This window comes from Lycium barbarum, chromosome 2, assembly GCF_019175385.1.
Source record: "Lycium barbarum isolate Lr01 chromosome 2, ASM1917538v2, whole genome shotgun sequence".
Classification (NCBI taxonomy): Eukaryota; Viridiplantae; Streptophyta; class Magnoliopsida; order Solanales; family Solanaceae; genus Lycium; species Lycium barbarum.
The window spans coordinates 40,609,829-40,754,007 of NC_083338.1; the positions used below are offsets into that span (position 1 = coordinate 40,609,829).

A 144,179-nucleotide genomic window follows, 5' to 3' on the forward strand; every position below is an offset into this window, starting at 1 on the left:
AGGATAAACTAATTTTTATGTAGTAATTTGGTTGTTGTTGATATGTATTCTATGATGAAAATGAGAATTTGATGATTCAAGTTGAAGTTGTGATGATTGTGGGCTGTTTTGGAAGCCACCATGGTCATTAATGTAGTTCTTGTATTTGCGGGAATAACATTGCTAACGTATTGTTATATCCCGTGTTTTCATACGTTGGAAAAATTTGGAGATATTCTTGACTTGTAAGAAATAAGGTCATAATTGATTTTTATTTGACATAGGAGTTGTGTATGAAAGAATATTAATGTGGAAGTGTTGAATAAGGCTAAGGGAAAATTTGGAATTTTAGAAATTAGTTTCGGGAATTACAAAATTTAATTCACAAGTCATTGGGCTCAAGAAAAATTGAAGTGAAATTGAGGCCCAATTATAGTGCATGGCCGGCCATGGGGTGGCCCAAACCCATGGCCTTATAATATTTTCCCATGTGATTAATTATCATAAAGAACCTTATCTTATAATAGTCTTCATCTCTTAGAAGACTCAAGAAAGAAAAACAAAACAAGCCAAGCAAGACAAATAGAGAGGGTTTCGGGTTTGGTGGGAAAAATTTGACCCCCAAAAATCTTGCTCCTAAAATTTTTCTTTTGTGGTATTTCTACTAAGTTGAGTACCCTTGTCAACTTGGTGTAGTTGGTTTGGAGGAAGGAGGTCTTGATTCTCCAAAGTGATCATTCATTCAAGTGAAGAAGACTAGTGGAGAAGGTGAGAATTTATCCCTTATCTTTGTGTTATTAAGTCTTGTTTGTGTTGTAGTATGTAGAATGTGTTGATTGTATGGAAAAATGAAAGTTTGCATAGTGGGTTTGGAATATGGGGTTGTAGCCGTGAGGTATATGTGTGGTATACATGTATGAGTGAATTTTATGTTATATTCTAGTTATGGTTATGATGAAATGCATATTAGAATTGGAAGTTGAATGAATTTAGTTGAAGTTGATAAAATGGGCATATGGTCGTATGGTATGTGGACTTGAAATGGAAATGAATTGAGTTGTTTAGTGTGTTATTGTGATGCTTTCAATGTAAGTGAAGATGGGATAATATGAGTTTGTATTGAAATGGAATGTAGAAACTTATGTCGTTTTAGTATGATTTTCCGACATTAGGAAAATGAAGTTATTTGGTTGTTAGTTGTGTTGATCATGGATGAATTTGGAAGTTGGAAACATGTTATTAATATGTATGCCAAAGATTTGATGTTTTGAACAAGTTATGACTTTGGCGGAAAGTTGTATATTATGTATATCGTGTGTATAACTTGAGGAAACGATATGAGATATTTCAAAAATTATATTGTGATGATCTTGATTGATAATGAATGTGAAATCATCGATATTAGTTTGAAGATTTAGGTTGGGGTGAAGGTTATATCATGTTGTTAAAAAGATGGCTAGTTGAAGGATATTGTGTTTCTAATGGTTGTTGTTGGTGCTTATGTTGTGTTTGGGCGATCCCATTCGCCGCGGCGGCCGGTCCGCATATATTTAAATGTTGCTCTGTTGGCCCTGTGTGGCCTTTGTTGGTATTTTCTGCGTGCAGGGTATTTGGGATAGTCCGTAAAACAAAGGAGACTCTGCCGAAATTTTTCTGGAAATTAGCTAAATTTGAAATGAAGCCTTGTCGGCTTCTGCTATACACTGGAATGCGTTTGAGTGCCCAGATCGGGCACTAGTCGCGGCCTACGGGGTTGGGTCGTGACACGTATGAATTGTTAAGTGTGGTTCATGAATTTGAAAGATAGAAATGTGTTGTTTTCGTCCTTGTTGGAATTGGAAGTTTCGGGTGGAGCATGATGTGTTGGTGGAGTTGCTTAAATATTGTGTAGATTGTTTGAAATGTTCTTGAATTGTATATGAATGATCTCGGATTAGAAATGAATATGTGAGCGTTGATATTGGCTTGAATGTACGTAGTTGAATTGAATATGATAAGCTACGTAGAGAAGAAGATTACTAATGTTAGAATGCAATTTAAATTGATTGTTGATGCTGTTAGTATGGTTGTTGATAAATTTGGCCGAGTTAAATTCTCAGGGATGTTGAATTTACAAGGGAGATGCTGCCGAAATTTTTGTAGACAAGTACTAGTTAGAATTGAATTTCTAAGTACTTGTAGCTAATGTTTGGTAATTGATAACGTTATTGTAGATATTGGAGAGCCTGAGACTTGAGTCGAGATTTGTTTAGCGAGCGATCGAGGTATGTAAAGCCTACCTTTCTTTCTTTTGGCATGACCTTTATGAAATGAACAAATAACGTATATGTATGCTTCTAAAGAAAATCCTATTCTTAGAGCCACTAGGATGGCCAATGTCATTGACTTCTATAAGCTATCCTATATGGTTTGATACGTACTTATGATGTTCGAAGTTCTAGTCGATATGTTTCCGAATTTTGTTCGAGAAATGTTTGATATGGCTAAAGTCTTGGATATATATTTCGATATGTACATATGATTCTAAGGCTCCATTTGATTTGCTCCATAGCGATAGTTGAAAGTTCCCTAATATGATTGTTACTTGAATTTCCAAAAATAGCTTCTGAAACGCTTATAAAACGTTCTGTACTTCAAAAGCTCGTAACTTTCATATACTAATTCCGATTGACCCGAAACTTGTTTTTGAGCCTTCATGGGTCGGTAAGTATACATATCCATCGAGTCTTGATTTTTGTGCATATGGTTTCTCACTACTCTGCTCGTGCGTACTACTGTGATATCGTTCGCTGGTTCCCGGGCCGGTTTTGTGATCGTGCGCACTATGTTATATTCGGCAGTATGATGTGTTACGGTTCTCGAGCTCCTCGCCATAGGGCCGGGTACCTCTTATATACGGCGTTATGATGTGATATGGCAGATGATGTGTTCTGATGTTGTGATATGTTTTGATGATACGATATGTCCGGGCATTGTACGGAGATTTGAAACCTTCTGGAGTATTGTTACATCCGGCATTTTTGCATATTCGAAAAATTCGAGTTAACTCGACTTGTAATGAATGGGGCCATATTTGGACCTTACTTGGTATGAATGTGTCGGCTAAGAATACATTGGTGTGGAATTACGAAAGGAGGCCAAAGGCAAAATTGGAATTTTGGAAATTGGTTTCGGAAATTACAAAAACAATTTGTAGCCAATTGGGCTCAAAACAAAATAAGAAAATTAAGGCCCAATTTGTAAGGGTGGCCGGCCAACATGCCTTGGCCCAACCCAAGGAAAATGATCATGTGGCTAATTAATTAAGAGGGCTATATATTCATACTTAGCCACATAGAAGCTTCAAGAGAGAACAAGAACAAAAAACCAAGAGAAAAAGAAAGAAAGCATTTCGGCTAGAGAGAAAGAAAAGAAAGAAAAAATTCTTGGAGCTTAATTCTTGGTTCAAAAATCCAGCTCTTTTGGAATTTCTACTAAGCTCAAGATTCTCTTCAAGTTGGTATAATTATTGTGGCAAGAAACTACCAATTGTGGCAAGTGGAAGAGTTGGGAAAAGGTAAGAATCCATCCCTTTTTATTATGTTATGGAGCTTTGTTTATGTTGTGGAATGTAGAAATGAATAGAATTTGTGAAAATATGGAAGTTTGCAAAGTGGGTGTGTTTGTTGGAAAGTGGTCGTGTGTGTGTTGATGTATAGATGTAATGAGTTGAATTTTTATGATGTATTCTAGTTGTTGTTAGGATAGAAATTATATTAGAAATGAAAGTGGAATGAATTAGTGAAAATTGAAGAATGTAGGAGGTGGCCGTGTGGTATGGTCATGTGTTGATGGAGTATGAATTTGATCTTGTTTGTATATTAAGTATGTTATGGTGAAGTGAATGGAAAAGATAACAATTTTTATTGTTTTGGAAAAAAAAAATGGTTATCAAGTTGTTGTAGGAAAGTATGCAACTTTGTTATGATTTATGTAAAAATGGAAATGAAGGTATCAAGAGGCAAATTATGATTATTGTTGATGAATTTGGAAGATGGAAATGTGTTATGAACTTGTATGTTGAAAGTTAGGAAAAGATTGGAAAAGTAGTGATTTAATGGAAAGTTGGAATGTTTGTGTATCTTATGAATATTGTGTGAAAATGGTATGGATGCCTCCGGTGTATGTCGTAATGATTTTGATGGATAATGGATATGAAAATAATAAGTTTGGTTTGGAAATGCAAGTTTGAAACGAAAAATGTTTCGTTATGTCGAAAGATGGCTAATGATGCCTTAGTGTATCTTTTAATGTCCATTGATGTTTTGATGTCGTTTCTGGGTTGTTGTGTTGATGAATTGAGCCGAGCTAAGTCTCGGGGATGTCGTATATACAGAGGAAATGCTGCCGAAATTTCGGTAGGCAAGTATGTGTAAAGTTGGAATATTGAAAGTTTGAAACTAACCAAATGGTAAACTTGACCATTTCCAGATTTTGGACGAAATTTGGATTGACGCCAAGCGAGCATAAGGCGCCATCGAGGTATGTGAAGCATTTCCCTATGTTCCTAGGCATGTTCTGGATGTGATAGGCTCAACCGCGAGCCTTAAGTACGACTCCGTTCCCCGGAATTCGAGACGGCAAACCGCTCCAATTCCTTCAATTCAATTGAAGCTATTTTCTTACAAATTGCCTTTAAAGTGAATTTTTGTACAAAACTTCCCCAAACGGAGTCGGAACACTTCCAAACGACTATGGATGACCTCATAAGGTCTATTAGCAATAATTTACCTATGTAGCCTCGAGTTGGTCCGAGGCGGGCCCACAAGGCCCGATATCTTCTGTAAAATTTTAAATATTTCCGTTTTGTCCGATTTTCTCTAAAAATCTTTGGACTACTATTTTGTGTATGATATAACCATTTTTGTGTGATTTATACGAAATGATTTTTGAACATCTGAGATTCTGATTCTGATAATAATCTGCCGTGCCTTCCCGACTAGGATGTAGGCTCGTACTATGCATACTATCTGGATACTATGATTTGACTCGCCATTTGGCACCCTTCAGATTGATCGAGTCTGTATGTTGAGTCTGTATGTAAGTAGTTTCTCATTTATCGGTTCGTGTCTGTCTCAATGCATTCTTTCACTGCGACCCGGGCCAGGTTCTGTTATCGTGCATATTTCTCTGCATTGTTCACCGCGTCCCTCGGCGTATGGGCCGGGATCTGTATGATATTATGATTTGTGTATGGGGATGGCGGCCAGGATGGCATATGATCTGATCTGATTCTGTCTGTCCACCGCGTCCCGTACTAAGAGGGCCGGGTTCTGTTACCGCGCCCCCAGACAGGGTCGGGATCTGTATGAATGTATGCGTGTGCCATCTATATTTATATAAGCACATGCCTCTGTATGATTCTGTATGACTCTGTACTACTCTCCATGCATAATTCTATCCGACATACTTCTGTCTGTCCGTCTGAATTACGACTATGTCTGTATGTCCGTATGGATTCTGATTCTGCTCATCTGTCCGTATTATGATTCTGTCTGTCTGTCCGAACCATGATTCTGTTTATCTGTAAAGAACACGATTCTGTATGTCTGTCTGGATCATGACTCTGTCCGTCAGTCTGATTTATGGTTCTGTTCGTTATATTTCTGTGACTCCGGTTCGGACTATGTTTATATCTGTTATGTTCTGCTTTACATACTCGGTACATTTTTCGTACTGACCCCCGTTCTTCGGGGGCTGCGCTACATGCCCGCAGGTACAAAAGCGCCAGGTGATACGCCGCCAGCGTAGGTTTCTGATTCAGCTGTTTTGAAGAGTTCCTTTGATCCGGAGTGTATATTTTTGGTATATATCTTCTGTCTTTTGTATACTCTGTATGTATGGATGTTCTGGGTACGGCGGGGCCCTGTCCCGTCATATGACTCCGTATGTCTGTAGAAGCCTGTAGATAGATGTGTGGGTTACGGGTTTCGTCTATATGTTAGCCTTGTCGGCTTATCCGTATGTTTCTGTATGTTCAGATATATATATGTTTGCGCGCGTGCCGTAGTTGTATCGGCCTACTTTTGTAATTTCTGTTTCAAAAAAAAATCTGTACGATACGAAATTCGGTCAGGTAGGTATGTACGGGTACCCAGCTAGGGTGCCAGTCGCGGCCCACGGGGTTGGGTCGTGACAAAAGTGGTATCAGAGTGGTTAGTCCTCGGGATGTCTACAGGCCGTGTCTAGTAGAGTCTTGTTTATCGATGTGTTGTGCACCACACCTATAAACAGGAAGCTACAGGGCATTTAGGATGTTACCCTTCTTTGGATTCTTAGATCGTGCGATAAAGCTATATGATTAGGATGATTCTCCCCTACGAATTGTTGTATCTACAGCGAGGCTCCAGAAGAGCAGAAGTGTCGGTATTTGGGGAAAATGTTTCTGACCCTCTTCCTGCAGGTGATCGTAGGTTGATAAATAATGAAGAGGAGCGCTTCGGATGATGGGGATGGGGGTGCTAATAAGGCCCCTAGGACATCACCAGGACCGAGTAGGCAGATCCCCAGCTACTCGATTGAGACAGATCCTTCGGAGGATCCAGAGACAATTCCTCCAGAGTTTTTGATCCCCAGAGCAGAGGCTCCCAGGGAAGACAGTTATGTCACCGACCCTTCGGAGGACCCAGCGACGATACCTCCAGAGTTTCTTACCCCCAGGGAGGAGGATAGCCCCGAGGCTGAGCCACTAGAGCACTCCTCTGGGACGCCGGAGGAGGAGATTCCCGAGGATGTGCCAGCAGCTCCGGTAGTGGAGCAGTATGTTAGACAGGCTTCCCCAGAGAGTGTTACGCCCTATTCCAGCCCTTTGTCCTGGCCGTCGGTGAACCAGGAATTGCCAGGCTACCTACACTCCTCCGATTCAGATGCAGGTAACAGTGGGGGCCAGACCGACGACGATGATGAGGGACACAGTTCCCACGACAGCTCCCCAGGTTAGACCCGAGTTGATCAGTTATGAGTACGTAAGTTTCCTAGAATTTTCGATATGTGTATGATATCTGTAAAACGTTGTTCTATGAAGACGACGGAAATTTAAAAGGATTAGAGACCTAGTGACCAAAGGCAAGGGCGACTGAGATGTCCCCACCGTCAATGTGAGTCTAGAAATCCCGGATGAAAGTAAACAGGAAAGTGCCTCCGCTGCTGTTGAGTTGGGCACGTGTGGTAGGTGTCGACGACGTTATAATTCTTACTTGAGGTTATCAGCCCCGTGTGGCTACGATACGACATGATATGATATGTATGTGTGTGTATATGTGTTGGCCCTGTGAGGCATAATTGGTATTTCTGGTGTACAAGTTTCGGATAGTAAGAAAAACAGAGGAACCTCTGCCCAAATTTTTCCAGAAATATGGAAGTAAATATGTAGACTAAGTACAAAAAGGTCCCGCAATACTTGTCCGACTTTAGTTTTCTTCTGTCGGTGGCCGGAGAACACCTTACGATGATATTTTATCAGATTCCACCGACTATTTGGAGGCGGAATTCGTGGGACGAAGACTTAAATCCGTGGGTTATCCGTAATCATATGTATATGTGTATGAAAGTGAATGTTTAAGATTCAGAAAGGCGATGTGGTAATGGTACGATTTAGCCGGGGTGGGACCCGCTACAAAACTTTTCCGAAAATTTACTAAGACCCCGATCTGCCCTAAAATGATGTGACAAAGGCCCTGCGGGGTAATCGACGGAATTATATTAGCCCTAACGCGTCAAAATGCATGAAAGTTTCGGGGTTAAGCGTGCTCAAGCGAGAGCAATTCTAGGATGGGTGACCCCCTGGGAAGTAATGCAAAGTTTTGCACAAGTGTAAGTATGATAGATGTAAATGAATATTTGGGGTAACCAAAAGGACAAATGGAATGTGTGGAGTGATTAGTGCCCTTACAGGAGTCGCGCAGAGCGAGGCGGACTAAATGGGCAAAGAAAAGGTACAACACCGCTCGGGAAATTGAGCGAATCTGAATAACAGTCAGAGACGTCCGCCAGTAAGACATTAGTAGATATATCTGTATGTGTGTATGTGTATGTGTGTATGTATGATTTTCGTTTGGTGCCCATATGGGTTAAGAACCGAGTCCCGGCAACTAATGTTGTGATCGGCGAAAGGCTTTACTAAACCGAACACATGAAACGAAGCGGGGGCGAGGACACAAATGCTGTCAAGGACTAGAAAAACCCCTATTCCATTATAACTCAGTCTGGTATGGCGATGTCTGAAAAGGAAAACGAGTATGGATGGTAGGAAAGACGAAAAATAAGAAGTGCGAATAAGCAGAATCTTTGAAAGAGTCGACAAGCGGCACGCGAGACGATTTGTATGATAACTTGGCTAACTAGGTTACCAATAAGGGAAATTTTCCATAAATCACTGGAGCCTTACTAAGGGTGATCTGATTCGGCTTCAGATTCTATCTGTATTGATTCTGCACTTCCGATGTTGATAAGGCTCTGTCTATTACGCCTCTATGCTCCTGAACTCGATTACGTTCCCATCTGATAGATCTTTGCACATCCGATTCTGAATCTGTTTCTGGTTGACACCTCTGTATGTCTGACTCTGGATATGAATTCGTCTGATATGCCTCTGTACGTCTGATTCTGATTTCGAATCTGTCTGATACCTCTCTGTACGTTGGACTCCGATCTCAGATTTGTCTGACATACTCCCATACATCTGACTTCGACTACGAATCTGTCCGCCATGGTTTAGTACGTTTGCCTCCGATTACGAATATGTCTGATATGCTCCTATGCGTCCGATCCCAGTTCTGAATCTGTTTGGTATGATGTAGGAATATGATAATGTGGTAAGGAACCGAGGAGTGTGACAAGAAGTGATATTAATTATAATGTCTGAAAAGCTTTGAAGGAAAGGAAGAAGGGACATAATGTCCGTGAAAGAGCGAAAAGCATTCATCGGTTACTAGAATATAGTTCATGGCCCAGTGACTGTGTGGGATATGAGAAAATACGTTATGAAAGCATATGAATCAGTAACGTGAAGAATTACTCCATCATATTGGTAAAGAATCCATATCAGAAAGTCAACAAAGGATAATTATAAAAAGAACCCTCCCGAAGAAGTATGACGCCCATGAGGTCAATTTAACATTCGAGGACGAATGTTTTAAAGGGGGAGAGGATGTTACATCCGGCATTTTTGCATATTCGAAAAATTCGAGATAACTCGACTTGTAATGAATGAGGCCATATTTGGACCTTACTTGGTATGAATGTGTCGGCTAAGAATACATTGGTGTGGAATTACAAAAGGAGGCCAAAGGCAAAATTGGAATTTTGGAAATTGGTTTCGGAAATTACAAAAACAATTTGTAGCCAATTGGGCTAAAAAAAAAATAAGAAAATTAAGGCCCAATTTGTAAGGGTGGCCGGCCAACATGCCTTGGCCCAACCCAAGGAAAATGATCATGTGGCTAATTAATTAAGAGGGCTATATATTCATACTTAGCCACATAGAAGCTTCAAGAGAGAACAAGAACAAAAAACCAAGAGAAAAAAAAAGAAAGCATTTCGGCTAGAGAGAAAGAAAAGAAAGAAAAGAAAGAAAAAATTCTTGGAGCTTAATTCTTGATTCAAAAATCCATCTCTTTTGGAATTTCTACTATCACACCCCAATTCCACTAGGGTGTGATGGGCACCCGACCCCATATCCGGAGCCGAGCGAACCCACAGATTCTTATTACACACATAATTTCTTCAGATGCTGAAAATCAGATAAAAGTAAAATACATATTAAGCTTTCGAAATCCATCTTTTATCGTTCTCAATTTTAGGCAAAGTCCGTAATTATATAAAATTTACTACATAACACAGAATGACATATCGGCTGATGGAGCCGCTTACAGACTGATAACCAATACCCACGACTCTGTCTGCAAAGTCTCTAACATAAATCCAAAATTCATAACATACATATACAAACTCTGACTCGGCAACACTCCGGGAGCAAATGGAGCCTGCCAACTCTGCTGGAACATCTTCTGTAATAACTTTAACTCATCTGGGTGTACCTGCGCGGCATGAAACGCAGCCCCCGAAGAAGAGGGGTCAGTACGAAAAATGTACTGAGTATGTAAAGCATGGAATACAGAAAACTAAACCATAATCGAAACAGACAGTACAAACAGTAAGTACACTATCCAAAGTACCAACAATTATTTTTCGAACGCAGATCATATGTCAGAAAAAAAGGATACCGATCGAGAGTACTAGAAGATTTGTTTTCCACACGCAGAGCATATATGCCGAAGTCATATGTCAGAAGAAGTACGGATCCGAAATGTCAGAATGTTGATTTTCCAGACACAGATCATGTATATCAATATCATAGGTCAGAAGAAGTACAGAGGGTACAGAATGCCAGAGAACTTACTTTCCAGACAAAAATCGTATATTGTATGTGTGCGTATAACAGATCCCGGCCCTTCCGTGAGGGACGCGGTGGACAGAATCGTCAGATGTCAAAGCCAGATATCATATGCACATGTAACAGATCCCGGCCCTTCAATAAGGGACGCGGTGAACATAAATATCAATGCATGTCAGAACATATGCCATATCCGGCCCCATTATGGGACACGGTGAACAAAACGTGGTCGCCACCCCGTCACTGGCACCACAACACAGCATACTCCAGAGTAGGGAATAGCTCCGTAACATATCATATCGTATCATAATGTGCACATATCAAACATATCAGATGGCCATATCATATCATATCATCATATATCAGAATGTGTGTACATGGCACAACATACTCCACAACCCATGTACACGTATACCTGCCCCCTCACATCGAGGCACGGCGAACAATGCAGTGGAATACGCGTGATAACATATCCTGGCCCGGGCTCAGTGTGGGAAACATTGAGGCATCCACGAATGGAGTAGTGAGAAACTAAATGCAATAAAAATACCATATATTTCCAGAGACTCAATGAGGCATATCGAATGACAAATCAAACCAATGAAATCGGACAGAATCATAGTAAGTGTATGTCGTATGTCATAATGAGTTACGGAAGAATAATCCTTCTGGGATCATTTTCATATTCCAAAATAGTTTACCATACTCGAGGGAATCATTAAAACAATTTTCCTTAGTAGTTAAAAGGATAGTTAAAACGTTTCATTTTATATTGTTCGAAAATAAAGCAATAGTACACTAAAAGGCAAAACGGGAATAGTGGGAGACTAAATGAGACACAAAATATCATACCTTTACAGAGATTCAATAAAGTATTTAGAATAAGTATCATTGGTAGTTATAAGTGTAGTTAAGACGCTTCCTTTAGAACCGCTTGAAATTAAGTTATAAACACAAAAAGGGTAAAGTCGGAAATAGTGGGCCCACCTCGGGACAACCGAAGCGGTGGGCTCAAATTACGTATATTAAGCTTATGGAGTCACCTACGGAGGTCCCAGGGACATTTCATAACTTTCTAGAAAATTTGCGGAAGTTTACACAATTCTTTAACAAAGCATACTTATAGGGTTCAATTCCATTGAATGAAAAAGGGACAATTTGAAACGCGGATTCCGAAAGACAGAATATTTCCCGAGGCTCGAATCCGATCCTAGTACATCTAGGACATGCCAAAAGAAGAATTGGGATAGCTTTACATACCTTTTATGCTTTTTACGCCTTTCCAAGTTCACTTCCCGTTTCATCCAAAATCTACAAATGGTCACATTTACCAAATGTTAACCCTAAGACTTTAGGACTTAAATATCAAATCAACACTTTTCTACAGAAATTTGGGCAGCATTTCCCCTATACATATAGCATCCCCGAGAATTCAACTCGGCCAAAACAATCAACAACAACCCAATAACAACACTAACAACAACAACAATAACTACAAGACACAATATGGCACAACTAGTTCCCTTTCTAACATAGTGCGATACTTCCATTTCAACTTCAAATTTCCAAACAAATCTCAAGGGTTTCACATTCATCATTAATCAAGATCATCACAATATAATTTGAAAGCATTTCATATCAATTCCACAAAATATTCACAAGATATACACAATATACAAACTTTCCACCAAAGTCATAATTCCACCAAAACATCTAATCTTTAACAAACATTTTCATAACATGTTTCTATCTTCCAACTTCATCAACAATCATCATAATTTACACCTTAACGACTTCATTTCCACAATATCATAAAATCATATTAGAATGACATAATCTTTTACATTCCGTTTCAATGCCAACTTAAATCATATTACCTTCCTTTACACTATAAGGATCACAACAACACAACCAACATATTAAACAAAATTAATTCATTCCCATTCTAATCTCCATATACCACATGGCCAATACCTATATTTCCAACTTCAACCAAATTCATTCAACTTTCATTCTCAATATGAATTCCATCATACTCACAACTAGAATACAACATAAATTCAACTCACCATATGTATATAACATACATACACACATGGCTACATGCCAACTTACATACCACTTTGCAAACTTCCATATTTCCATACTTTCTACTCATTTCTACATACTACAACACAAACAAACCTTCATAACATAATAACATGGAATGAATTCTTACCTTTTTCTCCAATCTTCTTCACTTAACCAAAGTGCAGAAACGATGAAACTGATGAACCATCTTCCGAAATAATCATACCACGTTGTAGAGGGTACTTGAATTGGTAGGAATACTACAAGAAAACAATTTTTGGAACAAGATTTAAGGTACTCAATTTCCATGGGTCTTGGCCGAAATGGCCCTTTGTTTTTGTTCTTCATCTTTGTGTTTCTTGAAAATTCTAATGGATAAAGTGATAAATATATGGTCCCTTTCATCTATTTTAACACATGGAAAATTCATTAATTTTTTGGTGGGTTTGGGCCATGGCTTTGGCCGGCCACCCTCTTAAACTTGGGCCTCATTTTTTTTCTTTTCATTTTTCTTGGGCCAACCCGGTTGGTCCCGAGTTGGGCATAGCCCACTGACCTTTCGACCTTAAAACGTCCATATCTCCTTGTACCGACGTTACCTAGGAACCCACGACCTATGGTTGGAAAGCTAATTCAATTATCTATAACTTCTATCTCTTGGTAATTTTCCAAATTCCAAACTTATAATACCGTTTTTGCCCCTCCAAGTCAGGTCACCCGGAAACGTTTTCTTAAAAATATTCGTTTGGAGGGCTTCCACTTTGATTTGGCCCAAGGGTCCTTCATGAGTTGTGTTTAACTTTACATATGTGATTCATATAGCTTGTCACATGTTCCAAAAAAAAATCTTGACGTGTGGGCCCCACCTCAGCTTACAAATAATCCGACGTTCAAAAATACGGGATATAACATCCTCCCCCCCCCCCCCCTTTAGAACATTCGTCCTCGAATGTTAGATTAGTCTTATAGGGTCTGTAAGTACTTCGGGGGAGTTTATTTTTATGGTCGGCTCATGTGATACACATTCATTATTGAATACAACCAAGTAAGGATATTTCTTCTTGATTTCCTCTTCAGTTTCCCAGGTCATCTCTTCCCTGTTATCGTTCTGCCACAGCACCTTAACGGAAGCTACATCTTTATTCGGCAATCTCCTTACCTGGCAATCCAGAATGGCTACAGGCTGCTCTTCATACGATAGTTCCTCCGTCACCCGAATATTATTTGCTGGAAATATTCTAGGAGGACCACCGACACATTCGCGGAGCATAGATACATGAAATGTCGGATGTACCGCTTCCAAATCAGATGGTAAATCTAACTCGTAGGCGACATTCCCAATCTTTCAAATAATCTGATAGGGTCCGATATATCGCGGACTGAGCTTACTCTTTTTGCCGAATCGCATTACGCCTCTCATAGGCGATACTTTCAAAAATACCCAATCGCCGACCTGGGACTCTAAGGGTCGACGTCGTTTGTCAGCATACGATCTCTGTCGACTCTGGGCTGCTAATTGTCTTTCTCGGATGAGTTTCACCTTATCAACGGCCTGCTGGATCATATCGGGACCGGTTAACTCTGTTTCGCCAATATCGAACCAGCCGATCGGTGACCTACATTTTCTGCCATACAAAGCCTCGTATTAAGCTAGAATCGTAGTTGTCATTATAAGCAAACTCGATTAACGGCAGATGATTGTCCCGGCTACCTCTGAATTCAATAATACAGGCCCGCAACATATCTTCTAGCGTCTGTATAGTGTGCTCGGCCTGTCCGTCGCTCTGAAGATGGAATACTGTGCTCAGAATTACCTGAGCCCATAATCCTTCCTGAAAACAAATCTCCAGAAATTAGTCGTAAATTGAGCACCTCTGTCAGTGATGATAGATATAGGAACTCTGCGGAGCCTCACTATGTCTTTAACACCTAGCTTGGCATAATCCTCAGCTAAATAAGTGGTTCTGACGGGAAGAAAATGGACTGATTTTTGTCAGCCTATCCACAGTAACCCATATGGAAATCATACTTCCGTAGAGTGTGAGGCAAACCTGTTAGACAAACTTGTGTGGGTTTTGTATATGTTTTGGGATGATATGATCTGTGACAGCCTTATCGGCTCCCATGTACTATGTCGGTTCATTTATGATGATTGCTAACGCCAATTGACTTTTACATTTAAAAATATTATGCTGATATGCTAGTCTGGGTTATTGGGTACGTTTGGGTGTCCAGCACGGACACTAGTCGCGGCCTACGGAGTTGGGTCGTTACATCTACTAAGCTCAAGATTCTCTTCAAGTTGGTATAATTATTGTGGCAAGAAACTACCAATTGTGGCAAGTGGAAGAGTTGGGAAAAGGTAAGAATCCATCCCTTTTTATTATGTTATGGAGCTTTGTTTATGTTGTGGAATGTAGAAATGAATAGAATTTGTAAAAATATGGAAGTTTGCAAAGTGGGTGTGTTTATTGGAAAGTGGCCGTGTGTGTGTTGATGTATAGATGTAATGAGTTGAATTTTTATGATGTATTCTAGTTGTTGTTATGATAGAAATTATATTAGAAATGAAAGTGGAATGAATTAGTGAAAATTGAAGAATGTAGGAGGTGGCCGTGTGGTATGGTCATGTGTTGATGGAATATGAATTTGATCTTGTTTGTATATTAAGTATGTTATGGTGAAGTGAATGGAAAAGATAACAATCTTTATTGTTTTGGAAAAAAAAATGGTTATCAAGTTGCTGTAAGAAAGTATGCAAATTTTGTTATGATTTACGTAAAAATGGAAATGAAGGTATCAAGAGGCAAATTATGATTATTGTTGATGAATTTGGAAGATGGGAATGTGTTATGAACTTGTATGTTGAAAGTTAGGAAAAGATTGGAAAAGTAGTGATTTAATGGAAAGTTGGAATGTTTGTGTATCTTATGAATATTCTGTGAAAATGGTATGGATGCCTCCGGTGTATGTCGTAATGATTTTGATGGATAATGGATATGAAAATAATAAGTTTGGTTTGGAAATGCAAGTTTGAAACGAAAAATGTTTCGTTATGTCGAAAGATGGCTAATGATGCCTTAGTGTATGTTTTAATGTCCATTGATGTTTTGATGTCGTTTCTGGGTTGTTGTGTTGATGAATTGAGCCGAGCTAAGTCTCGGGGATGTCGTATATACAGAGGAAATGCTGCCGAAATTTCGGTAGGCAAGTATGTGTAAAGTTGGAATATTGAAAGTTTGAAACTAACCAAATGGTAAACTTGACCATTTCCAGATTTTGGACGAAATTTGGATTGACGCCAAGCGAGCATAAGGCGCCATCGAGGTATGTGAAGCATTTCCCTATGTTCCTAGGCATGTTCTGGATGTGATAGGCTCAGCCGCGAGCCTTAAGTACGACTCCGTTCCCCGGAATTCGAGACGGCAAACCGCTCCAATTCCTTCAATTCAATTGAAGCTATTTTCTTACAAATTGTCTTTAAAGTGAATTTTTGTACAAAACTTCCCCAAACGGAGTCGGAACACTTCCAAACGACTATGGATGACCTCATAAGGTCTATTAGCAATAATTTACCTATGTAACCTCGAGTTGGTCCGAGGCGGGCCCACAAGGCCCGATATCTTCTGTAAAATTTTAAATATTTCTGTTTTGTCCGATTTTCTCTAAAAATCTTTGGACTACTATTTTGTGTATGATATAACCATTTTTGTGCGATTTATACGAAATGATTTTTGAACATCTGAGATTCTGATTCTGATAATAATCTGTCGTGCCTTCCCGACTAGGATGTAGGCTCGTACTATGCATACTATCTGGATACTATGATTTGACTCGCCATTTGGCACCCTTCAGATTGATCGAGTCTGTATGTTGAGTCTGTATGTAAGTAGTTTCTCATTTATCGGTTCGTGTCTGTCTCAATGCATTCTTTCACTGCGACCCGGGCCAGGTTCTGTTACGTGCATATTTCTCTGCATTGTTCACCGCGTCCCTCGGCGTACGGGCCGGGATCTGTATGATATTATGATTTGTGTATGGGGATGGCGGCTAGGATGGCATATGATCTGATCTGATTCTGTCTGTCCACCGCGTCCCGTACTAAGAGGGCCGGGTTCTGTTACCGCGCCCCCAGACAGGGCCGGGATCTGTATGAATGTATGCGTGTGCCATCTATATTTATATAAGCACATGCCTCTGTATGATTCTGTATGACTCTGTACTACTCTCCATGCATAATTCTATCCGACATACTTCTGTCTGTCCGTCTGAATTACGACTATGTCTGTATGTCCGTATGGATTCTGATTCTGCTCATCTGTCCGTATTATGATTCCGTCTGTCTGTCCGAACCATGATTCTGTTTATCTGTAAAGAACACGATTCTGTATGTCTGTCTGGATCATGACTCTGTCCGTCAGTCTGATTTATGGTTCTGTTCGTTATATTTCTGTGACTCCGGTTCGGACTATGTTTATATCTGTTATGTTCTGCTTTACATACTCGGTACATTTTTCGTACTGACCCCCGTTCTTCGGGGGCTGCGCTACATGTCCGCAGGTACAAAAGCGCCAGGTGATACGCCGCCAGCGTAGGTTTCTGATTCAGCTGTTTTGAAGAGCTCCTTTGATCCGGAGCGTATATTTTTGGTATATATCTCCTGTCTTCTGTATACTCTGTATGTATGGATGTTCTGGGTACGGCGGGGCCCTGTCCCGTCATATGACTCCGTATGTCTGTAGAGGCCTGTAGATAGATGTGTGGGTTACGGGTTTCGTCTGTATGTTAGCCTTGTCGGCTTATCCGTATGTTTCTGTATGTTCAGATATATATATGTTTGCACGCGTGCCGTAGTTGTATCGGCCTACTTTTGTAATTTCTGTTTCAAAAAAAAATCTGTACGATACGAAATTCGGTCAGGTAGGTATGTACGGGTACCCAGCTAGGGTGCCAGTCGCGGCCCACGGGGTTGGGTCGTGACAAGTATGATGTGTTGTGGCGTCAGCGTCGGAGTGGCGACCACGTTCTTGAGCCCTATGCATGATTTTTATTTGCATTATTTATGTTTTCAGCACAGGTTTTGATATACAAATTCTGTATCCATTTTCCATACTCCTTATTTCAGTTCTGATTTGGATTACTGTAGTTCATGCTTTACATACTCAGTACATATTTTGTACTGACCCCCTTTCTTCGGGGGCTGCGTTTCATGCCTGCAGGTACAGACGTTCGTTCTGGTGATCCGCCAGTGTAGGACACTTATTCTGCTATTTGGAGTACTCCTTTGATCCGGAGCTCATATATTTGGTACATATCTTTTGTTATATAGGTTTCTGTATATATGACTATTTGGGGTACGGCGGGGCCCTGTCCCGTCATATGTTTCTGTTATGGTTTGTAGAGGCCTGTAGACATATGTGTGGGTCATGGGTCATGTTTGTTCGATTATGTTTGTGATTTGTGCCTTAAGCGGTCCCGTTTGCTATTATGGCCAAAACGGCCCACATGTTTGTATATGTATGTATATTCGGGCGATGTGTATTCCGCCAGCCTACCGGCTTTTGGTATGATATTTCTGTTATAGGTGACCGCTTAAGATGACGTCTGTTCTCAGTATCCGTATAAACAACGTATGTTAAATTTGAATAAGTCTTTGATATGTCGATCTGGTAAGTAAGTCTGTATGAGTGTCCAGTTAGGGTACTAGTCACGGCCCACGGGACTGGGTCGTGACAAAAATTCATCCTTATGTTCAACTTATACTAACAACTTCACGCCCAACCTTAGCACATTTTCATACACTACTTCCTCATCACTATTACTACCTTCCATAACAAGATTATATCCTTATTATACTAAGAATCATGACTCAAGTTAGCTTACTACTCAAAAACATCATAAAAGTTACATTTAACCCTCATTTTCTACTTCCTTCTTCTACCCAAGTTCTTCAACAACCAACCATTCATGAGGACATGAAATAAGCATGAAAACTAACCTTTTATCATATGGCCATGAGCTTTGGAGCAGCTATCAACTTAGGTGAAAACCCTAGCTTCATTACTCAAGAATTCCTTGTAGTCTACTAACCTTAGCAAGACTCCTAACACATGGGTACCTTGATTCTTGCCCCTTGGGGTGGAATATGCTTGGAGAAGGGTTTTGAGCTCTCAAGACTTGTGGAAGATGAAAAATGAAATAATTGAACAAAGGCCATCTATTTATACAAAACATAAAAATTCAGCCCGATGGACTTATACGGTCCGTATAAGTGGACCATATAACACCACCATGGGAAAGTCCCTTTCTGAAATAGGTCAAGTTATACGGACCCCCTTATACGGACCGTATAAAGTTATACGGACTGTATAAGTGGTCGTATAACACCACCAAGAAAATGACCCTTTCTGTGAAGGTCATGTTATACGGACTGTATAAAGTTATATGGACTGTATAAGTGGCCGTATAACTCCCAGTTATGCGAAACTGCCTCTCGTTGATTCGTTTGACTTCCAATCCTCGTGGAACCTTCTTGGTACTTGAATAATACTTCATTAACTATACAATAGGCCCTATAGTAGCCCCTCAAGACATTACCAAATTAATCTTAGCTCAATTATAGCGAAAACCTTTCCGAACACGACTTATATTTCACTTCCTTCAACAAACTAAAGCTCATATATTCGTATCACTTCAAAATCTTATAGTATGCGCTTTAAGCTATCTAATACTTCTCTTAATCTTGTAAGGATTTCATAATCACCTTAAGCTCACATTATCCTATTCACAAGGGAGCAAATCCTGAATTTCCGAGGTGTAACATTCTCCCCCCCTTAGGAAAAATCGTCCTCGAATGTTCGGTTCTTAGGGAGTCTATAAAAATTTCGCCAGAGTTTCCCCTAAAATATGGAACTACCATCCTGCAACAGCAACCCAAAATACATCGCCTCCCTGGGCTACAGCAACAACATCAATAACCATGGCCACACACGACCAGGAAAGCATCAAGGAAAGCACTATATACCTGAAGATAATGGCGTCTCTACATGAGTCTCCTTTAGGGGTGAAAATAAATACGGGTACCTTAACTTCATGTCTTCTTCTGCTTCCCAAGTCATTTCCTCTCTATTATTATTTCTCCATAAAACTTTAACTGAAGCTACCTCTTTGGTTATGAGCTTCCGTACTTGCCTATCTTAAATGGCAATGGGAATTTCTTCATAAGACAATTGTTTGGTAACTTGGACATCATCTATTGGTACAATTCTAGAAGGATCTCCAATGCACTTATGGAGCATCGATACATGAAAAACTAGGTGAAATGACTCCAAATCAGGAGGTAGGTCTAATTCGTAAGCCACCTCGCCTACCTTGCATACAATCTCATAAGGCCCAATGTACTAGGGGATAAGCTTGCCCTTCTTGCTAAATCTCATGATGCCCTTCATTGGCGACACCTTCAAAAATACCCAATCTTTCACTTGGAACTCTAAGTCCCTTCGACGATTATCTGCATAGGATTTCTGACGACTCTGAGCTGTTAATAATCGATCCTGTATAAGCTTGACTTTCTCTATATCTTGCTAGACCAAGTCTGGCCCTATCAATTTGGTCTCTCTTACTTCGAACCACCCAATTGGAGTCTACACTTTCGCCCATATAAAGCCTCATACGGGGCCATTTGAATGCTAGAATGATAACTATTGTTGTAAGCAAATTCAATAAGTGGTAAGTGATCATCCCAATTACCTCCAAAATCCAATATACATGCCTGTAGCATATCCTCAAGGGTCTGAATGGTACGTTCAGCTTGCCCATCCGTCTGTGGGTTAAATGTCGTGCTAAGACTCACCTGAGTCCCTAAACCTTCTTGGAAAGTTTTCCAAAAATTGGCTGTAAATTGAGTCCCTCTATCGGAGATAATAGATACTGGAACACCGTGAAGTCGCACTATCTCTTTAACATAAAAGCTTTGCATAATCTTCTGCTACATATGTAGTTCTGACAGGTAAGAAATGAACTGATTTCGTGAGTCTATCCACAACCACCCATATAGAATCATACTTACGTCGAGAACGGGGTAAGCCTGTAATGAAGTCCATGTTAATTACTTCCCATTTCTAAGTTGGAATTTCTGTAGCTTGCAACAATCCACCCGACTTTTGGTGCTTAATATTCACTTGCTGACAGTTAGGACATTATGCTACGAATTCCGCTATATCTTTCTTCATCCCATTCCACTAATATATAGATTTAAGAACATGATACATTTTCGTTGCTCCGGGGTGAACGGAATAACGGGAACAATGGGCTTCTTTTAATATCTGCTGACATAACCCTGCAACATCGGGAACACACAAGCTGCCTTAACATCAGAGAACTCCATCTCCAGAAATCTCAAATAATGACTTCTCCTTCTGAAGGAGTGTATTTCTGTAATGAACTAGCATGGGATCTTCGTATTGACGCTCTTTCACTTCAACTACTAGCGACGAGACCGCTGAATTTTAAATGGTAGCTCCCATACTGCCTGAGTCCACTCCTCGAACTCCTAGGCTAGCTAACTGCTGGAGCTCACGAGCTATCTCTCTTTTCTCTGGCAGAACATCGCATAAACTTCCCATGGATCTACGGCTAAGAGCATCAGCCACCATATTTGCTTTCTCGGCATGATATAGGATGTTAACATCATAATCTTTCAACAATTCCAACCATCGCCGTTGCCGTAAATTCAATTCCTTCTGCTTGAAAATATACTGAAGGCTCTTATGATCTATATAAATATCAACGTGGACGCCATACAAATAATGTCTCCACATCTTCAATGCATGAATTACTGCAACCAATTCAAGATCATGGGTCGGATAATTTTTCTCATGTTTCTGCAACTTTCTTGAAGCAAACGCAATCACCTTACCATGTTGCATTAACACACAGCCTAACCCAACGCCTGAAGCATCACAATAGACAACATAACCTTCCGATCCCTCCGAAAGTGTCAGGACTGGGGCAAAAGTTAATCTATCCTTTAGCTCTTGGAAACTACGTTCACAAGCATCCGTCCATTGAAATTTAGCTGATTTCTGGGTCAGCTTCGTGAGTGGTGCAGAAACAGAAGAAAAGCCTTCTACAAACCTCCTGTAATAACCTGCTAAGCCTAGAAAACTATGAACTTCCGTAGGGGTTGTGGGCCTTGGCCAAAGTCTTCACGGCCTCAATCTTTTGGGTATCTACCCGAATACTATCAGCTGAAATAATGTGCCCCAAAAAGGTCACTGAGTTCAACCAAAACTCACACTTCGAAAATTTGGAAAATAACTCTCGAGTTTGAAGAACTCTAAGAACAGTACGTAAATGATCTGCATGTTCTGCCTCGGACCTAGAATATACCAGGATATCGTCGATGAACACAATCACAAATAAATATAGGAAGGTCCTAAACACATTGTTCATCAAACCCATAAATATTGTCGGTGCATTAGTTAGCCCAAACGACATTACCCGGAACTCAAAATGGCCGTATCTGGTTCTGAAGGCTGTCTTAGGAATATCTTTCTCCCTAACTCGCACCTGATGATACCTGGATCTCAAATCTATCTTTGAAAACCATTTGGCGCCTTGTAATTGATCAAATAGGTCGTCAATCCTTAGGATTGAATATTTGTTCTTGATCGTCACTTTATTCAGTTGTTGATAGTCAATGCACATTCGCAAGGAGCTATCTTTCTTTCGGACAAACAACACGAGCACTTCCTATGGGGAAGAACTAGGCCTAATTAAACCTTTCTCAAGCTAGTCCTTCAATTGCTCCTTCAACTCTTTCAACTCTGCGAGAGCCATCATATAAGGATGAATAGATATGGGCTTTGTATCCGGTAGCACATCTATAGCGAAATCAATCTCCCACTTTGGAGGGAGGCATGGAAGCTCTTCCGGGAATACATCCAGAAACTCATCCACCACGGGGACAGACTGAAGAGTTAGCGATTCAGCTTCTACATCTTGAACCCGAACTAAGTGGTAAATACAACCTTTAGCAATCATTTTCCTCGCCTTGAGATAGGAAATAAACCTACCTCTCGGGGACGCTGTATTTCCTTTCCATTCCAAAACCGATTTTCCCAGAAACTGGAAGCGAAGATTTTTCATTCTACAATCAACATTGGCATAGAAAGAAGCCAACCAGTCCAAAGTCCACCATTTTTAAATCATGTAAATCAACCATAGTACGATGGTCACAAACCATAACTATACAATTTCTATATACTCGACTAGCTATTACCGGTTCACCAACGGGTGTAGTTACCTCAAAAGGTTTGATCGACTCCGGTTTGACCCCAAACTGAACCACAATATATGGAGTAACATATGACAATGTGGAGCCCGGATCTATCAAAGAATATATATCATGAGAGGATACCGATAATATACCTGTGACGACATCGGGGGAAGACTCAATATCCTGTCACCCCGCCAAAGCATAAATACGGTGCTGAGGACCCCTAGAACTGGGAGCTCTCCCTCTGCCTCTACCATGGCTGACTGGCGCATGTGAACCTGGCCCCAGAGGGCGATATAAGAGAAGAACGTAAGGTCTGCATAAAGACTGATGAAACGACGCCAAGGTATTTCTCTGGCTGATTTAAGCGCCTTCGCGTATTCTTGTAAAGATTGCAGCATAATGTGTAATAGGAAAACTAAAGACGAAAATCCGAGTAAAAAGGCAATAGAATATGCCTAAAGGGTTATAAGTCGGGTTAAGGGAAATTGTGAAATGGTTTAAGTAAGACGATCAGAATGAGCTGATTACTAGAAGACGGTGAATTTAGATGTCAGATTAAAAAATTCTTTCAGAATTATCCCAGTTAATAATAGTCAGATCACAGAGAGACTACGTAGAATTACTATAAGAGGAAGCTCCAACGCTACTTGATAGCCAACTCTAAAGATTTAGATCAAGAGCTAGAAGCAAAAATGACAGTTAAAATCTTTTAAAAAGAAGGTCGAGGAGTGACACATGATGCGGAAGATTCCAGAATATGGACTTCATGACAAGCTTACCTCGCGCTCCACTGAAGTATGACTCTATATGGGTTATTATGGATAGGCTGACAAAATCAGCCCATTTTCTTCTAGTCAGGACTACTTATTCAGCTGAGGACTATGCGAAGTTACATATCAAGGAGATAGTAAGACTTCATGGGATAGTAAGACTTCATGAGGTTCCCACATCTATTAACTCAAACAAAGGAGCTCAGTTTATAGCTAACTTCTTGAAATCATTCCAGAAGGGATTGGAGACACAGGTGAGTCTTAGTACAGCATCTCATCCTCAGACTGGCGGACAGGCCGAGAGTACTATTTAGACGCTAGAAGATATGTTGTGGGCCTGTGTTATTGACTTCAAAGGTAGCTGGGACAATCATTTGCCACTTATCGAGTTTGCCTAATATAGTAGCTACCATTCTAGTATTCAGATGGCACCGTATGAGGCCTAGTACGGCAAGAAGTGCAAGTCACCTATTGTTTGGGTTGATGTTGGTAAAACTAAGTTAATCAGCCCAGATGCGATGCAGCAAGCCGTTGATAAAGTGACGCTTATTCAGGAGAGATTACTGGCAGCCCAGAGTCGGCAGAAATAATATGCAGATAATCGACGTCGACACTTAGAATTTCAGGTTGGTGACTGGTGTTCCTGAAAGTGTCACCCATGAAAGGTGTTATGAGATTTGGCAGGAAAAGGAAGCTAAGCCCGAGATATATTGGACCTTATCAGATTGTCCGTAGAGTAGGCCAGGTTGCCTACGAGATAGACCAACCGGCTGATTTGGAAGCAGTGCATCCAGTTTTTCACGTGTCAATGCTTCCCAAATGTATAGGCGATCCTTCCAGAGTATTCCCCGTAGATGATGTCCAAGTAACAGAGGAATTATCCTACGATGAGCAGCCCATAGCCATACTTGATCGGCAGGTTAAGAGGTAACGAACTAAGGACGTGGCTTCAGTCAAAGTATTATGGCGAAACAACAATAGGGAAGAGATGACCTGGGAAGCCGAGGAGGAGATGAAAGAAAAGTATCCTTACTTGTTCTCTACGCCTACAGGTAACTCAAACTCCTCACTTGATTATATAAATTTCCTGATAAAGTATATGTTATAACGATAAGGGAGACTTCCCCAAAATTCGTATGGAACGTCACGGGACCAAATTCAACAATCGAGGATGAATGTTCTAAAGGGGGGGAGAATGTTAGACCCCGTATTTTATACGTCGAGTTATTCGCGAAGGAATCGACGTGAGATAGAAACCTCGGATTTTAATTTCTAAACTACAACTAATCGGTTATAAATTTTACTTAGTATAAAAATGTTATTGGAGATTAGGAACTACTTAATTGTGGTCTTAATTAAAATTTTATGACAACCATGAACCAAGAAGGATCACCAACGTGCAATACACAAAATATGACTAAAAGTCATCTAAAACAAGGCTATTATGGAAGAAATACACATATGCATTTAATGTTGATTCATCCACTACAATTTCATTATATTGTGGACAATTAAATTGGAAGAAATATACATGTAATACTCGGCCAAGATGGCTGAAAATTGGAGGAGAAAAATTTGAAGCATGCAATTTAATAATGAAGGCATGCATTATTTGATGAAGACATAACATGTTGGAGGAATCATTTCATATTTAAATATTGACCATTCATCTTGTATGATTGCAATGGACAAAGGGTAGTGTATGAATCATCCACCACACATGCAATTGTCTTGTTAGGGAGACAAGGGGGGGGGGGGGGGGGGGGGGGCCTCGGCCAAAATCCTAGCCGAAAGTTGAAGGGAAAGAATTAGAATTTTAGTGTAAAGTTTATTTGAGTGGCTCAATGTCTTGAGTGGCGCATGTGGCCATCTTGTAAGCATCATAGTTTAACCAAATAAGGACTAAGGAGATCAGCAAATACATTCATTTCAACTACACAACACAAAGAAAGAAAACCTAAACCTAGAAAGAGAAAGCTCTCGGCCACAATGGCTGATTTTTGAGCTCTTGAGTCTTGATCCAAAAATTATTTTTCCAAGGTGTTTAAACCCTTTAGAAGGTCCCTAGAAACGTGAAGATAGTCATTGGAGCAACAAGAACCATTTTCATTTCAATTCACAAACTCTAGCCAAGTTGAGAAGTCAAGTTGTCAAGGTAAGATCTAACTTTCTTTTTCATGTATTAAGGGTGATGTAGATGTGTAAATATAAGTTGTATGCATGAAATAAGGTGTGTTGATGTGGGAACATGATATTAACCATGAGGTTATTGGTGTTGATGTTGAAGTATGGTTGTAACTTAATAAACATGAATCGCATGCATAAAATCATGAATGTTGGTGTTGGAATGACTATGTGGTCGAGGGGACTGTTTTGGTGGAATTAATGAAATAATTTTCTTTAATAAATATGGTTTTTACTATCATAGATCTCATGGTAAAAAGGAATGAAAAGAATTGGAAGGTTAAAAGTGAAGTTGTGTTAGTATGAAAATAATTGAATCTATGATTTTATGTGAGTGATGTTGAAGCATGTTGAAACCGTTTATGGACTGTTTTTGTAAGAAGTTAGTGAACTGATTTTACTTGATATTTTGATTGTTATTGTCATGAATGTTATGATGGAAATAAAGGTGTTTAATGGTTGGAGCTGAAACCAAAGTCGTTTGTGAGTTGTTGTAAGGATTATAGAGATGACGATGTACCTTAGTTGCGTATGAATTGATGTTTTACTTGTCGTGTGGATAGTTGGTCATAACTTATTGAAATTATATGAAAAGAAGACATGAAATAATGTGTACGAATCATATGTGGTTTTCTTAGTATGTTCGTAAACGTTTGCAAGAATTCCGAACATTTTTATGTTGTCAGTTAGGGACTGTTTCGGACATGTTGTTGGTTAGGGACTGTTTTGGACGTGTTGTTTTGGCTTAGTTGGAAAAACTAATTATAGTTACGAATATACATCATGTTGTCATAGTGGTTGGGATGTTATAGAATCGTTTCGACGAAATGTTATGACTATAGAATAACAAGAATAAATTGGACGTGTCAAAATCGCATGTAGACTATTATTGGGTGTTGTAATGTGCGGACTGTTTTGACACGTTGTTGTTATTCTTATTGAGCTTTTGAGATTAATGATAATTAAGATTATGCATTGTGTTGGATAGTCTGTTATAAGTTGTTACATGCAAACGTTAAGGCTACGAACTATTAGAAGTAACTTGAGAATGTAGTAGTCGTATGTGAATCGTCATTGCATGTTGTGAATGTGGGTTGTTTGGGATATTGTGTGGGCTGTCCGGATTGGTATTGAACACATAATTATTGATGTTGGATTGGTTGTATGTGGTTGGTTTGGATACAAGAGAAAACGTCGTCTAAACATCTAGAAAGGAGTTACTAACGTTAGAATACGTTTTGAATCTCCCCGTAACTTAAACGTAGTTGTTGGCATCTTAATATAGGTTGAAGTATTATTGGGCAGCGTATACATATTGTGTGACGAATAAGCGCTAAAGGTATGTGAAGCTAACCCTTCTTTATTTTTGGCATGATCGTTGTGAAATGAATATACGATATATATACGATTCCAAAGGAAATTCCTATTCTTAGAGCCACCAGGATGGCTATTGATCTTGATTCCCATAACTTATGTTTTGTTTTATATATTGATATGTACACATGATTTCAAAGTTCCATTTTGATATGATCCACAGGGACATCCGAAAGGTATATGGTATGACTATTATTTGAAATTGCGAACGATGGTTCGTGTTGACTATCCTATTGATTCCTTAAAAATGTTTTGAACTGCATATATTTTCTCACTACTCTGCTCGTGCATACCTCAATATATCTTTCACCGAGTCCCGGGCCGGGTATGTTATCGTGCACACTTCCACTGCATTGTTCACCGAGTCCCTCACTAGAGGGTCGGGTACGGTATATATATGTATTTGGTGTTATGGTGTTATGCTGTGTTACAGAGTTATGCTGTGTTACGGAGTTATATTATATTCTGGAGTATGCTGTGTTATGGCGCCAGAGACGGGGTGGCGACCAAGTTCACCGAGTTCCATAAAAGGGCCGGATATGATATATGATATTGACATGCATGAGTTATGTTCCAAAAACAAGTATTTGGTATTCTGGTTATTGTACTCGTTACCTATACTCCTTATTCAGTTATGATCTTGTTTACTGTATTTCATGCTTTACATGCTCAGTACATATTGCGTACTGACCCCCTTTCTTCGGGGGGTTGCGTTTTATGCCCGCAGGTACGGACAGTCGGTTTGGTGACCCTTCAGCATAGGACTCCGACTCAGCTATCTTGGAGAACTCCGTTGTTCCGGAGTTTATACCTCTAATACAGATCTCATGATATATATATATATATATATATATATATATATATATATATATGAATATGGTTATCCAGGGGTACGACGGGGCCCTGTCCCATCATATGTTACGTTACGGTTGATACTCTTAAAGGTCTACAGACATATGTGCGGGTTATGTATGGGTTCTGTTCAGCTGTGTCTATACAATGTGCTGTGGTATGATGTTCGTCTATAGTGGCAGCCTTGTCGGCTTGCATATGATATTGATATGTGATGGCAGCCTTGTCGGCTTGCATATGATATTGATATGTGATGGCAACCTTGTCGGCTTGCTTTTACATGAATAATTATGCGACAAATCTGAGACCATGGTTTGGTCGTTATGAGTCCCATATGGTGTTTGTTGTGGACTGAACATGTAACTAACGGGAGTGTATACGAGTGCCTAGTTCGGGTACTTACTCACGGCCTACGGGGTGTGGTCGTGACAAAAGTGGTATCAGAGCAGTTCATCCTCGGAGTGTCTACAGACCGTGTCTAGTAGAGTCTTGTTTATCGGTGTGTTTTGCACCATATCTATAAACAGGAAGTTACATGATATTTAGGATGTTACCTTTATTTCATATCTGAGATCGTGCAATAGAGCCCAATCCATAGAAAATGAAATTCCTTATACTAACCCTTGATTTCAGCTGAAGAACGGCATCGACAGAAGAAAGTGACTGATGATATTGGAAGTTACAAAGTACGCAGGTAAGCAAAGGTACGAAAGATATATGTCAAGTAAGGTATGGAAGTACGATTGAAATGTAAAGTTAAAGATTGAAAGAGAAAGTAAAGAGGAAAGTATAACAGGTGCAGTTTGAGTTGGGCATACGAGGTATGTTCATCATTTTCATATTGTTGTTGATATTGGGAGCCCTGTGTGGCTATGATACGATATGATATATACCTATAAATGTTGGTCCTGTGAGGCATTGTTGGTATTTCCTGCGTGCAGGTTCTGGGATAGTAAGAAATACAGAGGGAACTCTACTAAAAATTTCCTTCAAATATAAAAGGAATGAGATATTAGTTCGTAATATGTTTTGAAAGGTCGTGTCAACGATAATGATAAGAGTTGACTAAGTGGTGAGTGTAGTTTACTGTGAGAAATAAGTTAATCATTGAATTGATGGTAATAGTAATTATGAGATCGATATCAATAGAGTAAAAAGGAAATGCTAGGGCAATTTGGAAGGGTTTGTGATAATAAGAGATGATTTAGAAAAGGCTAGCAAATCTTAATAGGGTGTTATATGAGGTACCGACTGAATTGATAAGCAGGGATAAATTATGACGAGTTTATAGTTAAAAGAAGTAATAGTATGATTAAGACAAGAGTATAGAAGAAAAAGAATTGTGACGGATGTGAATATATTGATAAGACAGCTTGTGAGGAAAGACAGCTTGTGAGGGATTAAAGGATAAGATTGACTATAGGGTCGAATACGAACAGGATATAAAGTGAATAAAATAAGGATTATTATGAAAATGAATGAAGCTTAGTGAGGAAGCGACTAAAAGATATGACGTGACCTATGTGACTAGAATATAAAGGTAAGTGTGAAATGGAAAAAGCGAGTTATAGAACAAATAAGAAAGATTTATCAAGTTTTGTAGGGAAAGTTTAGAGTAAAGCTTATATGATAACGGAAAAGATAACGTGTACGAGAAAAGAAGGAGCAATTGAAAGAAGGAGATAAAAAGAAAGCGAGATAACAGGGTGGTAATAGGTCACGACATGTGTCGCCGAGGACACGAGTACTATAAGTGACGGAACTGTGATAAACCAAGTTATAGAAAGATGAGCAACGACGTAGAATGAGTGCTAAGAAATGACTGGTATGACAAGAATAAACAGGGATGGACAGAATACGCTTTGAAAATAAGAAAAGGGTTATGCACAAGTGATGTTTTCCGAAGGGTACAGAGGTAGCATAAGATTCTTCGTGCAAAGAATAAAAGATAAACATAGGCGGGAGAAATGACAAGGGAATTCTAAAGGAAACACCTAAGATAGACATAATTAATTGAGTACGGGTATGGAACGAAAGGGGAATATATATTTATGAACTTAAAGGTGTAGTACGACGACGAGGTGATAAGATAAGGCTATCATTAAAATGAATCTGATACGATCTTGAGTAAGTTATAAGTCGGTACGGGGCACACACAAGGGTAAAAGGGCATAAAGAAGTGTTGCGTGTACACGACCTCACCTCGAAAATAGTGGAATGTGGCCTTGGATGAGTTGCTACATTGGTCGCATTACTCGAGTACAGATTATCAGATGAGATTTGTACTATATATATATAAAGGCTCTCGTCGCTTCATGATTTTTGTTAAGGTTTCGAACGTGGATAATCAAAGCTATAAATTATAAAGAAATACATGGATATGGTACATTATACCAAGAGAATTGAAAAAGGGATCAGATGAATTTGAGATTGGAAATAGGGACATAGAGCAGGATATAAACATAAAATGGTATAAGTACACCCTTAAGGGGGGAAGCGGATAAGAGAAATGCAAGTGTAAGATGGAAACAATGGACACTACAATATATTTAATATGAATGCTTAAACCTTAAGTGAGATCTCTCGCTGGGACAAGTTAGTAAGATCTGAAAGCCAACAATAAATGGATAGAAGTCAGGATGGTATCTGAGGCAGTACTGAGAATTATTTGTAAAGACCTTGGATAATATGACATTAGAAAGTGGATGCTTATGAAAAGAAAGAATATGACAAGAGATATTATAAAGGATAGCAATGCTATACCAGATTAGAGGCTAAGATGTTGGCAATGGAGTTGTTCGTTAATAATATTGTGACTTATAAGTAGCAAAAGGAGAAAGGGTAGAAAATCTCCTATAGTAGGATACAAGAAAATCAAAGGGGTGAATAAATAAAGGGAAAGAAGTATGACAAGATAGACAGCAAGTGAATTTTTGTATAAATAAGACATGCAAAGCAGAATAAACCAGGAGAAGGAAAGATTATGATTAAGATTGGATATACTTTATACGAGTTGTACAGGAAGGTTATGCAATCTACAAATATTTGTATACTCGATAAGAAAAGTAAGGATTCAGTAATAACAATGCGGTTGTGATAATCTGGACACAGTAAGGAAAGGTGTAAGATGGTTTGAACCAAAGTACCGAGATAGAATTAGTACTGAGGGCAAAAGACATAGTTGAGCCCCGATATCAATTGAAAGATATAAGAGAAGAACGTAAGGTCTGCATAAAGACTGATGAAACGACGCCAAGGTATTTCTCAGGCTGATTTAAGCGCCTTCGCGTATTCTTGTAAAGATTGCAGCATAATGTGTAATAGGAAAACTAAAGATGAAAATCCGAGTAAAGAGGCAATAGAATATGCCTAAAGGGTTACAAGTCGGGTTAAGGGAAATTGTGAAATGGTTTAAGTAAGACGATCAGAATGAGCTGATTACTAGAAGACGGTGAATTTAGATGTCAGATTACAAAATTCTTTCAGAATTATACCAGTTAATGATAGTCAGATCACAGCGAGACTACGTAGAATTACTATAAGAGGAAGCTCCAACGCTACTTGATAGCCAACTCTAAAGATTGAGATCAAGAGCTAGAAGCAAAAATGACAGTTAAAATCTTTTAAAAAGAAGGTCGAGGAGTGACACTTGATGCGGAAGATTCCAGAATATGGACTTCATTACAAGCTTACCTCGCGCTCCACTGAAGTATGACTCTATATGGGTTATTATGGATAGGCTGACAAAATCAGCCCATTTTCTTCTAGTCAGGACTACTTATTCAGCTGAGGACTATGCGAAGTTACATATCAAGGAGATAGTAAGACTTCATGGGATAGTAAGACTTCATGAAGTTCCCACATCTATTAACTCAAACAGAGAAGCTCAGTTTATAGCTAACTTCTTGAAATCATTCCAGAAGGGATTGGAGACACAGGTGAGTCTTAGTACAGCATCTCACCCTCAGACTGGCGGACAGGCCGAGCGTACTATTTAGACGCTAGAAGATATGTTGTGGGCCTTTGTTATTGACTTCAGAGGTAGCTGGGACGATCATTTGCCACTTATCGAGTTTGCCTAATATAGTAGATACCATTCTAGTATTCAGATAGCACCGTATGAGGCCTAGTACGACAAGAAGTGCAAGTCACCTATTGTTTGGGTTGATGTTGGTAAAACTAAGTTAATCAGCCCAGATGCGATGCAGCAAGCCGTTGATAAAGTGACGCTTATTCAGGAGAGATTACTGGCAGCCCAGAGTCGGCAGAAATCATATGCAGATAATCGACGTCGACACTTAGAATTTCAGGTTGGTGACTGGGTGTTCCTGAAAGTGTCACCCATGAAAGGTGTTATGAGATTTAGCAGGAAAGGGAAGCTAAGCCCGAGATATATTGGACCTTATCAGATTGTCCGTAGAGTAGGCCAGGTTGCCTACGAGTTAGACCAACCGGCTGATTTGGAAGCAGTGCATCCAGTTTTTCACGTGTCAATGCTTCGCAAATGTATAGGCGATCCTTCCAGAGTATTCTCCGTAGATGATGTCCAAGTAACAGAGGAATTATCCTACGAGGAGCAGCCTATAGCCATACTTGATCGGCAGGTTAGGAGGTTACGAACTAAGGACGTGGCTTCAGTCAAAGTATTATGGCGAAACAACAATAGGGAAGAGATGACCGGGGAAGCCGAGGAGGAGATGAAAGACAAGTATCCTTACTTGTTCTCTACGCCTACAGGTAACTCAAACTCCTCACTTGATTATATAAATTGCCTGATGAACTATATGTTATAACGATAAGGGAGACTTTCCCAAAATTTGTATAGAACGTCACGGGACCAAATTCAACATTCGAGGAGGAATGTTCTAAAGGGGGCGGAGAATGTTACACCCCGTATTTTATACGTCGAGTTATTCGCAAAGGAATCGACGTGATATAGAAACCTCGGATTTTTAATTTCTAAACTAGAACTAATCGGTTATAAATTTTACTTAGTATAAAAATGTTATTGGAGATTAGGAACTACTTAATTGTGGTGTTAATTAAAATTTTGTGACAACCATGAACCAAGAAGGAACACCAACGTGCAATAAACAAAAGATGACAAAAAGTCATCTAAAACAAGGCTATTATGGACGACATACACATATGCATTGTTGATTCATCCACTACACTTTCATTATATTGTGGACAATTAAATTGGAAGAAATATAAATGTAATACTCGGCCAAGATGGCTGAAAATTGGAGGAGAAAAAGTTGAAGCATGCAATTGAATAATGAAGGCATGCATTATTTTATGAAGACATAACATGTTGGAGGAATCATTTCATATTTAAATATAGACCATTCATCTTGTATCATTGCAATGGACAAAGGGTAGTGTATGAATCATCCACCACACATGCAATTGTCTTGTAAACAATTGAAAAGAAAGGGGAGACAAGGGGGGGGGGGGGGGGGGGGGGGGGGCCTCGACCAAAATCCTAGCCGAAAGTTGAAGGGAAAGAATTAGAATTTTAGTGTAAAGTTTATTTGAGTGGCTCAATGTCTTGAGTGGCGCATGTGGCCATCTTGTAAGCATCATAGTTTAACCAAATAAGGACTAAGGAGATCAGCAAATACATTCATTTCAACTACACAACACAAAGAAAGAAAACCTAAACCTAGAAAGAGAAAGCTCTCGGCCACAATGGCTGATTTTTGAGCTCTTGAGTCTTGATCCAAAAATTATTTTTCCAAGGTGTTTAAACCCTTTAGAAGGTCCCTAGAAACGTGAAGATAGTCATTGGAGCAACAAGAACCATTTTCATTTCAATTCACAAACTCTAGCCAAGTTGAGAAGTCAAGTTGTCAAGGTAAGATCTAACTTTCTTTTTCATGTATTAAGGGTGATGTAGATGTGTAAATATAAGTTGTATGCATGAAATAAGGTGTGTTGATGTGGGAACATGATATTAACCATGAGGTTATTGGTGTTGATGTTGAAGTATGGTTGTAACTTAATAAACATGAATCGCATGCATAAAATCATGAATGTTGGTGTTGGAATGACTATGTGGTCGAGGGGACTGTTTTGGTGGAATTAATGAAATAATTTTCTTTAATAAATATGGTTTTTACTATCATAGATCTCATGGTAAAAAGGAATGAAAAGAATTGGAAGGTTAAAAGTGAAGTTGTGTTAGTATGAAAATAATTGAATCTATGATTTTATGTGAGTGATGTTGAAACCGTTTATGGACTGTTTTTGTAAGAAGTTAGTGAACTGATTTTACTTGATATTTTGATTGTTATTGTCATGAATGTTATGATGGAAATGAAGGTGTTTAATGGTTGGAGCTGAAACCAAAGTCGTTTGTGAGTTGTTGTAAGGATTATAGAGATGACGATGTACCTTAGTTGCGTATGAATTGATGTTTTACTTGTCGTGTGGATAGTTGGTCATAACTTATTGAAATTATATGAAAAGAAGACATGAAATAATGTGTATGAATCATATGTGGTTTTCTTAGTATGTTCGTAAACGTTTGCAAGAATTCCGAACATTTTTATGTTGTCAGTTAGGGACTGTTTCGGACATGTTGTTGGTTAGGGACTGTTTTGGACGTGTTGTTTTGGCTAAGTTGGAAAAACTAATTATAGTTAAGAATATACATCATGTTGTCATAGTGGTTGGGATGTTATAGAATCGTTTCGATGAAATGTTATGACTATAGACTAACAAGAATAAATTGGACGTGTCAAAATCGCATGTAGACTATTATTGGGTGTTGTAATGTGCGGACTGTTTTGACACGTTGTTGTTATTCTTATTGAGCTTGTGAGATTAATGATAATTAAGATTATGCATTGTGTTGGATAGGCTGTTATAAGTTGTTACATGCAAACGTTAAGGCTACGAACTATTAGAAGTAACTTGAGAATGTAGTAGCCGTATGTGAATCGTCATTGCATGCTGTGAATGTGGGTTGTTTGGGATGTTGTGTGGGCTGTCCGGATTGGTATTGAACACATAATTATTGATGTTGGATTGGTTGTATGTGATTGGTTTGGATACAAGAGAAAACGTCGTCTAAACATCTAGAAAGGAGTTACTAACGTTAGAATACGTTTTGAATCTCCCCGTAACTTAAACGTAGTTGTTGGAATCTTAATATAGGTTGAAGTATTATTGGGCAGCGTATACATATTGTGTGACAAATAAGCGCTAAAGGTATGTGAAGCTAACCCTTCTTTATTTTTGGCATGATCGTTGTGAAATGAATATACGATATATATACGATTCCAAAGGAAATTCCTATTCTTAGAGCCACTAGGATGTCTATTGATCTTGATTCCCATAACTTATGTTTTGTTTTATATATTGATATGTACACATGACAAATGTATAGGCGATCCTTCCAGAGTATTCTCCGTAGATGATGTCCAAGTAACAGAGGAATTATCCTACGAGGAGCAGCCTATAGCCATACTTGATCGGCAGGTTAGGAGGTTACGAACTAAGGACGTGGCTTCAGTCAAAGTATTATGGCGAAACAACAATAGGGAAGAGATGACCGGGGAAGCCGAGGAGGAGATGAAAGACAAGTATCCTTACTTGTTCTCTACGCCTACAGGTAACTCAAACTCCTCACTTGATTATATAAATTGCCTGATGAACTATATGTTATAACGATAAGGGAGACTTTCCCAAAATTTGTATAGAACGTCACGGGACCAAATTCAACATTCGAGGAGGAATGTTCTAAAGGGGGCGGAGAATGTTACACCCCGTATTTTATACGTCGAGTTATTCGCAAAGGAATCGACGTGATATAGAAACCTCGGATTTTTAATTTCTAAACTAGAACTAATCGGTTATAAATTTTACTTAGTATAAAAATGTTATTGGAGATTAGGAACTACTTAATTGTGGTGTTAATTAAAATTTTGTGACAACCATGAACCAAGAAGGAACACCAACGTGCAATAAACAAAAGATGACAAAAAGTCATCTAAAACAAGGCTATTATGGACGACATACACATATGCATTGTTGATTCATCCACTACACTTTCATTATATTGTGGACAATTAAATTGGAAGAAATATAAATGTAATACTCGGCCAAGATGGCTGAAAATTGGAGGAGAAAAAGTTGAAGCATGCAATTGAATAATGAAGGCATGCATTATTTTATGAAGACATAACATGTTGGAGGAATCATTTCATATTTAAATATAGACCATTCATCTTGTATCATTGCAATGGACAAAGGGTAGTGTATGAATCATCCACCACACATGCAATTGTCTTGTAAACAATTGAAAAGAAAGGGGAGACAAGGGGGGGGGGGGGGGGGCCTCGACCAAAATCCTAGCCGAAAGTTGAAGGGAAAGAATTAGAATTTTAGTGTAAAGTTTATTTGAGTGGCTCAATGTCTTGAGTGGCGCATGTGGCCATCTTGTAAGCATCATAGTTTAACCAAATAAGGACTAAGGAGATCAGCAAATACATTCATTTCAACTACACAACACAAAGAAAGAAAACCTAAACCTAGAAAGAGAAAGCTCTCGGCCACAATGGCTGATTTTTGAGCTCTTGAGTCTTGATCCAAAAATTATTTTTCCAAGGTGTTTAAACCCTTTAGAAGGTCCCTAGAAACGTGAAGATAGTCATTGGAGCAACAAGAACCATTTTCATTTCAATTCACAAACTCTAGCCAAGTTGAGAAGTCAAGTTGTCAAGGTAAGATCTAACTTTCTTTTTCATGTATTAAGGGTGATGTAGATGTGTAAATATAAGTTGTATGCATGAAATAAGGTGTGTTGATGTGGGAACATGATATTAACCATGAGGTTATTGGTGTTGATGTTGAAGTATGGTTGTAACTTAATAAACATGAATCGCATGCATAAAATCATGAATGTTGGTGTTGGAATGACTATGTGGTCGAGGGGACTGTTTTGGTGGAATTAATGAAATAATTTTCTTTAATAAATATGGTTTTTACTATCATAGATCTCATGGTAAAAAGGAATGAAAAGAATTGGAAGGTTAAAAGTGAAGTTGTGTTAGTATGAAAATAATTGAATCTATGATTTTATGTGAGTGATGTTGAAACCGTTTATGGACTGTTTTTGTAAGAAGTTAGTGAACTGATTTTACTTGATATTTTGATTGTTATTGTCATGAATGTTATGATGGAAATGAAGGTGTTTAATGGTTGGAGCTGAAACCAAAGTCGTTTGTGAGTTGTTGTAAGGATTATAGAGATGACGATGTACCTTAGTTGCGTATGAATTGATGTTTTACTTGTCGTGTGGATAGTTGGTCATAACTTATTGAAATTATATGAAAAGAAGACATGAAATAATGTGTATGAATCATATGTGGTTTTCTTAGTATGTTCGTAAACGTTTGCAAGAATTCCGAACATTTTTATGTTGTCAGTTAGGGACTGTTTCGGACATGTTGTTGGTTAGGGACTGTTTTGGACGTGTTGTTTTGGCTAAGTTGGAAAAACTAATTATAGTTAAGAATATACATCATGTTGTCATAGTGGTTGGGATGTTATAGAATCGTTTCGATGAAATGTTATGACTATAGACTAATAAGAATAAATTGGACGTGTCAAAATCGCATGTAGACTATTATTGGGTGTTGTAATGTGCGGACTGTTTTGACACGTTGTTGTTATTCTTATTGAGCTTGTGAGATTAATGATAATTAAGATTATGCATTGTGTTGGATAGGCTGTTATAAGTTGTTACATGCAAACGTTAAGGCTACGAACTATTAGAAGTAACTTGAGAATGTAGTAGCCGTATGTGAATCGTCATTGCATGCTGTGAATGTGGGTTGTTTGGGATGTTGTGTGGGCTGTCCGGATTGGTATTGAACACATAATTATTGATGTTGGATTGGTTGTATGTGATTGGTTTGGATACAAGAGAAAACGTCGTCTAAACATCTAGAAAGGAGTTACTAACGTTAGAATACGTTTTGAATCTCCCCGTAACTTAAACGTAGTTGTTGGAATCTTAATATAGGTTGAAGTATTATTGGGCAGCGTATACATATTGTGTGACAAATAAGCGCTAAAGGTATGTGAAGCTAACCCTTCTTTATTTTTGGCATGATCGTTGTGAAATGAATATACGATATATATACGATTCCAAAGGAAATTCCTATTCTTAGAGCCACTAGGATGTCTATTGATCTTGATTCCCATAACTTATGTTTTGTTTTATATATTGATATGTACACATGATTTTAAAGTTCCATTTTGATATGATCCACAGGGACATCCGAAAGGTATATGGTATGACTATTATTTGAAATTGCGAACGATGGTTCGTGTTGACTATCCTATTGAGTCCTTAAAAATATTTTGAACTGCATATAGTTTCTCACTACTCTGCTCGTGCATACCTCAATATATCTTTCACCGAGTCCCGGGCCGGGTATGTTATCGTGTACACTTCCACTGCATTGTTCACCGAGTCCCTCACTAAAGGGCCGGGTACGGTATATATATGTATTTGGTGTTATGGTGTTATGCTGTGTTACGGAGTTATGCTGTGTTACGGAGTTATATTATATTCTGGAGTATGCTGTGTTATGGCACCAGAGACGGGGTGGCGACCATGTTCACCGAGTTCCATAAAGGGGCCGGATATGATATATGATATTGACATGCATGAGTTATGTTTCAAAAACAAGTATTTGGTATTCTGGTTATTGTACTCGTTACCTATACTCCTTATTCAGTTATGATCCTGTTTACTGTATTTCATGCTTTACATGCTTAGTACATATTCCGTACTGACCCCCTTTCTTCAGGGGGGCTGCGTTTCATGCCCGCAGGTACAAACAGTCGGTTTGGTGACCCTTCAGCATAGGACTCCTACTCAGCTATCTTGGAGAACTCCGTTGTTCCGGAGTTTAGACCTCTAATACAGATCTCATGATATATGAATATATATATATATATATATATATATATATATATATATATATATATATATATATATATATATATATATATATATATGAATATGGTTATCCAGGGGTACGACGGGGCCCTGTCCCGTCCTATGTTACGTTACGGTTGATACTCTTAGAGGTCTGTAGACATATGTGTGGGTTGTGTATGGGTTCTATTCAGCTGTGTCTATACGATGTGCTGTGGTATGATGTTCGCCTATAGTGGCAGCCTTATCGGCTTGCATATGATATTGATATGTGATGGCAGCCTTGTCGGCTTGCTGATATTGATATGTGATGGCAACCTTGTCGGCTTGCTTTTATATGAATAATTATGCGACAAATCTGAGACCATGGTTTGGTCGTTATGAGTCCCATATGGTGTTTGTTGTGGACTGAACATGTAACTAACGGGAGTGTATACGAGTGCCTAGTTCGGGTACTTAGTCACAGCCTACGGGGTTGGGTCGTGACATAAGGTAACGATTAAGAATAAATATTCCCTTCCGAGGATTGATGACTTATTTGACCAATTACAAGGCGCCAAATGGTTTTCAAAGATAGATTTGCGATCAGGGAATCATCAAGTGAGAGTTAGGGAGAAAGATATCCCTAAGACAACCGTCAGAACAAGATATGGCCATTTTGAGTTCTGGGTGACGTCATTTGGACTAACTAATGCACCAGCAGTGTTTATGGATTTGATGAACGATGTGTTCAGGCCCTTTCTAGATTTATTTGTGATTGTGTTCATCGATGGTATCTTGGTGTATTCTAGATCCGAGGCAAAGCATGTGGATCATTTGCGTACTGTCCTTAGAGTTCTTCAAACTCGAGAGTTGTTTGCAAAATTTTATAAGTGTGAGTTTTGGTTGAACTTAGTGACATTTTTGGGGCACATTGTTTCAGCCGATGGTATTCGGGTAGATAGCCAAAAGATTGATGCCGTGAAGACATGGCCAAGGCCCACAACTCCTATGGAGGTTCGTAGCTTTTTGGGCTTAGCAGGTTATTACAGGAGATTTGTAGAAGGCTTTTCTTCTATTTCTGTGCCACTAACCAAGCTGACCTAGAAATCAGCAAAGTTTCAATGGGCAGATGCTTGTGAACGTAGTTTCCAAGAGCTAAAGGATAGATTAACTTCTGCCCCAGTCCTGACACTTCCAGAGGGATTGAAAGGTTATGTTGTTTATTGCGATACTTCAGGCATTGGGCTAGGCTGTGTGTTGATGCAACATGGTAAGGTGATTGCGTATGCGGCAATTACGGAAACATGAGAGAAATTACCCAACCCATGATCTAGAATTGGTTGCAGTGATTCATGCATTAAAGATATGGAGACATTACTTGTATGGTGTCTATGTGGATATTTATACAGATCATAAGAGCCTTCAGTATATCTTCAAGCAGAAAGAGTTGAATTTGCGGCAACGACAATGGTTGGAATTGCTAAAGGATTATGATATTGATATCCTATATCACCCCGGAAAGGCAAATGTTATGGCTGATGCTCTTAGCTGTAGGTCTATGGGAAGTTTGTGTGACGTCCGACCAGAGAAAAGAGAAATGGCTCGTGAGCTCCAAAAGTTAGCTAACCTAGGAGTCCGAGTAGTGGACTCAGGTAGCAGGGGAACTACCATTCATAATTCAGCAGTCTCGTCGCTAGTAGTGGAAGTGAAAGAGCGATAATACGAAGATCCCATGCTAATGCATTTCAGGGATACACTCCCTCAGAAGGAGAGGTCATCATTTGAGATCTCAGGAGATGGAGTTCTTCAATACCGAGGCAGATTATGTGTTCTTGATGTGGCGGGAATACGCCACCAAATATTAAGGGAAGCTCATTACTCCCGTTATTCTGTCCACCCCGGAGCAACGAAAATGTACCATGACCTTAAATCTGTATATTGGTGGAATGGGATGAAGAAAGGTATAGCGGAATTCGTAGCTCAATGTCCCAACTGTCAACAAGTGAAAATCGAGCACCAAAAGTCGGACGGACTGTTGCAAACTATAGAAATTCCAACTTGGAAGTGGGAAGTAGTTAACAACGATTTCATTATAGGCTTACCCCGTTCTCGACATAAGTATGACTCTATATGGGTGATTGTGGATAGACTCACGAAGTCAGCTCATTTCTTACCAGTCAGAACTACATATGTGGCAGAAGATTATGCAAAGTTTTATGTTAAAGAGATAATGCGACTTCATGGTGTTTTAGTATCTATTATCTCTGATAGAGGGACTCAGTTTATAGCTAATTTTTGGAAGTCCTTCCAAGAGGGTTTGGGGACTCATGTGAGCCTTAGCACGGCATTTCACCCGCAAACTGATGGGCAAGCTGAACGTACCATTCAGACTCTTGAGGATATGTTACGGGCATGTATGTTAGATTTTGGAGGTAATTGGGAGGATCACATACCACTTATTGAGTTTGCTTATAACAATAGTTATCATTCTAGCATCCAAATGGCACCGTATGAGGCTTTATATGGGCGAAAATGTAGATCCCCAATTGGGTGGTTTAAAGCAGGAGAGACTAAATTGATAGGGCCAGATTTGATCCAACGGGCCATAGAAAAAGTTAAGCTCATACAAGGTCGGCTATTAGCAGCCCCAAGTCGTCAAAAGTCCTGTGCGAATAATCGTCGAAGGGACTTAGAGTTCCAAGTTAAAGATTGGGTGTTCTTAAAAGTGTCACCAATGAAGGATGTAATGAGATTTGGCAAAAAGGAGAAGCTTAGTCCCCGGTACATTGGGCCATATGAGATTGTGCGCAAGGTAGGCAAAGTGGCTTACAAGTTAGATCTACCTCCTGATCTGGTGTCAGTTCACCCAGTTTTCCATGGTTCGATGCTTCGTAAATGTGTTGGAGATCCTACTAGGATCATGCCAGTAAATGATGTTCAAGTGACATAAGAGTTGACTTATGAAGAGGTACCCATTGCCATATTAGATAGGCAAGTACGGAGGCTTAGAAACAAAGAAGTGGCCTGAGTTAAGGTTTTGTGGAGAAACAATAACCGAGAAGAAATGAAATGGGAAGCTGAAGAAAGTATGAAATCCAAGTACCCATACTTATTTCAGCCCCCGGAAGAGATCCAAGATGAGACATCAAGATCATGAGGTATGTATGTTTTCCTTTTTATGCATTTGGGTCGTGTGTGGCCAAACTCTATTGCTATTATGTTGTGGCCCTATGAGGCATTGTTATTATACGCTGTTGTAACAGGATGGTAGTGCCATATTACAGGGGAAACCCTGGCGAAATTTTTATAGAATCCCCGAGGACATAACATTCGAGGACAAATGTTCTTAAGGGGGAAAGAATGTTACACCTCGGAAATTTTTTCGTTAATGCACAGTGAATAGACTAACGAAGAGCACGACGTATACGGTATTTCAATAAGTAAGGAATGACATTTGATCACCCTAATTGAGATTTCAAAGACATTCGAGGTAAGAGAAGAAAGTTTACCAAGAGAAGGCAAGGCATACGATAGGTATCGGAAAGGATTTACGAGTAGCAAGTTAATGACGACTTAATAATGTTTTAGAGAAGAGTTATGAAATCCCTTAGATTTTAATGAGGTGCAAAACAAGTGTTAAGAAGGTTTCATGAGGATTGGAGATCAAACGAGTCGACGAGAATGAGTTCAGAAGAACTGGGCATTATACGGCCCAACATACTAGCCATATGTTTGGCCGTATAATCAGCCCAGATTAGCACACCTCACAAATCTACGGCCAGACATACGGTCAATATAACTTATACGGACCGTATGTTGGTCCGTAGAAAATGGTCGGGGCAGCTGGAGTATTATTAATAAGGGGTCCAAGTTCATTTCATTTCATTTCCCCTTCACTCCCCTTCTCTCTAGAACTCTCTAGAACATTTATCTACTCTTATTCCACAAGAATTCAAGAGATATTAGTGATCAACTTCATCAAACCAAGAGAATCAAGAGTAAGAAACCCATTAAAGTTCATCCAAGACAAGGAATCCAAGTGAAGGTGAAACTAAGGTTTTGCTCAAGTGAAGTGTTTCCACCCAAGGTTCATTCCTGCACCATCTAAGGTAAGTTTTATGGTATTTCCATGTTGTTTAAGGTATTGAGAGGTTGAAACACTTGGATTGTAGAAGAATATAGAAAATGGGTCATGAATGTGTGAGTAGTGTCATTTTCAAGTAATAGCTTGGATTGAGTCATGATTCTTGATATGTTGTGATTATGGTTATGTTATAAATGATGTTAAGAACATGGGATAGACATTGTATATGAATGAACGTAATAGTGTGCTATGACCATGGATATGGATGATTGGAAGTGAATGGAGGAATATGGATAATATAGGTGAACAAAGACTATTGTTATGATGTTGTGAATGTTATTATATATGTTTGGGAGTTGATATATGATATGCAGGAAGCCGTATAAATAAAGGAGATGCTGTCCAATTTTCTCTAGCTTTAGTCAAGTATGCTAAGCTATCGATTTTCTAATGTTAGTATAACTCTAATGAAGGTAGAAACGTGAGCATTGAAGGAGAACGTTCAAGCGATAGAATAGTTGAACGAAAAGGTATGTAAGGCTAACCCTTCTTTCAATAAGACATGGTTCTTTGGCTATACACCTATCCTTTCATGAGCCTATGATGCCCTCTAAATGATTCTATCTTTAAAAGCTACTAAGCTCATGATTCTCGATATGTTACGATTGTACTATTCCTTATATGATGAGTAATCCTCTAGGGATAGATGAAATGAACGACGATAGTAATGATGCTAAAGATGCTTATGAGCTTTTATGTATACGTGTCTATGTATGACTATTATGAAACCCCGAGCTTATATAGCTAGGTAGAATATATATATTGCGCGTGCACCACTGCAGTTGGGTATGGATAACCCTGAGCCTTGGTAGGGCCAGGTATGTATACTCACCGAGCCTTGCCATGGCCGGGTATGTGAAACACTGAACCTTCATGGTCGGGTATGCTATGTATATGATTTGGATATGTATGCGATATGAATATGAATATGAATATGAATATGAATATGAATACGAATATGCTATGAATACGAAAATGGATACGAATACGGATACAGATATGGATGTATGTACACGGTTACGCATTAGAAATGGAAGGTCCCTATGAAAATCAACTAAGTGTTTATGATGATGATACTACTATCTCCCATCCTATGTTGTTTCTTATGTTGTTTATTATGCTTTCATAATGCTATTGATCATGCTTTACATACTCAGTACATTCTTCGTACTGACGTCCTTTTGTTTGTGGACGTAGCATCATGCCCGCAGGTGGCCAGGGAGACAGGCTTGATCCATAGCTTTATTACTCAGGGACTACATAGCGGAGCTCCATTTCATTCGGAGCTACAGCTTTGGTGTTTATTCTGTGGTGTACATACTTATGGGCATGGCGGGGTCCTGTCCCGCCTATATGTAATGACATACTCTCTTTAGAGGCTCGTAGACATGTGTATATGGTTAGATGTATTTGGCCTTGTCGGCCCATATTTTGGATATCATTTTGTTAGCCTCGTCGGCTTATGTACATCTATATGGGCATTGTTATTGATGGTGATATATATGTATTGTTGCCCATTGAAATTAGTATGAATAATGGATGGAAAGTATGATCTAGTTACATAGCTCACCTAGATGTAAATGTGAAAGTATGATAAGAGGTGCCCGGGTGGGTTAGCACCGGGTGCCCGTCGCGGCCCTCCGATTGGGTCGTGACACTGAGGCTCCCTCATGCTCCTCAGAAATAGGCACTGAGTGGGAGGACTGAGATTGAGCTGCATTCTGGGGCTCACCCTTCTCTACAACAGTTGGCGATACTCTTTCAGCCCGCTTTTCTGCCACTGTCTTGCCCTTTTGGGCTGTCATAGCTTTTCTCTTTACAGGCATTTCTTAAATACATAATACACGGCTAAAGAACGAGAAATCCTTATATCATGGTTCTATCGCACGATCTTATGAAGAAAGAAGGCCATTCATTCCTAAAATGCCCGTAGCCTCCTGTTTATAAGCGTGGCGCGCAACACACCCATAAACAAGAATCTACTGGACATGGCTCGTAGACACACCCTAAGACAGAACTGCTCTAACACCACTTTTGTCACGACCCAACAGGAGAGCCATAATGGGCACCCGGTGCTAACCCACCCGGGCACCTCCTATACGTACTCACATATTCACATCTAGGTGAGCCACATGGCTTACTCATAATTTACATACATCAATATTACTAATCTCCTTGGGCAACAACACATTTATATCATCATCAACATCAATGCCCATATCCAAATACATAAGCCGACGAAGCTATCAAAAATAATATACAAAATATGAGCCAACAAGGCTGCAAGACATCTAACTATACACAACTGCCTACGAGCCTCTAAGAAGTGTATGTCACATCATATAGGCAGGACAGGACCCCGCCATGCCCATATGTATGTACACAAAAGAATAATACCAAAAGTTGTAGCTCCAGACGAAATGGAGCTCCTCTATACAGTCCCTGAATAAGAAATCTATGGACCAAGACTGTCTTCCTGTCCACCTGCGGGCATGATGCAGCGTCTACAAACAAAAGGACGTCAGTACGAATAATGTACTGAGTATGTAAAGCATAATCAACATCATTGTTACACCCCGTACCTCGGAGAAACACTGGTTAAATTTGAATGTAAGTATGTCGAATTACGACTAGGTAAAACAACTTTGGAGTATGAGGAACGAGGCATTATTAAGTATATTGTTTAAGTAAAGGACGAATTACGATCTCGTAAGTCGTAATCGGGAAAGACTATTTTGAAACACGAGAACATGGCCATTATTAGTATAATAAATGATAAGTATCATGTATGGAGAGTTTCGGAAGATTTCGAGACCAAGCAAATTGAAGAAAATAAGTTCGACGAAAATTTGAGAAATGTTGGACAGATTTTTAGTCAACTTTGGAGGGGTATCTCTCCATATATATTTGGAGTTTTAAGGTGTTTCAAAATACTAAAATGAAGTTCGGCGAGTCTAGTTTCTAATGCAACAAACCGCTCGTCGATAGGACATCGGAGTAGAGAATTATAGACGTTACAAACTGAACTGTCGGCGCAGAAACAGCACTGCTACAGTACCGCTACAGACTGCTACAGTACTGTAGCTACAGTGACGCCGCCTCAGCTTTTATAAAAAGGGGCAAACCCCCATTTTCATCATCCAAAAATTTCCAGAAACTTCAGCACACCAAAGGGCCTCTTACATCACATAAAAGTGAGGATTTTGAGTGAATTTCAAGCTACGGAATATCAATCGAGGTCCGGGCAACGTGTAGTCACGAATATAATTTTGGTTAGCCTTACTGTTATATCCCGTATTTTGCGTATTCGGATAATTCGAGATAATCGCGGGAAGTTAATGACAAGATTATATTTTTGACCTTGTTTAGCACACAGTTGTTCATGAAAGTTTTGATGTGAAAATATTAAAAAAGGCTAGGGGCAAAAAGGGAAATTCACAAGATGGTCCATGAAAATATTAAGGAAAGTTTGGGGTTAAAAGTGAATTTTTGGAAACTTATAATTCATGAAATAAATGGACCAAAGCTTACATAGCAAGATATTATTTATTCTTGTTTTATTTTAAGAAATTTCTAGAAAAAGGGAGAAGGGGCATGTGTCCACTTGACATTTGAAGGAATTAAATATATATATATATATATATATAGATGAAATGACCAAAGCAAGACATATTCATCTTTCATAATTCAAGAAACTTGGAGAGAGAGAAAAAAAAAAGGGGGGGGGGGGGGGGGCGGCCATATTCGGCCATAGCTAGCAAAATTGAGGTCATGAAAATTGATCAAGAAAAATATTTTCTTCTAGTATTCCTACTAATTTGAAGGTCCTCTTTAACATGGTATAATTGTTGGAGCAAGAAGACTTCTTAAGTATTTTGGTTGTTGTTGTAATGGAATCTATGATGGAAATGAAAGTTTGATGATTCTAGTTGAAGTTGTAAGTGTTGGAGAGTTGTTTAAAAGCTAATGTGATGTCAAAAACCATTTCTTGTATTTATGGAAAACAATGTTGTTAGTGTGTGAATTGTTGGTGTAGTTCATGAATTTGAATGAAGGAAACGTGTTGTTATTGTCGTTGTTGCATTTGGAAGGTTTCGGGTGGATGGCATATTGGTTGGATTATTGTGAATATTGTATGGATTGTTTGAAGTATTCTTGAACATTGTTTAAATGGTTGCGGATTAGTACTTGAATATGTAAGCAATTATGAATTGAACGTAAATGGAAAGTCGTCAAAGTTTGTAGGAAGAAGTTGTTAATGTTAGTATGCTTTTTGAATTGATTGTGGATATTGTTAGAGTAACTGTTGGTATTGTTGTGGATAATTTGGCCGAGTTAAATTCTCGGATTTGTTGTTGATGATATAGCTGAGTTGGATTCTCGGGGATGGTAGTATTTACAGGGGAAATGCTGCCGAAATTTCTGTACACAAAGTGTTAGTTAAGAATGAGATTCTTGGATACCTATAGCTAATGTTTGTTATTCACTAATGTTGTTATAGATTCTGGAAAGGCCAAGACTTAAGTTCGGATTAGCGTAGGAAGCGGGCAAGGTATGTAAAGCTTACCTTTTCTTTCTTTTGGCATGTCCTAGAGCTAAGTAAGCTATGATACTTATCTTGAGGTAACCGAGCATATTAATGATTCTTATTCACTTCTTGAAGATGAGTATACTTAGTATAGTCGAGCTCATTGTATGATTGAATAACAAGAAAAGCATAAAGAGTTATGTAAGTAGTAATGTCCCTAACTTTCGTAGTCGGTCTCGGATTGTTTTGGAAATGTTCGTAGGGGTTCCTATAATGAATAACGTTCATAACTTTCATGTACTAACTTGGATTGTTTTGGAAATGCTCGTAGAGGTTTCTATGATGAATAACGTTCATAAATTTCATAAGCGAACTCGGATTGTTTTAGAAACGTTCGTGGGGGGTTTTATAATGAATGATGTCCATAGCGCTATTTGAAAGGTACTTGGTATGATTGTTGCTTTAATTTTCCAAAAATAGCTTCTGAAACGCTCGTAGGAGGTTCTGTACTTCAAATGCGCATAACTTTCTTATACTAAGTCGGATTGACCCGAAACTTGTTTCTGAACCTTCAGGTGTCGGTAAGTATACTTGTCTATCGAGTTTTAGAATTGATTTGTGTGCATATGGTTCCGTACTACTCTGTTCGTGCATATGGTTGTTAACTTTCTTATACTAACTCGGATTTACTTGAAACGTGTTTGTGATTTATTAACGATTTCAAGAAAATTAGTTTTGTACTAAAGGAAACATAAAGTTGATTTTCAAAACCACTCCGAAGGGGGTGCGAGATTTATTATTTAGACTTTTCAAAACCACTCCGAAAGGGGTGCGAGATTTCATTATTTAGACTTTCCAAAACCACTCCGAAGGGGGGTGCGAGATTTTACTATTTAGATTTTCAAAACCACTCCGAAGGGGGTGTGAGGTTGTACTATTTCATTCCAGATACGACTCAAGTTTACATTCCATGTCATCATTATTATTATGTCGGGACCGGCATGCCCGAAGGGGCCAGGGTAGTATTATGTCGGAACCGACATGCCCGAAGGGGCCATCATTATTATAATGCCGGACGCAGCATGCCCGAAGGGGCCATCATCATTATTATTATGTCGGGACTGGCATGCCCGAAGGGGCCAGGGTAGTATTATGTCGGAACCAACATGCCCGAAGGGGCCATCATTATTATTATGTCGAACCGGCATGCCCGAAGGGGCCAGGGTAGTATTATGCCGGCGGCATGCCCGAAGGGGCCATCATCATTATTATTATGTCGAACCGGCATGCCTGAAGGGGCCAGGGTAGTATTATGCCGGCGACATGCCCGAAGGGGCCATCATTGTTACTATGCCGGAAGCGGTCGTCCGATGGGACTATTGTGATACTAACTTAGATTGAGTATTCTAGAATTTGTGTATGCTGCATTATATTGTGTATGCTGGAAGTGGTGTAAGGCACTACATGGCACGGTTCTAAATGCTGTTCCAGGTTGCTCCCGGGTTGCCTCCAAACTGGTTTACTGTTACGCCTCTTTTTGTTTATGATTCAGTGATGCTTTACATATTCCGTACTGACCCCCTTTCTTCGGGGGCTGCGTTTCATGCCACGCAGGTACACCCAGATGAGTAGAAGGCTTTGCTAAAGGTGTTCCAGCGGGATTGGCGAGCTCCATCTCAGTTCGGAGTGTTGCCGGGTCAAGTATTTATGTCATGGTATTTTGTATATGTTGACTTTGCAGACAGTGTCCTGTGGATAGGGCGTCGAGAAGTGCGAATCATTTATAGATGTTAAAAGAGTATGTATTTTCAGATGATTTCAGCTGGTTTAAAGTTCGTAATTGATTGAAAGTTTTCATAATCTGTATAAAGACAATGATCTCTCTTTGGAAAAGTTCCATGTTTTAAAAGTTTTTGAAATGACAGATTTTGGGTAAATCGAACGTTTAAGGGTTCGCTCGACTCTGATGAGAGTCGGGTGCCCATCATGCTCTATCAAGATTAGGGTGTGACACTTACATACCTCTTTGTCTTCTTAACTACTTAACGTTCACCGTCGAAGCTTGAACAATCTACATTTAGAAGGATTTATACCGTGGTTAAGCCTTAATGATACTCTTAAATTCAAACTAGAATAATTCATGATCTAATGAAAATTGGGTAGCATTTCCCCTTTTTTGTCAACTTCCACCATATTACAAAACAACTCTCAACAACCACAATAACATAATCAAGTAATCACATTCCATTGAGCCTTCAAAATTCATCCTTATGTTCAACTTATACTAACAACTTCACGCCCAACCTTAGCACATTTTCATACACTACTTCCTCATCACTATTACTACCTTCCATAACAAGATTATATCCATATTATAATAAGAATCATGACTCAAGTTAGCTTACTACTCAAAAACATCATAAAAGTTACATTTAACCCTCATTTTCTATTTCCTTCTTCTACCTAAGTTCTTCAACAACCAAGCATTCATGAGGACATGAAATAAGCATGAAAACTAACCTTTTATCTTATGGGAATGAGTTTTGGAGCAGCTATCAACATAGGTGAAAATCCTAGCTTCAATACTCAAGAATTCCTTGTAGTCTACTAACCCTAGCAAGACTCCTAACACATAGGTACCTTGATTCTTGGCCCTTGATCTTTGTTTTCTCTTGGGTTGGGGTGGAATATTCTTGGAGAAGGGTTTTGAGCTTTCAATACTTGTGGAAGATGAAAAATGAAATAATTAAACAAAGGCCATCTATTTATACAAAACATAAAAATTCAGACTGATGGACTTATACGGTCCATAAAATATTATACGATCCATATAAGTGGACCGTATAACACCACCATAGGAAAGTCCCTTTCTGAAATAGGTCAAGTTATACGGACCCCCTTATACGGACCGTATAAAGTTATACGGACCATATAAAGTTATACGGACCGTATAAGTGGTCGTATAACACCACCAAGAAAATGACCCTTTCTGTGAAGGTCATGTTATACGGACCCTTCTTATACGGACCGTATAAAGTTATACGGACCGTATAAGTGGCCGTATGACTCCCAGTTATGCGAAACTTCCTCTCGTTGATTCGTTTAACTTCCAATCCTCGTGGAACCTTCTTGGCACTTGGATAATACTTCATTAATCATACAATAGGCCCTATATCAGCCCCTCAAGACATCACCAAATAAATCTTAGCTCAATTATAGCGAAAACATTTCCGAACACGACTTGTATTTCACTTCCTTCAACAAACTAAAGCTCATATATTCGTATGACTTCAAAATCTTATAATATGCGCTTTAAGCTATCTAATACTTTCCTTAATCTTGTAAGGATTTCATAATCACCTTAATCTCACATTAGCCTATTCACAAGGCAACAAATCCCGAATTTCCAAGGTGTAACACTCTTTTACTTGAGTGATTGCGAGGAGGCCGATATCCGATGTTCAATTCCAGAATCGTTGATTTGTGAAATAGGTATTTGACAAACTCTTTTGAGTGATTGTGAGGAGGCCTATGTCCGATGGTTATATTCGGGCATCGTTGTTGCATGGACGATTCTGACGTTATCCCGGAATCATTGTTAGTGCATGGACTCCACGGATCCCCCAAGGTGGTGCCGGTGAGACTCCCCCTGTGATAAATTAGCTAGGGTCTCATCTGTCTGTTGGGCAAAGATCCGGGATGGGTGGCACCTAGACTTCGCGAGTCATGCTGGGTTGTGTTACCGAGACGTCGATATTTTCGTCCGGAGTACATGTGTACACCTCATTGGCATGGCATCGCATTCATACCATTATCGCATTGCATTAGGACATGGTTGAGATGTATGTGATGCTTATATTGTGATGACTCTGTTGTGATGATTTGATTGTGATGGTTCGATTGTGTTGACGTATTGTAATGACGCTAACGTAGCAATTGGTTGTATCGGATATACTCAGGCTCATCGCATGGGGTTTTAGGTGTTATACACAGGCTATAATGACATTTAGACTCGATCCTTATAACTTACACCGTTGACTTGTGCCTGTTAAATTAGTCTAAGACTTGCAGCATTTTGTGTTATGCGAGGTAGACATAAAAATGTTGAGAATCTGTATAGGTGTTTCGGCCAACTTATAATTCATGAAGAGTAGTTGTGACTTAGGTTCTATTGAAGTTGTGATCTAATGCTTTGGGATATGTGATTTGATATAGTGATTATCATCATTATTCATGAACTCTTACCAATATGTACTACTAACCGTTGTCGGCCTATGATACTTACTCAGTACGTGTGGTTGTACTGATATTGCACTTGCTACACCCTTTTTGGGTGTAGATTGTTTCAGGTGATCGATCGAAGTATATGCGGAAGTTATGCGGTGCTTGTGTGGAAGGCCTCCTCCCATTCCATTTCAGGATTGGAGGTTGAGTCTTAGAATATGATGTCATTCTGAAATTTACTTAGTCGCTCTCGTATTAGTCTAGACCAGGTCATGGGAAATCTGTATCGAGTCTGTAAATATGTATTGTTGAATTATGTAACATTCGAGTTGGTGTTTATAAATGAAATTCCGCTGTTTTTCTTAATTTCCAATGCTTTTAAAAGATATGTTATGTGACTAAAGCGTTGTATAAATGAGAGGGTTCGCCTACCAAGGTGGGAAGGTAGGTGCCCGCACGAGCCTAAATTGGGTCGTGACATTCATAAAAATGAATCTCGAACAGATGCACGATTTTAGAAATCTTGTAACTAAATTGGATGACTCTAATTCACATTCCACTGGGATTCATCTGGTTAAGTAAGAAAAGAAGAGTAAAAAGAGTCAGTCAATCTACACCACAACAAATACACAAATATGAAAATAGAGTAAGGTAGAGAAAAGTATAGCTAGATGGGCATGACCCATTTTCTGCTATGTCTCGCTGCTGCTACTGTTGACCTTTTTTTTTTTTTTTTTTAACTGTTGCAGGCTAGAATTCTTTTCTCATTTCGCTGGATAAGGATGGGGCTGACTCGAGGAATGTTATGTTGGGCATTAACCCAACACAGAATGCGCAACGAGGAATGTCCAATGGACCCGTTCAGGAGAGTTCATGCATAAAAAAAGAGAGAAAAGAACTAGCATCAAATAAATTGATGACGAAAAATAACTATCTTAACATAAAGAGAAACGGAGACTTTAACAAAGAGGTTATTTCTGTACATACAAGTGCCCCTTATTAAAATTATGAACTGATCTTGAAATAAATTCTAGATGACTTGCAACAGATTTCAAAGAGAGGAAGAGAATTTTAACGAGAAGCCGATCATAGCTTAACTAACAGAGAGATAGAATAGTATTTAGGAGTACTTTAAACCTTTAATCCTTCATTCACACTCAGCTTTTCAGAGATACAAAGGTAGCAGGCCATTTTTAAAACTTTGCACAAATAGCTAAAGACATTTAGATTCACCAACTCTTTTTAATCTTTTAGGAAATACCGAATTTGAATGGAAAACACACAGACAAAAAATGAATCATTTGCCATCCTTTAACATTTAAAGAAATTGTCTTGAAATAACACACAATAGACTGCTGACATAAACTTTCCCCAAAGTTAGTTATCAATCAACCATATTTAATGATTTGTAAGCAAAATTTAAAATGGGAACACTAAAGAAAAAAATAACTTTACAAACTCATAAAAACTTGAAAGATATGATCAAAACTAAATCACTGACTACTCTACAGGATTATTCTTGGGTTCGGACATGGAAGATGCTCATTTCTTGCAAACATATTGATACTTTGACACTCAATTAAATGTTATTAAGGCTAAACACAAAATAACAAAGAAAGGGAGGAACTCAACAAGGACTTATGAGAAAACTACTGTACTAAGGAAAATATCATTGTTCGAAAATAAAACGAGTTTACAGTTTACATTAATAAACTAAATAGCATATTAGCGTTTGAAGATCATTTTGGGAAATAAGTCAATTCAGTTTTTATCATTTATAACATCTCGAACATAAGTAATACGTTAAAACAAACATGAGTTCTCAATTACTGATCACTTTGCTTGGGATGAGAACATGCTTTGCAAACACAAAATCTGATCAGGCGAAAATATGAGTCGGAATCGTCAAAGGACAGAACTAGACATTTTTTACATAAGCATTTTACCTACCGCCGACAGTTAATACTATATCATATGGTTACAAATGATATTCTTATCGAACATGGTTCCTGTACAAGTAAACTCTGAGTCATAGTATTTAAAACATAAAAGTCCATTCCAAATTTAAAATACGTATGAATATGTATTCTCTCAGAAAACAGACTCAATTTGATTTCATTATATCAACTTCAACTAAGCTTATATAGGGTGCAAGTAATCAAATTAAGCATTTAAGTAACCAAAAATAGTTAGAGGGAAGCTACTAACAAACTAATCTACATCCAGGATTCAATCAACTTGAGCAAGTAAGAAAAACACAATGAGATACTAGTTCATGCTTAGACCATATGAAGAAAACCTTAGATAAGAGAAACTAGGTCTTAACAAAAACTGAAACTAGGATGTTCTACATGAAACTAAAAATACACAAAACTAAAGAAAACAATACTAAGATGCGAGGGAAAATCACTAAACTAACGACCTAAATTTTGGCCAGGACAACCACAACTTGATGCTCATGACTTAATCCTCTTAAACTAAAATAATTTTTAACATATAAAGAGTACTAAAAGCTGCAAACGATTCATACTTTGCAACTCACATATCCGAACAAAGTAAACTAATGCGTTTGCAGAATCAAATCAACTAAGTCATGTTGAACTTAAACAAACAGGAAACAGAGCTAAGAAACTGATTGAAAAACATTACATAGCAACAGAACTGAAAACAAAAAGGAAATACCAAACACTACATCAAAACATGACAGAAAATACACAAAACTAAAGATAAAACTAGAGCGAGAATGAAAATTACCTGTTAGTAGTGTAGCGACTGAGGCGATGAGAGCGAGAATGCTTTCCTTTCACCAACAAAACTCAAGCACAAAGAAAACAAAAGATTAAAATTTGAACTATTCCGAAAACTCAAGATTTCAACTTAGAAGTTGTGTAATCCAAAATTCAGAGATTTTGGGGGTGTGAACCCTTTTTTTGAGAATGAGAATAGGGGATTTCAAATCTTAGGGTTTCAACAAAATTCAACAAAGTGGGACCATGGGATTCGGATTTGAAGCTGGTTATTTGAAATCTGGATTTTCAAATTTGAATCTTGTCTTAGAAGATGAAGAAAAATCAAAAAATAAAAGGGAAAAACCCAAGAGAAAGGGATTTTACCGTTTGAACATGGCTGGAAGAATAGAAACAGACAAGCTTCCATCAATGCATTGCCCGAAATGGCGAGGCAACCACTGCGAAAGTGAAATCACATTGAACCAATGCCAATTTGGCCCAAGGTGAGCTGGAATATGTGGATGAGTTGTGGAAAGGATTTAGGGTTCGCTTGGTTGTTGTTTTGGAGAATGAATAGAATTAAGGGGTTTGGGGAGTTAAAAGCTTTAGTGATGTTACACCCGGAAAATTTCGCGCTACAAAATTGTAGACGGCGTGGTACAAGCTCGAAAAGGAGTTAAGTCAAACAAGGATTAAGGATGAAGATTGGGTGATCTAAGTCTAAGAATATATATACATACGACATTTGGAGACAGTATGGTGTGAATTGGTTCATAAGTTATTTAACGAAAAACCCTCGTTACAGTAAGTTAAGGTGGGGCCCACACGTCGAGACTTTATAAAAGACATATGGAGAGATATATAGGTAGTACATGTGGAGTTGAGCAAGTTTTAAGAAGGACTCATAAACCAAAAGTGAGTATAAGCCCTCCAAAAGGACGATTTAAGAAAATGTTTTCGGATGACCTGACTTGGAGGGGTAAAAACGGCATTATACGTTTGGAATTTGGAAACACGCCAAGAAATAAAAGTTGTAGATAATTGAATTAGCTTTCCAACGGTAGGTCGTGGGCCTACAGGTGACATCAGGCTAAGGAGATATGAGCATTTTAAGGCAGGAGGGTCGAGTTGAACAGTAAGTACGGCCCAACCCGAATCCAATTCGGGTCAGGCCCATTACCCATGCTTTTTAACTAAAAATTTCGGTCTCTCTCCCTCATTTTCAGACCAAGAGCACCTAGAAAACTCTAGAGAAAAATAGAGAGGAGAGCCTAGAAAGAAAACCAATTTTTGACCAAAATCGGAGCCCCGAATCCCGAAGCCCATGAAGAGAAAAGTGTTCTACGTCGCGTTGCCTTCGATTTGAGCTAAAAATCAACTAAATAGAAGAGGGTGGACGTGGTGGCTGCACACTTGAGGTAAGATTAAGGTTCCTTTTCATTGCCAACAAGTTTATTTAGAGTTTTAACGAACTAGAACGGAGAAAATAGTGAGATAAGTTCATTTATTGGTGTGGGAAATATGAATCAATTTCTATGTAGTAATTTAGTTGTTGTTGATATGTATTCTATGATGCAAATGAGAATATGATGATTTTAGTGAAGTTGTAATAGTTAGAGAGTTGTTTTAAAAGTTAATATGATTTGAATGTAGAATTTTTGCATTGATGGAAGATAATGTTGTTTGTACATGGATTGTTGATGTTGTTGGTATTGTTGTTGGTGTTGTTGTTGGTATTTTAGCCGAGTTAAATTCTCGGGGATGTTGAATTTGTAGGGGAGATGCTGCCCAAATTTTTGTAGACAAGTGTCGATTTAAGATTGAATTCTTAAAGGCTTATAATCAATGTTTGGTATTGGTGACCAATCGTAGATTTTGGGGCATTCGGGACTTGAAATTGGAGAAGCGTAAGAAGCGGAAAAGGTATGTAAAGCCTTACCTTTCTTTCTTTTGGCATGCCCTGGACATAATAGGTTATGATACAAGCCTCGGGGGAAACTCTATTCTTAGAAATCTGAGCTTAATTTTGACCCTTATTCATTCAATGTAATTGAATTAGGTACTTTATGGTTTGATAGAAAAATAGTTTAAACATCCGTAACTTTCACAAACGGAATCGGATTGCCCTGAAACTTTCGTGGATGACTTCACAAGGCCTAATGTTCGTAATTTATGTACGCCACCTCGACTTGATCCGAGTTGGGCCCACAATCCCCGAGACCTTTTTGTATTGCTCCATTTGACTTATTTCTGTACGATAGTTAAAGGAAACTTTTGGCTATTGTCCCGACTACTAAACGATAGCTGTTTTAACTATTCCATTGAGTTCTATAATATATTTTGATATGAAAAACGATTCCAGAACTTTTATTTTGGTATGATCCATCGTGCCAACCGAAAGATGTGCATCATCTATACTATGACTATCGTCCGATTCCTTTGAAATGACCTGTCGTCCGGATTCTTTCATCGAGTCTAAGAGTTGATTTATGTGCATTTAATTTTCCACTACCTTGCGCGTGCATAGGGTTGCTAGTCTACTCGTACTAACTGGGATTTATTTAAACGTGTGTGTGGTTTATTAATGATTTCAAGAAAAATTTGTTTTATACTAAAGAAAGTATAAAGTTTAATTTTCAAAATCACTCCGAAGGGGGTGCGAGCTTTTACTATTCCATTTCACTTGCGATTTATGTTTACACTCCCTAGCATTACTTCTTTGTATTGATAGCTAAGGATTAGGTTGAGTGGACATCAGGATTATTATTATGTCGCGAGTGGCATGCCCGAAGGGGCCAGGGTAGCCGTATGTCACGAGTGGCATGCCCGAAGGGGCCATCATTATTATTACGCCGGACGCGACATGCCCGAAAGGGGCCATCATTATTATTATGTCGGAACCAGCATGTCCGAAGGGGCCAGGATAGACGTATGTTGGAACCGGCATGCCCGAAGGGGCATCATCATTATCATTTCGGGACCGGCATGCCCGAAGGGGCCAGGGTAGACGTATGTCGGAACCGGCACGCCCGAAGGGGGCCATCATTATTATTATGCCGGAAGCGGCTGTCCGAAGGGACTATTGTGATACTAGATTCAGATTGTATATTCTAGAACTTGCGTATGCTGTATTTATATTGTGCATGCTAGAATTTGGGTAAAGGTCACAGGACTTGGTTCAGAATGCTGTTTCAGGTTACTTACAAATTGATTTCTAAACTTGTTTACTGTCGCACTTTCCTGATTTATGATTCAGCGATGCTTTACATATTCAGTACATATTCCGTACTGACCCCCTTTCTTCGGGGGGCTGCGTTTCATGCCCGCAGGTTCAGGGACGCGACTCGGCGATCCAGCTACTTAGGGGAAGTCAGCACTGGGAGTCAGACAGCTCCATTTGCTTCGGAGGCTGTTCCTGTTTTGGTATAATTTTGTGTACATATTTTTCAGGTCAAACTCTTTAGATGTCTGTGAACAGCGTGGGTGTCATGGTTACTGGTTGGCCTTGTCGGCCATTATTTTGTTGTACAGAAGTGGTGGTAGCCTCTTTGGCACGCCTTGTCCTATATCATGTATATATATACTTGTAAACATGCTTTAAGATGTTTTGAGTTACGTGTCGACTTTGGTATTTTATTTACAGCTCTCAGACTTGTTAAAAAAAATCTATTGAGCGCCATATTTGAGAACAAGTAACATAAGTTGGGTCAGCGGGCAGGATAAGCTCGGTCACTTGTCATGGCCCTAGGATGGGTCGTGACAAGTGGGCTGGGTCTGGTTGTTTTTGGATTGGACTGGTCTTCAAGTTAATTGAGTCTATGCCTTGAATGAATTAGTAACAACGGATTAGTGGAATGAAAGATCAAGAGACTCCTATCTCTCGGCAAAGATCGTGTGAGTGTGCAGTTATGCTTCGGTCAACGTCTTTGGTTCCCTTCACCCGCCACCTTCGATCAACTCAAACAGGAAGGATGTAGTGGTATTCGAATTCTCCGGCTACACGATGAGAAAAAAACATCCATGAAATTAAGAAAACATTCATATCTGGCACTTGAGGAGGTCAATCTGAAGTGTTGGAAGCTACTGCTAAGGGACTCCCCCTCATCTAGAAAGGATAGGGGCCAGTTGGCAAATCATAAAAGAAAATGGAATAACTGGTAGATTTGTTTAGATCACTTGCGAGAAGCAAGGGATGTCGTGAACAGTGGGAGGTCACAGAGGATTTTAAGAATTAGCCAATTTAGACTCAATTTGAAACTAATTTCCCTTAGAATTAAGACCAAACTTAAAAATCCGACCAAATCGAGATAAATAATCATCCAATTAACTAACTAAGTTTCTTGAGTTAACAAGGTAAAATATATATTTTAAAAAATATGAACTAATTATTGTAATTAAGACGTAAATGACTCTAATTTGACAATTTGACATAAGTACTAAAGTAAACACTTATTTTTTGACATAATTAATACTTAAAATTATATGAAAAATATTTATGATATATTTTAGAATATTTTGCCAAATGAAATGACACAATAACACAAAAAACTAGTTAAGAAAATATTTTTGGCTTTTATGATATGTATTTCACTCTGTTTGTAGTTCAAGAAGCTTGACTAGTTAATTAAAATTGTGGAGGGCCAAAATTGGGTGTCAACAATGGTGACTTGTATTTTCATTGGCATTTGATTTCATTGAGTTATCAAGCTTACTTGTGAGTTGGTGTTTCCTATTGGGGTTCTAGACTAGAACCATATCTTGAGACTCATCTCTGTGTGTGTGTGTGTGTGTGTGTATGTATATATATATATATATATATATATATATATAAGACACATTTTACAGGGGGTGAATATGTGGCCTATTTGTGAACTCGTGATCCGAGGTCTATTCCGGAGCGAGTGGTACATGGACACCATGGGTCCCCCGCGAGTCATGACTATTGTGCGAACACAGCCTTTAGCATGTGTGTAAGGTGGAGCTACTTATCACTTGTTGCATTGCATATGATATCATCTTATTCCTATGATTTGATATGTTTGGGTGTTGTTATGCTTATCTACCTATCTTGTTGGTTTTACGATTGTATGAATGAACTAATCTTAGTCGGCCTATGATATCTACCGGTACATAGTATTTGTACTGATACTACCTTGCTGCACCCTTTTTGAGTGCAGATTGCGTTCTAGGACCGTCTTCTAGACCTCACATCTAGCCCAAGGCTACTTTTGATTAGATCTGAGGGTGAGCTCCTATCCAGCCATGCCGCCCTGGAGATCTCTCTTATTTATGTCTACTTTTACTTCTTAGACATTATCTCTATATTTTAGACATTTATGTATTCCTAGACAATGTATTTAGTTAGAGTCCTGGTACGATGACTTTCAATTCTTGGGGTAGTACTATTTAGTATTCTGCACTTATTTACTATTTATGACATAGACTTATTATTATTATCTCTGTTGTTATTTAAGCGGTTTGGATAATTGAATGATTAATCGGATAAAGGGATGGTTCGCCCACCAAGGGGATAAAGGTGGGTGCCATCTCGACGTATTTGGGTCGTGACATTAAGAGTATCCTTGATTCTCATTTGTTTCCTTATTTTAGTATTATTTATATAGTGTGAGTCAGAAACAGATGAATGCGGTTATAGATCCTTGCCTACGGGCTATACAGATATTACATTGATATTGTACGTACTATTCCATTTGGCCTAGTCTGGCATACATGCTCTACAGAAAGTAAATAAAGAATCTAATGAACAATAATGTTCCTAGAATGTCACTAAACGTAGCGACCCAAAAGATATCATCAAAAAGACTAAAAAAAAATCCAGAAAAATAGAAGTACAGTAAGATTGAGATATGTTCCATATAGGGTTATAGAGTTGTCAGTTATGGTTTGGTTTGATTACCCTTCAATTGTTTCCTTTCTCAACTTCAGGTTGTTATATATATTTCATGTCTCCCTTATGTACTCAGTGCAATCTTTATGTGCTGACGTCCCTTGGTCGGGGCTGCTGCATTTTTTATGTTTCACATTGCAGCCCCAGATATACTGAGTGGCAGGCGTGCATTCTAGATGGTACAGATGTTCAATGAGATGGTGTAAGCTCCACTTCTTCCTGGAGTTGAGTCAGGTCCTGTGCTGATATGTATAACGACTATGGGTAGGTCGGGGCCCTATCCCAACTAGGTTATGTCAGTCAAATGTTCTTAGAGGCTTCATAGATGTCTGTGGTCGGGTTCAGTCATGTACAAATTTGGTATTCTGATTATATGGACAAAGCATCTTATAATTCATGTTAACATATTTACAGGTTTACTACGTCATGTAGACGGTTACAGTTTCACAATAGATGCCTATTTTATGTATGTAGAATGTAGTCCGTCCAGTCGAGACTAAGGCGTGACATTTGAATCTTATGATCTTAAACTAATGTTGTGTGTAATGTATCAAAATGCCCTTTGAATCATGGGGTTTTAAATATGCAATGTAGGATATCATGTGTACTCCCTTCATCCTAATGTAGGATATCAAAATGCCCTTTGAATCATAAATAAAAGGTGTATTTTTACTAACTTACCCTTATCTCTCTCCAATAAATTGCACTCTAATCAATATTGATTATTTTCAAGAACACTTAATATTAAGGGTAAGATGGGAAAGATTTAATTAATTCTGTGTCACGACCCAATTTATAATCTCGTAAGGAAATGAGAAACTAAGTTAGTAACCTCTCTAGGGTGATGAAAAAGAGGGAATAATTCAATGAATCCATATTAAGACCAACTAACCAATCCTCTTTTAAGTCTCGGAAATTGTGATACCCACTCTCGTTGTTTCTAGATGAGGAATTTTTAATACGAATCACTAATGCGAAGAATGAATGGAAGAAGTCAGCAGGATTACTTTTGCAAAAAGATATCCTTTTTGGCTCCATAAATGCTCCAAAGGCGACTGGACTCTTTAGGGTTTTAGAAAATGAGGTCAAATCACAAATGGTACTTAAACAGGGAATTTTCACTGTACGTAACCGCCCAGCGGTATGTTCATCGCTTCAGCGGCGCCGCAAAGAGGCTGAGTGCCAAGCACACTTACCGCAATGGCGGTGACTCCACCACTATAGCGCCGCCACTGTGGAGGCCCAACTGGGCCTGGTGGCCCACGTATCAAGCTCTCACTCGATGCGCACAATGGCATCGATTGAATTAGCAATTTCCAGAAGTATAACTAAATGAAAACATTTTTAAGGCGTCAAAGTTGCGAGTTTCCTCAAAATTCACAGTAACGAAGAAATGGGTCATTACATTAGATACCAATTGAACAACCGTTTGTCCTCGAACAGCAATGGAACGAATAGGCACTGACGGATGACGCATTTAGCAATCAGGACTTAATAGTACATTCTTACTCTCATATCTCGAATTTAACAGAAGGATATAGGACGAATAACGTAGCTGAGGAACCATTCGTGACTTAGCGCACTCAGATGTAATTCAACAAAAATCACCCAATTATACTCGACCTTTTCGGGTCACGTATCCGCACCATACAGGTGATCAACACCAATTCTCATAACTCGCACTATAACCCGAGCAAATTCAGAGTCGGTTAGATTACATAAGCTTGTCAAGGTATCAAGGCAAGAAGGACTCAAGGGCAAGAAGTGATTTGCTAGAGGTCTACCATATGATGTAAGGCTCGAATATACCAAAACGTATCAAGAATTTCATGGACAGGATTGGTCAAACCGCTCCAGCGGCTATATGACCGCCGGAATGGTACAACCACATCACCAACATAGGCCACTGCGGCGGTTACAATGAATTTCAAGCAACCGCTATAACGGCCTGCTTGACGGATATGGCGCCGCCGCTATAGCGACCCTTCGCTGGACAGAATATTAAGGGGCAGCAGCCCCTATCCCTTCACTTACCACTTCTCACAAAATCGAAAAATCTCTCTATATTCCTCAAAACTCCTAGCACCACTCCAATTTTACTCCAACTAAAACTCTCTCATATCCTTACTCTCCCCATCCAACGCAAAGCAAGGCTCCCCATTCACCCATTTTTCTCTCATCCACAAGAAGAAGAGGTAAAGCCAAGGGAAGAAAAAAATCCACCTCTATCCACTCTTTAAGTCTTCGAAAATCAAGGTAAAATTCGCTTCCCCCTTGCTCCCTAGTTAAACAATAACACCGCATTTAGAAGTAACAAGCCTAGTGGGTTGGGATTTTGTATCACAAAGTTGGGGTTTTTGGGTTGGGTTGACATACCACCAGGACGAATTTTAGGAGTAATCTAAACTAGTTTATCATTAGGATAACCTTACCCTCAAACGTAGCATGGTTATAGCACAGATTTAAGCCGCAAAATTTGAACATAGTATAGGAAATTCTTGGAATAGATTTTTGGAGTTCTCAAAATTCGAGCTAGTTTGTTGTTAGAATAGCACCCCAATGGGTTTTAAACTTCACACACACTGATTTCCTACCCGATCCGTACTTTAAAAACAAGTTTTTGACTCGAAAAGTGGGGTTTGAAATCTGAAAAATTGGGTTTCTGTCGAGGAAGATGATGCCGCTACAGCGGTTGACTGATCGCTGTAGCGTTGCCACTATGGCCTTCAGTTGACTGCAGTGGTAGTCATCAAGAGATTATGTGAGACCGCTGTGGTATTCTGTTGTCCGTTATTGCGGTACTGCCATAGCGGTCTAAAGACCGCTACAGCGGTACCTGCAGATTCTACAGCTGTGCACTTTCTTGCTAGGACAGATTTTTACCGAGTTTTTCACACTGATTCTTACTAGAATGATATGAAGCGGATAAGACACGAAAATTAACACACTTCTAATTCTTTTTCAGGCACAATGTATCAAAACCAAGAGGAAGTACCTCAAAACCAAAGGGCGGTACCCCAAAATGAGGAGGTGCCCACTTATGACAAGCTCCCCACTCGCCAAAGCCAATGGTTACACTTGAGCCAAAGGTCCATTCCTCTACTGTTGGAGCAGGGATTTGACATGACCAATATGGAAAGGCGTGCTCCTGATTTCCGAAGTTGTCCACGATAAAATGGACTCATTTGGTCCGAAATCCGGGTGATAACGAGTCATGGGTAAGGGAAGTGTTACACCTCGGAAAATTTCATGTTGTCATGTGATAGATAGACTAACACAGGGTAAGATTTATATGATGTCCCTACAAGTAAAAAGTAGTACTTAACATTTCTAATAAAGATTCCAAAGACATTTGAGGCAAGAGAAGAAAGTTCGTTGAAAAATGTAAGGTATAAGTCGTGTTTTGGAAGGGTTTTGCAAAGTATCGAACTAACGTTGACTTAATGATGTCTTGAGGAAGAGTTATGATGCCCCTTAGTGTACGACCCGGCTAGGGCCATGACGGGTACCCGGGGCTAACCACCGAGCACCACTCGTTCTATTACTCATTCTGCGTACAGTCGTACTTCTTATGCTCATAATCGTAGGAAAACCATTTTTGGATTTGAAACATATTTACCTTTATATACATAAGCCCTTCGGCTATCAAAATAATATACATACAATAAGGACATCGTGAGGTCATGCTACCCACACGTACGTATCTACGAGCCTCTACTAGAGTACTAGACATATAGACGGGACAGGACCCCGTCGTGCCCAAAACATATATGCACACAAAACAGTAAATCCATGGCACCTCCGAAATAATGGAGTGCTCTCAAAAGTCCGCTTATCGACTTCTATAAATCTGGGTCGCCTCCATGTCTACCTGTGGGCATGAACACAACGTCCAAAGAAAACGAACGTCAGTACGAATATTGTACTGAGTATGTAAGGCACGAATGAAATGAACATAATAGAGAAATCATATGACATAAGATGAAGATATAACCTGCGTAACTTTTAAGGGTGGATACCTTTCATGCCTATATCATATATAATCATAGTACATGTATCATCATAGCGCATACATCATCGTATTATATATATATATATATATATATATATATATATATATATATATATATATATATATATATATATATATATATATATATATCATAGTACCATATCTGCCCATACACATTAAACATTATTCGTATTCAGCCACTTAGTGGCTCGACGGTATCACACACATGTCTTCCGGGCTTTTTATACATTTGAATACATAGTAGTATCATACCCGACCATATAAGTTAGGTGTCTTACGTACCCAGCTACAATCAAGCTTGGTGTTATGCGTACCTGGCCCTACCAAGGCTCAGTGTTGTCTGTACCTGGCCCTACCAAGGCTCAGTGGCATCCGTACCTGGCCCTACCAAGGCTCAGTGTTATCCGTACCCAACTACAGTGGTGCACGTGCATTATATATATATATTTGTATTCTACCCGGCCATATAAGCTCGGGGTTTCATGATAGCCATACATAGGCACATATACATAAAAGCCCATAAACATCTTTATCGTCATCACTATTATCATCGTCATTATTATCATCATCACCATTATCGTCGTTATCATTATCATTATCACTATTATCGTCGTCATCATTAGCATTATCACTATTATCGTCGTCGTCATAAAGTCAACATAACTTGTCATCATCATACATATCATAGGCATATCATAACCTTATCATAAACTTAGCATCATCATACATTCATCATTAAACATACATTAAAACTTGAAGGTAACCATGGCTATGTCGGGGTGACATGATGTCGTGAACCCCCGATTACGTATGGAGTGATTATAATCGTCATACCTCACCTTTAAGGGACTAACATTTTAAGGTGAGTGTCCACAAGGAAAAGCATCAATGGAACCATACTTAGGATCATTAACCTCATGGACATCGTATCTCACTTTAAGATTCTTTATACTTACTCATCGTATTCATGACATATTTCTCATCTTTATCTCATACGAAGCTCTTTATCAACGCTGACTCATAGTTACCGGAATGTAAGAAAGTCATGTAGAGGTAGCGAAAATAATATCATAGGAATCTTATAAGGATAATTAGCTTCGTAGGAATGTCATATCATAAGCTATAGGACTTCTAGACTTAGATTCATCATCAGTATTGTCATGCTCGTAATGTATCTCTCTTCTTTATCTTGTATGAAGCTCTTTTTAACCGTAGACTCATAAGTTCCGTTATGTAGGAAAACCATGGAAAGATAGGAGGATTCATACCATAGGGGTCATACCTTAGAAATAAGGGAATAGCCTTACATACCTCTTTCATTTAACAATTCCATCGCTTGATTGTTCTCCTTCAATGCTCACGTTTCTACCTTCAGGAGAATTCGCATTAACATTAGCTAATCGATTATATGAACGTGCTTACCAAAGCCAGGGAAAATTGGGCAGCGTTTCCTTTATTTATACAACTTTCCTCATGCTACATATCAATTCCCAAACGTCTGTAGTAACATTCACAACATTATAACCAACAATCTTCATTCATCTACATTACCCTCATTTCACAATTTCACTTCAATTCATCCCTAATCATGGTCATAGTATACTAGTACGTTTTCTCACATATAATGCTTATCCCATGTCCTTAATATCATTTATAGCATAATCATAATCACAATATATCAAGAATCATTACTCAACCCAAGCTACTACTCACCAACATCACTATTCTCACATTCAAGACCCATTTTCTATATCCCTCTACAATCCAAGTGTTTCAACTTCTCAATACCTTAAACAACATAGAAATACCATAAAACTTACCTTAGATAGTGTAGGAGCAAGTTTTGGATGATAATCTTTCACTTGAAGAAAAACCCTAGCTTCAATCCAATGGGATTTCTTGCTTTGGATGAACTCCAATGAGTTTCTTACACTTGATTTCCTTGGTTTGATGAGGCTGATCATGAATCTTTCTTGAGTTCTTGTGGAAGAAGGGTGGAGAGCTTTCTAGAGTGTTCTTGAAGTGTAGAGTGAGGAAATGAAATGAAATAAATGAGATTGAGGTCCCTTATATCAACTTAAAAATCTGCCCGACTCGGTTATACGGACCAACATACGGTCCGTATCTTTTATATGGACCGTATGTCTGGCCGTATATTTGGTCCAGTGAAGGTCCCCATTCTAGGCAGAACATACGGCCTAACATACGGCCAGTATGTTTTATACGGTCCGTATAATGCCCAGCTTCCCGAAATTCATTCTCATCGACTCGTTTGATCTCCAATCCTTATGGAACCTTCTTAACACTTGTTTAGCACTTCATTATCAATCTAAGGGACATTATAAATCTTCTCCAAAACATCATTAAGCCATCGTTAATTCAATACTCGTAAATCTTGCCCGACACACAACCTATACCTTGCTTTCCTTAACAACTTCCGTCTCCAACCTCACATGTCTTTGAAATCTCATTTAGAACCATCAATTGTTATTTCTTACTTATCAAAACATTATATACGTCGTGCCCTTCATTAGTCTATTCACTGTACGTTAATGGAAAATTTTCGGGGTGTAACACTTACGTTGTTAATGAGGTGTTAAACAAGTGCTAAGAAGGTTCCATAAGGATTGGAGATCAAACGAGACGACGAGAACAAGTTCGGAGAAAAGGTGGATTATACGACCATTTATACGGTCCGTATAATATTATACAGTCTGTATAATGGTCCGTATAACTGTTACAATGAAGGGCCATCACTAATGGAGTTATACGGTCACTTATACGGACCGTATAATATTATACGGACCGTATAATGGTCCGTATAACTCCCGTCGGGCAGTTTTAATTATTATAAAAAGATGACTTCAAGGTCTTATTTCTCATTTCTTATTTTCTCCACTTCTCTCTAAACCTCTAGAATATTCCACACACTTCATTTACATGAATTCAAGGGAAATCAAAGATCAAGTACCAAAAACTAGTAGAATCAAGTGCAAGAATGCTAACTAGGGTTGATGGAAGCTAGAAATCTCTTTGGAATTGAAGTTAGGGTTTTCTCCGAGTGAAGTATTTCCATCCAAAACCCATTCCTTCACAATAAAAGGTGAGTTTTATGTTCATTTTATGCTATTAAGAGTATTGAGTGGTTGAAAGACTTGGATTATGGAAGAAAGTAGAAAATGGGTTGCAAATATGAGAATAGCGGTATTCTTGAATAGTAGTTTGACATGAATCATGATTCTTGATATGTTAGGAGTATAATCTTGTTATAAATAGTATTAAGAATATTGGAGAAGCATTATATGAGGATGAATGTGGTGTTATAGTATGGCTATGGTTATGAATGACTTTGAGAGGGAATTCTAGGAATTGGATAATGCCGAACTTGTTGAAGTTATTGATTATGATATTATGAATGTTGTTATTGATGTTTGGGAGTTGTTATACTATGTGGAGAAAGTTATAGAAACAAAGGAGATGCTGCCCAATTTTTATTAGCTTTAGCTTAAGCTTAAGTATGTTTCCGAGTATCCAATCTTAGTATGAATTCCCTTGAATGTAGAGTTGTAAGCTTGGAAGGAGGACGCTTAGTCATTAAGGAAACATAAAGGTATGTAAGGCTAGTCCCTTCTTCTCTAAGGCATGATTCCTACAACATGACTTCCTTTAGCTTTCCATAACTCTCTTATATTCCGGAGACTATGAGTCTATGATCATTAAGAGATTCTCATAAAATAAAGAGAAGAGGTGCGTTGTGAATATGACAATGATGATGATGAGTCTAAGTCTAGGGGTTCCAAGGATTATGATATGATATCTTTATGAAGCTAACGATTCCATGATGTTATTCATTGTTGCTAGACTCACCTTATAATGCTAGTTCCTTCAAGGTGAGGCATGATGATTATGACTGCTCCATAATGGAATCGAGGGTTCTCGACCTTACGTCACCCCGATAGAGTTATAGTTGGTACTTGAGTTCTAATGCATGTTTTATGATAAGTATATGATAATGAGATTACACCATGCCTATATGGCCGGGCAGACACCACTACGATGGGCGTAGTGGGCAGCTTATGATTACACCGTGCCTAGTTGGCCGGGCAGACACCACTAGTGGGCGGCATGAGATGGTTACCCCGGACGCGGGAGGCCTGGACGCTGGCTAATGATGATTACACCGTACCTATATGGTCGGGCAGCTTATATATGCATGCTTGATATGATGTTGTTTATGATATAAGTCGGCATGCATTATTCTGTCCTAAGTGACATTCAATTACAGGTTGTTTCCATACTTGATGTTTCCTTATCTCTTCGATATGTTATTATGTTCATGCCTTACATACTCAGTACATTGTTCGTACTGACGTCCTTTCTTTTTGGACGCTGTGTTCATTCCCATAGGTAGACAGGGAGGTGGCCCAGATCCCTAGGAGCTACTCAGCAAATTTACAGGAGCACTCCACTATTTCGGAGGTGCCATTTTTGATATATTATTTTGTGTATATATATTTGGGGCACGACGGGGGTCCTGTCTCGTCCTTATGTCTCAGTACTCTAGTAGAGGCTCGTAGATACTGATGCGTGGGTATTAGTTGTCTCATGGATACATCAGTGTATATCCTTGTATATTATTTTTTGCAGCCGTGTGGGCTTATGTATATTTATGTAATGCCTTGGAGAGTATATGTGTTCAGGTTTTGTATGATGATTAGCATTATGAGTGGTGCTCGGTAGTCAGCTCCGGGTACCCGTCATGGTTTCCTAGTCGGGTCGTGACAAATTTTATGCCACGCTACCTTCAGTTGATTGGGATTCTCCCAGCCCGGTGGTCATATGAGCGGTACTCCGGTGAAGGTGGGGTCAAGGGCTATCAATCGGGTCTATCGGCTAGATGATCACCCGGAGGAGCCCTATGCGGAGAAGGTAGTGGAGAAGGACTTCATTTGGTTGGTGTTACACCTTGGAAAATCCCCCGCATATGTACAGCGAATAGGCTAACAAAGGACATAGCGTGTGCGATGTTTTAATGAGTAATGACGTCCCTTAGATTAGTATCGAAGTGTTGAACAATTGTTAAGAAGGTTCCATAAGGATCGGAGATTTAACGAAGTGACAAAAATAAGATTCAGTTAACTGGTGGATTATACGGTCGATTATACGGACCGTATAATGGTTTTACGACCGTATAATGAACCGTAGAAGTGTCACAGAATGAAGTTGAGAAAAGGTGGGTTTTACGGTAGATTATACGGACCGTATAAAATTTTACGGCCCGTAAAATAAACTGTCAAGTTGACACAGAAAAAGAGCAGCCATTGGAGCAGTTTTACGGTCGATTATACGGACCGTATAAATTTATACGGACCGTATAATGGACCGTATAAATTTATACGGACCGTATAATGGACCGTATAATGGCATCGGGACAGATTTCAACTTTATAAAAAAAATGATCCAAGTCCATTTTATTCATTTCTCCTTCTCACTCCACGACCCAACCTCTCTCTAGAACATTCCAAACTCTTCCAAACCAAGAATTCAAGTGAAGAATTAAGATCAACTTCATCAATCCACAAGAACCAAGTGTAAGAAACCCATCAAGGATCATCTAAGTTAAGAAATTCCATGGAAGGTGGAACTAGGGTTTTGTGCAAGTGAAGTAATTCAACTCAAGACTTGTTCAACCATAATCTAAGGTATGTTTCATGACTTTATCATGTTGTTTAAGGTATTAGAAGACTAAGAATCTTGTATTGTAGAGAGACATGGGAAATGGGTCTTGAATGGGTGAATAGTGTCACCATTGAATGATAGTGGAATTGAATCATGAATGTTAGTGTGTTGTGAGTATGAATACGTTATAAATGACATGTAGACCATGAGATAAGTTTGATACATGGGAAAATACGATAGCGAACCTATAACCATAAATGTGAAGAAATTGGAGAGAAATGGTGGATTTTACTCAAAGTATATAAATGATGATTGTTGCTTGCGATATGGTGAGTGTTGTTGTAAATGTTGGGAGTTGAGATAGAACGTGGGAAAGGTAGTATAAACAAAGGAAGTGCCGCCCAATTTTCTCTAGAGTAATATTGCGTTCTTATGGCTAATGGACTAATGTTAGTACGAATCCTCTTTTGAAGGTAGAGGCGTAACATTGAAGGAGAACAAGCGAACGCTAGATCGCTTAAACGAGAAAGGTATGTAAGGCTTAACTCTTCTTCAAAAAGGCATGAATCCCTCAAGCTTTCCATAATCCCTTTATAAGATGAATCTTATGAGTCCTTCTATGTACTAAAGCACCTACGAGCATGATAATAGTGATAATGAGCTAGAGTGTAGAGATTCAAGGAAATGTGGCATGATGTTCCTATAACGCTAATGATGTTATTATTGCTAACACTCGCCTTATGTTTTATTCCCTTCAAGGCGAGGCATGATACTCATAAATGTACATAATACAATCGGGGGTTCACGACCTTACGTCACCCCGACATAGGGTGGTTGTCTTAAAGACTAATGTATGCTCCTATTGCTAATGTATGCTATAGCGATAAGATAATGAATAATGCTAATTTGTAATATAACTATGGGATACATGGAACACTATGAAATGATAATATGATGTTATGGCATGAAATGTATAATAATGACGTGTTATGATTGATGTTGTGATGATAAGATTTCCATCGCGCCTATATGGCCGGGCATGTCACCGCTAAGGCGGGCTGCTATGTTTACACCGAGCCGAGAGGGCCGGGCATGATCACCACTAGTGGGCGGCATATGAGGGTTACCTGGACGCGGGTGACGATACAGGTTATGATGTGATGATGTATATGATGATGTACGTGATGATGTATGGGATGTGATAACGTGTATACTATGATTATGTAAAATGTGAAATATGAAAGTAATACAATTGCCTATGACACTCGTGCATGTTATATCTTTGTCCCATGACTTATGATCTTTCTATTATGTTGTTTATTTCATTCCTGCCTTACATACTCGGTACAATACTCGTACTGACGTCCTTTTTCTTTGGACGTTGTGTTCATGCCCACAGGTAGACAGGGAGGAGATCTTGCTCCGGATTCTTAGAGGTTGCTAGCTGACTGAAGGCCCTCCTTTGTTCCGGAGGTGCCTATGGTGATTCTTTTGTGTACAGTTATAGATGTCATCTCTTAGAGGCTCGTAGAAACTCGATGTGGGTCGTGTGGTTTCATGGCATGGCCATTATGTAGATATATATATATATATATATATATATATATATATATATATATATATATATATATATATATATATATATATATATATATTATTTTTGCTAGCCTAAGGGCTCATGTGTATCAAAACATTTTGTTTCTAAATGAAAACGTTTTTTTATAAATTGAGCATGAATAGGATGAGTGATTGTTAAATAAGCCTAAGAAGTAATAGTACAAGCGGTGCTCGGCGGTTAGCCCCGGGTGCCCGTCACGGCCCCTAGCCAGGTCGTGACAGTTGGCCTCCAAACTATTACATGCGGATGATATAGAGAAGACCCTCTGGGCTCATGGTAGGGGAGCAACATATAGTGATTATTTTACTGATGAAGCCAAGAGATGGTTGCACCTTGTTAGTCGTTGGGTTCACCCTTCTTCGAACACCCATGATGTGACCTATGCTCGCGCCCTTGTTGTTGCTTGTGTCCTTGCCAACATACCTGTAAAGGTGGGGGCGTAGGTTATTGCAGAGTAGAAGGATTTTGTGGAGAATGGTGGAGGGAGGTTGATGTTCCCTTCTCAGATTACTTTCTTATGCTAGAGGGCTAAGGTTCCCGAAGGCTAGGGGGAAGCGGAGCCGGGGCTGACACTGGGGCTGGGGATGGTGATGGGACTGAGGCTCCCCATATACAGGGCCCTTTTGAGCTCATGGATTCGCGCTTTAATGAGATGATGGCTATGTTTTGGACGATGTCCATGCTTTCTGGCGGTTCCAGTTCATCAGGAGCTGCTACTAGCTACCCCACACAGGAGGAGATGAAGGGGTATTTTGATACCCAGACGAAGATAGGTGAGTCACTCACCAACCTCCAGACTGCATATACCATGCTGGCTAAAAACCACAGTGAGCTTCATAGTGACTTTGATAGAGAGAGGATTAAGAACAAGTCACGCGACAAGCTTAACATCAGGTCTTGGAGGGGTATCAAGGGAGTGTGGGGTAACATGTACCCCAATATGCCGATGCCAGTGGAGGACGATGATGACTCTGAGCAGTACTCCTTCAAGAGTGTGCCCCAGGAGGAGGGTGGCCAGGGTGGATTTGATGATTTTGGTGGTGGCGGTTCGGATGATGATAGTGCGACCAACATGCTGGCGGCCTAGAGATCCCCTTCCCCTTTTATATTATGCTTGGTTGCCCTTATAGGGCCTTTTAATTTCAGACAACCTTTATTCGGTTTGCCTTGTTGGCTTGGATGTTTTGAAACAATTTCTTTTGGTTTGCTTTTTGTTTGGATTTTGCTGGTTTGGTCTTCTGTTTTGAGCCATTCCTTTTTGGTTTTTAGGACAATTAGGTTGTAGTAAGTTTTCTTGGATGATTTCTCGCTCTTGTCAGGCTTATTTTATGTGACTGTTGTTGGTAGACTTTTTGCTGTGCATTCTATTTTTGGCTGAATTCAGAACGGGGAAAGTAATAGAAACAGGGGAGTTCAGGTCTCTGATCTCAGGCACGCTGCATCGGCGGTCTCTCAGACCGCTATAGCGGTCCCGCTTCAGCGGAGGAAGGGACCGCAATGACGGTCATAAGGAAACTAGTAAACTGCTACAGCAGTGAGGAAGCCGCCATAGCGGTGCCGTCACAACGGCTGAAGAACCGCTGTGGCGGTACCACTGAACAATACACTTTAACATTTTAGACAATTTTGCACTCACGGAATAAATAATCCGGAACAACGATGTAACACACTCTCCTGTGTAGATACCAATTGGAACCGTCTAAGTACCAATTGAATCCACCGAGATACCAATTTGACTGAAGTAGCATGATTTGGAAGAAAGAAGGGAAATTTTCCTAATTGCCCTATAGCCTCCCGTGGATGGGCACGGACGTCTACGTACCATTCCACGAGACTCTACTAGACATTGCTCTTGTACTTGTGAGACCAGTAACATAAGCTCTGATACCAACTTGTCATGACCCAATTTATAATCTCATAAGGAAATGAGAAACTAGGTTAGTAACCACTCTAGGGTGATGAACAAGAGGGAATAATTCAATGAATCCATATTAAGAACAACTAACCAATCCCCTTTTAAGTCTAGGAAATTGTGATACCCATTCTTCTGGTTTCTAGATGAGGGACTTTACTAAGAATCACTAATGTGAAGAATGAATGGAAGAAGTCAGAAGGATTACCTTTTCCAAGAAGATATCACTTTTGGCTCCATAAATGCTCCAAAGGTTGCTAGACTTTAGGGTTTTGTAAAATGAGGTCAAATCCCAAAATGGTAATTAAATAGGGAATTTTCACTGTACGTAACAACTCCAGTAGTATGTTCACCGCTTTAGCGACGCCGTTAGGGCGACTGAGTGCCAAACACACTTACCGCAATGGCGGTGATTCCACCGCTATAGCGCCGCCGCTGTAGCGCCCTTACAGCCATTGTGGCGGCCCAACTAGGCCTGGTGGCCCACATTTCAAGCTCTTACTCGATGTGCACAACGGTGTCGATTGAATTAGTGATTTCCAGAAATATAACTGAACGAAGACATTTTTAAGGCGTCAGAGTTGTGGGTTTCCTCGAAATTCACAGTAACGACGAAACGGGTCGTTACATTATGTCTTGATTTTGTAAATTGACAAGTAATTTAGGACATATAGTTTTAATAATATGGGACGGAAGGAGTGTAGAGTAGTTATTAAAAATAGAAAGTGACATTGTTTTTTAGGAAAGTCATAAATTAATGAAAACGGGTGGAATACTCCATCTGTCTCAAATTATTTGTCTTGATTACTAAAAATAGTTGTCTCAAATTATTTGTCTTTTTAGAAGTTTAAAACAAAATAAATTATTTTTCCTCATTTTTTTAGTAAATAAAGTAACTTTTATTACTAGTGTATCGGTTACAGCTCAAGAAAATAGCAAAAAAAAAAAAAAAACTCTGGGAACTGGACATCTTTCCAGTTCCAGTTGCATCGCCTAACCTTAAAAAACATACTATAAGTCTCTCAAGATTCCACGGTCTTACTTGGTTGTAACAAGTAGCACATAAATCCCCTCACTGTTTCGAAACTCCTTCCGTCATGGATAAAAATTTAATTTATCTAGAGTTCTAGCTAACTTCGACTTCATTCTTCCTCGGACACAAATCTCTTGAATTATCCCTCTCACCTGCTGATCAACATGTCTTCTCTTGGATTAAAAAATGCATTGGTTCCTCTCTTGCCATACTTGATACACACAGCCAGCCAACACCATTTTGTATATTTCCTCCCCAGGACTTCTGCCCTTGATATGACTCCAAGCCCAAGCCATTTCATGGTTCCAGGTCATAGCATGTCAATGGATTCCTTGCCATACCAACAGCTTGTTCCATACACCTGCAACATAAGTACATTCAAAGAATAGATGGTTGATGGATTCATCCTTCACATTACACAGTAGACTGGGTAAATGTTTTCCTCATTTTACATTAGAAGAAATTTATCATTAATGAAAATGACACATAAACAGAGTAAATATTTAATGAAGATTATAACTTAGATATAAATAAGATAAAGTTCGTCAAATATCTCTAGTAATTAATATTTTTTACGGGGCATGTAAAAAATAAAGCCACAAATAATTTGACACATGAGGTAGTACTTTCAAATTGGAAACCACGAAAGTTCCACATCGTGGTTAGCGTCTAGTTTTTTTTTTCTTTTTCCTTTTTCATGTTGGCATCTATGTAGTGACTTGTTCCTAAACTTTTTCCCACCGTCCTCTCAGAAAACTCTTTAACAGATTCTTTTCTTTTTCTTTCCCATAACACAATAGAGATGCAAGAAAGACGGGGAATGATGTTTTATCGAATGTTGGAGAAATCATTTCATTCAAAGAGACACCGTCTATGGTTTCCACCCCTTACATCCGTTGATCTTCCTGACATTTGGATTCCCAACAAGGATACATCCATCAACACTAACTGTTAGTGCTGCTTTCCTTCCTCTATTTATTTTAACAGAACAATTGGTAATGCTCTTCCTATTTTCTTCATGTTTGGCTCACCTCTTAGCATATATTTTCTATTATTTGTGGTGGGGCCATCAATTCAATACAATGCGTTATGCTCTTTTCAGAATAGGGAGTCATTTGTTAGAGTGTATAAGAATAGTATTGAATATGGTGTATTATTAATGCTGAAATTAGTCATGCTGAGATTATTTCTTATCTACTGTTTTGTTTGGTCTAGTTAGGGCGGTTCTATCTTTAACGATGCTTATTCATGTATTAATAACTCTTGTATTGCTAATACCATGGTTGTATAAGAATAGTACTAAACCTGGTGTATAGTATTAGTCATAAATAGGTTGAAAAACACTACCAAATAAGAGATTAATAATATCAAAGCTAATGCATTTATTATTTTCTCTAATACATTGCCTGTCCTTAAAGGTAGTATCCTGCCCTGTTGATCAAGCAAAAAAGAAGGTACTTTCTCTCGAGCCTTGGTGCTCGACATTTGTTTACTCATCTTTCCTGTAACCTTTTGGATCCCTTATTACAACCCTAATTTCAAATATAGCATGTGTTTGCTATCCTTCGAAGTGAGAATAATGATTGATGGAAAATGGGCGATTAATTGAGTGAGAATCAGGTTTGGGGGGTGTTCGGAATAACCTGGAAGATAAAAAATATCAGCGTTCTAATAGTCTTAAGTAATTTGGCGTGTCTGGTAAAAAAGTTCAAGATCTCTGTGGTCGTAGTCCGAAAGATTGATATCATGCTGTATTGATAAACAACAACAACGCCCCAATCCTGAACGAGTTGGGATAAAGTTGATTGATGATTTTGATGGTTCTGGCTGAGTCATATGCATAACTTGTATATCTTTTAGATGCCAAGTTTGTTGTTACTAGCAAAGTCCTTGAGTAAACAAAAAAAGTGTGCTAAAACATGGCTATGTTTTCTTTAGTGAGATCTAAGGTTAATGAGGTTCTTTTCTCGTGGGTGTGGTTTTGATGCCCTTGCAATGCGATTCAAAAAGCTGTTTGTTTTATACATATAAAGTTTCACTGATAACACACTAAGATGGTTTAGAAAATGTATATAATGTGATTTAGAATGGAACATTCTAACTCCCCTATCAAATCTGTTCAACTAGCCATTCAGAAAGGAATCTTCTCCTTACAACAAAAATATAGATGAAACATAAGAGATATACAGCAGAAAAAGAAGGCAGCAGGGAACTCGAAGGATAAGTGTTCAACATCAATTATGGGGAGTCGGAAGAGAATACTCATGGACTGAACGTAATCTTTGCTTGACTAGAGGTCAAATTAATTGTTCGTATGTGAGGGGATTGAACTCCAGCAGGAGAAGAGATTATAAAGTTACTGATAAATGGTTGGAAAACTGATATATATTGCTTTCAAGAACCGAAAATTCAACACTAGCAAAAGGAGACAAAAAGACAGATCTGGCCCAACAGGTGGTTGGATTTCAGAGCTTTGGAAGCAATAAATAGTAGGGGAGGGGTAATCATTCTGTGGAATAGGCGTCAATGCGAACTAGTTGATTGTGTTGTGAGTGACTACTCAATTTATGTTCAACTTTCAAGCACTGTCAATGGGTTTAGGTGGGTTATTTCACCTGTTTATGGCCCACATCAGTAGGTATGTACATAAGAGCACTTTGAACTGGCCACAGTTAGAGGCTCTGGCAATTTCCTTGGATAGTAGCAGGGGATATCAATGTTACTAGATTTGTGGGGGAGAAAAAGAACAACACAAGACTCAGTTCGGCTACGCAAGAGTTCTCAGAGTTAATACAAGATATGGAACTTATCAATCCTCTTCTCTGCGGTGGTATCCTTACTGGGATTAAATGTGACAATTCAAATTTCTCCGCAGATTGGGATGACAGTTTCAGTAACATCAGACAATTTGTTTTACGGAAAATAACCTCAGATCACAACCCAATTTAGTTACGATGTGGCAATTGGACAGCGAAAAAATCCTACTTTATGTTTGAAACAGGGTGACTTGAATCTGAAGGATTTCGGAAATGGTAAAAGATTGGTGGGATTCCTTTGGAAATTAAGATGCTGAAACTCAAATTTAAAGAATCGAGTAGAGATACTTTAGGCAACCTGGACCGAAGAAAGAGGGATGTGCTTAACAAATTAAAGTACTAGAAAGTGTTGAGGAAGATAGGGTACTCAATGTGCAAAAACTTGAAGCGAGAGCAACCTCAATGATAGAGCTTCAAGAAGTGGCTAGACACGAAGAAATCTCACAAGATTGCTTATGTTAATAGATAGCACCTTGATTAATTAGAGTGAATGGGGACAGGTTGATGCAGTGTTATTAAAAGCGACAAGCGCAAAAAAGCTCTAAGGTCAGCTGGGGCTTTAAGCGCAAAGCGCAAATAAAGCGTGGGCTTTAATGAAAAAAGGCGCAATGGTGAAAAAATACAAATATATATATATATATATATATATATATATATATATATGTTTAGTCCAAGACTAATAATAATAAGCATGAACAACAAATATATGGACAACAAAATTGTAAAAACATTACGATAAAGTGAAATATCAATTATCTAGTGTCACCTCTTCAAGAGAGGCTCATTATCAAGGAAAAGTATGTCTTAGAGCCTTGTTGATGACACTGAAGCGCAAATAAAGCGAGGCGAAGCGCTCAACATGTTTTGAGCCTCGCTTCAGGGCTTAAGCGCACTTTAAGCGTGCCTTTGACAACACTGGGTTGATGTTCAAGAAACAGTTAAGAGGGAGATTATTAATTTCTATAACAACTTGTACCAGGGAAGTGAGAGCCGGAGGCCAAAGTTCAGACCTGACTGTTCCAAAATTTCAGACGCATTAAAAACCCTTTTCTGTTGATGAAGTGGAAGGAACCATCAGTAGTTGTGAAGGGGAAATGGCTCTCACCTTATATGGGTTCAATATGGCTTTCCACAAGCGTTGTTGGTCAGTGGTGAAGGATAACATTATGGCTGCAATCAACTTTTTCTATCAGACAGGGAATATGAGAAGAACTTTAACGCTTCTTTCATTGCCCTAATCCCTAAAAGGGTAGGTGCAGTGGATATCTAAGAATTCAGACCAATTAGTTTGGTGGGGAGTTTCTACAGGATGTTGGCTGAAAGGTTAAAGAGGGTGATGAATATATTGGCTGCGGACTCACAAATGGCATTCGCACATACCCCATGTCTCTCCACCATATTCCCAACAAAGTGTTAATTCATCTGGACAGGATAAGGAGGATTTTCCTTTGGCAAGCAAATAGCATCGAGCATAAATTCCACCTGGTAAAGTGGCAGAGGGTCATTTTACCAAAGCACCAAGGTAGACTTGGAATTAAAGACTTGGCAACTCACAACAAGTGCCTCCTGATGAAGTGACTTTGGAGGTACACACAGGAGATGTGACTTTGGAGGTACACACAGGAGAAACAAACTCTGTGGAGAAAGATGGTCAACGCAAACATGTTACTCAAAGCCATCGGTGCACAAAACATACAAGAGTCCATCATGGGGTGTGTGTGAAAAAACATATGCAAATTATGGGAGGAATTCTCAGAGCTCCAGCATTTCACAATTGGGAATGGACAACAAATCAAATTCTGGAAACATAAATGGCTTGAAAATTCAATCTTGAAGCATGATAACCACACTTTTTCAGATTGCATGTGATCCTGACTCTACAATCATCTATAACAAAGATGGCCCCATCTGAAACATTATTCTAAGGAGGAACTTATAGGATTTGGAGGTGGTGGATTTAGTCAGAATGTTAGATGCACTTGAAGGCATCTTATTGAATGAACATGATGCAGACAAATTCAAATGGGGTGGCACAAGTGATGGAAGGTATACTGTGAAGGCAGGGTACAAGTTGAATAAGGATTGCCATGGAAATCAATATGGAAAATCAAACTGCCAGCCAAGATCATCTGTTTCAGTTGGACTGCACTTTATGAAGCATGCCTGACTCAAGATAATCTTGTCAAAAGGAATTTCCAGATAGTTAGCAGGTGCTTTATGTGTCAAGGGGAAGCAGAAACCAATACTCACTTATTCCTGCACTGTACAGTTGCTACTGATATTTGGACATGTTCTGCTCTGTTTTTGGTATTAGCTGGGTCATGCCACTCAGTATCAAGGAAGCTTTCGAAAGCTGGGTAGCTGGAAAGTTGATCATACCATCAGAAGTATCTGGAGAATGACCTGCTGGTATCTTTTGGAGCATCAACTCCTGATCACACCTAAAAGCTAACACTCTTCTGTATTTATATAGCTGGGAAAATGCTAAGCCTGTAGATTCCCCAGAAAACTTTTTGAACTTTGTTAGCACTTTGTACCTAAGATAGCATATTTGTAGCGTAGCTAACAGGTTTGATTTTGCTTTTTGATGCTACTATGTAGCATTCTGTTCCTACTTGTAATATTGCATATTCTTGATGCCATTTAATGAAACCAATTACTTCATAAAAGAAAATATTGTCAATTACATAATAAAGTAATAATTCATCAATCTTTCCCTAATAACTTGTGCACTGCACATTTACAAACTAGTAGCTACTGTATTTATCGACCTATGAAAGTGTGGGAAAGGGTGGTGGAGATGAGGGTGAGGAGAGGCGTGTCTATCTCAGAGAACCAGTTCGGATTCATGCCAGGGCACTCAACTACAGAAGCTATTCATCTTGTACGGAGACTGGTGGAGCAGTCTAGGGAGAGGAAGAGGGACTTGCACATGACATTCATCGACCTAGGAAAGGCATTCGACAAAGTGCCGAGAGAGGTTCTATGGAGATGCTTGGAGGTTAGAGGTGTACCTGTGGCGTACATTAGGGCGATCAAGGACATATATGATGGGGCCAAGACCAGGGTAAGGACTATGGGAGGAGACTCAGAACGCTTTCCAGTGGTGATGGGGTTGCACCAGGGATCAGCTCTTAGCTCATTTTTATTTTCCTTGGTGATGGATGGATTGACGCGGCAAATTCAAGGTGAGGTGCCATGGTGTATGTTATTCGCAGATGACATAGTCCTGATTGACGAGTCTCGCAGCGGAATTAACGCTAAGCTGGAGGTTTGGAGACAAACTCTGGAGTCTAAAGGGTTCAAGTTGAGTAAGATCAAGACAGAGTACTTGGAGTGCATGTTCAGTGATATAGTGCATGAGGCGGACATGGAAGTGAAGCTTGGCAACCGGGTCATTTAGAAGAAAGATAGTTTCAAGTATCTTGGGTCTATTATACAAGGAAATAGGGAGATTGATGATGACATCACACACCGTATTGGTGCAGGGTGGATGAAATGGAGTTTGCCTCCGGAGTGTTGTGTGACAAGAAGGTGCCACCAAAACTTAAAGGCAAGTTCTACAAAGTGGTGGTTAGACCAACTATGTTGTATGGGGCGAAGTGTTAGCCAATCAAGAAATCTCATGTTCAGAAGATGAAAGTGGCGGAAATGAGAATGCTGCGATGGATGTATGGGCACACTAGGAGCGATAGGATTAGGAATGAAGTCATCCGAGACAAGGTTGGAGTAGCCTCAGTGGAAGACAAGATGCGGAAGCGAGGCTGAGATGGTTTGGGCATGTGATGCGGAGAGATGCAAATGCCCCAGTGCGGAGGTGCGAGAGGCTGACTAGCGACGGTTTTAGAAGAGGTAGAAGTAGGCCGAAAAAGTATTGGAGAGAGGTGATTAGACAGGACATGGCGCATTTCCTGCTTACCGAGGACATGACCTTAGATAGGAGGGTATGGAGGACTCATATTAGGGTAGAAGGCTAGTAGGTAGTCGCGTTTATCCTTTCTTACGAGTAGTTATATTGCTCTATAGTTTCTTGTCTCTTGATATCTGCAAGTAGCTGTTGGTTTATAATGGCTTATTTACTTTCATAGTTTTCATTTTCATAATTGCTTTGATTTGTTTGCCCGTATCTAACCTTTCATATGCCTTTTCTTGAGCCGAGGGTCTTCCGGAAACAGCCTCCCTACGGGTAGGGGTAAGGTCTGCGTACACTCTACCCTCCCCAGACCCCACGCTGTGGGATTCACTGGGTATGTTGTTGTAGCTGCTGTATTTATCACATTACGAAAAACTATAGTGTGTTGTCACCCAAGTTTCAAGAACTATCTTTTATAGCCTTAAAATTGTTGAAGAACTCACTTATGACAAAGAATTTCCTGAACTTCCAATGGCATGGACGAGAAATCAAATAATGTCAATTAGTCTACTCCGTGGCCACCTTCCTCATGTTGCAAAGTAACTACCGTGATATCAATAACGCTGTGAGAATGTACATATGAGAGTGCACTTTTCGTTATTTGAAAAAAACTGTGATGTTTTTTTCGGCTTCTGTTGATTAGTTTGTTTAGCAAATTTATTTGTGAGTGATTCCTTACGCACATTATCTTTGGTATAAAAGCGTACTTAATATTTTACTGTTGTGTAAATAAAGCAGCTATTGAGCAAACAGCTAGAGTGCTCGAGGGAAAGCCGATTGCAAACAATATAAACTCTCGGATAGCAGCTGAAATTTGTGAAATGAAGAATAGGATTGGAAAAACTCCAGGTTTAGGTGTTATCCTTGTGGGTGGAAGGAGGGATTCTCAATCTTTTGTCCATATTAAGATGAAAGCTTGCGTGAAAGTTGGAATAGCACCATTCACCGTGGAACTTCCAGAGGATTGCAGTGAAGCTGAATTACTTGATGCTGTTTCAAGTTTTAATGAGAATCCATTAATACATGGTGTAATGGTGCAGCTTCCTTTGCCAAAAGTAATTTACCCATCTCCATTTCTCTGCTGAATCTTTTCTTTATTTCTTTATTAACTTCAAATTATATTTTCAAGCTTTTAAAAGCAAGGCTCCTTTTCGATTTAGCTGTTTTCAGATTGTTTTTCAGATGAAACTATGTGCTCATGCTGCTTTCATTGTGCAACATGTACCCATATATCACGATCTCAAAAGCACATAAGTTTCATATTACACTTTCTTTGCCCTTAAACTGTTGTTATGTGTTTGCCGTGTAGTCACATTTAGTTAGTATTCTCACCCACTAATTTTCCTCATCCAATCTTTCATAGAGTTTTGTTCCTTTCTATTAGAAAGACATTAATCAAGACTGATTATGTTGAGCACTATGAGTCCATATTGGCTACTTATAAGGAGCAGTTTCTTTCAAGGGAGGGAGATTGATCCTTGTGAAAACTTCTTTGTCAAATCTCCCGCTTATTGTATGTCACTTTTTGTGATGCTGATGTCCATTGCAGATGGAATTAAATTCCTAAATGGGAAGGAAAAAGAAAATCTAGTAAAGGTTTTCTTATCATACTGGACATTTAAGGTCCACCATTTCTTGTGGAGGATTGCGAGTCAGGAATCATTACCTTTTTAACCAAGCCCTTCTAGGAAAATGGTTATTAAAATTTAACATTGAGGAGAATGAACTGTCTGATAAACTTAAAAAAAAAAAAATTAATTTTGATAAGGAGAGGAAGATGGATCAGTAAAGAAAATAGGTGACATTCTTTTTCTTGTGGAAGGGGATTAGCAAAGGTTAGATATAAGTCCATTCACATTTCATTCAACGCGGGGATGAGAAAAATAACTTTCTTTTGTTGGGAGGACACGCCGTGCAAAGAAGGGATTTTGAAGAATGTATTACCATACAAAAATATTGTCGACAAAATTTGCCGATTGGAAGCAGTTACTATTCACAATTTTCAAATTGTTCACCGCCACAAATCTGAGAAGAGGCCTTATCAAAAAAAAAAAAAAAAAAAGAGAGAGAGAGAGAGAGGAGATAAGATCAGGAATTGGATCCATGTCATTTTATCTTTTTTATTGATCCATAATATTGGTATGCTTTTGGAGATTGAGACAACTTGAATAGGCAAATATCCGACAATGGTTATGCTTTCCATGATGCGTTCCTTGAGCGGTGTTATTATTATTAGCAGCAGTGGCGGTGTCGTCGTCCTCATCACTAACTTAGAGAAGGATTTTTCTCCTTTGAAAATTAATTGGTGGCTTAATGGTCCTAGGAAAGCTTTTCTATAGTTTTTTCCCTTGCTTGTAAGGCTTGTTTGGAATCATCTAATTACTGTGGATAATCTTCATTAGGAGGAAGTAAATTTTGTGGATGGGTGCATTTTAGTGTGAGAGCTAAGGACACTGTACACTACACAAAATGTTTCTTCATTGTGATTGGGCAAACAACTGTCATTGATTAATTCTCTCTTTTGGCCGTGAAGCACTTATGTATTGTCTGTTATCAGAAGCGCGGGAGTTGGTGCTTGGATGCTTTAGTCTTATCAGTTTATTCTGTTGGAAAGAAATAGAAGGCTTTCTGTGGATAAGACAGATCTGTACAAGTTTAATCTCACTTCATATCTGCCCTTTTTCTTTGGGTCATGGAGAAAACAACCTCATCGCTCTTAAATCTGTGTGCTTTTAACATTTCTCTTTGTGCAGCTGATAGGCATGTCTCTCTATTCATTGTTGTTGTTTCTATCATGTATCTACTCTTTTTATCCTATTGGGTTTGGCTCCCATTTGATGCCATGTCAAGTACTAAGTCAGACATGTAGCTATTAAAAGTGTTGTATTGGTTCTTCCCTAGATTCTTCTCCTGATTCTTCATGTTCGGATGATTTTCCTTTTTGAAGTTAGTCCTAAAGGGTGATCTTTAGCATATTCTAACTTTGGAATTGATTTATGGGCACAGCACTTGGATGACGAAAAGATTATAAGCTATGTGAGTCCGGAGAAAGATGTGGATGGCTTCCATCCGACCAATATGGGAAATCTTGCCATGCGGGGAAGGGAACCATCATTCATCCCTTGTGCTTCAAAGAGTTGCATTGAGTTACTGCTCAGGAATGATGTGGAAATCAAAGCGAAAAATGTAGTGGTGGTGGGGAGGAGCAAGCTTGTGGGGTCGCCCACTTCTTTGCTAATGCAGGTAGACCATTTTCTTATGCTGCCAAATTGGAAACTATTATCCTTGGCTTAGTGCATTTATAATGCGCAGAGGCACCATGCAACAGTCACTACTGTGCATGCATTTACTGGGAATCCAGAGCAAATAACCCATGGGGCTGACATATTGGTTTCAGATATTGGAGTTCCAAACATGATCCGAGGGCACTGGCTGAAACCAGGGGTTATTGTTGTTGATATGGGTGCAAATTCAGTTGAGGTAACCACAAGCAGATATGTTGCAAATCCATGCTTGGATTTGTTGTGCATGCTAAATTTACTTTAGATTCTTCTTTGGCAATTTACACTTCAGTTTTTTATGCATGCTAGTGGTACAGCCTACAATAGTTCCTTTGTAGATATCTTGGTTCACACTGAGCAGCTACCTTTTAAATCTTAAGTCCTCACTTTTCTAATTTCTCTATTGTGAATTATGAGTGTCATTCTTTATATTGATAGCTGAAGGGGAGCCTTGGCGTAACTGGTAAAGTTGCTGCCATGTGACCAGGAGGTCATGGGTTCGAGCCGTGGAAACAGCCTCTTGCAGAAATGCAAGGTAAGGCTGCGTACAATAGACCCTTGTGGTCCGGCCCTTCCCCGGACCCCGCGCATAGCGGGAGCTTAGTGCACCGGGCTGCCCTTTTATTCTTTATATTGATAGCTATGGTCTTATGCAGGATACTAGCAGTTTGCAGAGACATCGCCTGGTTGGAGATGTTTGCTATGAGGAAGCCATAGTGAAGGCCTCAGCTATTACCCCTGTTCCCGGAGGTGTTGGACCCATTACAATCTCTATGCTCCTTTCCAACACTATTGATGCTGCTAAGCGTACTTACAGGCACACCCAATAATTGGTTGCTTTTAATTTTAATCTACCAATATTGAGGACACCGTATTGTTTCTAGCAGGAAACTCCCGAGGTATGTGTTGGGTCCCACATCGAGTATGGGAAGGGAATTTGAACTCTTTATATGGTCTTGAGCAATCCTCACCTCTTGGGCTAGTTTTTGGTGTTAAGTTAGGCCCAATATCCATTTCTTTAATAGAATGGATCATAACCACAATCATGTTCTGCATTTCACTTTTCACAATGTTGCTCGGACTTTTCAAAATAATCAACAGGTACGTGTCGTATCCTACAGAGGATCCTCCACGGTGTGACAACATTTTTGAAGAGTCCGAGTGACATAGCTCCCTAGATAATCTAAATTTTGCATACTCTTGCGACTGGTAATGAAATTTTCGTTTCTTCTTCCCCTTGTGTTCTGGGCAAAAGAGGAAATGAGGGGTACATAAGAGCCCAAATTGACTTTCGAGATTCTTTGATGCAGTTCCAAGATTTCTGTCATGACCCGACTAGGGGCCGTGACGAGTACCCGGGGCTAACCACCGAGCACCACTCATTCTATTACTTATCATGCTCGTTAAGCGTACATTCATTAATATGATGCTCAAATCATAGGAAAAACCGTTTTCCATTTGGAAACATAATTACTTTTATATACATAAGCCTCTCGGCTATCAAAATGATAATATAGATACAATAGTAACATCGTGAGACCATACTACCCACACATACGTATCTACGAGCCTCTACTAGAGTACTAGACATATGTGGACGGGACAAGACCCCGTTGTGCCCAAAATACATATACATATATATACACAAAAGGATAAACCAAATAGCACCTCCGGAATAATGGAGTGCTCCTGAAAATCTGCTGGTAGCTCCTATAGGTCTGCACCGTCTCCCTGTCTACCTGTGGGCATGAACACAACGTCCAAAGAAAACGGACGTTAGTACGAACATTGTACTGAGTATGTAAGGCGTGAATGAAATGAACATGATAGAGAAATCATAAGTCATAAGGTGAAGGCAAAACCTGCGTGACTTTTAAGGATGGATACATTTCATACATATATCATATATACATAATCATAGTACATGAATCATCATAGCACATACATTATTGTGTTATATAATTCATCATCGTAGTACCGTATCTGCTCATACACATAAAACATTATTCGTATTCGGCCACGTAGTGGCTCAACAATATCACATACATATCTTCCGTACCCGGCCATAACAAGGCTCGGTATATCTCATCATCATCATTGCCTTCACATACATCTCATAAGCTTATCATAACTTTCCATAAGGCATACATTTGAATTTAAAGACAATCTATGAAAATCATATCATATTCGTAGCGTAAACTTCGTATAAATATCGTATGATAGACTTTATAATCTCTAGACTTAGGCTCATCATTACCATCCTCGCATCTATGGCATATCTCTTACCTTTATCTCGTATGAAATCCTCTATGAACATAGACTCGTAATTTTTCGGGACATTGGTCATAGGACGTGCATTAGAGCTTATAGACAATCTATAACAATATCGGGGTGACATAAGGTCGAGAACCCCCGATTACATTATGAAGTGACCATATTCATCATATCTCACCTTGAAGGAACTGACATTTTAAGGTGAGTGTACACCATGAACAACATCAAGGGATCGTAAGTAAGATCATTAACTTCGTGAACATCATATCTTGCTTTAGAATATCTAGACTTAAACTTATCATTATTATTATCACATTCATGACATATTCCTCATCTTTATCTCATAAGAAGATCTTTATCAATGTTGACTCATAGTTCCCGGAATATAAGAAAGTCATGGAGAGGTAGGGGAAATAATATCATAGGAATCATATAAGGATCATCATCTTCGTAGAAATGTCATTCATGAGCTTTAGAATTTCTAGACTTAGATTCATCATCAATATTGTCATGCTAGTAACGTGTCTCTTTTCTTTATCTTGTATGAAGCTCTTTATGATCGTAGACTCATAGTTTCCGCTATGTAGGAAAATCATGGAAAGATAGAAGGATTCATGCTATAGGAGTCATGCCTTAGAAAGAAGGGACTAGCCTTACATACCTTTTCCTTTAGCTATTCTACCGCTTGATCGTTCTCCTTCAATGCTCACGTCCTTACCTTCAAGGAGTTCGTATTAACATTAGTTAGACGATTATAAGAACGTGCTTTCTAAAGCTAGAGAAAATTGGGTGGCATTTCCTTTGTTTCTACTACTTTCTCCATATCTTATATCAATTCCCAAACATCCATAACAACATTCACAATATTATAGACAACAATCATTATTCATCTACATTATCCACATTTCACAATTTCACTTCAATTCCTCCATAATCATGGTCATGGTTCACTATTGCGTTTTCTCACATATAATACTTATCCCATGTTCTAAATGTCACTTATAGCATACTTATAATCACAACATATCAATATTCATAATTCACCCCAAATTACCACTCGACAATGACACTATTTCCACATTCATGACCTATTTTCTATATCCTTCTACAATCCAAGTGTTTTAACTTTTCACACCTTAAACAACATAGAATGATCATAAAACTCACCTTAGATAATGAAAGAATAAGCCTTGAGTGGAAATTCTCTTCTTGTACCAAAACCCTAACTCACTTCCCTTGGGATTTCTTGGCTTAGATGAACTTTGTTATGTTTCATACTGTCACGACCCGACCAGGGGCCGCGACGGGTACCCGGGGCTAACCACCGAGCACCCTCCGTTTTACTGCTTATCACTACCATTTAATGCTTTTATCAATATTACACTCGAGTTACAAGAAAATCATCTTTCCTTCGAAGATATAAATACTTTTATATGCACAAGCCTTTTGGTCATTGAAATAATATATACATACATATACATACATACATACATATATATATATATATATATATATATATAACAACCTCGTGAGACCATACCACCTACACTGCATATCTACGATCCTCTACTAGAGTACTAGACATATGGACGGGATGGACCCCGTCGTGCCCAAAACATACATGTACATAAAAGGAAAACCACAAGCACCTTCGGAACAATGGAGTGCTCTCAACAGCTAACAGCCCCTACGAGTTTGGAGCAGGATCACCTCCCTGTCTACCTGTGGGCATGAACGCAGCGTCCAAAGAAAACAGACGTCAGTACGAATATTGTACTGAGTAATGACTGTCACATAGAAAAGGAGTGATGCATGCTGGCTTACTCATAATCATCATCATATCATAAATGCATAAATATATAAGCTGCCCGTCCATGTCGGATCGGTGTGATAATCATTAGCCCGTGTCCAGGCCTCCCGCGTCCGGGGAATCATCTCCTGCCGCTCACTAGTGGTGTCTGCCCATGTCATCTGGCCATGGTGTATAGCTGCCCGCCTTAGTGGTGACTGCCCGACCAAGTAGGTGCGGTGTTATATCATCATCATAATATACATATCATAGTGCATGCATAAGGACTCAAAGACAACTATGCTTTATCGGGGTGACGTATGGTCGTGATCCCCCGATTCCATTATGGAGCACTCATTAACATCCTGCCTCACCTTGAAGGGAATAGTATATGAGGTGAGAGTAAGCAATAATGACATCATATCATGAACACCTAGAACTCCTATGCTCTAACTCATTACCTTGTGTAGCTAATTAGGGATGTCCGCTCGTATCTTTTCGGAACTTAAGAGATTCATGGAGAAGAAAGAAAGTCATATTATAGGATTCATGCCATAGAAGGAAAGGACTAGCCTTACATACCTTTGACGTTTAACTAAGCTATCGCTTGCTTGTTCTCCTTCGATATCACGTTTCTACCTTCAAGAGAGAATTCGCACTAACGATAGTTAATCGACTATAAGAACGCGCTACTATTTCTCGGGAAAATTGGGCAGCACTTCCTTTATTTATACTACTCTTCCCACATTCTATATCAACTCCCAACGTTAATAACAACATCCACAATATAGCAATAACAATCATCATTTATCTACATTTACCACAATTCACCATTCCTCTTAGATTTCTCCACAATTATGATTATAATTCGTTATCGCGTTTTCTCATATATAATACTTATTCCATGGTCTAAATGTCACTTACAACATATTCACAATCACATCATACCAACATTCATAATTTATTCTAATCACTATTCACACATTCATGACCCAATTTCTATGTCTTTTCACAATTCAAGTGTTTCAACTTTCAACCACTCAAACCATATAAAAGGGTCATAAAACTCACCTTAGAGTGGAACTTCTCTTCTTGCATCAAAACCCTAACTCATTCTTCTTGAGTTTTCTTGGCTTAGATGAACTTTTAATGAGTTTCATAAACTTGATTTCATGGATTTGGTGTAGTTGACCATGGTTTTCCTTTGATTTCTTGTGGATGAATGGTGGAGAAGGTTCTAGAGAGTTCTTGGAGAGAAGAGAGTGGAAGATGAAATAAAATAAAATGGAGGAGGGGTCTTATATTAATTCATGAAATCAGTCCCATCCGAGATGTACGGTGCGATCGACGGAGCGTCGATTGGATCGACGGGGCGTCGATCCGACCGTCGAAACCATTAAATTTCCAGTGAGCAATCTGTCATTTCTCCTCATTCGACGGTGAGAAGGACGATCCGTCGAACTGATCGACGGAGCGTCGACCTGTTCGTCGAATGGCTTCGCTCCAGCTTAACTTTTACGACAAAATCGACGGGGCGTCGTCTTGTTCGACGGTACAAGGAACGATCGTCGAACCCCCTTTTTGCTGAACTGCGGTGAAGTTTCATTTAACGAGCTTTTCTCCCTTGCCTTTAACTTCTTTGAAATCTTAACTAGGATTATGAAGTATCCCTTCTTACTTGTAGGGACATCATGCTCGTCTTAACTTCCGTTAGTTCCTTCGCCGCTTCGCAACCCAAAGTTCCGAGGTATAACACATACACTTGATTTTGTGGGTTTGATGAAGTTGATCTTGAATCTTTCTTGAGTTCTTGTGGATGAAGAGTAGAGGGTTTTCTAGAGTGTTCTTGAAGTGAGAGGTGAAAATGAAATGAAATAAATGAACTTGGTTCCTCTTATATAAATCATACAATCTGTCCCGACATGAACATACGGACCAACATACGGTCCGTACATTTTATACAGGCTGTATGTTTGGTCCAGTGAAGGTTGCCCATCTGGGCTAAATATACGGCTTAACATACGGCCAGTATAATTTATACGGCCAGTATGTTGGGCCGTATAATGCCCAGCTATTCCAATTTCGTTCTCGTCGACTCGTTTGATCTCCAATCCTTATGGAGCCTTCTTGACACTTCTTTAACACCTTAATACCAATCTAAGGGGCGTTATCACTCTTCTCCAAGACATCATTACGCCATCCTTAACTTGTCACTCGTAATTCTTACCCGACACACAACATACCCCTTGCTTTCCTCGACAACCTTCTTCCCTCACCTCAGATTGTCTTTAAAATTTCGATTAGGATCGTCAAATGCTATTTCTTACTTATCAAAACATTGTATGCGTCGTGCCCTTCGTTAGTCTATTCACTGTACGTTAACGGAAAATTTCCAAGGTGTAACAATTTCTCTTTCAGATGTAAAAGTTACGTGATATGCTTTTCAATGATAAAATAAAAAAAGAGACCTGAAATAATGTATTAAGTTCTTCTAAACTCTATAATAACTATATGTTTGGGGAATACATATAGTCACCTACAAAGAAGGGGAATGCAACTTTGTTCTATTTGCCACTTATGTGGGAAAAATGCAGAAACAGATAGTCATCTTTTCATGCACTGTAAGTGACTGCACAACTATGGGACATCTTCCTAGCATGCCAATGAATACACCGATATCCTGGCACAACAGCTCAAAAGGAAGATGGAATATGATCCTGGACAGCATATGGTGGATTAAGGAAAGGAATCTAAGATGCTTTGGAGGCAAACACAACCCAGTCCAAGAGATAAAACTTAGTTGTATTTTGCTTTCTCATTTTTGGTGTAAACAAGAGGACATAAGAAGACACTGAGTCTCTACTACTAGTCCTAGAGTCTCTATGGAGCAGTAGATATTGTTTAGTCTAGAATTTTTGCGACATACTCTCTGTAAATATGGTCCTCACAGCCTTTTGTGATTTTTTTACAAATTTGTTACCGTATCAAAAAATAAAATAAAAATAAAAATAAAAACTACAAGTTTGGGGGTTTTGTGTGACTTATTCAAGCAGCCTTAAGATGTATACCCCCTTATCTGCGAGTCCGACAATTATCTTGTGTAATTTGGTATAGTTTAGGAAACAAACAACAACAACAACATACTCAGTGTAATTCCAAAAATGGGGTCTGTGGAGGGTAGGATGTACGCAGACCTTACCTCTACCTTTACGGGATAGAGAGGTTGTTTCCGATAGACCCTCGGCTCAAAAGAGAGTGAGCAATGCAGGGATGTATACCCCCTTATCTGTGAGTCCTACAATTATCTTGTGTAATTTGGTATAGTTTAGGAAACAAAATCTTTGGTAATTCTAATTTCTTGTGGTAGTTTTCTTTTGAGAGTAATCTAGGATATAAAGCAAAATGTATTAATTGATTCTGTCAGTCCAGATTTTATATATTTTCTGTGTACTCAAGTATAGATATAAGGAGATTACAATCTAAACAAGCAAGCTTTTTTTGGTTTATTGTAAGGTCCTTTTGACAGGTAACAAACTTTACGAGTAGAACACCTAAATAGGGTGTTACTCCTATACATGTGCACACAAGCCCAAATTATATAAGCAAAAGGATTTGCCCCTCAAAACAATTGTTTTTCCTACATTATTGAAGAAGAAACAAATTGCTTTTCCAATAGTTAACTTTCCACTTAATACTTTACAGATATTATCATGAGACACTTTTAAATGATCACCCGCAACAAACAAGGTGTGTACTAATGCTTAAAGTTATGTGCAGTTGTTCAACTCTGATATGAAGTTAGAACCACTTTTTCCAATACATTCTTTCATTAAATTCAGTAATTTCTTATTCTTTACTTACAAGGGAAAAATTGCTTTAATTCCTTGTGGTTGTTGGCTTCTATCTTATCAGAAGTCCCTTGTGTTTAATACTCTTCAGATTCCTTTTGGAAAAATGTCTCTAGGTGTGCAAGCCTTGTGATGTGCATCCGATGGAGGCTTGTGTCTTGGCTAAGTACCCACTATACTTTGGTTGGTGATTCCGTTGTTAACACTTTCTTTTCATTTCTGACATCAACAGGCTATGGTTGACCACAACTTGGTTTCTGTAATATAACCGATATGTTTCCAACTGAGAAAATCAACCCACTTTCTGAGTGGTTAGCAGCATGGGAAGCTATCAGCAAAGAGGAAGAAAATACTTTTTAGTTTTTTATTCATGTGCGGGAGGTTGGGAAAGATGCGAACCACTTACTAATTCATTGCAGGTTGTCATTTGGTTGTGGAATCTGTAACCTGTTCTGAATCGAATGTGTAATGCTGAACACTGGCAAAGACTTGTTTCTAAGTTGATATTCAGAAGAAAAAGGAGAAAAGCATGACCATGGAATTTGGTTCTTTTGACACTCGTCTGGACAACTTTGAAAGAAATGAATCAAAGAGTTCTTGAAGGAGTTTTCACTCCTTTGCACATACTCTGAGAAGCATTCGTGTATTCTCTAAAATTTTGGAGCATTTGTTAGCGTAGATGGTAGGGTATACATGATAATCATATTCTGTATGAATTTCTACTTTTATATAGCACTTGTATATGAGGTTCAACGTTCACACTATAATTTTGTCACTTTAACCACAAAAAAGGAAAAAGATCCTCAGAAAAATTCAACTTTTGATTGTGGAAGATTTAAATTCTGTGCTCCAATCTTGTTTACAATGATAGTGAACCTTGCTTTGTCTTTCTAAAAAGGTCCTCCTGTACCTTAATGATCTAAGGCTGGTCATTGAAAGTAAAGAGATGTGGCGCCCCGCAGAAGTTTCCAATTGTTTAGGTTTAAGGCTTCATTTGCTTGCACTTAATGAATGTCATAATCTTAATTCAGTCAGAAAGTTAGTTTGTTTTTTAGGTCTGAATTTTAATCACCACCCACCATACTCAGGCACAGCCACTACTACTGCCAATCCCTGCAATCAACTTTCACCAAATCACCAGTTACCATTTATAATCATCACCACCAACCACAATTACCACAACAAGTAAAACCATTAGTCACCCCTATAGGATGCCAACCGCGCCTTCATTAACAGTCGCCGCCACCAACTATCACCATCAACCACTATCACTAACCACGACAACCAGCTACCATCACCACTACTTACTAGCCACAACTAGCCAAGGCCATCCCCAATTCACACCCACAACTACCACTGCCATCGCTAGCGCTAGCCATCACCACCACTAACCGTCATATAATTTATTAAAATATTTTGTTGATACAATATTTGAACTTAGTATTTTATGAAATTTTATTTATATTAATTTTTAAATTCAGATAAATTTTATATATTCAGATGTTGAACAAATAAACCGTCTTAATTATTTTATATTGAGATCTTAATACATCATCTTAATAATTAGATGTGCATTTAGATTCGAACATCTAAATCTCAATGCACATCTTAAGATTCATATGTATATTCAGATTCAAACGTCTTGATCTTAGTGAAATAAATGAGAGTGTGTACTACCTGCAAAACTTGTCATTTTGCGTGCAAACAAGAGTTAATGATACGAGGGATGTGAAACATTAGACTAAAGGTGGGACATGATTTGGAAGATTATACGGATGCGTGGGTAGTTGCTAGTAGTTTCGTGCGAGTTGAAAATGTTAATGTCACGACCCAACCGAAGAGTCATGACGGGCACTCGGAGTTAACCTGCCGAGCACCTCATGACTTACATTCCATAATCTATATCTAAGTGGACTATAAAGCTAACTCATAAGCACCATAATCCGTAAGGGCATAAGTCCAAGAGATATATGCACATGTAAATTCGCTATCAAACTATGCTCATATAAACAAGCCGACAAGGGTGCCAAAAATGATATAACAAAATGTGAACCGGAGAGGTCATAAAACATCTAACTATACACATCTGTCTACGAGCCTCTACATGGAGTGCATAATATCATAAGGACGGGACAGGATCCCGCCATGCCCATATATACACAAAAGAATAGTACCAGCTGAATTGCAGCTCCGGAACAAGTGGAGCACTCCTGTACAATCGTTGATGAAGCTGCCTAGGGGTCTGGTCCGTCTCCCTGTCTACTTGAGGGCATGTTACACCTCGAAAAATTTTTCGTTGATGCACCGTGAATAGACTAACAAAGAGCACGAGTATACGACATTTCGATAAGTGAGAGATGACATTTGATGCCCCTAATTAAGATTTCAAAGACATTCGAGGTAAGGGAAGAAAGCTGCCGAGCAAAGGCAAGGTATATGTTATGTATCGAAAAGGATTTACGAGTAACAAGTTAATGATGATTTAATAGCGTCTTGGAGAATAATTATAATGTCCCTTAGATCGTTAATGAGGCGATAAACAAGTATCAAGAAGGTTCCGTAAGGATTGGAGATCAAACCAAGTGACAAGAACAAGATCAGAGAGAAGATGGGTTCCACGACCGATTATACGGTCCGTATAATGGTCCGCAGAATTGTCACAGTGAAGTCCCTCACTGGTGAGGTTTTCCGGTCACTTATACGAACCGTATAAAGTTATACGGCCCGTATAATGTGTCGTATAATGGTCACAGAGGCGAGGTGTTGAAGAGGTGATTTTACGGTCACTTATACGGATCGTATAAAATTATACGGCCCATATAACGTGCCGTATAATGGGCACAGAATCGAGTGGTTAAAGGGGCGATTTCACGGTAACTTATACGAACCGTATAAGTTTATACAGACCGTATAAGTGTCTGTATAATTTCCCGACAGATCAGACTTTCACGATATTAAAAAGGGACCAAGTCATTATTTCATTTCATTTTTCATCCAACACTTCAAGAACTCTCTAGAAACCCTCTCCACTCTTCATCTACAAGAACACAAGAGAAATTTATGATCAACTTCATCAAACTAAGCAAACCAAGTGTAAGAAACTCATTAAAGATCATCCAAGTTAAGAAATCTCATTGGAGATGAACTAGGGTTTTGGCTCAAGTGAAGTATTTCCACCCAAAGCTTATTCCTACAACATCTAAGGTAAGTTTTATGATATTTCCATGTTATTTAAGGTATTGAGAAGTTGAAACACTTGGATTGTAGAAGGAGATAGAAAATGGGTCATGAATGTGGGAATAGTGTCATTTTTGAGTAATAGCTTGGGTTGAGTAATGATTCTTGATATGTTATGAATATAATCATGTTATAAATGATATTGAGAATATGGGATAGACATTGTATATGAGCGAAGGTAATAGTGTGCTATGACCATGGATATGGATGACTTGAAGTGAATTGAGGAATATGGATAATGTAGTTAAATGAAGACCATTGTTATGATATTGTGAATGTTGTTATTGATGTTGGGAGTTGATATATGATATGGAGGAAGTCGTATAAATAAAAGAGATGTTGTCAAATTTTCTCTAGCTTTAGTCATGTATGCTAGCTATCGATCTTTCTAATAATAGTATAACTCTAATGAAGGTAGAAACGTGAGCATTGAAGGAGAACGTGCAAGTGATAGAATAGTTGAACGGAAAGGTATGTAAGGCTAACCCTTCTTTCATAAGGCATGGTTCTTTGGCCAAATATCTAAATCTTCTATAAGTCTATGATGTCTTCCAAATGATGCTATCTTCAAAAGCTACTAAGCTTATGATTCTCGATATGTTATGATTGTACTAAATTCCTCATATGATGAGTAATCCTATAAGGATAGATGTAATGAACGACGATAATAGTGATAACGATAACGATGACAACGATAATGGTGATGATGATAATGATGACGATGATAATAGTGATGACGCTAAAGATGTTTATGGGCTTTTACGTATATGTGCCTAAGTATGGCTATTATGAAACCCCGAGCTTATATGGACGGGTAGAATATATATATATATATATATATATATATATATATATGATACGCGCACACCACTGCAGTTGGTATGTGTAACCCTGAGCCTTGGTTGGCCAGGTATGTGTAACCCTGAGCCTTGGTTGGCCAGGTTTGTATGATAACCGAGCCTAGCCATGGCCGGGTACGTGAAACACCGAACCTTCGTGGTCGGGTATGCTATTGTCACGACCCATCTCCGTGGGCCGCGACTGGTGCCCTATTTGGGCACCTCGAACACACTCACATGCTAACTCGTCATATTCTAATTTGTCTCAGAATTCATATTGATCATTTTAAACAGATTGGAAGCAATTATTATCTTAAGCGGTCACGCGTACAAAATATCATATCGGAATCAACAGAGGTGGTGGAATATACATCGCCGAATATACGCACATATACAAACGTACGGGCCATTTAGGCCGCATCCAAATCTGATATATTGACGGAATATACATCGCCAGATACATACACGTGTACAGACAATTAGGCCGTTTTGGCCGTAATAGCAAACGGGACCGCATTAAGACACAGATCATAGACAAGCGAACATACACACATGAACCATTACCCACATATATGACTACAGGCCTCTACAAATCATAACGGAATCATATGACGGGACAAGGCCCCGCCGTACCCCAAGTAATCAAATATACAGAAGCATATACATCACAAAAGATATGTACCAATATATGGGCTCCGGATCAAAAGGAGCACCCTGTAACAGCAGAATGTGTGGCCTACACTGACAGATCACGAACCTCTGTACCTGCGGGCATGAAACGCAGCCCCCGAAGAAAGGGGGTCAGTACGAAAGATGTACTGAGTATGTAAAGCATAAAGTGCAGAAATCCAAACCATAACTGAAGTGAAAAGTACAGAGAGAGAATACCGGATCAATATATCAAAACCTGTACTGAAGACATGTGCGCATAATGCAAACAGAAATCATGCATAAGGCTCAGGAACGTGGTCACCACTCCGACGCTGATGCCACACACAGCATACTCCAGAAGGTTTCAAATCTTCGTACACCCTGAACACAGCATATCATATCATCAAACATATCATAAGCCATATCACAGCATAACTCCATAAACGGAACCCGGCCCTATGGCGAGGCCTCGGGAACCGTAACACATCATACTGCCGAATTTATCATAGTGCGCACGATCACAAACCGGCCCGGGAACCGGCGAACGATATCATAGTAATAGGCACGAGCAGAGTAGTGCGGAAACCATATGCATATACACAATTTAATTCCAAGACTCGACAATTAAATACACATATATACATATATTGAGCTCAGAAGGTTCAAAATAAGTATCGAGTCTGTCAGAATTAGTATACAAAAATATGAGCCCTTAAATTTACAAAACTTTCAAAAAATTACTTCATAAGCCATTTTTTGAAAATTTAGTGTCGTTCACATTTAGGAGCTTTCAAATAACTTATGGAACATATCAAACAGAGCCTTAAGTTCATAGGCAAAAGTCCCATCTTTATATCATACGAAAGTAGATTAAGTAAGACAAACGAAGGAAGTCTCGGGACTAGTGGGCCCACCTCGGGTCAAGTCGAGGTGGCGGATGTAAATTACAAACATTAGACTCTATGGAGTCATCCAAGGAAGTTCCAAGGAGATTCAGTTACGTTTATGGAATTTATGAATGTTTGATCACTTTTCCAACTAAACATAAGAATTGTAATTCAATTGCATTGAATGTCTAGTACCCAAAATCTAGCTCGGATTTCTATGATCAGGATTTGCCCCCGAGACTCAAATATCAACCTAGTATATCTAGGACATGCCAAAAGAAGAAAAGGGGTAACTTTACATACCTTTTCCGCCTCCTATACGTCTCCAAAATCAAGTCTCAAGTTCGCCAAAATCTACAATTTGGTCACATTTACCAAATGTGAGTTATAGCTTCTAGGAATTCAACTTAAATTCATATTTGTCTACCGAAATTTCGGCAGCATTTCCCCTATAAATTCAACATCCCCGAGACTTAGCTCGGCCATAATATCAACAACAACAACCACAACAATAACAACAATCATTAAAATCACAACAAACGCATTCTAACATAATTTTCCCTTCCTTTCCGCATAATGTAACTCTTCCATTCTAACTTCACACCGTCCAACTAATATCAACATTTTCCATATTCATTAACTAACTCAAGATTACCCAAACATATTTCAATAACATTTCAAACAATATTCAAGGATTCAAACCATTCCACCCATTTCCATATTCCATTCGAAACTTCTACAATTGCAACGAAACTACCAAATCGCATTGTTTTCTTTCAAATTCATTAACAACTACCATAGTTCACATTTAGCATCTTACTTTCATAATTGCATAAAAATTATATAAAAATCACATAATTTCTCATAACAACATACAACCAATTTCAACACCAACTCAACTCGTTAACCCTTTATTTACGTCATAAATGTCACTACGACACCATTAGCAAGCTAAATAAAATTTAATTCATCATCCTCTTACATTACTATGGCTCACGGCCACACTCCTCTTCACACACCCACACGGCCAAACACACATACATCACAATTCCATGTTTTTTCATGCAATTCTAACCATTATAACACATGTGTTCCTTCCATAACAAAAGGGATAAAATTCTTACCTTTTTCTTCAATTTTCCACTTGCCAAAAACGTCGTCCTTCCGCTAAACTAATTATACCACGTTGTAGAGTGTCTTGGACTTGTTAAGAATTCAAGAAGAACAGGATTTTTGAATCAAAGTTGGAGGAGAGAAAATGTTTCTACTCTTTCTTTGAAGGGGCCGAACCCTCTCTCTCTCTCTTACTTTCTTTCTTTTGTTTTTTGATTCTTGAATGTTCTATGGGTGAACATGTGCAATTTCCCCCTTATATTAATTAATCATATGGACCATTAAGTTGTGGGCTTGGGCCAAAGGCTCTTGGCCGGCCACCCCCTATTTCTTGGGCTTCATCTTTTTTTTTTTGAGCCCAAACTTATTATGAATCTTGTTTTGTAATTCCCGAACTAATTTCCGAAATTTCAATTTTGCCCTTGGCCTTATTCCGCACTTTCGCTTCAAAATTTTTCATAAATATCACACATAAGTTAAATAAAATAAAAACATAGCCTTATTTCCTACAAGACAAGATTATTCCAAATTTTTTTCAAATGCGCAAAAACACGGGATATAACAGCTATGTAAATGCTATGTATATGATATGGACATGTATATGATATAGATATGAGTATGAATACGAATAAGAATATGTATATGAATACGACTATGGATACGAAATGTAAATGAGTACGGATATGAATACGTATGTATGTACACAATCTCGCATTAGAAATGAAAAAGTCCCTATGAAAAGCAAGTAAGTGCTTATGATGATGATGCTACTATCTCCCATCTTATGCTATTTCTTATGCTTCTATAATGATATTGATCATGCTTTACATACCCAGTACATTCTTCGTACTGACGTCCTTTTGTTTGTGGACGCTGCGTCATGCCCGCAGGTGGCCAGGGAGACAGGCTTGATCCATAGCTATATTTCTCAGGGACTACATAGCGGAGCTCCATTTCATTCGGAGCTATAGCTTTTGGGTATTGATTCTTTTGTGTACATATATATGGGCATAGCGGGGTCCTGTCCCGCCTATATGATATGACATACTCTCCTTACAGGCTCGTAGACATGTGTATATGGTTAGATGTGTTTGTCCTTGTCGGCCTATATTTTAGATGTCATTTTGTTAGCCTCGTCGGCTTATGTACATTGCTATGGGCATTGCTAGTAATGGTGATATGTATATATGTATGGTTGCCAATGGAAATAGTATGATTTATTATGTGGCTCACCTAGATATAAATGTAAAGGTATGTTAAGAGGTGCCCGGGTGGGCTAGCACCGGGTGCCCGTCGCGGCCCTCCGGTTGGGTTGTGACAGGGCATGAACGCAACGTCCACAACAAAAGACCGCAGTACGAATAATATACTGAGTATGTAAGGCATGGAAAACAATATAATAAAGACATGAAAGTAACAAGAGGTAAGAGGAATAACTTGTATAGCTGAATTCCTCATAAGGCGGATATCATGCATGCTTAGCTTTAAAAAAAACATTTTCATACATACATATATAATACCATACCCGGCCATATAAGCTCGGTGTCATCATCATATCATCATCATCCCGCATACGGGGCATCCCGCATCCGGGGTAACATCATAATGTACCCAATGCAGTAGTGTGCACAATAGGTCTATAACGTGGCTCGGTGTGAGAAAATAGCTACATATACAAAGCATGCATGAGAGTACAAAGAAAACTTACAACTATATTGGAGTGACATAAGGTCGGTAAACCTCCGATTACCATTATGGAACCATCATCATCGCTATATCTCACTTTGAAGGAACAATAATCATAAGGTGAGGTCAACAACAACGAACAATATCAATAATCATGAAACAAAGGTCAATAATATCATAAGAACATCAAAAACCATAAGCTTTTTGTATTTCTAGGAATGGAGGACATTTGTATGTATATATATTCGTATCAAGGTGGTCATGCTATAAGAAGGAACGGGTTAGCCTTAACATACGTTGTTGTCTCCTTAACTACTTAACGCTTATCCTCCTAATCTTGTAAATCTACATTCAAGATGGTTCATACTAGAGTTAACCCTTGAAAACTCTCATAAGGTCAAACTAGAGTAATTAGTGAGCTAACGAAAATTGGGCAACATTTCCCCTATTTTATCTATCTCTACCAAATTCCAAAACAACTCCCAAACAACAATAGCAACATCAACAATACCATAATCAAGACATCTCATTCAAATTAAACTTACTTCAATCAAATTTCCCTTTCAAACTTAACCCATAGCTATCATCTTCAACTTAATACCTTGTGACCTCTCTACTATAATTCTCTTCCTTTTAAGGCTTGCTAAACCTTCAAGTCAACTCAATTATAAGAAATAAGATGAAGAACGTACCTTACACTAGAAGAGCTTCACCTCACTCAACTTATTCCAAGACCAAATTCACCACAACATTAAGTAGAAGCATGAACAATCATTCTCCATGAATTAGCTTGGGGTTTTGGAGTTTGACCGTCTCTTGTGATGGTTTAGAATGTTTTGGAATGATGGAGAACCTTCAAGAACACTCTTATAATGTGGAGAGAGAAGTGTGGAAAGTGTATATGAAAAATGGGACCTTTTGGAGCTTAAAAAGGGTTTAAACCACCCCACCGCTTCATGTTGCGATGGAGATGCGGCCCAACAAGTTGGACTTGCGGCCGCATACTCCCACCACAACATGGGGTGGTGCTGGGCAGTAAGGTCCCTAAAAAATGGGAGTTTGCGGCCAGTATGCTACAACAGCAAACTCAGTATGCGGCGCCAACTGCCCAAAATCCCCACTTTTCGCGAAAATGATTCTTTTCGATTCGTTTGACCTCCAATCCTTATGGTACCTCCTTAACACTTATGTAACCTCTCATAAACCATCTAAGAAGCCCTATAACTTCCTATCAAGATAATTCTAAACAATGTATAGCACAAACGATGCAAAACCTTCCAAAAACATGACACCAATTCTAGCCTTCAACGAACTTGCTTCCACCAATTCATTTAACTCCGAAACCTTAAGGTACATACTTAGAATTTGTTAGATATCTTCCTTAAATTTATAAGGGCTTCATGTCCACTTTGGGATTATGCTAGTTTACTTATAATGCAAACGACACAAAATTTTCCAAGGTGTAATAGTTAATTGAAGAGAAGTCTGACGTAAGACATGACCTGACTTCAAATAAGTTTAACCTCTGATGTAGAAAGAATTTGACCAAGGTTACCAAATAAAAATTGTAGTCATTTTAGAGAGTTTTCAATGCTTTCAAAGTCCAAGGTGCTAGTTCAGGTCCAAGTGCTCCAAAATTCTCCTAAGTCTCTCAGGACCCGTGCTGTCCTTATTCGCAAGTCATAGATCACCCAATGAACCTATGGGAAGTCACAAAGGATCTGGAACCCAAAACGACTGTTGGGTCATCAATTCCCCCCCCCCCCCCCCTGGTTAAACAACATTCATCCTCGAACATGTCCGAAAGTGTACCAAAATAGACGAACAACTGTAAGCACCCGCTATAAACTTCCTGCAACCTTCTTCATAAAGATTTGCATAGATACATTTGCTAGAACACTTTAACCGCCAAATTCATTTTTTAACTTTAGCCCCAAAGCATCTTTTTCCATTACCATATCTGAAACTTCATCAAACTACCAATTCTCATTTATTTAAGTTATATCAATTCAAATTACTTTATCTTGATCCTAATCATAATTTTGAATATAAGCACTTGATACAACCAATACAGCCAAAACTGCAGCAAATCCTTAGCTACAATAACAATCCATTGTCAAACCTGTAGCAGTAAAATACCTCGATTTAACTTATCTTTCTTCTACACACTCCAATGCTGTTATCGGTACCAAGAATCCTTAGAGAACACATTGTCAAGCACAACAACTCTAGATCATGGATTCCTCTTGCCGAAAGGAAACTCTTGCATTCTCTATGTCAATTCTAAGTGTTTCTGTTCCAAACTAACCTTATTCAGGGACGATTATCTAATTCTAGATCCGGTAGCTTCATCTCATTAACTTTAAGCTTCTAACCGGTAACTATGGTTAAATTCCACATAAATATTCAAGTGGCATGATTTGTGGACCATACTAGTAATTATCATGTTTTGCCAATTCCATAGAAAGTAACTGATTGCCCCAATTGACTTCACTTGTCAATTCATATACCCTCATCACATCATCATGTATCTATATAACCCATCAGAACTGTCTGTATAGTTGTTGTTGAGCTGTTTTGATCTGAATCTTAATTTAAGATCTTATGAAGTTTTGATGATTGACAAATAATGTACAAGTGACAATAGAGTTAAAGAAGGATGGACAAATATGTACAAGAATCAGGTCCTTAACATATCAAAAAGGAATTGGTGAAGCTTACAATGATGCAGAATTGCTGGGAGAAGTAGATCCTTTAGACAAGAACTGGAGACTATTTTGTCTAGGCTGAAGAAGCTGTTCCACACGCACAAAAGAAAACCTTGGAGAACTTGATTAAGGCTTAATCCAACTTTAAAAGGAACACAAGATCAAGACATGGAAACATTGCCATAATTGAACACACAAAATTACTTGGAATAAGGAGAAGTTGGCCGACACGTGATTCCAAGCCAAGTCAAACAAAGATTGGTTTCTTAAATTCTTGAACCAAGTATTGGTTGGATTTGGAGAACTACAAGTGGCTATTAGATTTCTATACAAAGCATAAAATTGATGCTTTGGATAATTACCACAAAAGAGAGAGCACTGAAATAGAGAAATCTATACAAGTGTCACAGCTACAACAATGAAAAAGAATTTGTTCCTATCAAGATTTATTCATACCTAACCCGAATTTGCACCTCATATTTGGCTTGATCTTAAAACAACTATTTCCACCCGAACTCATCCCAATAGGACTTCATATGGCTAAAATATCACATTAATACTCATTTAACAGTTTCATACCTAACCTGAATTTACGGAGTGTTACATGTAGCGAAACTCTCCTAGGGGAGGCCAGATCTGAATGAATTTAGGAAGATAATGCCGATTCAACTAGAGATCAAAGGAACTTGCAACATTAGGTACTTAGAGAAGAGATAGATATTGATTACACTATCACTATTAGAGGATTATGCTACTGTAATGTCGAAAGCATAGGAACTAAGGGTAAGGAACATATACTTTCCTCTTACGTTCTTGAAATGGGATCCATGATTTAATCTTGAAGAGGAAACAACCATGGCCATTGCGTGGATTTAATTTCCAGGATTGCCAACATACTTACTTGACAAGGAGTCAATGTTTTCTTTGGCAAATGCACTTGGAACACCTTTAGTAACTGATAAGGCCACTCACAATCAAGCAAGACCTAGTTGTGCTAGGGTTAAAGTGGAAGTCGATTTACTAAAGGATCTTCCTAAAAGGATTCAAATTACTTGTGTGGATGAAGAACAAGGGAAGTGAGATCAAAATGGAAAAAAATTCAATATCATTATTTGCCAAAATATTGCACACATTGAAAGTTACAAGGTTATGATTCACATGGATGTTTGGTGTTACACCTAGAACATAGGCCAAAAAAGGAGGATAAGAAGGATGAAAAGAAAGAAGCAGAGAAAGGAAAAGAAAAGGATGAAGTCAACAAGCCAACTAGGAAACAAGCTATAAATGAGTCAACACAGAATGAGGTATACAGAAATGGAAAGTTGGTGCATGAGAACTAGAATGTGGTCCAAAAGAAGAAAAAAAGGGCAATGGCAAGGAAGCAACACAACAAGAAGGACATAATGAAGCTGAGGTTCAAACAACCACAAACAAGTATGATACATTGGTGGATTTAACTGAGGAAATACAGGAAGAAACTAACAGGAACAATGCAAGTAATGGAGAGCCTAATGAGACTTCTAGCCTTTGATAGAGAAATCATTTGGCAAGATGAACGATAACACCAAGGACATATAAAAGAGCAGAAAAAAAGATGCAGATAAGATCAACCAAGGCACATAAAGCAACAACGATGATAATATTGTCAATGTAGACATAACTGAACAACAGTGAAATGCAAACAAGGGCCAACATGCAGCTATAAAGGGAAAATCAAACAACAAGAAGGAGGAACATGGAGAAAAGATAATGGCTAATGAAAGTAAAGTACAATACAACAATCAACAGTAGGCAATAAATTATTTAAAGGCCAGTAATCAAGAGAACTCAGCGGAAATTAAGCCAAAAGACTACTTATGAAGAGCAAGCAGGTGGCAGTTTAGAGGAAAAACAAATTTCCAAAAGTACCCTGATGATAGGCAAACTTCAGCAGCTGAACCATAGATGTGTCAAATTAGTTTACCTGCAAATTCAATAGCAACAGGCACATCAAGAGTTACAGACACTTAAGATTGACAGTTTAATACAACTATTATCAAGGATAATAGAAATCATCATCATACCAACAAAGGAGCAGAGAATGAAATCACAGGAGAGTCCACAAATAGGGAAGAAGACCAAGGGAAGGATCCTAAAGAAGGTAACCTCAACAGTAACCATAAAGAAAGCATCAGTAGTCAATATGTATCTTATGGAAAGGAAGAAGAATAGGAGACTGACATTGGTTATGATGATCAGGAAGAAAAGAAGGTACTTGAGGAAAATATCAAAGTAGATAGTACTCCAAGACAAGCGAAAAAGTCAAGAAAGGAGAACAAGCAGAATAGACAGAGGACAAGAGAGTACCCTCTAAAACAGGCTGTGCGTCCACAAAATAATGTATGGAGGGACCTAGTTGTGTACCAGTTCCCTTATGCAGTGCAGTACGAAAATCAACACAAGAATTTTACATGGAAAACTCCTTACTAAAGGGATTAAAAACCACAACCTACCCCAGTAGGATTTCAACTCCACTAACCGAGCAAACTCAGGTTACAACCCTATTGCAAGCTAGAAGTTAACTCCCATAACCCTTCACCCTTGTAATAACGCTTATACAACCCTCACACTTGACTACCCCTAGCCAAGCACACTAATACACCTAAACTAATTCTAGCCTAGTATAGCACCCAAAGTCCTTGTGAAGACACTCTTCCAACAAGCAACCTTTGAGAATTCAACTAATACGCCTAGACTAACTCTAGCTTAGCGTACCACTCAAAGACACCCTTTGCCAATTCACCATAGTGACTAACACTAGACACCCATACACTAATACAACTAAGCTAACTCTAGCCTAGTGTACCACTCAAAGGCTTAAGGAAACACACTTCCAACAAGCAACCTTTGACACTTCAAAACACCTACAATCAACTTCTTTTTATAGAAGAGTAGGTTTACAGTTTAAGCACAAAAGAAAAAAGACTCAACAACCTAAGGACCTAAAGCATCTTCAGTTATAGATCTGGTCCTTCGATTACTAAGGATCTGTTTTTGAGGAACACCTTGAAAGGTGGAGACTTGCACTTTGAATAGAGCAATTTTCGGATTGTGCAAGAATAAGTATTCTCTTCAAAGATGATGTCTTTATATGCAATGAGAGAGAGAGAGAGAGAGAGAGAGAGAGAGATAGATAGATAGAGAGAGAGAGAGAGAGAATAGAGGTGACTACTAATGAAATCTAGATCGTTAATCAATTGGCCTTTCTGAGGTGTTGTTGTACATCGGCATTGTACTTTTAAACAACACACTTTATAGTTGTAGGTTTGTACTTTCAATGCTTCAATGACCAAGACCTTTATCTGAAGAAACCTGATCCCTCATCTGTTCTTAGAACAAGTTATAAGTACCGGCTACACTTTCAGTAGCTCTACAGCTGTACCGTTGGCTGAGTAGGCTGGAGACCTGATCTTATCTGGTCCTTTTGGATCAACATATCTTGTCTCTTATATATAAGAAAATCCTGCAGGCATCTGATCTTTCAAGGAGCATGTTAAAATAGCAGCATATGAGATATCATAAGGTTAACCAAGTTCAGACAGGTGAACCTAATTGTATCTGGTTTCTTAGGCTTTGTCATGCCATCAAAACATATCATTTCTTATCAATTTTCCCCTTTTTGATGATACAAAGTGACATCCTTTGTATTCCCCCTAAGGACCAGATCCCTCACCGAGATACCTCATTTGTTCCCCCTAAGACTCAAACCTCGAGATACATAGTAGTATTCTGGTTCTTTGAGTGAAGTTTATCAAATCATCAAAACATGTCATGACATATCAATTTCCCCCTTTTTGATGATGATAAACTCATAGACAAAGTTCCCCCTGAGAATCAGATTCCCACCTGTTCCCCCTGCGAATCAGTCCTTCACTTGCCCAACTTGTAGTCCTCTTTCCCTTTTTCACGGTTCCCCTATCTGCCGCATATGTCTCTCCCACATATATTGATTATATTTTTAAGACCGTGAGATGTATGGAGAGGCCATATTGAGGACCAGGTTTCTCTCTCTCTCTCTCTCTCTCTCTCTCTCTCTCTCTCTCTCTTGTTTCACCAGGTTTGACAATCATCAAAACATATAGTCATTTTCTCCCGTTTTGATGATGACAAACTTAGAGACGCTATTTATATGCTGCTCTCCAGTCATAATTATTTCTAGTGTGTGAATGTGTTAATTATTTAAATTAGCGTTACAAATTTATTTTTTATTGCTTAAATTTCTGTTATGGCCTCTCATCAACTTTGACCTATTCACCTAAATCTCATACTAGCCGCTACCCACCATGGCCACCAGGCCAGTGGACAGCCTCCACTTGGGGTTGCTCCACCCACCATAGATCCAAATAATCCAAGTACTTCCAATTTGCCTACCAATTCAAACCCTAATATAACATCTACCGACAATTTAAACCCTGCAAATCTACCTACTTCATATTCCAATTTATTGAAGCCAAACCTAGGAGCAACTACACCCCTACCAATAATTCCTATAAAACCAGTTACATACATTGATTGAGAACCGTATGTGGAATGGAATTCAAGAGAAATAAAACATCTGATTATGAAAGAAAATTTGCAATATGTAGTACTGGGGAAATTTTCATATGACATCATTAACATAAGGACCCTTAGAACTGCTATTCCCGAACAATGTGGAATTAAAGGTAAGTGTCAAATTGGCCTTATTGAAGATGGACACATTTTGATGAGATTTTCATTATTGGAAGATTACATCAAAATACTTTCTACCCCTGCTTATTACATTTCAATGAATAATAGATATTGTTAAATGAGACCGATGATTTGGAACCCATGGTTCAAACCAAATGAAGAAACTTCTATTGCTCTGGCCTGGATAAGTTTCCCGGAACTGCCACCAAATTTCTTTGCTCGAGAGGTTGTTTTCTCCTTAGCATCTGCAGTTGGAAAACCATTAGTAGTTGATCTTGCTACTACTAATAAGACGAGGCCAAGTTGTGCAAAAGTAAAAGTGGAAATTGATTTAATGAAGGCACATCCACATAGGATACACATTGTAGAAAGAGATGAAGATACAGGGAAGATTATGGAAAAATGGGTTCCAATTAAATATGATTTTCTTCCTAAATATTGCAAGCATTGTAAATTACAAGGTCACTCTGAGATAGAGTGCAGGGCTTTAAATCCTGAATTAGAAAAGCAATGCAGGGAGTCATGGAGACAAGACAACAAAAAGGAAGATAATAAAGAGGAGAATTTCCCAGAGAAAAACATAAATAATTATGGGGGAAAACAAGAAGTTACAATCAAGCAAAGCAATAATGGATGCAGAGGAGAAAGAACAAATACCTTAAGGATTCCAGTGGTGTCATATTAGGAGAAATAAAGGAACAGGAAGACTCACAAGAAGCTAATAATATGATACAAACTCAAAATGCTTTTGAGTTATTGACAAATGAAGAGGAAGGAGTGCAAGATGAGGAACCTGTCACGAAAAATAGTGAAGATCAGTTAGAGATTCAACAAACTGAAGGCTGTTTAGAGCAAGAGCGAAGTAGTAGCCAGAAGCAGGTGGCAATAAAATATGAGAAAAGTACTGGAACAGGTATAAAATCACATAAGCATGATCATTCAGCACATTCACCAAGTGGAAGCAACACAAAGACTCAGATATTGGAGGAAGCAGAAGAAGTCAGTGCAACTTGTAGTACACCCAAACAAAAGCACAGTAGAGAAAGTGATCAAGAATATTTTAAACAATGAGGAGACATTGGAGAATCTGTTTTCAGACGGGAATAAAGTACAAGTCAGCTCAATACATTCATCAACAGAGAGTCAATATTCAGCAAAAAGCATAGGGAATAAAAAGAAGATCGATAATACCCCTATACAAGCAGCAGAAACCATCATACTAAATGGGAATACCACTCCAAAAATGGCAAGTCACAGATCAAATAATGCAAGGGATGACACGGAAATAGGCACAACATTGCTGGTCATAAACACTCAGCATGATCAAATAAAATCAGGATTGATAGGGGAACAGAATTTAGATGAATATTCAATTGAGCAAAACATGCAAGCAGTGGCCAGAGCTGGAGACCTTTCTCCTAAGCTAATTGATAAAGCAATGGGGAGAGGTAATAAAAAGCAGAATTTACTATCAACTGGTGGTGTTCAAACTAGAAGAACTATGCTGAAACCTAAGTTTCCATTATGAATGCTATAATTTGGAATATCAGGTCTGTGAATACAATGGAATCTTATATGAGGCTTATCAAGCTGCATCAAAAATATCAATTTGGTTTTATTGGTTTACTAGAGCCTTTTCAAGAGGCTCAGAGAATAGAGGAGTACAGAAGAAGAATTGGATTGCAACATGCTTTTGTGAATTGTACAAATAAGATTTGGGCCTTTGTAGATGATATGTTTGAAGTAACAACTGTGGTTGATCATCCCCAACTACTAACACTAAACTTAAAGGTGCATGGACAGATAGAGGAGATGTTGATTTCAATAATGTATGCAAAATGCAATCAATCAGAGAGAATGGATTTATGGGAGGCTTTGGAAAATCAGGCTATAACAAATAAAAGGCCATGGTTGATTGGTGGGGACTTTAATGTCATCACTTCTGAAGAGGAAAAGTATGGTGGATTACCAGTAACTGTGAATGAAGTACAGGATTTCAATGCTTGTATTCATAACTGTTCTGTAGTTGACTTGGGCTTTAAAGGAGGCAAATATACTTGGTGGAATGGGAAAAGTGAAAATGACTGTATTTTTAAAAGGTTGGACAGATGCTTGTCTAACTAAGCTCTGCAAAATAAGTATGCTGGACTGGAAGTGACTTATCTGATCAGATCAGGATCAAACCATGCCCCTTTACTAATCACTTATAATGGAGAAGTTGAAAGTTTCAAAAGATCTTTCAAATTTCTTAACTTCTGGGCAAAACATGAAACCTTTGTTGACACTGTAAGACAACATTGGCAGGCTGACTTCATGGCAAACCCATTCAATTTGTTTCATCACAAGTTAAAGAAGGTGAAAAATGCATTGGCAAATTGGAGCAAGGTTACCTTTGGGAACATTTTCTAGGAGATTGAGACTTTAGAAGAGGTGATTAAGGTGCATGAGATTCAGTTTGAAGTACAACCTACCCCTACCAATAGGGAAATGCTTCATAAGGTTCAGGCTGATCTTAACAGATATCTTTATTTAGAAGAAGAATTTTGGAAGCAGAAGGCAGGGATGAATTGGTTTAAGGATGGAGATAGAAATACTACCTTTTTCATGCATATGTTAAAGGTAGGAGGAAGAGGTTACAGTAAAAAAGAATCCAGAATCAAGAGGGAAATTGGCTGAAAAATCAAGAGGAGATTTCTCAGGAGGCAATCAGATTTTTCTCAGCACAATTCACAAAGGATGCAGATCCAACAGATTTTGAAATATTGGATCACGTTCCTCAGATGATTTATGGAAACCAGAATACTTGTTTGGGAGAGATCCCATTAGAAGAGGAAGTTAAAAGTGTGGTTTTTAGCCTTAATGGGGAAAGTGCTTCAGGACCAGATGGTTTCACTAGGATTTTTTTATCAGTCTTGCTGGGAGATTATCAAAGAAGACATCTGCAACATGGTCATATCATTCTTTTGTGGAGCTGAGTTACCTAGATTCATTACTCATACTAACTTGGTCTTATTACCTAAAAAAGATTTGGTTAATAATTTTTCAGATATGAGACCAATTAGTTTGAGTAACTTTAGTAACAAAATTTTTTCAAGGCTAATTCATGAAAGATTGATAGGGAGTTTGACTGATATAGTTTTTCTTAATCAGGCTGGTTTTGTAAAAGGGAGAAGCATAGTGGCAAATGTTCTCCTTACTCAAGAGATTGTATCAGACGTCAGGCTTAGAACTGAGTCTGCTAATGTTGTCATGAAACTGGATATGGTAAAGGCTTATGATCGGGTTTCATGGATTTTTCTAATGAAGGTTCTAAGAAAGATTGGTTTTTTAGAGTTGGTGATAGACATGATTTTCAAACTGATCAGTAGCAACTGGTATTCAGTATTGGTCAATGGACAACAATGTGGTTTCTTTCAGTCTTCTAAGGGAGTTAAGCAAGGAGACCCTCTATCTCCTACTTTGTTTATTCTGACTGCAGAAGTTCTATCAAGGAATCTCAATGCCTTAAGCTTAATCCCTCAATTTAAAGGCTATGGAATGCCTAAGTGGAGCCCTAAGGTGAATCATTTATCATATGCTGATGATATGATAATTTTTTCATCAGCAGATGTGTTCTCTTTGCATCTTATCATGGAAGTATTGAAGAAATATGAGAACACATCAAGACAGAAGATTAACAGGGACAAAAGTGTTGTATACATGCATAAAAATGTGCCTGGGGATGTGATCATTACTGTTGAAATTGTCACAGGTATTGTGAGGAAGGATTTCCCTTTCATCTATCTAGGATGTCCTATTTATTATAGTAGGAGAAGAAAGGATTTTTTCACTCAGATTCTTATAAAGATTATGAATAGGCTACAAAGCTGGAAAGGGAAACTTTTGTCTTTTGGAGGAAGAGCTATTTTGATTAAACATGTCCTGCAAAGTTTGCCAATTCATCTATTATCTGCAGTTAACCCTCCTATAGGTGTTATCAGGCAAATGCATAAAATGTTTGCCCAATTTTTCTGGAGTAACACAATAGGGGGTAAAAGCAGACATTGGGCTTATTGGGACCTTTTGTGTCTACCTATAATGGAAGGTGGGATGGGTTTCAGATCACTACATGATGTTTCTATTGCCTTGTTTTGTACGTTGTGATGGAACTTCAGGACTAAGCCTTCTTTATGGAGTGCTTTCATGGCTAACAAGTATTGTAGAAAAGAAAATCCTGTATCTATTCAGTGGAAACAAGGGTCTCATACTTGGAAAAACATGATCCAAGCAAGAGAATTAATAGAGCACCAGATCTGGTGGCAGCTTGGTATGGGGAATTCACAGTTTTAGTTTGATAACTGGACAGGAATGGGTGCATTATAGTTCATTGTGGAAGGTTTTGATGAAAGCATTCAAAATGTATCAGATGTAGTGGAGAATGGGAATTGGAACATGACAAAGCTGAATAGTTTACTCCCTCAGGACATAGTTCAACATATAGTTGATACTATCAGACCCCCAAGGATGGACAAAGAAATGGACAGAGCATGGTGGATTTTAGACACTAAAGGAGAGTTTACAGTCAAATCAGCTTGGGAATATATCAGATTGAGAGGACAACCTATGGAGATGTACAGGAATATATAGATTAAAGGTTTGCCTTTCAAGATATCATTCTTTTTGTGGAGATGCTGGAAATATAAAATTCCTCTGGATGATGTTTTGAAGAGAATGCATTATAACATAGCATCCAGATGTTGGTGTTGTTCCAGCCCTGAGGAGGAAACAATACAACATGTGTTTGCTAACTCTTACACTGCTAATAGGACTTGGTCCTACTTCTCTTCATTTGCAGGATTGTCTATAGAAGGATAAACTTTATAGCAGAGAATTGTGAAATGGTGGACTGCATCAGTTAAAGGAAGAGGGAAGCTTATTTATCAAGCTGTTCCAGCTATCATTTTGTGGGAACTATGGAAAATGAGGAACACAATAAAACATGGAGGGAAAAGATCAACTGGAAAAGTCATTTATTTAGTCTATGTCACTATACAGAGACTAGTAATGATAAGGAATCCTTCTATCAGTCAACTACCTCACAAATGGCCAGACTTGATTCAGATGCTAGAGGTAGGGTGTGGAAGACTGAAAGTTACAAAAGTGAGGTGGGAATTTCCTCCAACAGGGTGGTTTTTATGTAATACAGATGGGGCCTCAAGGGGGAACCCTGGTAGGAGTGCCTATGGATTTTGTTTGAGAAATAATGAAGGGGATCTTAGATATGCTTATGCTACAGAGATTGGAATAACTACTAATGTTGATGCTGAGGTTATGGCAATTCTGCAAGCCATGAGATATTGCAAAAATGAGAATCTGGACAATATTATAGTCCAAACTGATTGTGAAATAGTGTACAAGATTCTACAGGAAGGGTGGAAACCTCCTTGGGGGATAGCAAGTTGGATAGAGGAGATTTTGGAGCTAAAAGTTAATAGGACTATTCTATTTAGTCATATCTTGAGAGAAGGAAACAAGCTGGCAGATGCTATAGCTAATCAAGCACTAGATGAAGCTAATGTTGAATGTCATGGCTTCTAGGACCTAAGTTCAACATGTAGAAAGATCCTCAATAGTGACAAAACTCAGATTCCATATCTGAGAGTGAGGATACAGAGATAGGGGGAACAAATGCAGATATATGATGATTTGGATCTAGAAAAGGAGCACCAGAAAGATTTTAACACCACGTTCAAATCCTTTAGGAGGAGAACAAGGTGTTTTTTACTAACAAAGTGTGTTTTATTTTGCAGGTTCATATCATACAAAAGACACAAATTTGAATAGCCATATAACACATATTGTCAGGACAGTCACAAGTCACAGCAATATTCCCAGGGATTTCACAACACACAGCACAAATCACACACACAAGCTGAAACAAGTTTCATATAGTTAAAACAGTGGCAGCACAAGAGAAGAACAGAAAGTCAAATTCTTATTCATGACTTATACCAAATGGATTTGATTGATGCCTTATTTGTGGTATTAGTATCTTATGATACTCATTCAAGTGGGCCAAAATTAAATCTACACGAATATACGTGATACTCATTCAAGTGGGCCAAAATTAAATCTACACGAATATAAGTCATGGATAGAAGGAGATATACAACATCTACAGAATTTCAAGACACATCAAAGGTGGAAAATATGGAGCTTACAGAGTCACTTACAGAAGAAATAAGCTCAGAACCAGCTGGTGGTGAGGAACACGACCACAATAACACCGGCCAACCTCAAGTGCAGAGAATCAACAAGACAGCAGTACATACAATTCAACAGAGAAAGAAGTGGTTTACAAGAATTCCAATTCAAACAACATGCAATTAAAGGAACAACTCACAACAAAAGAACAAAGGGGACGAATTCGACAAGGCATAATTACCAGATGAGCAGCTACGAAGAGAAGAAAGAGGATGGGGGAAAATTAGTTTCAGAATCATCATCTTTACCCCAATATTTTCAGAGAGCAGCGGCGGAAATATCTTCAGACAAAAGACCGTGGAAATAGGGCAACAATACACAGATAGTCCCAATTTGGAAATGGGTTCAAATGTAATTTATTTGGGTCGGTCCCAATTTTGGACAAGTCATTCGCTTTTATTTCCTTTGTTGGACTTATTTCTTTTCTCTAAATAAATAAAAGTCTCATTCGGGCATAGTTAATTAACAAAAAAAATATGCTGCTCTCCCCATCATTCTTCCTCCCTTTCCCACCCCTCTATTTTCTTTGCCCTTTTGGCATTATTGAAAAGAGTAAGAAACGTAGCATAAGCCAAAAAGAAGTTCAGTAGCATTAACTCATGGCCACTAGAGCAACACAACTTAAGCAGGAATAGTAACAACAAGTTTTAAGATCATTGCACAAATCAGAGTAATTGCCCAGATTAGATTAAGCATATAAAAAACATAGTAGTCTTAGTCAGTGCAAAATATGATGCTTAAACTGCGATGAGTGCCATAGTCATAAGCGATGGAATACAAAGGGTCAGATATTTAGGGGGACTAGAAGGGGCTCAAGAACTAAGGAAGAGTGGGTCTAGACAAAGATTTTCAGTCTTTAGCTAAGAGTCGGCTTCTTTACAGCACCACTGAGACCTGGTCCCTTTATCTTCTTAAGCATTTTCATTTCTCCATGATTACCACATCATCCTCAATGTAATACTATGCACAACGGGCAACCAAATGTGCATAATAGGCTGGTGGAACTATAGAGACTGAACGTGTGCACCTTGCATATATAACATAGCCAATTTTTAGCTGCGCCGGATCCGTTCTCATCAACCAGTACATGGTAATGAGCTGGACGGCTAGTACATTGAATTTTAGCGTGGCTATACCAGAAAATATTAGGCTCCATAAGGTGGCACATCTTGGTATCTATCATAGTACTTGGCAATGTGTTTCCATCCTTGTCTGTCATGTTAGGATCATTGTGATTTGCAGGAACCACATGTGTATGATATCTCTTCTGCACTACCACATGGGTTACTCGTGACAGATACCCTTCTTTCAATGGATTGCATGTCTTGCGGATTGCATCCATTTTTTCCCTAATAGGTTCCTTCCCCTTCATCAGATCCTTCTGAGTTCCTTCGCCACTTTCTTTTGCCTTCAAGGCCTTTACAAACCCCTTAAAAATTTCAGTTTCACATTCCATGATATTAGATCTGTTCCATATTTACACATCAACACTTCATGAACAACACATATATATTGAATAAAAATCAAATATGGCCTTATTTCTTACAAGTCAAAATTATTTCGAATTTTCCGAATATGCAAAAATACGGGATATAACATTCAGAGACCTAAAACTTTCATGAGTTTTCCCAAATTCCCAACGCAAATACCCAAAAAAACTGGACATAACTAAAAACTGTCTCAGACTTAGACGAATTTCAGGATTTCTAACGAATTGCCTTACCTCGTTTGACCCTAAAAAGATATATAACACCTGTACCCATCCTGAAGGGATCCATATAGCTAAGATTACATCTAAATCCCAATTATTTCACATTCACACCTAACTCGGATTTTCGGGATGTTACAATAAATAGTTGTAGGTTGCTCGGGGAATGGGCAACCCAAATGAATAACATGGATACCTAAAGTAATACAAAACTGAAACTATAATTGTAAGCTAAAACATAAGGATAATTGAACTGAACATGCAAATCATAATAAAAAGTACCCCTTACTGAACATGGGGAAATAATTTGTTTATAAGAGTTCATAATTTTGTCCTTGGGCCCATGCGGCCTCGAGCCCATATATATATATATATATATATATAACTGTTGCCTCAGTTCCATATAATTGTATACAGTTGTGGCCTTGGGCCCATATATTTGTATATATATGTGGCCTCGGGCCAAAAGATACAATTTTTTAGCCTTGGGCCCAAGGATACGTAAACATAAACTGTGGCCTTGAGCCCAAATACATGTGATCATCACTAATTCTTGACATGAACCTGGGAATCATACTGTAGTTCTAAATGGATTTGAGATTCATACTAAAATACTAATATGACATACTGAACATGAATTCATACTATGGCTCTGATATGGAATACTTGACTACTTCTATATTAAATTGAGACATGGATTCATGAACTATTCATAGGAATTAAAGTATTACTTTTACATAAGAAGTTTGTGGTCTGTGACTGAGACTCATGGGATTTCAAACATGAGCTTATGTTGATTACGTACTGAGTTCACAATTGTCACGACCCGACTAGGGGCTGTGACGGGTACCCGGGGCTAACCACCGAGCACCACTCGTTCTACTACTTATCATACTCATTTAATGCTCTATTATCAAATTCATGCTCAAATCAGAAGAAAATCATTTTTCCATTTGAGAACATAAGTACTTTTATATACATAAGCCTTTCGGCTATCAAAATGATAATATACACCGATATGCACATATACAGTAGTGACCTTGTGAGACCATATAACCCACACTGCGTATCTACGAGCCTCTACTGGAGTGCTAGACATAAGGAGGGGACAAGACCCCGTCATGCCCAAAATATACATGTACACAAAAGAATAATCATAAGCACTTCCGAACAATGGAGTGCTCTCAAATCAGCCTCTAGCTCCTATGAATCTGGATCAGGATCACCTCCCTGTCTACCTGTGGGCATGAACACAGTGTCCAAAGAAAACAGACGTCAGTACGAATATTGTAATGAGTATGAGAGGAATAACAATGAAAATACGTCAATGAGATAAAGGAAGCATCAATAAGGAGCAACTGTATCTGACTGTAACTTATAGAAGAAATAGCACATGCTGACTTACTCATAATCATCATCATCTCATGTATGCACTAATGTATACGCTGCCTGCCCATATAGGTACGGTGTGATAATGTATAAGTGTACAAGTATAAGCTGCCCGTCCATATAGGCACGGTGTAATATCATATCATCATATACTCATCGTAATTCAACATTTTCATACATAGCATAAACATAATATAACTTGCTTTATTGATCATTTTATAGACCTATCATGACTTAGCATCGTTACACATTTATCATTGAAACATACATTAGAACTTGAAAGCAACTATGGATATGTCGGGGTGACATGAGGTCGTGAACCCCCGATTCCATTATGGAGTATTTATAAGTATTCTACCTCACCTTGAAGGAAATAGTATATAAGGTGAGTGTCTACAATAACTGACATCATTAACTGTATAGTATTCTACCTCACCTTGAAGGAAATAGCATATAAGGTGAGTGGATCCAATGAATGGCTTCATTAGCCTTATGGTATTCTGTCTCACCTTGAAGGGAATAATGTATGAGGTGAGTGTATACAACGTACGATATCATTAGCGTTATAGGAATATCATATCATGAACTCTAGAATCTTTATACATAGCTCATCATCATCATTATCGAACTCATAGCACATCTCTTATCTCATTTGGCTATTCATAATCATAGACTCTTGGCTTTCCGGGATATAGAGAATTCCTAGAGAAGAAGGAAAATCATACTGTAGGATTCATGCCATAGAGAGAAAGGACTAGCCTCACATACCTTTTCCGTTTAACTAATCTATTGCTTGCTTGTTGTCATTCAATGCCCACGTTTCTACCTTTAAGAGAAGTCGCATGAACATTAGCTAATCGATTACTTAAACGTACTTACTAAAGCTAAAGAAAATTGGGCAGCATTTCCTTTGTTTATACAACTTTTCCCATATTCCATATCAACTCCCAAACATTCATAACAACGTTCACAATATAATAAACAACAATCGTCATCCATCTATATTATTCACATTTTATAATTTCACTTCAATTTCCCATAATCATGGTCATAATTCACTATTACGTTCTTTCATGTATAATGCTCATTCCATGTTCTAAATGTCATTCATAATCTTCTTACAATCACAACATATCCATATTCATGCTTCATTCCAAACTACTACTCAATAATAGCACTATTCCCACATTTATGACCCATTTCCTATACTCTTCAACAATCCAAGTGTTTCAACTTCTCAATATCTTAAACATCATGAAAATATCATAAAACTTACCTTAGATATTGTAGGAATAATCCTTGAGTGGTATTACTCTTCTTGCACCAAAACCCTAGTTCACTTCTCTTGAAATTTCTTGGCTTAGATGAACTTTGATGTGTCTCTCACACTTAGTTTTGTTGATTTGATGAAGTTGATCATTAATTTTTCATGAGTTCTTGTATATGAAATGGGTGGAAGCTTCTAGAGAAGTCTTGAGTTGTGGAGAATGAAAAATGGAAATGAAATAAATGAACTTGGGTCTCTTATTTAAAACTTGAACTCTGTCTCGACGTCATTATACGGTCCGTATAAATTTATACGGTCCGTATAAGTTACCGTAAAACTGCTCCAGTGGCCACCTTTTTCTGTGTCAATTTGACGGCACATTATATGGGTCGTATAATTTTATACGGTCCGTATAAGTGACCGTGAAATCAACCCCTCAACAACTTCATTTTGTGACATTCCTACGGTCCATTATACGGGCCGTATAACATTATACGGTCCGTATAATCGACTGTATAACCCATCTTTTCACCGATCTTTTTCTTGTCACTTCGTTTGATCTCCAATCCATAGGGGACCTTCTTAGCACTTGTTTATCACCTCACTAACAAGCTAAGGGACGTTATAACTCTTCTCCAAAGCACCATTTAGTTATCATTAACTCGTTACTCATAATTTCTTTTCGATACACATCGTATGCCTTGCCTTCTCTAGGCAAACTTTCTTCTCTTATCTCAAATGCCTTTGAAATCTTAATTAGGGTCATCAAACGTCATTCCTTTCTTATTAAAATATCGTATACTCGTATTCTTAGTCAGTCTATTAACTGTACGTAAATGGGGAATTTTCCAAGGTGTAACAACAATATTCAAAATGATAATCATAAACAACTTCAAAACTATAATCTCAAAGGATAGAAGTTCTGAATTTTTCATGAACCAAGGCATAATCTCTATTTCTCATGTAATTCGTAGTAATCATGAAAATGAGGTGTGGGGAAGATCAATAACATTCCCACATATAGAGAGTTAGCATTACGTACCTTATTAGCTTCAAAACCCCCCAAAAAAGTCAAACCTTTGATGGAGAACTCCAATTCCTTCCCTTGAACCCTTGAGAATGGTTTTCTTGAAAACACTAGGTTTGTAGCATAGGATTTTACTTTGAATTGATGTATAATTACTAGAATTACTTAGAAATACATGGAAGAGCCTTACCTTGATATGGGAGGGTGAGCAGAGGAGAGAAAATTCATGGTAGGGTTTAAAGAAGTGAAGAATAGAATGAAAATCAAGAAAACGATGCACTTAAAAAGGTTACAGGTATTTCACACCATGGAGGACACTCTGTATACCCAGTAGCATGCACTTGTGCTCACGCATGAAATAGGCCTCACTTCACTGGCCGGATACACTTGACATGTCTCTGGGACAAAAGTCTGCTCTTGTCGCGAGCTCAGGGATGACCAATAGTGCAGTTGTAGAGCTACTGACAGTGTACCTAGTACTTACAACTTTTTCTAAGAACAGATGAGGGACTAGGTTTCTTCAGATAAAGGTCCTGGTCACTGAAGCGTTGAAAGCCCAAACCAAAAACTGTAAAGTGTGTTGCTGAAAAGTACAATGTAGCTATACAACAGCACCTCGACAAGGACGATTGATTAACGGCCTGGATTTCATTAGTGGTCACCTCTACTCTCTCTCTCTCTCTCTCTCTCTCTCTCTCTCTCTCTCTCTCTCTCTCTGTCTCACATTGCATATAAATACATCATCTTCGAAGAGAAGACTTATTCGTGCAAAATTCGAAAATTGCTCCATACAAAGTGTAAATCTCCACCTTTTAAGGTGTTCCTCAAGAACAGAGCCTTAGCAACCCGAAGGACCAGATCCAGAACTGAAGATGCTTTAGGTCCTTAGGTTGTTGAGTCTTTGTTCTTTTGTGCTTAAACTGTAAACCTACTCTTCCATAAAAAGAAGTTGATTGTAGATGTTTTGAAGTCTCGAAGGTTGCTTGTTGGAAGTGTGTTTCCTCAAGCCTTTGAGTGGTACACTAGGCTAGAGTTGGCCTAGTTGTATTAGTGTATGGGTGGCTAGTGTTAGTCACTGTGGTGAATTCTCAAAGGGTGTCTTCGAGTGGTACACTAGGCTAGAGTTAGTCTAAGAGTATTAGTTGAATTCTAAAAGATTGCTTGTTGGAAAAGTGTCTTCACAAGAAATTTGAGTGGTACACTAGGCTTAGAGTTAGTGTAGGTGTATTAGTGTGCTTGGCTAGGGTTAGTCAAGTGTGAGGGTTGCATAAGCGTTTGTCACGACCCGACTAGGGGGCCATGACGGGTACCCGGGGCTAACCACCGAGCACCAGTCATTCTATTACTCATCATACTCGTTAAGCGTTCATTCATCAAATTCATACTCAAATCATAGAAAAATCATTTTCCATTTGGAAACATAGTTACTTTTATATACATAAGTCCTTCGGCTATCAAAATAATAATATATATATACAATAGTAACATCGTGAGACCATACTACCCACATATGCGTATCTACGAGCCTCTACTAGAGTGCTAGACATAGGGACGGGACAGGACCCCGTCGTGCCCAAAATACATATACACAAAAGAATAAGTCAATGGCACCTCCGGAACAATGGAGTGCCCTCAAGTCAGCTAATAGCTCCTACGAGTCTGGATCACCTCCCTGTCTACCTGTGGGCATGAATACAGCGTCCAAAGAAAACAAATGTCAGTACGAACATTGTACTGAGTATGTAAGGCATGAATGAAATGAACATAATAGAGAAATCATAAGTCATAAGATGAAGATATAACCTGTGTGATTTCTAAGGGTGGATACATTTCATACATATATTATATATATACTCATAGTGCATGTATCATTATAGTGCATTCATCATCGTGTCATATAAATCATCATCGTTAACCCGTATCCGGGTAACCATCATATGCCGCCCACTAGTGGTGATCATGTCCGGCCTGCTAGGCGCAGTGGAATCATAAGCAGCCCTCCTTAGCGGTGACATGTCCGGCCATTTAGGCACGGTGGAATCATAAGCAGCCCGCCTTAGCGGTGACATGTCCGACCATTTAGGCACGGTGGAATCATATCGTCATATAATCAACATAAACTCATCATTATTAAACATCTCATAGGCATATCATAATCTTACCATAACTTAACATTATCAAACATTCATCATTATTCCTACATTAAATCTTGGAGGTAACCATGGCTATGTCGGGGTGACATGAGGTCGTGAACCCCCGACTACGTTATGGAGTGGTCATAATCGTCATGTCTCACCTTGGAGGGACTAGCATTTTAAGGTGAGTGCACATAAGGAAAATCATCAATGGAACTATACTTAGGATCATTAGCTTCATGGACATCTTATTTTACTCCAGGATTCTTTATATTTAAATCCATCATCGTCATTATCTTGCTCGTCATCGTATCTCCTTTCTTTATCACATAAGCAGTTCTTAATAGTCATAGGCTTATAATTCTCCGGGACGTAAGAAGGTCATGGGAGATAAGGAAGCCAAATCATAAAATAGGTTTATCAAACTCATAAATAGCGTTATCTTTACCATCGTTATCGTAGAACATGTCTCATCTCTAGCTCATAAGAAACTCTTAAGAATCATGAACTCTCAACTTTTGGGATATGAGAAGGTCATAGAAATATATATAGAGAATGATAATATAAGAGTCATGCCTTTATGAAAGAAAAGGGGATATCCTTACATACATTTTCCTTTAGCTATTCTACCGCTTGATCGTTCTCCTTCAATGCTCACGTCTTTACCTTCAAGGGAGTTCGTATCAACATTAGCTACTCGATTATATGAACGTGCTTACTAATGCTAGATAAAATTGGGCAGCATTTCCTTTGTTTATACAACTTTCCTCATATCACATATCGACCCCCAAGCATCCATAACAACATTCACAATATGATAGGCAACAATCATCATTCCTTTACATCATCCACATTTCACAATTTCACTTCAATTCCTCCAAAATCATGGTCATAGTACACTACTAAGTTTTCTTGCATATAATGCTAACCCCTTGTTCTTAATGTCATTTATAACATATTTACAATCACAATATTTCAAGAATCATGACTCATCTTAAGCTACTACTCAAAATCTCATTATTCTGACATTCATGACCTATTTTCTATATCCTTCTACAATTCAAGTGTTTCAATCTTTCAATACCTTAAACAACATGAAAAGACCATAAAACTTACCTTTGAATGTGTAGGAACGGAGTTTGATTGGCAATACTTCACTTGAAGAAAACCCTAGCTTCAACTTCCAAGGGATTTCTTGACTCTAGCAACCCCAAAGAGCTTCCTTGCACTCGATTCACTTGAATTTATGCTTTGAACCTTTGATTTCCCTTGTATTCTTGAAAATGAAATGTATGGAATGTTCTAGAGGCTTGGAGAGAAGTGGAGAAGTGAGGAGAATGAATATAATGAGGCGGGAACACATTTAAATACTTGGAGATACTCAGCCCGTCGGGACTTATACGGACCACTTATACGGTCCGTATAACATTGTACGGTCCGTATAGGTGCCCGTGGTTCACCACCATGGAAAATATTCTTGTTGTTGGGTTATACAGACCCTTATACGGTCCATATAAAGTTCCACGTTCCGTATAATGTGATCGTGTAACTCACAGGTTTTCCGAAGTTGTCCTCATCGTTTCGTTTGGTCTCCAATCCTTATACAACTTTCTTAACACTTGTTTAGTACTTCATTAATAATCTAAACATCCCTATAACTCCTCCTCAAGGCCTTACCAAGCAATCGTTAACGCAATAATTTTACGAAACCTTTCCTATACCCCACTTATCCTTATCAACCTTATTTCATCAATTCATATGACTTCAAAATCTTAACGTATGCATTATAAGACCACTAAATATCTGTCTTATAGTCTTAAGAACTTCCTGTTACCCTTAAGCTCGCATTGGTTCATTAACTACACGATGACATGAAATTTCCAAGGTGTAACAGCGTTATGGCAAGGGCGAGGGGTTATAGGACTTAACTTCTATCTTGCAATAGAGTTGTAACCTAAGTTTGCTCAGTTAGTGGAGTTGACATCCTACTGGGGTAGGTTGTGGTTTTTAATCCCTTGAGTAAGGAGTTTTCCACGTAAAAATCTTGTGTTGATTTTCGTACTGCACTGCATAAGGGAGCTGGTACACAACCAGGTCCCTCCATACATTGTTTTGTGGACGCATAGCCTGTATCAATTGGTATCAGATCAGGTTCTTTCTAAAAGGTTAACTCCTAGAAAGGATCTCCATCACTGCTATTTCACCAAATCTGGAGAAAAGAGAATCTATCACAAGACCACCAAGACCCAATAGAGAAAGTCATGGATGGTGGAAGGGGAAGGCATAACTTTTCAGGACTGAGGATCTAAGCTGTGGGACATCATTTGTGATGGACCTTATGTTCCTATGAAAAGTTGCGGGGCTGGATCTAGGACTTGTCAAAAGATTGAGAAGAAGCCAAGAGTTGATTGACCTAGTTTCCAGAAAAGGGAGAAGGTTCTACCTGCATGGAAAAAAGGAGGCTTAAACTCACTTGTTCTATCATTGTATGAGACCCGTGATTCCTTGAGTTTCAAAGATCAAATGAGTGAATCTGGTTGCAGGCTTGAGTGTGAAGAGGTAGTCAAAAGGTTACATGAAAGGAGACTGCTCGAAGCAAGGACTTTCAGAGAATGGATGATTCCCCTCATTCAAGGACTTTCAAGTTAGAGTGTGCTCTTTTGAAATGATGCTGAACAAGAAGCACTTTGGAAGAAATCAATAGGAGATGGGTTTGATCGAGCTCAACTTGGTGCCTCTCCTTAAATTTACTCATGCTTGGCTATGATAATAGGAAAGGTACAATATTAAAAGGTATTTTTCGGTGGCATCTAACTCACTCTTGTACTGTTACAGGTACACATGCATAGCAGGGTCAGGATACCACAAGCATAAGTGACATTGCACATATCAAAGCTTTTGCCTAGTCTTCAAAATTGTCAAGGGACCTAGTCCCTATGACTCAGGTTAGTAGTCTCTTCAGGTTTTAATACGTCTTGAATTGTCTAGAATTCCACGTCATTAAGACTCTTGGCTTCCTATTCCAAATTAAGCCCTTTAAATGCCAGTCCATCCTGAACCTCTTCGTACTTAAAAAAAAAACCCTTCCTTCCTTAGATCTTGCAAAAATTTATTCCCAATTTCTTAAATGTGAATCATCCTTCCTCACTCGAAAGAATCTGAACCCCACTATATCACTACCAGATCCCAAAAATAGTCTGACTCTGGTAAGCCCTACTTCCATCAATCATTCTAGAACAGATAGTTTGACTCTATGAGCCCTGTGTAGACTTTCTCCTTGATGACTCTAAATAAAGGGGAGAGAAAGGCCAAGGAAAAAATTGGGAATTTCGGAAATTAGTTTCGGGAATTACAAAATAGGACCCATAACTAATTGGGCTAGAAAAGAAAAAGAAACAAAAGGCCCAATCCACAAGTGTGGCCAGCCATGGAGGAAAATAAAAGGGCCCAAGCCCAAGTGTTAAATAAATCCATGAAGTAAATAATAAAAAGGGCCACCAAGTCTTCATTTTTAAGAAGCTTCAAGAACACAAAAGAAGAGAGAAAAAGAAAGAAAAATTGGAGGGCTTCTATCTTTGATCCAAAAATCATAATTTTATAGTATTCCTACTAAGTTCAAGACCCTCTTCAACGTGGTATAATTTTTGGGACAAGAAAGTACTTTTTTTTGGCAAGTGGAAAAATTGAAAAAAAGGTAAGAATTCTATCCTTTTTATGTTATGGAAGACTAATATATATGTTGTAGTATGTGGAAATGAATGAAAAGTATGAAATTTGTGTGTTATGGGTATGTGTGTGTGTGTGGCCGTGTATTGTTGTTGATGGAAAAGGATGAACAAATTTTATTTATTATGTTAATTGTGTTGTTGTGGCCTTGTGATGTAAATGGAAGAATAGTAGTTCAACTTGGCATGAAAAATTGGTTGTTAAGTTGTTGTAGGAAATTATGTGATTTTATTAAAGTTTTCTGTAATTATGGGAATGGAGTTGTTAAGGTGCAACTTGTTGTTGTTGTTGATGAAATTGGAAGATAAAAATGTGTTGTGAATGTTTGTGTCGAAGATTGGAGGTTTCGGGTGAAGTATGGTTTTTGGTGGGATTGTTGTATATTTTGTAGAATTGTATGAAATGCTTTTGAATTGTATTTGAATGATCTTGAATTAGTAGTGAATATGTAAGTGTCGATATCGACTTGAACGTACGTAGTTGAATTGAATAATGATGAACTATGTAGAAAAGAAGGCTACTAATGTTAGAATGCGTTCTGAATTGATTCTTGATGTTATTGGTATGGTTGTTGGTATTGTTGGTATGGTTATTGATGAATTTGGCCGAGTTGTATTCTCGGGGATGTTGAATTTACAGGGGAGGTGCTGCCGAAATTTCTGTAGACAAGTACTAGTTAGAATTGAAATTCTAAGTACTTGTAGCTAATGTTTGGTAATTGATAACGTCATTGCAGATCTTGGAGAGCCCGAGACTTGAGTCGGGAATTATTTAACGAGTGATCGGGATTTGTTAGTGAGCGATTGAGGTATTTAGAACCTACCTTTCTTTCTTTTGGCATGACCTTTTTGGAATGAACAAATAACGTATAAGTATGCTCCTAAAGAAAAATTCTATTTCTAGAGCCACTAGGATGGTCTATGTCTTTGATTTCCATAAACTATCCCATATGGTTTGATACATACTCGTGATGTTTGAAGTTCTAGTTGATACGTTTCCGGATGTTGTTCGAAAAATATTTGATATGGCTAAAGCTTGGATATGTATTTATATATATTTTTTGGATATGTGCATATGATTCTAAGGCTCCGTTTAATCTGCTCCATAATGTTATTGGAAAGCTTCTTAATATGAATGATACTTAAATTTTCAAAAATGACCTATGAAGTGTTTTTCGAAGGTTTTGTAATTTAAAACCTCGCAACTTTTGTATACTAATTCCGATTGACTCGATACTTACTTTGAGCCTTCTGATATAAGTATATATATATATATATATATATATATATTTATTCGTCGAGTCTTGGAATTTATTTATTTGTATGCATATGGTTTTCGCACTACTCCGCTCGTGCATACTACTATTACATCGTTCGCCGGATCCCGGGCCGGTTTTGTGATCGTGCGCACTATGTTATATTCGGCAGTATGATGTGTTACGGTTCCCGAGACCTCGCCATAAGGCCGGGTACTGCTTATATACGGCGTTATGATGTGATATGGCATATGATATGTTCTGGTGTTGTGATATGTTATGATGATACGATATGTTCGGGGATTGTACGGAGATATGAAACCTTCTGGAGTATGATGTGTTGTGGCGCCAGCGTCGGAGTGGCGGCCACGTTCCTGAGCCCTATGCATGATTTTTATTTGCATCATATATATATATACATTTTCAGTACAGGTTTTGATATACTAATTCTGTATCCATCTTCTGTACTCCTCACTTCAGTTATGATTCGGATTTCTGTATTTCATGCTTTACATACTCAGTACATATTTCGTACTGATCCCCTTTCTTCGGGGGCTGCGTTTCATGCCCGCAGGTACAGACGTTCGTTCAGGTGACCCGCCAGTGTAGGGTACATATTCTGCTGTTTGGAGTACTCCCTTTGATCCGGAGCTCATATTTTTGGTACATATCTTCTGTTAATCATGTTCTGTATATATGACTATTCGAGTACGGCGGGGCCCTATCCCGTCATATGCTTCTGTTATGGTTTGTAGAGGCCTATAGACATATATGTGGGTCATGGGTCATGTTTGTTCGTTTATGTTTATGATTTGCGTCTTAATGAGGTCTCGTTTGCTATTATGGCTAAAACGGCCCATATGTGTGTATATGTGTGTATATCTGGGCGATGTGTGTTCCGCCAGCCTACCGGATTTGATATGATGTTTCTGTATGGGCGATCGCTTAAGATGATATTTGTTTTCAGTATCTGCTTAAAATAACGTATGTTAAGTTTGAATAAATCTTTGATATGTCGATCTGGTACGTAAGTCTGTTTGGGTGTCCAAATAGGGCACCAGTCGCGGCCCACGGGGCTGGGTCGTGACAAAAGTGGTATCAGAGCGGTTTGTCCTCGGAATGTCTACAGGCCGTGTCTAGTAGAGTCTTGTTTATCGGTGTGTTGTGCACCACATCTATAAACAGGAGGCTACGGGACATTTAGGGTGTTACCTTTCTTTGAATCATAAATCATGCGATAGAGCTGTGCTATTAGGATGATTTCTTTCTGACCGGCTGTTATGTTTTCAGTGATGCCTCCGAGGAAGGCGACGACTGCCTAGAAGGGCAAAGCAGTGGCAGGAGAGACTAGCCAGATACAGAGAGTTACTCGGGCTCGTGCTCAGATTATGCCCGATAGTGCACCCCAGTCAGAGAGTTCTGCTACACCACCACCAGAGGAGCCTGGAGAGGCTCCACCATTAGCTCCAGAGGCTCCAGCGCTCGAGCCCCCAGCTCCTCAGCTAGGGGCGGAGGATAGAGCGATGAGAGAGGCTGTGCAGTTATTGACGACATTGGTAGCAGGACAGGCTCGCAGACGCGGGCTAGAGGGTGATGATGGTGACAGACGTGGCAGTTTGAGGGTCCGTGATTTCTTGACCTGTAATCCCCCAGAGTTCTACGAGTCTAAGCCTGAAGAGGACCGCCAGGATTTCATTCGACAGATGCAGCGTACACTGAGGCTGGTCAGGGCTTCTGAGACTGAGTCTGTCGAGCTTGCTTCACACAGATTGCGAGATGTAGCGACTAATTGGTATGAGTCTTGGGAGTTGTCCAGAGGCGAGGATACTCCCCCAGCCATGTGGGAGGAGTTTACAGCAGCTTTTCTCAGCCACTTTTTGCCCTCAGAGTTGCGACGGGCGAGAGTTGATAGATTTTTACAGCTGCGGCAGAGAGGCAGGAGTGTCCGAGAGTACAGCTTGGAGTTTGATTCTCTGGCTAGGTATGCCCCTACCATAGTAGCTGAGATGGCTGACCGGATGCACCGGTACGTGATAGGGTTGGATCTACTTGATTAATAGTTGTATGGCGATGGCATCGCAGACTGGTATGGACATTGCCCGGTTACAGGCTTATGCGCAAGGGATGGAGGACCGGCACAGAGAGGATCAGTCGGGTAGAGATCGTGATAGGAGGCCACCCAAGCGGGCTAGGTCAGCTGGGTATTCAGGAGAGTCTCGAGGCGGGCAGCCTCAGCAGCAGCAGTCTAGTATATATCCTCCTTCGTCAGGCCGGGGTACACTGTCTACAGGTAGACGATTTGGCAGTGCAGGGTATTCTGGAGCAGGCCAGAGTTCCAGAGCCTCGGGTTCGCAGACGAGCAGGGGTCCCAGTCAGTCTAGGCCACCCATGCTCCGGTGTTCTTATTGTGGGATGTCGCACCCAGGGGAGTGTTATAGAGCTACGGGTGCCTGTTTTTCTTGTGGCCGCCAGGGCCATATTATGAGAGACTGTCCGTTGGCGGGTAGTTCTGGTGGTGCAGCTCAGCTGACGAGATCAGCTGCTGGTTCGTCTTCTACTCCTTCAGCTATGCGTCCTGCGAGGCGAGGTATGCCAGCTCCAGCGGGCCACGGTAGAGGCCGTGGCGAGGTTTCTGATTCTAGCGGTCCTTCGAACCGCATATATGCATTGGCTAGCCGACAGGATCAGGAGGCGTCGCCAAATGTGGTCACAGGTACATTATTGGTCTTTTCCCGAGCTGTATATGCATTGATTGATCCAGGTTCTACTTTATCATATATTTCTCCCCTCGTTGCTAGTAAAATTGGGATAACACCTGAACCTATAGAACCATTCGAGGTAGCTACACCGGTTGGGGATTTTATTATAGCGAGGCAGGTATATAAAGACTGTTCTGTGATTATATGTGACTGTTGCACTAAGGCTGATTTGGTAGAATTAGATATGATGGAATTTGATGTTATTATGGGTATGGACTGGTTAGCCTCCTGTTATGCTAATGTTGACTGCCAAAAAAAGGTAGTTCGCTTCCAGTTTCCAGGGGAACCAGTTATAGAATGGGCAGGAAGTACAGCATCGCCGAGGGGTAAGTTTATTTCATACCTCAAGGCCAGATAGATGATTCAGAAAGGGTATATTTATCATTTGGTCCGTGTGCATGATATTAAAGCAGATATACCTACTCTCCAGTCAGTTCCGGTTGTTAATGAATTTCCAGATGTATTTCCGGACGAGCTTCCAGGTCTTCCCCCTGAACGGGAGATAGACTTCACGATAGATGTGCTGCCAGATACTCAGCCTATATCTATTCCTCCTTACAGGATGGCACCTGCAGAATTGAAAGAATTTAAAGAGCAGCTGAAAGATCTATTAGAAAAAGGCTTTATCAGACCCAGTACGTCACCCTGGGGAGCGCCGGTATTGTTTGTAAGAAAGAAAAATGGATCGCTACGGATGTGCATTGATTACAGGCAGCTGAATAAGGTGACTATAAAGAATAAATATCCCCTCCCCCGGATTGATGATTTATTTGATCAGTTGTAGGGTGCTAAATATTTTTCGAAGATAGATTTGCGTTCGAGCTATCATCAGGTGCGGGTACGAGAGGCAGACATTCCAAAGACTGCTTTCAGGACCCGATATGGGCATTATGAGTTCAGAGTGATGTCTTTTGGGCTAACTAATGCTCCAGCAGTGTTTATGGATTTGATGAATCAGGTATTCAAGCCGTTCCTCGACATGTTTGTGATTGTATTTTTTGACGATATTCTGATTTATTCACGATCAGCAGAGGAGCATTCAGATCATCTGAGGACAGTACTTGGCACACTTCGGCAACAGAAATTGTATGCTAAGTTCTCCAAGTGTGAATTCTAGTTAACCTCAGTGGCATTCTTGGGGCATATCGTCGGAGCAGATGGTATTCGGGTCGATACACAGAAGATCGAGGCTGTGCAGAATTGGCCTAGGCCTACTACACCGACTGAGGTACGCAGTTTTCTAGGATTGGCTGGATATTACAGGAGATTTGTGGAGAATTTTGCTTCTATTACGGCACCATTAACAAAGCTGACTCAGAAGGCAGCAAAATTTCAGTGGACCGATGCTTGTGAACGCAGTTTCCAGTTGCTGAAGGAAAAATTAATTACAGCTCCAGTTCTAGCTCTTCCAGAGGGATCAGACGGGTATGTCATTTATTGTGATGCTTCTGGCATTGGGATAGGGTGTGTATTAATGCAGCATGGTCGAGTTATAGCTTATGCTTCCCGGCAGCTCAGACAGCACGAGAGAAATTATCCTACCCATGATCTGGAATTAGCCGTGGTGATTCATGCTTTGAAGATATGGCGGCATTACTTATATGGGGTCCATGTTGATATCTATACGGACCACAAAATCTTTCAGTATATTTTTAAGCAAAAGGAGCTGAATTTGCGGCAAAAAGATGGCTTGAATTATTGAAAGATTATGACGTCGATATTTTGTATCATCCTGGAAAAGCTAATGTTGTGTCAGATGCACTTAGTCGCAAATCTACAGGCAATTTGACCGACGTGCAGCCAGAGAAGAAGGAATTAGTCCGTGAAATTCATCAGTTAGCCAGCCTTGGAGTCCATTTGGCCGATTCTGGAAATATTGGGGTTTCTGTCTGAGAAGTTGTTGAATCATCGATTACGGAAGAGGTAAAATGACGTCAGTTCGAGGATCCTATTTTGGTACAGTACAGAGATGTGGCCCTTAATAAGGAAAAGACTCAGTTTGAAATTTCACCTGATGGGGTATTACTATATGGAGGCAGGTTATGTGTACTTAACGTTGCAGGGCTGCGGCGACAGATTATGGGATAGGCACATTATGCTCGGTATTCTGTTCATCCTGGATCCACTAAAATGTACCATGATCTCAGATGTTTATATTGGTGGGATGGCATGAAAAGAGATATTGCAGAGTTCGTTGCTCAGTGCCCAAATTGCCAGCAAGTTAAGATCGAGCATCAAAAGCCCGGTGGATTGTTACATGAAATGGAAATCCCAGCTTGGAAATGGGAAATAATCAATATGGATTTCATTACAGGTTTACCGCGCACTCCACGCAGGTATGATTCTATTTGGGTTATTGTTGATAGACTGACAAAATCAGCTCATTTTCTTCCGGTCAGGACTACTTATTCGGCTGAGGATTATGCCAGATTGTATATTAAAGAGATAGTAAGGCTTCACGGAGTTCCTATATCTATTATAACCGACAGGGGTGCTCAGTTTATAGCAAATTTCTGGAGGTCATTTCAGGAGGGATTGGGGACTCAGGTGAGTCTTAGCACAGCATTCCATCCTCAGTCTGACGGACAGGCCGAGCGTACTATTCAGACACTGGAAGATATGCTACGGGCCTGTGTTATTGATTTCAGAGGTAGTTGGGATGATCATTTGCCGCTTATTGAATTCGCTTATAATAATAGCTATCATTCCAGCATCCAGATGGCGCCGTATGAAGCCCTCTATGGTAGAAAGTGCAGATCTCCGATTGGTTGGTTCGATGTGGGTGAAACTAAATTGATCGGGCCAGATATGATTCAGCAAGCAGTTGATAAGGTGAAACTTATGCGGGAGCGGTTGTTAACAGCCCAGAATCGACAGAAATCATATGCAGATAAACGACGTCGACTGTTAGAGTTCTAGATTGGTGACTGGGTATAATGAGATTCGGCAGAAAAGGAAAGCTCAGTCCGCGATATATTGGGCCTTATCAGATTATTCGGAAGATAGGCGAGGTCGCCTACGAGCTAGACTTACCATCTGATCTGGAGGCAGTACATCCGGTATTTCATGTGTCAATGCTTCGTAACTGTATTGGTGATCCTTCCAGAATATTTCCCATAGAAGATGTCCAGGTAACTGAGGATTTGTCTTATGAAGAACAACCTGTAGCTATTTTGGATCGTCAGGTAAGGAGACTGCGCACCAAGGATGTACCTTCTGTTAGTATCTTGTGGCGAAACAATAACAGAGAGGAAATGACCTGGGAAGCGGAGGAAGAGATGAAGAAGAAGAAGTACCCCCACCTGTTTCCTATGCCTACAGGTAATCTAAATTCCGTAATTGGTTATACTGACTAATGAATGATTTATATGTGCCGCCCATATAAAGAACCTCCCCCAAAATGCTTGTAAGACCTATAAGGCTAATTTAACATTCGAGGACGAATGTTCTAAAGGGGGGGAGGATGTTATATCCCGTATTTTTGCATATTCGAAAAATTCGAAATAATTTGACTTGTAAGAAATAAGGCCATATTTGATTTTTATTCAATATATATGTGTTGTTCATGAAGTGTTGATGTGTAAATATGGAGGAAGGCCAAGGGAAAAATTGGGAATTTCGGAAATTAGTTTCGGGAATTACAAAATAGGACCCATAACTAATTGGGCTAGAAAAAAAAAAGAAACAAAAGGCCCAATCCACAAGTGTGGCCGGCCATGGAGGAAAATAAAAGGGCCCAAGCCCAAGTGTTAAATAAATCCATGAAGTAAATAATAAAATGGGCCACCAAGTCTTCATTTTTAAGAAGCTTCAAGAACACAAAAGAAAAGAGAAAAAGAAAAGAGGCCTTCGGCCATAGAGAAAGAAAGAAAGAAAAATTGGAGGGCTTCCATCTTTGATCCAAAAATCATAATTTTCTAGTATTCCTACTAAGTTCAAGACCCTCTTCAACGTGGTATAATATTTTGGACAAGAAAGTACTTTTTTTTGGCAAGTGGAAAAATTGAAAAAAAGGTAAGAATTCTATCCTTTTTATGTTATGGAAGACTTATATATATGTTGTAGTATGTGGAAATGAATGAAAAGTATGAAATTTGTGTGTTATGGGTATGTGTGTGTGTGGCTGTGTATTGTTGTTGATGGAAAAGGATGAACAAATTTTATTTATTATGTTAATTGTGTTGTTGTGGCCTTGTGATGTAAATGGAAGAATAGTAGTTCAACTTGGCAAGAAAAATTGGTTGTTAAGTTGTTGTAGGAAATTATGTGATTTTATTATAGTTTTATGTAATTATGGGAATGGAGTTGTTAAGGTGCAACTTGTTGTTGTTGTTGATGAAATTGGAAGATAAAAATGTGTTGTGAATGTTTGTGTCGAAGATTGGAGGTTTCGGGTGAAGTATGGTTTTTGGTGGGATTGTTGTATATTTTGTAGAATTGTATTTGAATGATCTTGAATTAGTAGTGAATATGTAAGTGTCGATATCGACTTGAACGTACGTAGTTGAAGTGAATAATGATGAACTATGTAGAAAAGAAGGCTACTAATGTTAGAATGCGTTCTGAATTGATTCTTGATGTTATTGGTATGGTTATTGATGAATTTGGCCGAGTTGTATTCTCGGGGATGTTGAATTTAAAGGGGAGGTGCTGCCGAAATTTCAGTAGACAAGTACTAGTTAGAATTGAAATTCTAAGTACTTGTAGCTAATGTTTGGTAATTGATAACGTCATTGCAGATCTTGGAGAGCCCGAGACTTGAGTCGGGATTTATTTAACGAGTGATCGGGATTTGTTAGTGAGCGATTGAGGTATGTAGAGCCTACCTTTCTTTCTTTTGGCATGACCTTTTTGGAATGAACAAATAACGTATAAGTATGCTCCTAAAGAAAAATTCTATTCCTAGAGCCACTAGGATGGTCTATGTCTTTGATTTCCATAAACTATCCCATATGGTTTGATACATACTCGTGATGTTTGAAGTTCTAGTCGATACGTTTCCGGATGTTGTTCGAAAAATATTTGATATGGCTAAAGCTTGGATATGTATTTATATATATATTTTGGATATGTGCATATGATTCTAAGGCTCCGTTTGATCTGCTCCATAATGTTATTGGAAAGCTTCTTAATATGAATGATACTTAAATTTTCAAAAATGACCTATGAAGTGTTTTTCGAAGGTTTTGTAATTTAAAAGCTCGCAACTTTTGTATACTAATTCTGATTGACTCGATACTTACTTTGAGCCTTCTGATATCAGTATATATATATATATATATATATATATATATGTATTTATTCGTCGAGTCTTGGAATTTATTTATTTGTATGCATATGGTTTCCGCACTACTCCGCTCGTGCATACTACTATTACATCGTTCGCCGGATCCCGGGCCGGTTTTGTGATCGTGCGCACTATGTTATATTCGGCAGTATGATGTGTTACGGTTCCCGAGACCTCGCCATAAGGCCGGGTACCGCTTATATATGGCGTTATGATGTGATATGGCATATGATATGTTCTGGTGTTGTGATATGTTATGATGATACGATATGTTCGGGGATTGTATGGAGATATGAAACCTTCTGGAGTATGATGTGTTGTGGCGCCAGCGTCGGAGTGGCGGGCACGTTCCTGAGCCCTATGCATGATTTTTATTTGCATCATATATATATACATTTTCAGCACATGTTTTGATATACTAATTCTTTATCCATCTTCTGTACTCCTCACTTCAGTTATGATTCGGATTTCTGTATTTCATGCTTTACATACTCAGTACATATTTCGTACTGACCCCCTTTCTTCGGGGGCTGCGTTTCATGCCCGCAGGTACAGACGTTCGTTCAGGTGACCCGCCAGTGTAGGGTACATATTCTGCTGTTTGGAGTACTCCCTTTGATCCGAAGCTCGTATTTTTGGTACATATCTTCTGTTATACATGTTCTGTATATATGACTATTCGGGTACGGCGGGGCCCTGTCCCGTTATATGTTTCTGTTATGGTTTGTAGAGGCCTGTAGACATATATGTGGGTCATGGGTCATGTTTGTTCGTTTATGTTTATGACCTGCGTCTTAATGCGGTCCCGTTTGCTATTATGGCCAAAACGGCCCATATGTGTGTATATGTGTGTATATCTGGGCGATGTGTATTCCGCCAGCCTACCGGATTTGATATGATGTTTCTGTATGGGCGACCGCTTCAGATGATATTTGTTTTCAGTATCTGCTTAAAATAACGTATGTTAAGTTTGAATAAATCTTTGATATGTCGATCTGGTACGTAAGTCTGTTTGGGTGTCCAAATAGGGCACCAGTCGCGGTACACGGGGCTGGGTCGTGATACTGAAATACCTTTCCAACCAAATAAAGTGGGGCTCAAACCGAGCTACGTATAGCGAGTTATAATCATTTTACTGAGTGAATATCGATTATTAGAAACGCGTGTTGGGCGTGCGTCATGTGCCCATCGCGCGAAATCCAGCTGTAGACAAAAACATGTTCAGGTGTTTGAAGCCACATCACGTAGCCAATGCGAATACCATGATGAGGAGTTGCATCCGCGATGCGGGCTCAACGCGGAGCGGGTTATTTTTTTCTAATTCCAAATTTTCTTTAAGTTCTACCTCGTTGTGTTATTTCCCACTTCATTCCAAATCAATATTTCTGAGGAAAAGAACCCTAGAAAAGTCTATCTAACCCTAAGATGAGTTCCCACTCAATCTTGATCATTCCCACACCATATTCATCCCCTTTTGATAGTAAAGAATCTCTCTAAAACCCTAACTTCTTAAATCTCAAGAAGAAGGAGATAAGGGCGTGTGATTTCATGTAAGAGGTAAAGTTTCTGAATTTTCCTAGTATTAATAAAGTTTGGATTAGAGTAGAAATTTCTACAAGGTTGGAATCCGTTAATGATTCATAAAAAGGTTCAAGAACCCGTTTTTAAGGCTAGAAAAGCCCTAGTTTTTCGAATAAGGGTAGAAACCCCAAGAATTGGTTAAAGTTCTACTATTTATCATCTAAAATCATTGTGGTGTGATTGTTAAACCTTGGGAATTCCGTTTGGTAGCTTTTTAGCGGGATTTGAGGTATGTCTCTTTTTGAACATACTCTTTCGAATGATTTTTATGAACTCTTTGGTTGTGGTTTGTGTGCGTGAGGAACAAGCCCACATTAAACCTTGTTTGTACTGTAACGGGCGTTGAAAATTCTAAGTTTAACCGGCTCGCACATACCTCATAAAAGGAGGGAGGTGTCCCGAGAAAGTACGGTTGTGAATCGTACCGACAAAGTCGGAAAAACCCGCCAACTACTTAATGGTGCTCTAAAGGATACATTTTAGAGTCGCCACCTAATTTTTAGGAAATTAGAAAAACTGATTCGAAAAGGTTTCATTTAAAACTATTATTTAAAAGAAACCTAATTTACCAAAGTCTGGGTAAGGGTTCTGGTGATCCCTCGGAAAAGGTGTTAGGCACCCCGGTATTAAGGATCCGCTTAATCACGGTTTACCTACAAGTTGTAATAGTTTACCTTATGATTATAAATTATTTTCGACAAAAATTGCTTAAGTCTAGATTTCAACAATAAAAAGTGTCATTTACGCCAAATATGACATTTTGGGTGTTGGGTTTCGGACTAGAACACCTAAGTTAATGATAACCTAAGTAGGACACCACGTAAGCCCACCCGTCTTAAAAAAAGTCTCACAGATCTCTTATTATTTTTAAGTAAAGTCTCCTTTTTTATTAAGGCATATTACTAAGAATCCCGTAGATTTACCTTATTCTAACTTTAGTCCCTCATTCTTTATTTAATTCAAGTTAGTTCTTAAAGTCTAAAGTCATTTTTATCCGAATTCTTAAACTTAACACATCAATCTCATTTTAGAGTCAAGTTATGAAAAAGCAAGCTTTTATTAAGAATAATCTATATTTCACATCCGTTTTGTACCTGGTTTTGGAAATCAATTTTGGCAACTCAAAATCTAGAAGTAATCTTAAGTTTTATCCTATAGGGTTCCAATAATAATTAAACAATCACAAATGATAGAATGTTTTAAAATAACTAAAGAGAGGGAGAGAAATGAAGGTGGAGAAAGGTTAATCGGATAAGTCTATCTCCTCGCCGTCTTGGACCTTTAGTTGCAATTCTGTTCTTCTTTTATTCTTCCTCTAAAGCTCCAAATGTCTAAGTCTTTGCCTCGCCTTTTGATACTTCTCCTTTTGTCCTTCCATTTGTCCAAATTCCATGTTTATGCTCCAATATGCCATTCTCGTCTTTATAACATTCCCCGAACTTGTTTATTTGTATCTCGCAAAAATAGAAACGAGAATGATTAGTAAAAATGGTACGCCACCCTCATAGGGTGACATTTATAAACATAAAATACATTACCCTTCGATTTCGCATGAATGGGAGCTTTGAATAAGACGGGCTCAAGGCTCACAATTCTTTCCTCGCATCACCAATAAGCCATCATCCTAGCCCCCTAAGGATAATTACCTTTCCCGACTAAATGTTATCAAGTTAAGTATCTATTCAAATCATTAGAATATCTAATAGTAGTATCTGTTCTTTTCAATGAAATATTCGAAGTGTAGTATTTGTTCTTTTCAGTAAAATATTTATTCCTTTCGATAAAATCAAGTATAGGAATCCGTTCTTTTAAAAGCGAGGCCTCAAGTTAAACAACTCTTCATCGGCCCAAGTGTAGCATCCGTTCAAATCAGCAGCCTTATGTGTAGCAATCTGCTCTTTATCACTAGCACCTCAAGTGCGGTATAAGTCATGTTGCAGCAACCATTTAGAAGTACCCAAACTTCGAGAGTCCAGCAGCATGAATTATCAAAGCAGCAGCGACCCACACCATAGTATGGTTCTGGTTTGCCTCAAAGTAACAGCAATACTTTGTCTCAAAATGCAGCAGTAGCTTGCCTTAAAGGCAGCAGTTGTTTGGCCTCAAATCTGGTCCAAAAACAGCATTGGCTTAGGCCAAAATTCAGAAGCAATTTGACTCCCAAACTGTAGCACAAATCTGACTTGATGTGGCATCGATTCCGGACTGTGTGCAGCAGTTTTTTTTGGCCCAAAATACAGCGTTTCAGCCAAAAATGCAGCAACTTGTGACATCAAAATGCAGCAACTGTCCGGCCAAACTGCAGCAGCTTTCGGCCATGAAAGCGGTGGCAAATTTACTCAGAAGTTTGGCATTTTCAGCCCCAAAATGCAGCAACCCATTGACTCAAGAGACGGCATATTTCAGCCCAAAATGCAGTGTAAATAGCCAAAATTGCAGCAGCAAGTATAGCCTCAAAGTGCAGCAAAATCACAACAAAGGACAGAAACAGTGAAATAAAACAGCAGCATAGGAGAGCCTCTCGAACATAGTAGTGGTTCGAACGACAGGCTTAGCAGAGCCACTGCTCTCCTTTCAATTTTCAGCACAAAGTAGCAGCCTCATCTCAAGTTAGGCAGCAACTCCGGAGCATTTTGGGATTTGAAAATCCCCAAGTCATGCAAAGAAGAGAGGGTAAAGAATGAGCATCCGAATAGAATAATTTCACTAAAGTAGTAACAAATAAAGGTAAAGACATTTCTCTTGTTCAAAATTATCGTAACTTGGTTTATATTCTGAAAAGAAATGGGTTAAGATGGCGAAGGAGAGAATGTGACACAATATTATACATAAACAGTGACTTCAAAGATTTGAGTACAAATAGAGTCAATGTTCCTAATATAATATGAGAGCAACACGGTCACAACAGACATTTAGATCATGGAATGACACCATAATAGATCCTTTCATTGAATTTCAAATGGTGTACACCAAAGACCTTGAGGCTATACTAGCAAAACAGGTAAACACTCGTCCCTACATCGTGTTGCATTGTTCTTTAAGGGAAGGGGTTAGTGAACCCAAATTCAGGTCATATTAATAAGTTAAACGCGTGACTGGAAAATACACTGATTATGCCCTAAACCAAATGTTTCTATAAACCAGTTCTAAAGGACAAATAGAAAAGAGACAGCCAATTAGACTCATGCATATTCCTACTTATGTTAAGGCAGAAACAAACGACAACTCCATAACAAAACTTAATTTATATTAAGATTTATAACTTTAAGAGACTATCAATAGACCTAAGCAAATGCTACTTCAGAATTACGCAAAGACTATTAAATCACTCATGCTAGAAACAAAGTGAAAGGGAAGAACAAATTGAGGCGACCATGTACACAACTTATGTCCATAATGAACTAAAGACAGGTATTCAACAAGTTCCAGCCATTCATTGATCTTTATTATCAATAGGTGAAGTCTAAATATTTATCAATCTTAACTAAACTGTAGGGAAAGTATAAGGAAGGGAAAAACATATTCAGTCGACTAATAAAAATGGATTCGTGTAACAATCAAAATGAACACAGAACTGAGAAGGAAGGGGATCGATTCCATGCTTTACACATATAGCAACCAGATAAAAGCTAAAACAAATATGAAATCAAATAGACTAACAAATGCTCGTAAACAGAACCGGGACAATCTTAGTAAACAGGAAAGGAAGAAAAAAAAAATTACTTTTCTAACTCAAACAACACTAAGACTAAACTAATCTACATGATATTAGAAATATAACAAGGAGGAAGAATAATGAACTCAAGAGGAAGAATAATGAACTCAAATATACTGTGTACACAGAGGAGAAACTAAAGACAGCTAACACCAAACTAATATACACCTTGGAACGAGCAAAAAGCAGTAAATGCCGAAATAAAAAGGAGGATTACCTTAGTTGTTTTTTGTTTTGAACAATACATAGGTACCAAACATCTATTAAGAAGATCATTTAAGCTCAATAGTACTTTAGGGAAAAAGCAACCAACTTGTTTAAACATTGGGTCAAGATAGGAGGAAATTCTAGACTTAAAACAGATTTGAAAAATGTAAAGAATGGTTCTGAACATTACTGAATCTTAAAATTACTATCGATCTGGCCCTTAACAATATAGTGAGCATATGAGCATATTACCAACATTTATCCTGAATCTATGTGATACTCCACACACAACTTAACAGCCCAGAACTAATCTAGTTAAACTACAATTACTTTGAATAGATCAAATTACTAAATTCGCCGAGGGTCTTTCGGAAACAGCCGTCCTACCTTTTAAGGTGGGGGTTAGGTCTGCGTACACTCTACCCTCCCCAGACCCCACATGGTGGGATTATACTGGGCTTGTTGTTGTTGTTGTACTTTGAATAGATGAAGAGCACCAAAAGCTGTAAATGATTCATGCTAGAAAACTCGAAATATATAAACACTAATAGGGAAAGAAAAAACTGCAAATCAAACACACATAATGGAACTAGAACTAATTAATCTTTTAGAATTTTAGTCGACACACCTAAACGAATACTAAGAGGGAAGGAAACTTACACCACAAAAATCAGTAACTTAACATACAAATTAACTATTCTGATTACATAATTTTAACTACACAGAGCAAGACATGAAAATAAAATTAACACGACGAAGAAAAAAAACCATTTTGCCGAGCAGCGACGAGGGCGACGAGAGTTGATGACGAACGCTCTTTCCCCAAAATCAATTTCCGACTAACGGAAACGACTTCCAAAAATTATACTTGAGTGAGAACGTCCTCGAAACTCGCGGCTTCACAGGGGTTCCTGAGTGTTCTTACTCTTAGGGTTATGAAAAACCCATTTAGTGGTATAAGAACCAATTTTCTGGTCTCAAAAGCCCCCCTTTTTTTCTTTTGATTCCCCCCTAAATGGAAAGGAGGGTTTTCTATTTATAGAAACAAGAAAAGGCACATATTCCCTCTCCCAACGATGTGGGAGATCTGTTTTCTCCAATTTTTCTATAAATAGTTTTCCCCAATTTCGAATTTCTAAACTCAAAACAAGGACAACACAGCTGGAAAATCCCTTCAATTCGTACAAAAATAAAGGGAAATTGAAAAAGAGAAGGAAATAGTATTATGTTACCGTTTGAAGAAGACAAATGGGCATTTAATTCGCTTACCTGAAATGCACAAGCAACAACTGGAAAACCAGGAAATATCTAAACCATTAGCCTAAAATGGCCGAATACAGCTGGGTATATGCTGGAGAATCAACGTGGGCGATTTTAGACTTAGGGTTTTTGGGTTTCTTTTCTTTTTAGGGAAATCAGCCAAGGGTTCGTTTGGGCGATCGTTGTTGTGGAAATGTTGAAGAAGAAGGTCGTTTTGTGTGGTTTCACGTTAAGGGCCTGTTTGGCTGTGAGGATGAAGGGGTTTTAGGGGTGGGGGGGGGGGGGGGGTGGGGGGTGAGGGTTTAAGTGAAATATTGAAACTTAAGCTCTCTGTTTTTTAAAAAGAATGTAGTATAATCTAGGGGTGTGCAAAATAAGTTTAACCGATAAATCGAACCAACAAAAATGTTATTGGTTTAATGAAATCGGGTTATTGGGTTAACGGTTTTGTAATTTTTTTTATTGGCTTATCGGTTTGGTTTCCGATTTTAAGGATTTAGTTAATGGTTAAACCGATAACCCAATAAGCTTATATTCAAATTACGTTTTTATACCTAATTATATATAGTGGCTTTAAAATTTAATTTTTAAACAAACCTATTTCTTAATTACTTACCGCAGGGACGCTCATTCTCTCAAAGTCTGAATTCTCATACGAAACTAGGGCTTGCGATACTTTTCTGTCTCTGCCTCTTCTCACTTCTCAAATGAACAAATGGGGTTGGCCTTGTTTATGAACTGTGAATTGGCGTTGTTTTATTTTTGAAAGATTGCTACATTGCCTTTATGTCTTTTGTTTTGTAATTTGTGTAGACTTTATCAATTAAGTCAGTGTATATATGAACATATGAAAACAAGAGAAACGAAAAAAAACTAGCGGAACATTTTCTTATTGGTTAAACCAAAAACCGAACCGTTAAGGACCAAAAACAGATAAACCGAAAACTGTTAACGAATATCTTATCGGTTTGGTTTTGGTTTAGAATATTCACAAACCGAAAACCGATAAACCGAATCGGTAATTCACAAAATCGAACCGAACCTACCGATAAGCACCCCTAGTATATTCTTTACATAGTTTCAAACCGCGTATTAACTTCAAACACCCTCGTAAAATAATATTTGTAAGGAATAAAATTCGCAATTCGTAGTTTTTTAAAAATACGAGCTTTAAAATGAGCCCGATATTGGCATAGTTCCGGACAATATTTAAATAATGTGAAAATTGTGGTCAAAATGAGTCGTAATTTATACGACGTTTTAATTAACAATTTTCCCGAGTTAGATGGAGTGGGATACGCATCTTATCTTCAAATCATGTTTGTGAAAGTAAATAACTCGTAATTTTCTCGTAATCGTCAAGTTTGTTAATTTCTGTGATTTTCTCGGGATTTTTGAATTGTGGAATTTTGAAAGCGTATCCTTATTCCGTCTTGGCTCGAGAATTTTGAGAATTAAAATGCGCTCATTATGAGGTGAAAATTAGGTGTCAACATGTACTATATTAGATATACGTATTCATGATTGTTTTCCTCTCTAAAGGATGATTGAAAATTTGAGATATAAAGTTGTGGCATTCGAACTTGAATTACCCCATAAGGGATGTTTAATCTTAATAATTTAAAAGCTTGACTATCTCATGTGAATGCTCTATAATGGGTTGTGTTGCACTTGAAACTTATTTAAAGAAGTGAACCCGGTTTTCTAAACTGAAATAATTTGATGTACCCCTATAATGGGATGATGAACATAATCCATAATGAGTAATTTGACAATCCTGATATGATTTATGATTCGGCTTCCATGCCATGATTTGGCATTCGGCTTCTATACAATGATTGATGATTCGGCTAATATGCTATGATTGGTATCTTTTTTGTGTTTGGGCCTGTATGAGCAAGTTGTGTTAGTCCAGAGGACGATTAGCCGTTACGAATCCTAACGTATCGATACGAATATTGTTGTGTCAGTCCAGAGGACGATTGGCCTCCGGGGAGTATAGCTCGATGTATCTATTGCCTTGTCAGTCTAGAGGACAATTGACCTCCGGGGTTTTTAGCCTGGTGCATCTATTGTTGTGCTAGTCTAGAGGGAGATTAGCCTCCATGGTTTCCTAGCTCGGAGTATCGATTGATTGGTTCACCTGTGAGTGGCTTGTTGATGTATCAGTCTCGAATT

General features: G+C 38.8%; 3 protein-coding genes and 1 long non-coding RNA gene across 10 annotated transcripts; 2 read left to right on the plus strand and 2 right to left on the minus strand.

The window, feature by feature from the left end:
• Positions 1-9,315: 9,315 nt before the first annotated feature.
• Positions 9,316-55,060, minus strand: LOC132626433 (uncharacterized). Its single transcript, XR_009577287.1, has 3 exons — positions 54,533-55,060; positions 11,672-11,722; positions 9,316-10,055 (listed from the first exon to the last, which is right to left on the minus strand). It is a non-coding gene; the product is annotated as an uncharacterized LOC132626433 (long non-coding RNA).
• A 20,286-nt stretch (positions 55,061-75,346) lies between these two features.
• Positions 75,347-93,466, plus strand: LOC132626434 (bifunctional protein FolD 2-like). Of its 7 annotated transcripts, XR_009577290.1 has the most exons (7): positions 75,349-75,640; positions 82,155-82,474; positions 84,426-84,662; positions 84,732-84,899; positions 85,357-85,599; positions 92,466-92,510; positions 92,844-93,465. XR_009577290.1 is itself a non-coding variant. In XM_060341299.1 (6 exons), the coding sequence occupies exons 1-6, from the start codon at positions 75,493-75,495 to the stop codon at positions 92,852-92,854; spliced, it is 978 nt and encodes a 325-aa protein (XP_060197282.1). In that variant the 5' UTR covers positions 75,348-75,492; the 3' UTR covers positions 92,855-93,464. The 7 variants fall into 7 exon arrangements, 4 of the variants coding, with proteins under 4 accessions (XP_060197283.1, XP_060197282.1, XP_060197279.1 ...); XM_060341299.1 differs by lacking the exon at positions 92,466-92,510 and having other exon boundaries at positions 75,348-75,640; positions 85,357-85,450; positions 92,844-93,464; XR_009577289.1 differs by having other exon boundaries at positions 92,466-93,466.
• A 19,935-nt stretch (positions 93,467-113,401) lies between these two features.
• LOC132628511 (uncharacterized) lies at positions 113,402-114,019 on the plus strand. The gene has a single exon (XM_060344292.1). It carries the CDS (start codon positions 113,402-113,404, stop codon positions 114,017-114,019), a length of 618 nt encoding a protein of 205 aa, XP_060200275.1.
• A 28-nt stretch (positions 114,020-114,047) lies between these two features.
• On the minus strand, positions 114,048-116,141 carry LOC132628512 (protein argonaute 13-like). The gene is made up of 3 exons (XM_060344293.1): positions 115,713-116,141; positions 114,245-114,353; positions 114,048-114,133 (listed from the first exon to the last, which is right to left on the minus strand). The coding sequence occupies exons 1-3, from the start codon at positions 116,139-116,141 to the stop codon at positions 114,048-114,050; spliced, it is 624 nt and encodes a 207-aa protein (XP_060200276.1).
• Between the last annotated feature and the right edge of the window lie 28,038 nt (positions 116,142-144,179).

Excerpts from the sequence above, each read along its gene's own strand:
- LOC132628511 (XM_060344292.1), top strand. The coding sequence starts at position 113,402 with ATGAGGAACACAATAAAACATGGAGGGAAAAGATCAACTGGAAAAGTC.
- LOC132628512 (XM_060344293.1), bottom strand. The coding sequence starts at position 116,141 with ATGGAATGTGAAACTGAAATTTTTAAGGGGTTTGTAAAGGCCTTGAAG. Across the intron at positions 114,354-115,712 it reads GGCTATGTTATATATGCAAG|CTTGTGTGTGTGATTTGTGC; the intron begins GTGCACACGTTC and ends AACTTGTTTCAG. Across the intron at positions 114,134-114,244 it reads TATTCAAATTTGTGTCTTTT|ATCCAAATCATCATATATCT; the intron begins GTATGATATGAA and ends CTCCTTTTCTAG.
- LOC132626434 (XM_060341296.1), top strand. The coding sequence starts at position 75,493 with ATGCAAGAAAGACGGGGAATGATGTTTTATCGAATGTTGGAGAAATCA. Across the intron at positions 82,475-84,425 it reads TGCAGCTTCCTTTGCCAAAA|CACTTGGATGACGAAAAGAT; the intron begins GTAATTTACCCA and ends TTATGGGCACAG. Across the intron at positions 84,663-84,731 it reads CCACTTCTTTGCTAATGCAG|AGGCACCATGCAACAGTCAC; the intron begins GTAGACCATTTT and ends TATAATGCGCAG.